Source organism: Bacillus rossius, chromosome 1 (assembly GCF_032445375.1).
Source record: "Bacillus rossius redtenbacheri isolate Brsri chromosome 1, Brsri_v3, whole genome shotgun sequence".
NCBI lineage: Eukaryota > Metazoa > Arthropoda > Insecta > Phasmatodea > Bacillidae > Bacillus > Bacillus rossius.
Genome location: NC_086330.1, coordinates 150,386,582 through 150,492,145, shown reverse-complemented (window position 1 = coordinate 150,492,145; position 105,564 = coordinate 150,386,582). Strand labels below are relative to the sequence as shown.

The window sequence follows — 105,564 nt, the reverse complement described above, 5'->3', positions numbered from 1 at the left end:
GCAAATCAGAACAGTTCACCACAGGAAATTAGGGACCATAGGCCGAGGGACGTCAATTTAAAAATTAACATATATTTGTTCTTACCTTTGTGATGGCAGGTTAGAGTTACGCAAATTCTCTTTCTTGAAATGGTCAGAGCAAATGCGTATTGATTTAAAATGACAGGTCCAATCTTTCTGATCACAACATCGAAGTCATTTCGCTTGCATTTCAACACCTACTGTTTGCACCTTGAGAAATATTAAGAAGATTATTCAGTAACTAATCTTACAGTGTAAAAATATTTGGTATTCCTATCAATAAGTGAAAATTTTTAAACCTTACAAAGGTTATCATGGTTATGAAGTAGTGGAGTGAGTTATTTACAGTGTTTCGTCTTTCGGAAATCTAAAAAAAACGACTTCGAACAGTTAGCAACATCATAATTGTTGCAACCAAACATTGAAAAAATTTTTCTAGCCATAATAAATTACAACTACTAAGAAAACTTTTAAACATCGCTAATATAACATTGTTCCAAATGCCCTTCCGCTGTAAGAGCAGGACATGCCAATAGAATGCGCTGCAAAACGTGTCGCCCGTTTTTTTTGCGACATTCCTATATTGTCCTTCTACAATATTTGGTATTAGCTTTATCTTTGTTGTTTGTTGGGATATAAAATTCTTCCGAGAAAATTGTAGACTAAACAAGAAAAGTAACGTGTCGTAAGAAAATTGTTTAGTACATTTTATTAACATTAATTTTATTTCAAGACAGAAATGCGTATATTTACTATTACGAAAAATTCTTTCCTTCGTCGTTTTGCATCCCTTCGAGTTCTACCTTCAGACGTGAGTACACCGAAGGTTTTTTTTTTTTTTTGAGTTTAGGTTTTCAATGAATATTATAGGGAAAAATTGCTGGTATATGATTGGTTAGCTTCTCGAAAAAAGGTATTTGGGCGTTTCTATTTTTTTTTTAAATTTCCTCTTGCAATTGGACTTGCACCCAGTGGCGAAGAGCCCTCCCCTTTTTGCGCTCTCCGCCCTTGAGCTTTCCCTTTAGGTCCTTTGCATCTCTGGTGTTCAATATTTCTCCTTCAGCCCATTCCACTCCATCCCTGTCTTCACTAAGAATGAGTGACTGAGTGACTCCCGTTTTCCTTTAGCCTCATCTCCCTCTGGAGCTTTCATTGATCTCCCTCTGTACCCACCGGTAATATTATTACCTCGCGGCTTTTTCCGCGTGGTAATAATAAAATTATGAAAATATTTTTTTTGGTAAATATGTAGTGTACGGATTAGCGTCAAAATTTTTTTTAAAAATCTGAAATAACTTTCATTATATGCTATTTTACGTCCTCTTTTCATTACAGCATGCGGAGATAAGAAATTCCAAATACTTAAGGAGATATAAAATTTTTTAATTTTCATATTTGGGCGATAATTGTTAAAAAAAAATTTTAAATTCCGAAAATACTTTTATTCTGTGCTCTTTAACTTCCTCTTTTCATTAAACCCGGCAGAGATAAGAAATTCCAAATACTTTAGGAGATATTGAATTTTTTAATTTTCATCTTGTGAACTCGTGCGGCGTTCATTCTTGTTTACAAGTGTGATTTTTTTTTTTGCGACATACGGAACGGGGAAACCTAAGATGCACATTAAGTTCTGCCATTCCCGATTACACCCGAACAATTCACCTTCGGTCAACCTCGGGTTTCTTTATTAATATTTATATTTCTCTGTTTATTTTAATGTAGCTATACTTACCTAACATACCGTCCATAGTGTTTTAAAGTGTTTTAATGTAGCTAACCTAACTGACCACTTTTAATATTTGAATTTATTTTCCTGCGCAAAAATAAAACAAATCCCGAAGTTGGCTGAAGGTGAATTGTTCGGGTGTAATCGGGAATGGTAGAACTTTATGTGCATCTTAGGTCTCCCACCCGAACGACTACTAATGTAAAAAGAAAATTAAGAAGAGTCTAGCGACAGCAATGCCACCTTCCTGCAACTGGCAACTGGCAACTGGCAACTGGCTCGTTCCGGGGCCGGCTGCCACACCGCTCACGCTCGTTCCGGGGCCGGCGGCACGATCATATGTCATCTGAAACTTCTATTAGTCAATATGGCCTCGTGGCTGAGCGCTTAGCGGCGCTGTCATCTAATCGTAAGGTTGCCGGTTCGAATCCCGGCAGATGTGAATTTTTTTTGTACTTGTAAAAATAAATACGAGCACGTATAATTTCAAAAGTAATAAATATATTTGAATAATGAATGAAAATAAAAGTAAATTTATTAATTAAATTGTAATTTTCAGATAAGGACATGATAACAAATGGTCAATTAGGTTAGGTTAGCTACATTATAAATACTTTAAAACTTTGTGGACGTTTGATTTGGTTAGGATAGTTACATTAAAGATACTTGGAAATCAAACATCCAGGGGGTAGGCGCTCCCGATCGGCCAACTTCGGAGAGGATCGGCAGTTGCAGGACGGTAGCATTGCTGTCGCTAGACTCTTGTGAAAATTACGTGTGTTCCTACTGTTCTTCCTTTGTCCCGGTATGTTAGGTCAGGTCAGCTACATTATAAATACTTAAAAACTAAACAACCATTAAAATTAATTTTATTATTTTTAATGTCCGTTCAGTTTCAAAGTATATGTAGCTGACCTGACATAATCTACCTTTGTCCCGATTTGTTAGGTCAGGTCAGTTACATTATAAATACTTAAAACTATACAAGTAAAATTAATTGATATTATTTTTAATTTCCGTTTATTTGGAAGTATTTATAATGTAGCTAACCTTACCTAATGGAAAATTTCTGTTATTTAGGCATTCACGTGCACACTGCAAAATATAAAATGGCTACAGTCGAATGATTACATAGGTCTTGTATTGCAAAATAAGAACGGTGATATCTCCAAAAGTAATTGGAATTTCTTATCTCCGCAGGCTGTAATGAAAAGAGGACGTAAAAGAGCATATAATAAAAGTTATTTCAGATTTTTAAAATTTTTTGTGACGCTAATCCGTACACTACATATTTACCGTCACTTTAAATAGTCTATGCAGTCAAGCGGCTGACGCAATGTCGTGCTTAAATTGTGTTCGGTATCCTGTGGTTTTTCAAATATAAATGTCTATATATTTTTTTGTATTTGTATTTTGTAACATGATGGAAGGCAAATAAACCAAAAACAAAATGTCAGTCCCTACTGTGCATCCAAACTCACATAAAATGAATTGTCATAATGTGTATCAAACATGACATTTAATTCTGTTTTTAAATTCTGTTATATGCTATTACAAATAACAAGTCGACTCTTCGTGCCTCCATACTGCTAAAAAAAAATCCCTGTCAAATGTTGATGCTTGGGTTTGGCTGCACACTAGGGAGTTACAGTTTTTTTCTTTCAAATTTCTATTTAGGCCTACATTCACTGCTTCACCAAATCCAAATCCTAAATATACATGTACTTATATATTGAGAGCCACAGAATGAAGTTGCTATGCTAAAACATAATGGTGGCGGCCACATTACTGCACAGGCCAATTACCTAATATTTATAACATTCAAGCAGTTAAAGAAATAGCTGCATCAATTACTGTTATTGTAATGTAAGCTATAAACTGTAATTTCTCAGAAACTATTAGGAATATAAAGATGTAAGGGTAAATTCTAGAACGTCTTCAGTATTTGAAAAAAGGTATTTTCGGAATTTTATTATTACTTCACGGAAAAACAGCACTGTATTAATTTTATCCCAATCTTTCTCTTGTGTAACATTTCCCACCCCAACTTTGTAATCATCTCAGATGGCCGATGTAAATCGGCTTCTTGCCCTTTCCTTCTTCCCATATTCATGACCCATCTCGCTGCACTTTCTCCAGCTCCCTTATTTCCGTCACTAGGTATGGAACCACTGCCGCGTACTCCCATCATTGACCTGTCCAACCTGGAATGCCATCGTCTATACTCTATATACAAATGAAAATTTGCTGTGATGTTGTACACATTCTGTCTTTTAAAAGTGTGTGATGTATTTAGGACTCTATATGTTTAATGTCAAACAGATTCAGGGAAAATTAGGACATTATTAGGGGACACCAGTGAAGGCAGTGTCAATTTGTGCAGTGATTGAGCTATTTAATAGTGCATTGCTATGCTACACGTATTTCCGAATGTCATCTACCGACGCGAAGATCACCTGTCATTTCACACTAAAGAGTTTATAGGTAAGACAGGAGTTATCTTCTTTAACTTTCAATTATATTTCCACCTGTTGCCATGGAGTACTCCATACTTATTCTCTTACACTTAATCAGCTTATTCAATAGTTTCTTCACTTCTCTCTCTTTAAATACCTTCCCCTCAAGTCTGTTCCACTTCCACACTTTCCTCTCCAAAAACTAGTTCTTTCTGTTTTCCACACCCTTTTGTATCTTCCACTTTTGCTCTTTACCTCCATTACCAAGTATGGTTCCTACACTGGCAACATACTTATTTGTTGGTCTGACCAACGTGAAGTACGCCTTTTCATTTACCATCCTTTCTGTTCCTTTCAATGTTATGTCTAGCAGCCTCAGCGCCCTCCTTTCCTTCTTTCCCCAATCATACGTTGCTCTGCAGTGTTACCACAAGGTACTTATGCTCATGTACTGCCCGTATTTCTTGCCTCTTCCAACAATAATTTCTCTTAATGCCTTCCTTCTCGTAAACTTAACCCAGGGTGTCTACTGACCCTGGAAAACCTGGAAAAATCAGGGAATATTCTAATCAGGGAATAATCAGGGAAAAATCAGGGAATTTTTGTTTGGTAGGTTGTAGTTGGCAATATGTTTTTTGTTTATTGATCTGCTTGCATTGACGTAGCATCAAGTGAATCGCGCTCCATTTTTTATTTTTGAATGGAAAATAACGAACAGTTCCCACGTCCATTTTCTTTTATTTACCATCGGATTCGTAAGTGGCGTTAAATCATGTGATACAAACTGGTTCAAGCTGGTCTGTTATCCTGCTGACGTGACGTGCTGCAGCATGTGCTTCCCACGTTAGGATTATACCGACAGGTGCATCAATGGATGCCTTCAACGTAAACTGGGCATTTTTGTTAGCTTTGAAAATACATATCACAGACACTTTTGGTGAAGATTCGCCATCGTTGTTACAAAATTGGTAGCTGTGGGCTTCATACGGTCCATGGTGCTTTCAAAACTGGAATTTCTGCTATACAATTGGACGTTGTTAGTTTTTTGAGGCACAGTTACTATTTGTTTATGCATGTACCTACCTGCAAGGAGGGCAGATTACATTAGAATAACTGGATCAGAGCTTTTTTCCAAGAAATTTTGTGCAATCAGATGGAATACTGCAGTTGCTGAGTGTGCCATGAAAATGTTACCCCACCTAAAGAAATTTGTTAGTGAAGTTTCTATTTCATCTGTCTTTCAGTGTAGTGAAAAGTGCTCTTGAAGAAAGTAAAATTGACATTCTTCTACTCTTTGGCATCAGAGCTATAATTGTTTCTCACAATGTTCCAAAGTGAAGCACCCATGGCACCTTTTCTCTATGATTCACTGGTAGACATTTTATTAGCTTTGGCAGGAAAGTTTTTGAAACCAGAGGTACTGAAGAGCTTTAGGGAGAAACACAATGTATCTCGATTGGATGTAGATAACCAGGAAAATCTATTGACTGCTAACAATATCAAGTTGGGTTATGCAGTACGCCATGCCATCAAGAAAGAGAAATTACCAGTAAAGTCTGTCCTGTTAATGAAAAATTATGTTAGGACTTGTCTAAAGGTTATGGTAAAAAAACTTCAAGACAAAAGTCCCCTGAAGTACAAACTTAACAAGGGAATTTCCTGCTTATGTCCGTCTGTGGCTTTAAATTCGGGTGTGAGGAAACAGCGTGTGAATTACAGTTTAGAATGTTGTCTTCAAAACAAGTGGCTATAAGGACAAGAAGCTGATAACATTGAGTGATCATATCAGTTGGTATGTTCCTCGCAAGATTCTGAAGCACTGTTCTCGTCTTTTTCTCGAGAAGACTGGCGCCTTGATCACTTGTGGATGCTCATTCTTAAGGCACATACAGTAGCTGCCAAAACAGGCCTTCTAAAGTTTGTGAGGATGATGTTGGTACTTTCCAATGGAAATGCATCATTGGAAAGAGGATTTTCAGTAAATTCTAATTTGCTGACTGAAAACTTGCAGGAAGAAATACTGATCGCACAAAGACAGATGTACGACTTTGTTCAACGTTCTGGAGGTGTAGAGCATGTTGATATCACCAAGTCCATGTTAGAGTATGTAAGAAATGCTAGTTGTAGGCCTAAGGAAGCCCTGCAAACAAAACAAAAAGAAAAGGAAGCTACAGACAAGAAGAAAGCAGAAAAAGAAGAGTTGAAGAGGAGATCAAGGCATTGCAGTTGAAGAAGGTTCGAGTGTTGGATTTGGCTCGTTCTGAAGCAAGTGCAATAGACGCAAAAGTTGAGTCACTGCGAAATTGATGGGAGCTTCCTTTTACTTATGTTTTTGCAAAAGGAAGTGTGTGAAATATTTGTAGCAGCATGTCAATCGAGTCACTTTGGCCACGTCTGGAAGAAGGTATTATTTTTACTATTTTAAGTGAGTTGAAATACTTTGAAACCCATCAATGTACTGTTATGCAGTTTTTTCAGTTTCGTGGAATGTCGTAATTGTGTTACAGAAAACCTGGAAAAGTTCAGTTTTAGACCTGGAAAACCTGGAAAAATCAGGGAATTTCATTTACTAGATCTGGTAGACACCCTGTTAACCACTTTTGTTTGGTTTACATTTAACTCCATACCACTCTTCATTGACCAATGTTCCAACATGTCCAGTTTACCTTTTAGGTATCTTCCTTCCCCCATGGTTTCAGCCATCACACAGTCATGTGTGATGGTTATTGCTAGTGATGAGTGACACATTTGTGCTACTTAAGTGCCCCATACACTAGCGGATAAGCTCGCTGAGCATGCTCGTCGCTTTGGCTAGGCGAGCACGCTCGGCGCATGGCTGCTACCACACACTACACAAGCATGCTCGTTTCTTTCTCTATAAAGACAGTCTGTGTTGTACTTGCACAATGGCTGCAAGTAGCATTGCTTTGTTTGGCGGATTATTTTGTTTGGATGAAGAGCCACTAAAAAAGAAACAAAGAGTTTCGTCTAAAAGGTGGCTTGTGGAACGAAATCGTTAAAGTGACATGTCAATGCTGAGAGAGCCGGAAATCTCAGAGCCAACAGACTGCATAGTTATTTGATGGATAAATGTACATTCACATGTATTGTTCATTCACTTTTCTCTGGCTTTTTTCACTAGCTGTTCGTGGCACTCTTGTTTGATATGCCTATTGACATATTACTTACTCCGTATATCCCGCACTGGTCAAAGAGTGTGATGTAAATTTATGAACACCTCCCAAAAAACTTTGTCAATAAAAGATATGTTGATACGACAACAGACAGCACACTCACTGTGGGCTTGGGGCGAGCATGTAGGGACCTGCCACCCATTGGTGGATATGCTCGGTCCGGGGCTCGACTCGGAGGGAATTGCCATCCGGCGGTGAGCCGAGCATGATCTGTCTGACAGAGGCCAGACCAGCCCATACACTGGCGAAAATGCTCGCCGAGCCAAGTCAGTTTGTATGTGAATGATTGCTAAGGCTTGGAATCAAGTCAGTGAAAAAACCATCACAATCTGCTTCAAAAAGAGTGAATATGAAGTTCCATGTGATGAGAAGGATGATGAGAAGGATGACTTGCCACTTGCAGAACTTTCTAAGACCTGGCCAAGAGCTCAAGAAGAATTCAACCTTCAAGAGACTGAGTTTGAAGAGTTTGTTACCTTTGATGATGATTTAGCAGTCTGTGGAGAACTCACTGATGAAATGTTTACATCTGTATTGCCAGTTGCTAATGAAGAAGCGGAAGAAGGTGAGGAAGAAGAGAGTAAAATTAACCAACGTGATTTTACAATATGTATACCTAAAAGATGCTGGTAACGCTCTAGATGTAATAAAATGTGTATTTTTAAAAAAAGGTGGTTTAAGTGACGGTGTAGTCAAATCCATCACTAAATTGGATTGTGCTTTGGATATGATAACTAACACCGTTGGTAAGCAGACCACAATTTGTAACTTTTTCTTTAATCAAGTGAAACAAAATGACAACTAAGCTACCATAACCACATTGTTGATTTTCTATGTTTATATGCAAATACTGTTTATTGATTGTGATTTATATTTTGACAGAAAATTGTGTAAACTCTTTTGAAATAAAAAATTGTACCCCGTTAAAATAAACCGTAGTCCAACCTAACCTTAATATAACAAACCTCATTGTAACAAATTACTTGGTATAACAAATATTTTCTAATTCCCTTCAGTTTCGTTAAATCGAGGTTGCACTGTATTATTCATGTTTTATTATGGTAGTTATAACAGCTGTATAAAACTTATTTAAATTTATATAATAAAAAAGAAACAGCATATATCTTTGAAGAACATTAGTACATTTTTAGTTGCATTATGTGCTGTTTTAAAACTGATAATAAATAAGCTTGAATCAGTAAAATATTATGATGTTTCGGGGAACTGGTAAAGGAAGGTCGGTGGCTAAAGATTGTCTGTCCAGAGCACTAACTGCTTGAAAACGGAGCTCTGCTTATTGGTAATATTGAGGAAGAGATGGGACTTGAAGGGTACCGTCCGATAGCGCTAGATTGATACCTGGGTCTTTATGAGGGGTGTTAAGAAGGTGGGGACACTGAAGGAAAGGAAGGAAACAGCACTTGTCTTGAGAATTATCTTCTTAAAGGTGTGTGCACACACACACTTATATTATCAGTGCATGACATGACATTCATAACAGATGACTTGAAAATCAATGTACTTAAATGGGTGTCTTGGCACAGTATTCACTAGTGTTGGGTCATTCAAAATTATCAGCTCGTCACCCTGATGTTGGAGAGCAAAGTTGGCTGTATCTCAACAAATTGTGTGTTCTGCAACTAGAGTCCGTCATTTATTCTGCAGTGACATGTGGAGATTATGTTAAAGTGGCCTTCCAGTAACTAAAAAAATATTTGTTTTAGCTAATAAGTTTTTTTTTTTTTTTTTTTTTTTTAGCTAAAACTGTTTTTGAAACCATTTTAATCAGGTTTTATTCACTCTGTGTTATGTTTTCTGTATCAAACTAGCTAAAAGTTTTTATTTGTTTTTTCATATAGGAAAATGCTGCGTTTATGTCATCCCAGTCTAAGTTTGCGGACCATAAAGATCTCGAACTTATTCGGAATATCGGAATATCTGCTCACATAGATTCTGGGAAAACCACACTGACAGAGCGAATTCTGTTTTACACAGGAAGGATCGAAGAAATGCATGAAGTAAGTACTTTGTGCATTTGTAGTTAATATAAAAGTTTTATTTAAAAAAAATGTTATATTAATGTGGGTGTGACGATAGGCCAGTTAATTTAAAGTGTTTTGTGTGTATTGATGTCCAGCTTTTGGGCCGAGGGTCCTGGGTTGATTACCAGCTGGGTTGCAGTGTTCAAGGCTGGGTGTTTGTGTTGTCCCTTCACCTCCACACTGCAAAAGGCAGTGGGGAACCATTGCAGTATCATCTAGCTATGTAAACCTCCTGCAGTGATCAGTGATGGCTGGAAATCCAAAGCACCCTCCAGTAGGCTCATACCATCATCATCACCTTCAACATCTTATTGATGGAGTATTATAGTGTCGTACTATCGTCATATTTGTAGGAGTATGTATTTTTCGTGAAAAATTGTGAACTTTCATTAGACTGAAATAAGGTGTGCCTGCTCCAGTGGTTTCTTCCTTGCAAGAGAAGCCATTTGCCCTATTTCACCTGGCCGTTCAGGACCGTGTTTGCTTCCGTACTGTATGGCTGTGATTTGTGTGCCTGCAGTCTCGAAATTATTTCGCCAAGAATGCATTCCCTTACGTATTTGTAGTTTAGTAGTTTTTTTATAAGCTAATTTAGAAAAAGATTTAAGCTGTCTATAAAATATACATAGGCAATTTACAATTTAAATATTAATTTGCTTGTGTTTTAAAAAGTAAGTTTGGAACTACATAATTTTATCGTTATTAACACTATCGGGAGTTGCAATAATAATTTTTAATATAGGTATATTCTGTTCTTTATTAAAAAATTTTTTTAATAAAACTAGTTTTAACTAGATCCGTTAGCTATTGTGGTGATTCCAATTTATTAATTTTTTAAATATAATTTGGTTGCTTTTGAGTTATGCTGTTAATTATTATAAAGACTTGAGGTTTGTTGGTATCATAGCAGCCAGGGGCAACATGGCCTTTAAGGCGTGTCTAAGGACCCCTTTAATTAATCGCATTCACCACTATCAAGTGGTAGAAAACCATTTTTAATATCACAAAAAGTCTCCAGAAAATAGGTACCTGTTAAATTCTTTGCGCAGTACCGAAAATTGGTGAATTTTGAGGCACGTGATTAGATTTTATTTATAAAACATGTTTTTAAATTAATTTTTCATATTTTGTGTCTCAATATTTAACTAAAAAAAGTTGTCTTTTACTGTCTTATTATGAACTCGTGAAAGAAAATGGAGTTTGAAATAAAATAAAATTTTAAGGCAATATATTTCAAATGGAAACTATGCTTGTGTTAGGTAGATATTTGTTCCAAAGGTAATTATGGACAAAACGGCCTTCAGAAAATGGTGAAAACCTGTAGTTTTGTTTGCACGCTTGTTTAAGGTGAAAGGTAAAGACAATGTTGGTGCTACGATGGATTCCATGGAACTGGAGCGACAGCGAGGCATCACCATACAGTCAGCAGCCACATACACGTTGTGGAAAAACCACAACATAAATATCATTGACACACCAGGTGAGCACTGATGATGAAGACTCATCATTAGGGACAATATTATGTGGTGACTTGCATAAAACTGAAATAACACCGAAAAGCATGTCAAAACACAGGATAACACTGGAATGCCAGTTAATACACTTTATAGCATTGGAATGCAAGTTATATCATGGAATTAAGAAGTACTTAACTAACACTTTATTGAAATCATAAAAAAAAGTAATCTTTTAACATTTGAAATTCAAGGAATGTTATTTCTGCACAAAAATTATGCAAAATTATTGCATGGATCAGAAAAATTAATTTAATTTGTTTTATTGTGCATCTCTTACTGAATCACTTTTGAACCACAATGCTCACTAATTTATTTTTATTATTCTGAATATATATATTTTAGATCATTTAATAAAAATTATTTGATCATTTAAATACAGCATATAAATTTTATCACTATTGGTGGAGTAAGTATTATGAAGCAGCTTCTATAAATTCAAACAATAGCACCAAAATTTTCTGTTTCAAAAACTAAATTGGACTAAAATTAAAAAAATAAAATCTTGTCTCTAATCATCAGCAAAATTACAATTCAAATTTTTTTTCCCTTTCTTAGGCTGTTGTCAACTGCTCAGAAAGTACCTACAGTAAAAGGTTTTTAATCCGGCATTCTGTGGTATGGTAACTTCTGTAGTTGGGCATCCATTGAACCGCTCATATTCCGATTTTTTTAGGGTGGATTCCGGCTGTTGCTTCTTGGCCACTAGATCTAATTGCTGTACTGCCTGTGTTTTTATTTAGTTCAGTTTATCGTTACGGTTAGTTTTGATTTCAGTACAGTGTTTTCTAGCACGTTACAGTTCACATTTTCACGTTTAGTATTCCTGTGTATATTAATGCTTGGTAATAGCAGGGTTTGTACACCTTAATATCCTTAAAAAGTCCTTAATTTTTTTTTTACTTAGCGCCCTTTGAAATCTTTAAATTTCTTTAAGAATCCTTAAAGACTGATAGCATGCAAGTAATGGATAAACGCTTTTGTTTCAGATTTGGCAGAAAACTACTCTTTGTACAGTACCGAAAAATTGGCGAATTTCGAGCCACGCGATTAGATTTTATTTTTAAATTATTATTTTTTTAAAATTAATTTTTCATATTTTGTGTCTTACCTTTTAATTAAATACAGTATGTTTTAGTGTCTTACTATAAACTTGTGAATAAAATGTAATTTGAAATAAAATTAAATTTAAGGCTATATATTTCAGATTGACACTATGCTTGTGTTAGATATGTGTTCCAGAGGTAATTATGGACAATAGAAGCTTATTTGTAAGAATTGAAGTAACAAAAAAGTAATTTATTGTTCATTAAGAATTAAGAATTGAACAAGTATTTTCTGGAGTAATTGTGTGATATTACAGATGGTTTTCGACCCCTTGATAGTGGTGAATATGATTTAGTAAAGGGATCCTTAAAAAAATCCTTAATTTTTGATAGCCCATTAGGCTTTCAATGAATGTAGTTGTCACACCCGGCGATAGTCCATTGATGGGACCCTGACACTGCTTTCCCATTGATGTTGGAGACGCCGCAATTCCTTTGGCTTCCTAGTGGTTTTTGCACTGTTCCGACCCTTACATTAATCTAGTTATTGTTTTTATTACAGTATGAAAAACATCACTTTGATGTTTGCTGGTTGTGTATTTGCTTTGTAAGCTGCCTTCTCTTGTGCCAGTATTCTTTTAAAGTAGGCCTGTGTGTCATTACAGTTAAAGTTATGAAATAAATAATTTGGAAAAGGTTTATTTAAGTCAAATTTTAAATCCCTCTAATGGGGTTATGAATCCACTGTGCCTTTTCGCAAGACACATCTGGTTCCGTGTGATTGTGTTGATGGAAGAAGTATTTATGTCATGGAGTAGCTGGTACAGTGTTTACATGCTGAAACTTCTATTCCGGAGGACACAGGTTCGAATCCAGGCCTGCCAACCTGATTTCAGTTCTCCATGGTTCTCTGAAGTCTCTCCAGGCAAATGTTGGGATGGGAAAATCCGGAAACAGAAAACCCAGGGAATTTGAAAAGTGTATTGAAAACCTGGAAAACACTGGGAAATCTACAAAACTTTGGTTGCTGTCTGCAATTTTACGTATATTACTATGTAATTCGCGAGCCGTTAATAATCCCCAATGCTTACAACAATTAAACGTAAAGGATAAAATGAACACTGTATTAATTTGAAACACAATAAAATATAAAGTTTGACTAAAGAAAAGTATTTTTATTTGTTGTATTTTTCAGACTAGTAGTATTGCTTACGTAAAAAAAATTGATGGTGCAAACTGTGTATTGTGATATAATTATGTGTTATGATGCCAGATAGACTGATGATATCAAGGGGAGGGGACAGGGGAAAGTGAGTTAAATTGGCAAAAGGAAGAGAGTAGGCATCCTGTATAGCTCATGAACGATTACTTCCCCAGTATCCTGGGTGTGTTAGTTGTCCACGAAACGTGAAGCTCCAGAGTGCAAGAATAAAGCATGAGAGCGACAATGTGGCAGGCCACGTGGACTTCACGGTGGAAGTGGAGCGTGCCCTGAGGGTCCTGGACGGGGCGGTGCTGGTGCTGTGTGCCGTGGGGGGCGTGCAGAGTCAGACGCTCACCGTCAACCGCCAGATGAAGCGCTACAAGGTGCCGTGCATGGCGTTCATCAACAAGCTGGACCGCCAGGGTGCCAACCCCGGCAGGGTGCTGGCCCAGATCAGGTGAGACACTTCTCCACGTGTTCTGGCACAGTTGCCTCCCAGCTTGAAGTCACGTCAGACCTGGCACAAATTGCAGTGAGTGAGTGAGTGGATTTTCTTGGGGTACTGCCATTTCGCCCAATCATTGATGCTTTCAATGCTTCATTCTCATCTCATCTTTCATTGTCTCTAATGGTCTGACATTGTTACGTTAAGCTCTAATTTGTTAATTCATTCACACCTACCTATTTTTACCTAGTGTATGCCCACAGGCATACAGTATAAACATTTTAATTATTTCTGCTGTTTAGGAACACTTATAATGATTTATAAAACTTAAATTAAACTTTTGTTACTAAATTATATTACTCTGTGGTAGATACCTCTTTGCAAAGTTGTGTCTTTGAACATGAATAATTATGTTTGATTTGGATGTAACGCAGTTATGAGTAACTAAGGTGGATATAGTCAATTACAAATGTTCTGAAAATCAAGTTTGTTTTAAAAAGAAAATTTCAGAATACTGCCTACACAATTAATGTTAAATATTGATATAACTGAATTTAAATTACATCTATTGGAAAATTTGAATTACTATAGATTTCAAGTACCGTGTTTTATCGCATAATCGTCGCATATTTTGTACTGAAATCAAGTTTGAAAAGTAGGGTTGTGATGTTTATGCGAAAATTTTTTTTTCTTTGTTAGGTGAAGTTATTTATAAAAACAAAACCTATTCATTGAAAGTACGTTTATTTAAAAGTGGAGTATACAAGAGCACACTGAACTATTTAAATTAATAAGTCATACAACAAAAACTTTTGTTCAACTTTAAATATAAAAACCAAAACTGATGCGAACGTGAGTCAGGACGCATAACTATTCTCGTAGTACACACTTACCACAAAAGAGTGCGGGTCATCAAAAGTAGTTAACTCTGCACTCGACAGAGAGCGCGCGTTGCATGCAATCGGCGAGATATCGATATTCGACTACATATGCACACTCTATATGGGAAGCAACATAACCAAACATGAATGATGCTAACTAGTGCTGGCTACTTTTTTATAAGCGGTACACCACGGCAACGCAGACGTACAGATAAAGGTTATAACGTTTAAAAATGTCTTTAAAAGAAAATGTACACATCAGACAACTTCGTTTTTCAGTTAATTAAATAAATAAGAGGGAATTTCTGAATAAATATTAGATTTCTACTTTAAAATACATTGTTTTATACGGAAAAGATACCTACACAAGCGCTCGGCATCTAATAGCGGGACCAAAAACATCATGCAATGTTTACGCGAGAAGTTTTTTTATTCAAATTTTGACGACCTAAAATATAGTTGCGACGATTATGCACGTGCGACGATTATGCGATAAAAGAGGATACCTCTAAATTTAGTTCTGATGGACAGAAGTGTATATGATATTGGATGGATTGTAAGTACATGTTTGCAAAAATTATGTACTATAATATTTTACAATGGATAAGGTGAATTAACATAATTTTCAAACTATTTGACCCACACATTTAAATATAGTTTTACATGCTATTTGATGAGACTGTCTGTGATAATTAGTCCAAATTGAGAATCATATATTTAAATTCTTTATATTTAGAGGTACTCGAATTTCGTTAATGACGAAATCGCGAAATTTTACTAACGATTTTGGAACTACATTCTAAGCACTTACAAATGTGTTTCCAAACGCCTATTTTGATTTTACAGCATTTCGTTTTCACGAAATAACTGGCGATGCCGCGAAATTCACTACTATTCATGATATTCTTGTTGTTTCATGGAATATCCGTGAAATGTCAGAATTTTAACGCTATTTGAATATTAAGTTTCACAATAATAATTTTGCCGCAAAATGTATTTGCAAATATTGTAGAATATTTGGTATTTGTTTAATAAACAAAAACATTGTAAGCCATCTTTATTATGAGATGCGCCATAGATAAGTTGAAGCAAAATAAATACCAAACACTTGGCCTGAAAGCAGCAACCATTTATCAGCGTTCCTAGCGGGATTTGGATGAAGTTAGCCGTTTGGCCATATTCGTTTCCGTTGCAGAGATACTTATCTCTGTTCCGTTGTATTGCTTGTAAATAATAACAGAGAGGTTATGGGATTTTAACGTCGCAATACGGTCATGTGAAATGACCAAATGAGGTTTGAAAATATCCTACGTTCCACGTAAATAGTTAAATGTGAACGAAAATAGGTAGTTGCGGTTTGTTTTGTTTGAAGTTTACTTGGTTTACTTGATACTTCTCAATGCCTAAGGTCGTATCAGTGTTTGAACGAGCTAAAGAATAGGAGCATGAAGGATTCATTGTTTTTAATAAAGAAAAGCGGATAATGATGTGTAAATTTTGCAATACAGTAGTAGATTGGAAAAGGAAAGATACTTGTGAAAAACACTGCAAACAGCGAGCATCTCATTTAGAGAAGAAAAAAAGTCAAATATCACTATCAGGTTATGGAGTCAAAAGGCAAGTGACACTCAAGGATATTATTGTTCTCCATAAACGAGCAAAGGAAATTAAAGTCAAATTTGCAAGCGATACAGTGTGTGCATTTGTTTCTGCAAATATTCCCCTAGAGAAGCTAGATCACCCAGCTATGAGGGAATGGTTAAATGAATACATGAAAGGTAAGTCAAGGAAATGTGTTACAGTTCTAACGTCCTAATAACCACAATTTGATGGGAAAGAGGCAGGAAAATGTTTAGTAAAACAAAATTATAGTAAATTAAAAAAAAAACTTTTGAGCCTGAAATTGTACATGTACTATAATCATTGTAATTAACTAATTTTTTAAGGAACCCTTTCTTACATGTTTACCAAACTATTTGGCCAAAGTGGCCAATTCTCCTGACAGGAAAAAATTAATTCTATAAAGTTTTGTGCAGGAACATAGCATAGGCCTATTTAATACTCAAAATGTTTAAATACATAAACACAGACTGTAAAATTCTAGACACTATTTGTGATGTAAAATTTAAGTAATGTGTATATAATCTACTAGATAACATTTCCACTTCTGTAAGGCTTACACAGGAATCTAGTGATTGCTGTATCAAGTATCATGTACAGCTTTGTGTGTGTATCATGAAATTAAATAATTAGTAGAACAAATGCACTCATTTAACAAAAAAAAAAAAAATTTTTTTTTTTTTACAGAAATATACCACCGAAATCATATAGTTTATTTACCGATATCAGGCAGTTTTATTTACCATTTTTCATGGGCTCTATTTATATTCTACTAAACTTAGAGGTTCTGAGTGTAGTTATCGTGCAAGACCGAGTGGAAGATAGACAGATACACTCAATAACTATTGATATACATAATATGTATTTGAGTACCATATATACTGTTGGCTGACATTTCCTGAACACCAAGTCTTAATCAAACTTTTGATTAAGACAATAGCACATCACCCATAAACTTTCGTAGATATTATTGTAATGTGCATGTGCTTTCTGAACCAATTGAGAATTTACTAGTCATTTAGATATTTAATAGTGTATTGTGTATCTTTTGAGTTTTATTGATCAAAGTATAGTTGAATGTTCTTGTAATAGTGTTGGTAAGAATATTGATTATAACTATTGATCTATTCATTAAAAGCACGATTGGTATATGTATATACAAATGTTTAAGCAAATTACATAACTTTGGTCTATTTCGTACAGTTCCATTAAGGTCAGTCAAAGATTCATAACTCAATGTTATTACCTAATTCTTGCTCTTGTGCTAGTCTAAATCCAGAACAGCTCATTATTCATGAAGATTCAGCATGTTCTATGTTACAGAATATCATTTACAAATATGAGTCGATGTGGGTACATTTCACTACACTAGGGTCTTATAATTGTAAGAAGTGTAAGAATTTAACATCTCTATCAATAAATATGTTAAATTTAAAATTAATAGTTTGGTTTTTGGTGTAATACCTGTTTTGTTTAGTATGTATACTTAATACGTTAAGTTTTTCATAAATAAATATATATTTTTTTTTGTTTTAGGTCAAAACTTGGACACAATGCAGCATTTCTCCAATTGCCAATTGGACTTGAAAATAAAGTTTCTGGTTTGGTTGACCTAATAGATAGGAAGGCATTGTATTTTGAGGGTGATTTTGGGTAAGAATTGTGGTGTATGGCTTTAATGTTCAAATAACAATTTATATTTGTTTGCATGTGTTAAGTGAACCATTTTAATTATTTTTATTTTTTTTACTTTTTAAAACTTAGCATTTATTTTTGTGTACTGCTTATTGGTTTATTCAATATCAATATAATAAAATATCAGGTTTAGCCACAGTTAGGGTAGCATTTAAGTTTTTTTGTATTATCAGGTGCAGTTTAACATACAGAATTTTATTTTGGTAGGTTTTTTACAATGATAGTGCTACTCCCACCTTGACTTTTTGACTTTTGCATTTATAAATAAGAAACAAAATAATTTTACAAAGGTTTTTGAAACAAACTGTTCAACAAATATCTAATCAGCTATTCTGTCTTTATTATATCATTTATATTAGTTTAATAAGATTTTAAACAATGTCTTGAACCACAGAACCCTCCAAGGCTATGGGTCTAAAGATGAAATAATTACATTTTGATAGACTGTTTTTCAGGGTTGGAAAAAAACCAGGTGAAATTTTTTTTTTTAAAAAAAAGGTACTAATTTTAAAAACCAAAAAACCTTGTTTTTTTGTTTGAACAAGGTTTTTTTTTGTTTAACCCGGTTGTTTTAAACAATTTTTTTTTTACTTTAGTTATTTTGGTTCTCAGAGTATGCAAATGAAAGCCTTCAACATCCCATTTTCTGCTACTCATGTTGAACAAGAAAAGTTTAACTTATAACATCAAAAAACTGAAGTCCAGAAAATCTGCACACCTGACTGGGATTTCACCACAGAAAGGATATTTCCCCACGGGAGGAGGATTCTCTATTTAATGGGTGTTTACCACTGAAAGGGGATTTATAGTTACGGAATCTCCCACAAAATATAATTTTTTTTAAAAATAATAAATTTATTTATTTACTTTTTTTTACACTTTTGACTAAAATTTACTAATTATTTTAATTTTAGAGTTGTATTTAGCTGGGTAGACCTTTCATTTAAATTTATTAAGATATTATATTTAAAAAATACATTAATAAAAACACTTGATTTAAACTGTTTTAAACCTTTTGGTTTAAATCAGCCATCTGTGCTGTTTTTCTTATCCAGTCATTCGACAGTGTTGCAGATTGTATGGTAAAACTTTATTATGGTTTTATGCTGCACAGAGACTTAATATGATGGCATTACCAGGATTATAGTGGTCTCCAAAACTTGTGGGTGCCAACCAACACCTTACTATGAATTTATTTCTCAGTAGGGGTCATTTTAAGTTTTTGATAATGTGTTTTTTACTAAAATCTTAACAATTTGTACTTGAATTCCATGCTGCCATTTCAAAGTTATTGTTCTGATGCTTATATATATAATCATTCTGTATTTTTTTTCCAGAGAGACAGTGAGAGAAGATGAAGTTCCTAAAGTCATGAGATCTGAGTGTGAAGACAGAAGGCAGGAACTCATTGAGCATGTTTCAAATGTGGATGATGTTCTTGGAGAGATGTTTCTTGGTAAGTGTTCTGGTCTAGAAAGAAATTCATTTTACTGGTTATATTTTGAAAGCTTGGTACACATTGTATCTGTTTGATGATGTCAGTGCTTCATACATTGCTGTAGGTATTTTTTTGTTACAGTTTTGATTGAATGAAATATAGTTTACACTGTTTAAAACAGTTCAGTTAGCAGTTTTCATTCACCATTTTGCGGTACTTTTCATGTGCCAATATGATGATTTTCCCAGTCATTTATTTATCTTGCATCATTTTTTATTTTGCTGGTATTTCTGCAGTATACCTTGCATGAAAATTATTCTATTAGCAATTTAAAGTTAGACGTGAACAGATGAATGCTTTGTCTGAAACTTTGTTTTTGTATTTATGCATAAAAATCACAATAAACGTAAGAATTCAAGAGTGATAGTCACAAGAAATCCATTTTTGTGTAAAATATTTGAAAGTGCAAAAAACTTACAAATAAAAAATTTATAAAAATACAAAACCTAATGTTTTGCATTTTAAATGTCTCAGAAATGTAGCATTTTAAATAAGGAAAGCATAAATCCATACAGTGAAACTTCTATCGTTTTTCAGGGGACCAACAAAAAAATTCAGTAGATGCGGACATTCAATAGATGTGGACTTCACTCTTAGATTTTGAAAAAATATTTCAACCTCAAAATTAGTGTCAGAAATATATCAGTTACTTGTCATTAAAATTTAATGAATTAAAAAAAAAAAAAAAAGTAAGCATTTTACTTAATTCAATTTACACTTTAAAAAAAACATAGCCTATGCTATGCACAGTAAACCTACAATTCAATTTCAATTTCTTCAATAATCCTAATACGTTCATCAAGTGTTCTCACATGTTTACTATGCCGAGACATTTTAATCGCTCTAAAACGTTAACCTCACTTTTGCACTTTTTATTAAGTCAACATTCACGCACATGTAAAGGAAACACCGATCAGAATCAGGAAGTAACATGTGCCATAAATTTGGATAGCATGCCCGAACAACGAAATACCGGCCTACAGAAATGTGTTCACGATGCTGCACAGGAATCAATAAATTTTCAACGCCACAGTGGACGCCATATTGGTTTCTTTGTACCTTATAAACGAGACGTCTCAATGCTCAGTCATAATAAGGGACATGTTTAATCTTGAAGTGATTTTATATACGTACAGTATAAAAGTTTTGTTTTTTACGTTACCATTTTAGCCGACATGAAAAAGTTTCGTACATAAATACAAGTCGATAGTGTGGCAACATTTCGTGACGAGTCGATTTCACGGAAATATGGCACCAATGTTAGCGATCTACTGTTTGTTGACAGTTCACTCGTTGCTATTATAAAATGGCTGCAGATTTAAGGTGATTTTTACTACTTCTGTATACTATCGTTACTGTTTTTATGACGGTTTCTTTCTAAGAAATGGTTATTTTTGCAAAATCTTTATGGTTAAACGATCATCTATTATAATTTATAGTGACGGGACCACATATTTTGTACGATCAATGCGGACAAAACAATAATTCATACATCGGTACAAGCAGACTTTTTTAACCTTAGTTGTATGGCAATTTTGCCGGGACCGTAGAAAGTATACGATAAACATGGACAATCGATACATGCGAGTTCGATAGATAGAGTTTTGACTGTATTACATAATTTGTTCAGGGTCTGTCACACAGTCAGTTGTTTATTTCATTCTCATTAACCAAGAAATTTTTTTGTCAATTTATTCTTGCATGTTACATTTTGTCTCAATTTATTTAACAGTTAATTACCAAACAATTTTTACTAGCAGTAAAAAGTCTTACCAGTGTTTTTTATTTATGATCTCTTGTGTGAAATTTTACAGCTTGAAAATAATTTTTAGTATTAATCTGTTGAGAAAATTTGTAACCCAGTAAATGCTAGGGGGCTACGTATAGGTAAAAAATTGACAGGAAAAGACCAAGGAATTAAAATAAGCTTCTTGACATGTTGGACGTGTGGTAAAACTTGAGTGTATCGGGTGTTGACGTGATAGTTGTTGACATGGCACGACAGTTTTTGTGCTGCAGAGGAGAAGACACCCACTGAGAGCGAGGTGAGGAAGGCAATTCGGCGTGCGTGCCTGCACCGTGTCTTCACCCCGGTGCTTGTCGGCACGGCACTCAAGAACAAGGGCGTGCAGCCATTGCTGGACGCGGTCCTTGACTACCTGCCCTGCCCAGGAGACGTTGAGAACATAGCGCTGCGAGAGCGGGGCAGGTGAGTGCCCGCCCTGGTGCGGTCCTGTAGTGTGTCACATGCTTGCTAACTTGTATGATTTACCCATAAAATGTAAGGGAAATTATGCTGTTGTACGATTGTACGACCATGTCTGTTATTTTACTGGTTTTTCGACATTTGTACATTATTAAAATTAATTCAGAAGATATTGGTACAGTATCAGCAATGTCTAGGTCAAATAATAAAAAAAAAACACATCATGTGGGTCATGTTTCTTCATTGGCTGCTACACGCCAATCATCTGCAGTTTGATTTTTTTGTTTAAATTTTTTGGCTCTGACTATTGGGCATCTAGTTGTCTTTGGTATCAGTGAATTAGTGTCCAAGATGGCGTTGTGGTTTGGATTACAATCTTGAACTTATATAATACATTGTGTTATGTAGTTAGCCTCAAACTTTACAATATGAGTGGGAAAATCAAGTAGTATTTTCAGGCTTTCAGAGACGTTTATAAACAAGAGTTTCCTTATATTATCAAATCTGATAAAGGTAATAATACTTATACTTTTTTTACGGTTTGTCATCGTAACACAGCAGTAATAAGAAAAGTGTAGAAGAAAACAAAATTCAGAATTACTGTGTGAAAAATGAAAACGTAGATAGTGCCGTCATCAGAAATGAGTGTTTGTTCACGCATTTCATCGTGGAACATAACCTGCCGTTGAATATGGCAGATCATGCAGGGCCTCTATTTAGGAAAATCTTTTTCCTCCATCTGACGTTGCGAAGAAATACAACTGTGGCAGAACAAAAGCATCTGCTATCATGAAAGAAATGTCTTCAAGTGCTACAGAGGATATGGTAACGCATTTGCAAAATGGAACTTTTTGTTTGTCGACCGATCGTAGTAACGACTCTGATTAAAAACTCTATCCAGTGGTAGTCACATTTTATGACGAAAATGTGCAAAAAATGGTCTCGTGCATTCTATCATTGCCTAATTTAATATGTGATGCAACTGTTCGCAATATAGGCAATTTGATGTTGGCTTAACTGGAGTGTCTTAAAGTGCCTATAAAAACATGGTATCCTTTTCTGCAGACAATGCTACAGTTATGCTTGGACATAAAAATGATGTGGCAGCTGTTTTAAAAAATGCTCAGGAGGGACTTGTTGTAATGGGATGTTTGTGCCATTTCAATTAATTTGGCTGCGGAAAAAGAGTCAAGTAGCTTGCCAGTAAAAGTTAATGAAATTTTAATAGATATTTATTATTACCCTCTTTTATCGCATTATTATCGCACCCATATTTTAGGGTGTCAAAATTTGGATAAAAAATCTCTCGCGTATAGTTCGCTTGATGTTTTTAGTCCCGCTATTAGATTCCGAGCGTATTGTGTAGGTATTTTTTTCCATATAAAACGATATATTTTAAAGTAGAAATTTAATTTTTATTCGGACAGTACTCTTATTTAATTAATGGAAATACAAAGTTGTCTGATGTGTAAATTTTCTTTTAAAGACGTTTTTAAACATTATAACCTTTATCTGTACGTCTGCGTCGCCGCGGTGTACCGCTTACAAAAATGTAGCCAGCGCTAGTTAGCGTCATTCATGTTTGATTATGTTGCTTCCCGTATAGAGCGCACACGTAGTCGAATATCAATATCACGACAATTGCATGCAACACGCGCTCTCTGTCAAGTGCTGAGTTAATTAAATTTGATGGCCCGCACTCTTTTGTTGCAAGTGTGTACTACGATGATAGTTACACGTTAGTTCAGGCTCGCATTTGGGTCACAGATTTTATTTTTCTATTTAAAGTTGAAGAAAGGTTTTTGTTGTATGACTTAGTAATTTAAATTGTTAATTGTTTGGCGTGTTCTTTTATTTTTCACTTTTAAATAAACGTTCTTACCATGAATGGGTTTTGTTTTTATAAAAAACTTTACTTAAAAATTTTTTTTTTTCACTTAATCATCGCACCCCTACTTTCCAAACTTGATTTTAGTGTAAAATGTGCGACGATTATGCAATAAAACACGGTACCTTACAAAAAGTAGCAAACAAAAAAAAAGTCTCGCAGAATTTCAAAATCTACATAATAAAGATGCCAATAATATATTGAAACAGGTTTGCACCAGGTGGTTGTCATTGGGCAGAAGTCTGACTAGGTTTGTAGATCAGTGGGAGCCTTTGTTGAGTTTCTTCAAGAAAGAAGTCAGTCATCAGAAATCACAGTGTTCGTCACTAACATCTTACAGTATTCCGAAAGAAGAAAACATATCTGGAGAGACTGTAGGCATGATTCCGAAACAGAGTTCTACGCTGTTGCCCAAAGAGAACCTCACATTAGTCGGTAAGCCAGATGTTCATAAACCACCATGTTCTTCCCCTCCTTCAGGCATGACAATCAAGCCATCTGGAACAAAAGAATGTTAATTTTGAAAGAAAACATTTGAGTAAAAGAAAAGCATATAATAATTCTAAGGTCTCAGACAAGAAAATGTCTCGTGCATTCATGTCAGTAAACGATTCTAGCATTAGGTACATTGAAAAGTCAAATGCCAAATTTAATTCGTGAAAAAAAGCTATTTCTCTTTCTCTAGTTGCCACTAAATAGAACTTTTTGCTTGTTTTTGTTGCATGTAATACCAATATTTGAGAAGGTAAACATAATGTTTCAGGCATCAGAACCACAAATTCACATTTTGCGACATATGCTCTGCGACTATTTGAAAGAGCTATTTTCTAAGTTTGTGAAGCCTGCTGCTATCAAGAATGTGGATGTTCTTGAAGTTAGATATAATGCTGTTAAAAATCATAGGCAAGACTCTGATATGGTGATTGGTTTCCAGACTTAACAAACTGTAAGTGAACTAAAAGCATCAGGCAAAATTTTTTTTTATGATTCTGTGAAAAAGTAATTTATCAAATCTTGTGACAATATTGTGAATAAGTTCCCTTTGAAGAATGAAGTTTTGAAGAAAGTGCTGCAATCATTGATGGCATTGAAAATGTCAGCTTTTCTGATATTGAGTATTTCCTGAATTTGTTTCTGTAATGTTACCAATGCAAGACAATGAAACAAGGAGCATGGCCATGGATGAACTTCACAATCAGTTCTTTTCCCTTCAGCTGGAAGATCTTCTTGTTTAACACAGAGTGCCAGTATTGTTGCAAAACTTGTCTGTGTCGCAAACAAGAAAAGCATTACTGGAAAACCAAAATTTCACAGACTATCTACAGTAATGTTTTCCATACTTACAATCCCCCAAAGTAATGCAGAGTGTGTAAGGGTGTTTAGTTTGCTGAAGAAAAACAGGTCCCAGTTCAGATCTCAGTTGTCAAATAACTGTCTAGAAAGCATATCTGTAATTAAATCCAGACAAGTGGGTTTTTGCTTTGATCAGAAATTTTCTGATAAATTTCTTCAAAGAGCTAAGAAAGCAACTGCAGCATCCCTAAAGCATTTTCCTTGAGAAAAAAATAACTAGTTTAAGTGTTGTAAGTAAATTTATGAAATGAACTGATGATTGGTGCAATGTTGTGTTAAGTACTATAATAAGAAGCTTGTTCAGAAGTGTTGTAAATAAATTTGATATGAACTGATAATGGGTGCAATATTGTGTAAATTACTATAAGAAGATGTGGTAAACTATGCAATTTACAATGCAGATTTCTCAGGTCAGTTAATAGCTATGTACATATATATTGTCACGGTCTGAAAATTTCATTACTTTTTTTTCTTAAATTTTATTGTAATTTTGTTTCTCGTCAGGTTTACGTGTTGGTGTACGTGCACGTTTCCAGGCTCGGCCGGTTGATTTCGACACGCGGGTATGGGAATATAGGTTGCTGCGACATTAGTTTACAGGCACCGCGGGCTTTTGCGAGGCTGCGTGGTTAGCTAATTCTCGCGGGTTGCTGGCCAGGGCCCGCTGAGAGGTTGCAACACGCCGTTCCAGAAAAACCTGCTACGCTATGCTAGTCTCTTGTTTGTCGCGCGAGGCTTTTGAGTACGCGTTTCGAGGACTCTGTCCTGATTAGTGATGCCATCTTGCGTCCGAGTTTGGAAACTTAGACGGAAAAATAACAATCGAGCAGCGCAAGAGGGAGATGGGGAAACTCGTGCGCGCCTGCGCGGAAGGAATAGCTGACTTCACTTGTTTTTCATTTTTTTCCTTGTGGGAAGGGAGGGGACCGCGAGTTGCCTTGTGGATAAGTTTTCCCGGTGTTCGTGTGTTTTTTTTTTGTTTTTCCGGCATGGCCTAGTTTTGTAGTTAAAACCTCCTTCCAGGGAGGGGCCGAGGCTTTTTGCCTGGGGACCTCTCTGGAAGCCGAGTCCACGTCGGTTTGAAACAACTTTGCTTCGCCTCAAGTCAGAAGGGTAAGTGGTTGGCCATGGCTCGTTCGCCACAATCATTTCTTGGACGATCTTCGTCTTAATCTTTTAAGTAATAATGTAGTATTCCACCTCTATTATTTATTATTTGGTTTTGGGAAAAATCGACGTCTGGTTATAAGCATGCAGGTAGTGGTAACTGGGAAGTATACTATCCTTCCGCGTAGCTGTGACGACGAGAGAACCGCCATGTTGTAGAGATAATTGTTTGCCGGCTGACGTCACTTTAATGTGTATTTAATGTATTTATTTATTCGTTAATCCCATCCCATTGTAAAATGCTTTATTATTAATTTGTTAATCAAATATTTGGTTGATTATTATTATTTTTTTTATTATCCTAGTGAATAAAATCTGTGCTTGAATGAACTAATCATGTTTCTTTTCAGTACATAAATTATACCCTACACTTCCTGTATAGGGAGAAGACTTGATCTCGAGTACCATGCTTACCAACAGCTACCACCCCCCAAATGTTATAGGTTATTTATTGTTATGTGTATAGGTGTACGCGGGACGTCTGACGGAGCCCCGTCACAAGTGGTGTGAGGCTTCGGGTAGTCTCTTGTAGGGTTGTTTGTGCTTTATTTTTTTTTCTCTCTTCTCTTGTTCTTCCGAATTTAATAATGTTTTATTATAGAGCAGTGCAAGCAGGGTCGGGTGGGAGCACGCGGCGGACGTGTTGCGTTGTGCTTCACGTATTTTTATTAGTAATGTTACTGTTGTTCTGTTTAAATTTAATGGATAAAAAGTTTTTGGTTTAGTTAAGTTAAGTCAGTGAGTCAGTCAGTCAGTCATCGGGTCGTTCAGGTCACCTATTAGGTTTTATTAAGTTTTAATTACGTAAATTCTAATGCCGGTTTAATGATTAATTAATTAATTTTGAAAATTATCATAATTAAATTTCGGTTAAGAACCTAAGAGTTTGTGTGGAGTTTTGTTTTAGGAACGATGTTAAAACTTGTGTTAAGTAATGTTATAGACAGTGCTTGTTGCGGACGTGGAAAGTCATGTGTCGTGGAGCGGTGACGAGCGGCGCGACGGTCAGCTGTGCGCTGACCTTGAGCGGTTTCCGGCCTGGCGCGACACGGCTCGGCACGGCGCGGCAAGAATCGTTCCGGCCCGGTGTTTACCGGCCGGCTGGACGTCAGACAGATAAGTTTTTCACAGTTATTTTTTTTTATGATTAATTTTATGTGCCTCATTGACTACACCACACCGTCTAAGTTTTTTTTTTATGAGTTAACTTAATAATTTTAAAGTATTTATTTATTTGTCATTATAATTATTTTTGTTTTGATAATAATTAATTTTTTTTGAACTTTTCTTTTCGAATTATAGGAGGTACACATTAGAAGGGATTAGCTCTGAGAATAGTGTGAGGTTTGTTTATTTGTGTAGGTTAAGGGAATGAACTCCAGGGGAACAGTCTTTGAGATGAGAGAGTTGTTGTGATTGTCCAGCCATAGGAGATGAGCTGGGACAATTTGAGGTGTCCCTGGGAGAGTAGGGACGGTAGCACAGACCCATAGAAGATGGGCTGGCTACTGGTTAAGGGTCGGGAGAACCCTGTGTTGTTAGTAGTTGGGGCAGGAGTTCCCCATGGTAGTACCGGAAGTGGCTATCCCGTACGGGATAAGGGTACCACTTCAATTAATTTTATTGGTGGGGTTAGAGTCCCCTGTGTAGTGGGCCTATAGGAGATAGGCACTACAGCGAAATTTTTGGTTGCCCTGGAGGTAAATTCCCTGGGTTAAGTTAAGGAATTGTTCTTAAAGTTAGGAAGTAGGGAAATGTGAATCATTGTTGGAGAGTGAGTGTACCTGCCTACGTATTAAAGTAAATTTTATTGAATTAATTTATGAGAAAGTTTATTGTGTTAAGGATAATGGAAGTGAGTTAATTTTTTTTAAAATTGGTTTTCTGAGTAAAGTATTTTAAGTAATAAAGTTAAATAATAGAGTGAGTGGGGACAGTTATGATTGAGTATTTTTGAATTTATTTTGTTTATCACACTTGGAATGTAATGTTTTAATTTGTTCTCTCAACATAATTAAAATTTAAATAAGTTTTTTTTTTTACAGTGCCCCTTATACATTTATTGACACAAGAGATAACAGTTCAAAGTATTTATTTTTTTTTACACGAAAATTTGTATTTAGATTTGTGATACAGAGAAATTTTTTTTAATGAGTTGTTTTGTTTGTGATTGATTCTTATGGGTTTTGTGAAAGTAGTGTTACAGTAATCAGTTCAGTGGTGACCTGGGACTGACTGCATGACTAAGAAGACTGAGCATGGGGTTGCTGGCTGCACATCAGAGTGAATCTGATGGCACCACCAGTAGCTGTTGTTTCGAGGTGTTGCTGTTTTCACCAGACGAGACCAACCAGCTGCTTGCTGCCTACAGCATAGCAGATGTTAAGGTGAAAGTATTTTTATTTTTCTTATCAGGTTCATTAATTTTTTTTTTAATTTTTGTCTAGGATGTTTAATGCAATTTTTATTTCAGCTTTCATGGTTTACTAATAACAGGCAGATGTTAAGCGAATAAAGTAAAGTAATTTTTTTTTGAGCAGTTTGATTTTATGATTGTCGATTCTGGAGTTTATTTATTTTTCTAAGAGACTAAGTTAAATAGTAAATAATGGTTAAAAGTAACTTACCTAATTTTTGCCTTGTTTTGATTGTTGATTTTGGCTATGGCCCTGGTTCGATTGAGTAGTTACTGGGTTAACGAAATTTATTTGTTGATGATGCCAGTGTAGGAAGCTATAGAGAGTAATGTAATACAGACCCTGGAGGAATGGGCTGTAGCGTGAGGGCATGGAGGCCCTGGTTGTGACTGGGTTCGCAGGGTAGGCGACCCTTAGTAAATGAGAATTTTTTTTTTGTTGTTGTTGGGTTAGAGTCCCACAAGGTGTGTCCACAGGAGGTGGATGTTAGGCATCTATTGGCTTCTGTTGTTTTGAAAAATTTAGAAGCATGTTGATAATCATCGATTTCAGGTCGGAGTCATTTGTGAACCAGGTGCCAGAGGTCAGATCGTCAGAATAATTTAAATTTTGATTGATGAGATTATTGGTAAAATTATTTAGTTTTGGTATTGAGGTTTGTGGCTGTGGGGATGTTTAATAATTTTTTTTTAAGACTTTTCAAATAGTTAATCTATACCCATCTTTGTTTAGAATCGATTAACTATTAGTGTTGACCAAGTACAAAAGTATTTTCATTTACCTATTTGTCGCTGTCACATTTATCAGGAGAACTTGTATGTCAAACTTAAGATACCTATTGTTCATGTTAATTCCAATTGGAAATTATTTCAGTTTGTTGCGGTACCTTTCCGCTGGAAAAATAACACTTGCCACTTGGAGCACGAGCCAAACTTTTTAGCCGTAAATAATGAGCAACTGGTGACCATTCAGGGTAGAAATTTGTTGGATTGTCGTCCCTTCGAAGACAGTTTATGTTTTGTGCCCAGATTTTCAGGTGATGCCATGGGAAGTTCTCTATGTCCTAAAGCTTTGTTTCAGGGAGTGACTGCAGAGAAACTTGATGAACTGTGTGCTTACAGATGCCATTCGGGAACCCACCTCATGATTACGCAAGCTGGTCCTGAACGGTATTTTCTAACTAACCCTGTTGGTAAACTAGAAGTGCAATGTTTAGTGAATAAGAACCAAACCTTGTTTTTAGCGGCTGCAGATCGACCTGGCGCTGTGGACATTGAGGTCCCTTGCGATTGTCGCCTGTACATGAATGATGAGCTTAAAATTAATGAACTTTATCCGTGTGATTTTCTTTCTAAAGCTAAATTCCAAATGATTCATGTGATTCCAGCTGCTTGGTCAAAATTAAAAAAATTAAAGATTTTACCTTTAACAGCATCTTCACACACAGTTTTTCCTTCATTAGAAGATTGTTTAGACGAGGATTGGCCTTCTGTTATTCCTCACTTGAATTTGGTCGTTTCACGTTCCTTTACGAGGCCCGACGAATTACAGCTGCGAGACCCGGTGGAAGTTGTAAGCTTTTTGTTAAAACATTTACAAAGTATTTCTTTATTTGTGATTGGTGGTACTTTATTACTAATTGTTGTAAGAAACCCTTATCTAGTGGGGATTGGTACCTTCCCCCGCGTATCAGCTTTTAGTGAAAATGTCATGTTAACAATGGAGATAAGCATAACTGTATTTATACTTGGTGTCATAATGTGTATGATTCTTTTTCTGCTATGGAAATGGTTGTCACTCAAGTGGAAATTACGGAAAACTGAGGAAATCTCACCTACTGTACAGACTGATGTTGCAACTACAAGTGAAACCTTTAACTTACGTGATCAATTTTCTGAGAACTGTCGATTAAAATCTAAGTTGGTTAGTGAGTCAGGTGAGGAATTTCATGTCTACCTCACCCTGTGTGATTAATTTTATAGAACTGATGTTTATGTTTGATTTGTTTTCCCCATCAAGGGCACATAGTTGTTAAACACTTTTGTGGTTAGGATTTATAATGTTTTTGTAATTAACTGTTCAGTTCAGAGGTTTTACTTTTTGCTTAAAGAATAAAAAAAAAAGAGACGACAATCGAGGATGAATCTAGGGGTCCAAGCAATTATTAATCTAGGGTTAATTTTTTTTTAATTTATTTGTCTACGCTCGCCTTTGATTTAACCTGGGTAGGGATACCTTGTTCCTGGTCTATCCCCTCCCCTGTCCGAACCTGTGTGCACTCGTGCCTCTGAAGACAGTGTAATTCCTTTTTCCACAGACTCAAGTGAGGCAGAGTTGTTAGCAACAAGTGTTTATGTTTTCTTTTTCTTTCTTGAAGAAGAGACAGTGCATCGATGTAACACATCCAGAGACTTCAACGATTACGTTACGTAAGTTATGTGAAGAACTTTCCTTCGCCATGTATGTCCTCCTGACTGAGGACCATGTGTTGTGCAGCCATTGAACTTGTGTGGGAGATGGACTACTGTTTCCTCCCCTGTTGTGTGGTGGGCTGCTTATAACTCATGAGGAGTTATACGGTGGAAGCCCCTTCCCAAATTGGTTGCTGTGTGTATGCGAACTTTCTGTCTAAAAAGAATGAAGAAACGGATCAGCGTGGGGCTCGTTTTCGTCGACTTGGGCCGAACGAAGAAATCAGTTACTCTCGGCCAACCAGTGACAATGCTATTTTTTTTTTCTGTTCTGTAGCTAGTAGCTGCAGAGGCGTGTTATGAAGATCTTGGACTTCACCTAATCCTATGGACATTTCAGGTTCCTTTCCTGATGTTTATCCTTTGTTTTCCTGACTTGTATAGTCCATTCCTTTGTTTTTCTTGGAGGCCAAGCTCCCATTTTACTTTACCTGTGTTTGTTTCTTTTTATTGACATATTTATGATCATCTTTGTTGTTGTTGTTGGAGAATAACATGCCCCTGGACTCATCCTTGGTTAGTTATGCTGTTTATGGAACTGATAAAGAGTAAATGTAGGGTGGATCTTTTTGTGTTAATCAGTCACTTTATAAAATGTGAACATTGTTTCCTAATTATTCAATAGGGTCACTTCACAGCTTTACTTAATGGAATAATTAACTTTTCTTTTTTTGTTATCAACCTTGTATTAACATAATGTTTTGATATGACGTTAAGAATAACCCCCCCCCCCCCCTAATTAACTTGTTTAAATAGGCTTGACAGTGTCGTGTATGTTCTTTGGTGAGATTTTGATACTGGTGTTGAAATTTTTGTTCAGTTTCACTGGGGAGACATCCCCGATGACATGCTGCGAGGAAGGCAGGCTGAGGGCAGAACTGCTCTGAAGGCTGGATCCTGGGTGTGAGCTGCAGATCACACTTCAAGGACTCTTCTCTCCAGCTTCAACTAGGGCTGATCTGTCCACGGTTCATGCCTCTCCTAGTTGTATGTCGTACGAGTAATTTTACGATGTGCCAGCCACCATCGATTCTTACAGGAAAGAATTGTTTCCTGGGCTATTTTGTATTTTGTATTGGTTTAACTTTTTCAGTTTAGACTTTGAATGTAATTGTTGTGGTAAAACCTAACCTTCGTGCGCTGTCTTGGTCGAGTAGGCATTTAACTTATAAATTTTTGCCCCTTGGTCTTATTCATTGTTAGGAATTTTTATGGCTTGTGGGGCACAAGCCCTTGTAGACCGGGGTAATGTCACGGTCTGAAAATTTCATTACTTTTTTTTCTTAAATTTTATTGTAATTTTGTTTCTCGTCAGGTTTACGTGTTGGTGTACGTGCACGTTTCCAGGCTCGGCCGGTTGATTTCGACACGCGGGTATGGGAATATAGGTTGCTGCGACATTAGTTTACAGGCACCGCGGGCTTTTGCGAGGCTGCGTGGTTAGCTAATTCTCGCGGGTTGCTGGCCAGGGCCCGCTGAGAGGTTGCAACACGCCGTTCCAGAAAAACCTGCTACGCTATGCTAGTCTCTTGTTTGTCGCGCGAGGCTTTTGAGTACGCGTTTCGAGGACTCTGTCCTGATTAGTGATGCCATCTTGCGTCCGAGTTTGGAAACGTAGACGGAAAAATAACAATCGAGCAGCGCAAGAGGGAGAGGGGGAAACTCGTGCGCGCCTGCGCGGAAGGAATAGCTGACTTCACTTGTTTTTCATTTTTTTCCTTGTGGGAAGGGAGGGGACCGCGAGTTGCCTTGTGGATAAGTTTTCCCGGTGTTCGTGTGTTTTTTTTTTGTTTTTCCGGCATGGCCTAGTTTTGTAGTTAAAACCTCCTTCCAGGGAGGGGCCGAGGCTTTTTGCCTGGGGACCTCTCTGGAAGCCGAGTCCACGTCGGTTTGAAACAACTTTGCTTCGCCTCAAGTCAGAAGGGTAAGTGGTTGGCCATGGCTCGTTCGCCACAATCATTTCTTGGACGATCTTCGTCTTAATCTTTTAAGTAATAATGTAGTATTCCACCTCTATTATTTATTATTTGGTTTTGGGAAAAATCGACGTCTGGTTATAAGCATGCAGGTAGTGGTAACTGGGAAGTATACTATCCTTCCGCGTAGCTGTGACGACGAGAGAACCGCCATGTTGTAGAGATAATTGTTTGCCGGCTGACGTCACTTTAATGTGTATTTAATGTATTTATTTATTCGTTAATCCCATCCCATTGTAAAATGCTTTATTATTAATTTGTTAATCAAATATTTGGTTGATTATTATTATTTTTTTTATTATCCTAGTGAATAAAATCTGTGCTTGAATGAACTAATCATGTTTCTTTTCAGTACATAAATTATACCCTACACTTCCTGTATAGGGAGAAGACTTGATCTCGAGTACCATGCTTACCAACAGCTACCACCCCCCAAATGTTATAGGTTATTTATTGTTATGTGTATAGGTGTACGCGGGACGTCTGACGGAGCCCCGTCACAATATTATATAAGGGTATATTAAATATTTTGACTTCGGTAGATAAAATAAAATTTACAATATTTAGTAAGTTGTCGGGTTTAATCATATAATAACCAAATTGCTGTGTCTGATTTACACTAAAATTAACCATTCTAATATTTCTACTGGATTGGGGATTTCGAAAGTTGGTTAGTATGGTATCATCGTTGCGATAACATTTTTCCTGCCTTACAAAATGATGTAGAGTTGAAAGTGAAGGTAATTATGTACATTTAAAAGTACCAAGAATTAATGTTGCAAATTACAATTAAGTATAAAAAAGTATAAAATTAAGGATTGTTGGGTGTTAAGGTTATTTAGATTATTTAATTAACTGTTAGCACAATATCAAAATGATTAAAAAGAATAACCTTGTTCTATTAAAGTGAATAATACTTTGATACATACTGCACATATTTGATACAAAAGCTAAAATTTTAGTCTCTTAAGGAAATAACATTAATGAGGTTGTAGTAAGTATATAAAAACATCACTAAAGGAAAAAAAAATATTAATTTCAAATTTGTTAAATGTATTGATTCCTGACTGCAGCAAGGAATCGGAGAAGATAGTGTTGAGTCCTTTGAGGGATGGGAAGGCTCCCTTTGTCGCCCTGGCATTTAAGCTGGAAGCAGGAAGATTTGGCCAGCTGACCTACCTGCGGTGCTACCAAGGAGTTCTGAGGAAGGGCGACACCATCTACAATGCTAGGAACCGGAAAAAGGTGTTTCTCATATTCTTAGTGTAAACCATAGTTTTATCTGAAACATCTGGGTAATCTTCAGTTTGCATATACTCAACATATTAAATATGAACGTTCAAATAATTTTTCTTTGGCAAATGAAAATAAGTATTTGAAAGAAAAAGTTTTTGTTAAACTGTTAACAACAATATATTATTTAATGTCTATAGAATTATAATTAGTCTAGTGTTGGGGCAAATCCCAAGTTTCTTGAATTCAAATCCCAGTGAATAACTTGAATAAACTTCTCAAATTTGAATCAATGTCTCTAAGGTCATAAATAAAATAATGTACAATAAATGAAAAATATTAACAATGGTGCTGAAACATTCAACCCTTTAAATGGTTGTTTCACAAATTAAGTTTCCAGAATCAACACACATTGTAATTTTATTAATATAAATACATGTCATAAGTTCAGCAACTGGGAGAAGTATAACAGTATAGGTATGAAAAAGAAAATTAACCTAGTAAACTTCAGAGGTTATCAATGTTGAATTTTTTTTAATTTACTTAATTTCCTTAATATTTTTCTTCAAACCTTTTACCTTGAATACTAAATCCTTTGAATATGAAAGATTGATGGTATTTAAGGATTTGATTGGCTTATCCCTAATTTTTTTCCTTCTTAAGATCTTTAATAAACTATGGTTAATACAATTTCCCATTATTAGTTGCAAAAAAAAAGTAAAAGTATATTTTAAGTGCACTGTAATTAGAAGAGACAAGATTTAATAGTGAATTGCGATAAAAGTAAGATAGCACCGAAAATCATGTGAACATACAATATTCAGGATGTCTTCAAGTTACGAAAAAGACTTAAATAAGCAGTAAAAATGCGGGAAGTCATGTACCTTGAATTTCCAACCATCTTTTGTTAAATGGCATTTTGATTTTTTACTCCTTACGTCTATTTATTGTCTTAACGTTAAATGTAGTGATGGGATTTTCAATACTTCGATACCTTCGATACTTGACGGTATCGCAAAGTATCGAGTATTGAAACTGTAAGTTCGATACATTTTTTCGATACCGGAATGCTTTTTCATTTTTATTGAATTTAGTTTTGAGTCGCCATCGTACAAAATACAACTACAGTAGAACCTCGATTATACGTTCCCGTTTCATACATTTTCCCGTGTCATACGCCAATTAATTTTGGTCCCGTCGAAAGTACTATATTTGCAATGGTTTACTTTCCCGGAACATACACTTATAAAATCATTAATTTCCCGTTTCATACGTTTTTATGAAGCGGAAAAGTCCGAAAATTCACAAATTTTTTTGTTATATTCCTCCTGATAGACTACGTTTTAATGCTTTTATTTTGAAAAACGTTCATTGTTTACCTTTGCAAACGTAAGAAAATAACTTTATCGCACCATAGATATGGATAGTATCAGGAAGACTGTGCACTTCGCTAGTAGCATATATGGCCAGCACCCAGCGAGACTATTGGCGCAAACTAGCAATGATTATGAAAATGGTGCCCCCGCTTTACCAAAGCATGGATCTCATATTTTGTGCATTCATTAATCTTTGAACTGAATATACCATTATGTTATTGTTTTCTTACGATTGGATTGTTTTGTATTTTACGTTTCTCAAGTTAAAATTTTATTGAAAATTGTTCTGTTGCATAAAGGTTATTTATTTATTTATTTATTTATTTATTTATTTATTTATTTATTTATTTATTTATTTTCCTAGCACTCAGTTGATGAGCAGTGGCTCTCTGAATATAGGGATATTCAACATGGTTACAAAATTTATGAAATACATGCATATTATTACATACACTATTTCTAATATATGTACAATATATACATTAGCTAGTATAAAAGTTACCTATATTTAGGGGTGTGCGAATAGTGGATTTTGATGGTCGAATAATTTCGAATCGAATAGTGAAATTTTCGAATAGAATGCGAATAGTTTCGAAGTCGAATAGTTGTAATATATATATATGTGTGTGTATATGTATATGTATATATATATATATATATATATATATATATAATGTTACTACATTGAACAATGGCGGGTTTTTATATATTTAGTTTATACAAGATATTTTCTGTGAATGAAACCACAAAAAAAAAGTTCACTTAGTATTTTTAAGAGTTATTGAGGACATGAATTTTTATTTCATATATAATAATATTTAATAATTGTTATCTATTTTATATTTGATGCAAATATTGGTCCGAATATAAGGCGACCATTTTTACATAAACGAGAAATGAGAAAATTGGAAGTCGCCTTATTTTCGCACCCAAGACGTCAGCACCGCAAACATTAGTTCCAAACTGAAAGCTACAGTAGAAACATTTTTAAACAAAATGTTCACGATTTTTATATTAACAAGAACTTTGTTAGCTCACACGGGGAAAACGATAAATACACCCAATATTGCAGTAATTCACAATTGTTTAACGTTGAAAATTAAAATATTTGTTCTTAAGTAAAAATGCGAATGTTGAAGCATCTCAAAATGGAAACATTTTATTACACATATCATATTTGTACTTTGTGTACAATCGCGTGTTAACATTTACGTTAATTTAATTTCAGATTTTTAACGGAAAATTTGTACTAAAATATCACAGCTATTTTCAGAGCGATTGTTTACGTTTACAAAACATTTCGGAAGTAATGTTTGGAAATTCATGGCTGCCAACTGTCTTTCCACAATATTTCTTTGTTGTAAAACGAACATTGCCGAACACGCACGAAGACGCCATATTTACAGGAATTTGGTACGTTGCTTCAAAAGCTATTTTAATAATTTCACAGTAATCCACTCTTTATTTATGTAAAAACCTCTCAAACAACATAATTATCTAAGATTATTCTTTAAAATTCATAGGACAGAGACTCTCTGTCAGAGAGTAATATGGAAAAATATTCGCGGTCACGTCACCGAAGTTATTCATGGCCGTATGCTTCACCATGGCAGCTAGCCACTTGTTTTGTTCCGGCAAGCTGCATTCTTTGTTTGCTTTGTTACGTTTACCACACTACTAAATAGTAATACGTAGCTGTGAAACGGAAAGTTAAATGCGGTATACATAAATGCAAAAAGGATTTATCAACACAAAATGTATGTCTAATGAATTTTCACATTGATTTCTACCAAAATTATTTTTACATTTGTTTGGCCTCCTGAAACTGCAGGTCGCCTTATATTCGGGCATACGGTATTCGCAATTTTAAATTTTGCTATTCGACTTACGAATGCGAATAGTTCGTCAGTTACTATTCGCAACTATTCGTGTTTACGAATATTCGCACACCCCTACCTATATTACAAATTTCTAATAATGGATATTATGTTAAACAATTAAAATAAGTATTAATTAGCAGAGTTTGTTGAGCATTAGATCAATTAAATCAATCTGTCTATTTCTAGTGCTATTCACATTAGTCACCGTAGTTCACATCATAGTTAAAATTCACTCACTTGTATTATGTTATATACTATGAACTGTCTATACAGATGCAATTGAGCTTTACATTCATGCAATTATTGTTCACAAGACACTTCATAGAGCAGACTAGGGTAATGGTTATGAGCTAAACACATTAATTTAAGTAGAAAATTTAATGGTGTACTTGCAAAGGCTCAAGATATATTCCTCAATTTCTTGTACACTATATAGATACTGGTTTTCAAAAACGTATTTTATTTTATTGTTAAATTTATGTATATCAGTTTCAGAAGTAACTTGTTTAGGTAAATTGTTGTACATTTTCAGACCAGAGTGAAATAGACTTTTTCTAAAGAGTGAGCTGTTATGTTGAGTTATCCTCAACTTGTATGCATTTCTTGTATTGTGTGTGTATGTCTTCATTTTTATTATAGTTATTCAGATTTCGTTTAATCAATTTGAGTGCTTGAATGGCGTATTCTGTGTAGAATGTTTTAATTTGCAGAGTTTTAAAGTAGGGTCTACAGGAAGTTCTATAATTAATCCCAGAGAGAATACGTATTGCTTTTTTTTGTAATTGGAAAATATTATAACTGTTTGTAGAATTTCCCCACAATTCAATACCATATATCAGGGCTGCCACCACTTTGAAAACAATATCCTTGATTAAAATGTGAAATATCCTGTAATATCCTTGTTTTGAATATAAAATATCCTGTAAAATCCTGTACATTAAAAAATACAAAAAAATATGCAATTTTTATGAAAATTACTCGATCATAATGTACGTAACTATACTTCAATCAAAACAATTCAATTTTTAACACTTTATACAAGTATTTACACACACACACGTAGCCTACACTTCACCACTGGCAGTATTTAAATATCACTTTTTCAGATATTTTGCCCTATTCCTCAATTCTTCTGTTGACTGAATTTCTGCCATATTCTTCCTAGAAGATATATGCAACAAAGCATTTAGCATTGGCGATTCAAGACATGACCTGTGCGCTGTCTTAAGGTTGAGCTTACTAAATATCCTTTCCACCCCTGCATTGCTTTGTGGAAGAATAAGCATTGCCTTTGCATGTTTACAAAGCAGTGGAAAACATGTTTTCCCATAATTTCATACTGTGACACTTTATGCCATTCACATCATTAACTAGCTACTTTTTCATGTTCTGTGCTCTTTTCCGCATCTCGTCAGTGGGCTTGAAAGCCAGACCTGCAGATGTTCTCATTCTGCAATGCAACAGCGCATTTAACATTGGTGATCATTGATGATCTGTGAACAGTTTTAACCATCTTGAGATTGCTGAAAACCCTTTCCACAGCAGATTTTCTCCAGTTGCAGCACCACTCACAGCCAACACTTTGTACAGATGAGTTTCAACAATCTCAGATGAAAAGAACTTTGCTAACACTACAACCTGCCTAGTGACTGTAACATCAGCTGATTCATCAATCATCAGTGTGAAAAATTGTGTCTTCATTGCATAGGTAACATAATCTGCAGCTGATGTACCCAAAGATTGAATAATTATCTGGCTAGTTTTAGTGGGAGAACAACGAAAGTTTCTTGCGATTTCACTATCTGGAAACATTTGCGGGACAAGTTTCATGAAATTATCACCGAGTTTCACAGATAAATTGTTTTCACAAACGAAGTTCGCCCATAACAGTTCCGCATCAATTATTTTGTTTGGTTTGGTTACAAAACTCGTCAAAGAACAACTCTGATCAGCAGCTCGTTGGTTTTTCGCATGAACTTGCGTCTTCAAGCTGCCCTTTGTCACGTTCAGTTCCGAGTTGCAAGTCGAAAAAAAGGCGGAAAATTCCGTTTTGCCACGCCTCAACCATTTCAATTCTTGCTCCCATTCTTTACGATAATGCTGTTTATAAAGTGACCTGTCCGGCGAAGCCTTTCGTTTTTTCTCCAACACAATCAGCTAAGACCAAAAGTACTACTTAAATCACGTAAGAAGTTTGTAAACAAATGCCGCACCTAAAACATTGTAACAGCAAAAAATACCAGTGTTTACTGCCACCATGACACTTCTTAGCGTTTAACTCAACAAACAAAAAACATTTCCCCCGAAACCATAGCTATTGTACTTCATGAAACGATATGTGGGAGTATATGTTTTTGGTTTGTGGTTAAACGATTGGAAGTTCCATGGCGCAACACCTAATGTGAGTGTTTGCTTTACTGTTGAATGCTTGTATGGTTTGACAACTTCAAATAGTTAGTTGAATGTAAATATTTACACAAACGAAATTCAAATATGAAAATATCAGTGAAGCGTCGTAAATATCCGTGAATGTCGCCGTTTATCCGTTAGTCCGTTTTAAGCTTCAAATATCCGTGAAAACTGATAAAATCCGTAAAAACGGCAGGCCTGCCATATATCATCATAGAATGAAAATATGCAAAATATGTCATTCTTAATGTTTTAGGATCCAAAAACAATCGCAAGGCTCTCAGTAAATAGCAGATAGAAGATAGTTTGCCTTCAAATTTTTTTATGTGTTCAGACCAAGATAGTCTTCGATCCAAATTTTATCCTAGGAACTTTACTGCAATTGCTTCTTCGTTGTTTGTAAAATGAAACAAACAAGCAAAAATTTCTGATTTTCTTTTTACAATAGCCTAATTTTTTTTATTTCTAATTTAGGCTTGGTGACTTTTCCCCCCTCCAAGAAAGGACTTCATAACATTTTGTAAGGCCACTGTTTCTCATGTCAGCTTTACTTGATTATGGACTGTATTTTACATTTCTGGTGGTTTTATTATATGTATATATAATGATGAATTGATATCTTTCATTAATATAATGCAATTATTTACACATTATGTATTTAAGTTTAATCTGACATTTTGCTGGTATGCTAGATTGAAAAAAAAACTTATTATTGCCATTCGCTTTTCATACACTTTCCCGCATCATACACCATTTTTGTGCCCTCCGTTGAAAAGTGTATGACAGGGGTTCTACTGTACTAGAACAGCTTATTAGCCGTAATTATGATAACCAATAGGCTTACATCAGAATAAATTATAATTATATAAGTCGTTACTGCAACTTGCCAATAGTAAACAAACGGTAAAGTAAGGTTAAGTTGTTTTTGTTTCGTATTCAAGAAGTTACGTTTTCCGTACGTAACACTTCTGACATTGAATTCACAGGAAATTTGCAAAAAAAAATTGTAGAAATATTAAGCACTTAAAATTCACATTAATTGACTCCACTTGCAATCCGTCGCAATAGTAACAATAACACGCCTAGTAATAACAGTCAACATCACAGAGTAAGTACGTGTCTCGTCTCGTGTATGGTAAGTACCAGAGATTTGTATCAATATTATGAATGTTTTCAATTGCCGCGGTTGTATAGTGACGCATATTGGCGCCACCAGCGCTAACTAACATTGTTTGTGGCAATTTTATTTAAGAGAGCGCTATCTTTATTTACATTTGTTTGCGGGGAAAAAAAAGTGTACTGGAAATTAAAGGGCTAACTCTCTTGAAGATAGTTCGTATTTCGCTTCTATTTTTTATATTGATTTTTATACTCAAGTCTTTAAAGTTGTTTGCAGTTTGTATTTTTGTTATAAAGAGGGAATTTATATAGTTTAAAACTAATTTATGTTATTTGTAATAATTGTTACTTAATAGGAAAATATTTTTCCCTGGAGTATCGAAAGTATCGAACTGAAAAAACAATACAGAATCGAGTATCGAAAGTGTGGTATCGTCCCACCTCTAATTAAATGTAATTAATTGGGGACTGTTCACTTAAATTACATGGAACTTATCTCTGAAAAGGTTTTAGCTTTTTTTACTTAAAAAACTGTAAATTAAAAAAAATTGTATTATATTATCTTATTTATATATTGTTGATAAACTTATCGGAAATATTTATTTAAAGGTCCTGAAAATATCCTGAAATTGGTTAACTGGGTATTTGTAGACACACCCTGATACAAAATGTTAATTAAATTTGATACATAATAAAGCACTTAGATGCAACTAAAATCTTAAAATTCGTCATAATTATTACATAGTCCGGTCAATCTAGACATCCGAAGGTACATAAATTCATAAAAAGCTGAAAGTCGGTACAATTGTTCAAAACATAATTATAAATAAAATTTAAAAAGTCTTCATCGATCCGGTACCTGTAAAAAAATTTACTGGAGGTCAAAGTTTTTTTTTTTGCGATTTTAGCAAAACGGTAAGTTTTTTAATAAAATTAGCCCATAAATAAATTGTAGATCATGTAATTATCTATAAAATATGTATCAATACTTTTTTTTCTCTTAAGAGCCACCGTTTCTGAGATATAACAATTTAAAAAGTTGGAAAAAAATAATCCTCATAATATGCACACGTTTCCACGCCACCTATGAAGTAGTGTACTTAGCGCTTTTTTTTTTTTAACGTGGTTTCCCCTGTAGGTCTATTCCACGGGTCTGTTGTGATTCTGTTTAATTTGAAACTATTGCATTATAACAGATATTAGCAAGGGTTGAAAATGATAAAAGCAATGTAAATTAAAAAAAGTGAGTAATTTATTTGTCTGATCATAACATTCAAATACTTCTGCTTCCGCTTCTTCTTGATCTTCTTCATTCTGGGTGCAAGTAAATTGCCTTAATAGTGATGTATCGCATGTCTCCTCGTTGATACCAAACGAATCCTCTACTGTTGGTGATTCAACATTAGAGCATGATCGGCCTTGACAATTTGTACATGTCGGAGAACAAAACAGTCCAACTTTTTTGCAACCACATTTAGCACTACATCCCTTTTTACAGTTTCAAAATATTTTTACTTATATTACAGCTTCAGTGATGTATATACATGGCGTACTTATGCATATTATGATGATTACTACTTTTCCAACTTTTTAAATCGTTATATCTCAGAAAAAAATGTATTAATACATTTTTTATTGATAATTACACGATCTACAATTTTTGTCTGGACTAATTTTATGAAAAAACTTACAGTTTTGCTGAAAATAGCGAAAAACCCATTTTTTTACCTTTGACCTTGAGTAAATATTTTTTCAGGTACCGGATCGATGAGGACTTTTTAAATTTTGTTTATAATTGTGTTTTGAACAATTTTACCGACTTTCAGCTTTTTGTGAATTTATGTATCTTCACTCCTATTTTAGGTGCTAAATTGACCAGACTATACAAATCTATACTCCAGTTACAAAAAATCATAGTTTATAATTCCTACTTACATTTTCAGTAATGCAAATGCTTGTAGAAGTATGTTTATTGTTCACAGTAATTCACACCTGACATGCATAGTAAAAATTATTTTATTGTTAAAAATGAAATTATAATGAAGATAGCACAGTTTTTGTGAAATTATTGTGACCGATTATTTGTTGTATTTGTTTAATTATACATTACCTTAATGAATAAACACTTTTTATAAATATATCAACAACAACACCAAAATGCAGAAATCTCTTGTTTCAACAACAAATTTGACATTAAATATAAAACCAATTAGTACTGCCTCTGTTAAAGAGTTATGCACATATCTCGTAGGCTGAAAGGAGATGGGTCATCAAGATTATTGGGGACTCAAAATTATTTGGGCACTGAATCACTGGCCAATTCTCATAAATTGAATCATTTGGTGTCTAACCTCTTAAACCACTTAAACATGACACATCAGGGGTTGTGGTGATTGAGGACCTTTTTATGTTAATTAATCATGTGTCGTGTTCATAAGTTGTATCTTACGACTCCTAACATTGTAATTTTTTTAATATTTTCTGGAAATTAATCTGTTCTATTTGGGGACATGTGCTATCGTAAGATTCGTTTGGACTGATCGCGAATCAAGAGTGGTGGTATTTTATGTTTATTGTATTCTAGTGTCTTTTGTGGTATTTGCTCAGGTAAAAGTGTCTCGTCTGGTGCGACTCCATTCCAATGAGATGGAAGATGTTTCCGAGGTTTTTGCAGGAGACATCTTTGCCTTGTTTGGGGTTGACTGTGCTAGTGGTGATACCTTTGTCACTGACCCAAAACTACAGCTTTCAATGGTACGTAAGAAGTAATGATAGTAAGAATTGGCAGCATATTCAATTTTTCTTGTAAAAGTAAAAAAAAAAAGTATCTATTTTTTTTAAAGGTTGACCACAGTAGGTATTAAAAATGTATCTGATTACGTATACGTAAAACTGTGGGTGCATACACATGACATGAGGCATAAATTTCATTCGTAGGTCTGGAAATGTTTTATTACTAAGAGTTGTTACCATGTATAGTGAGCTAAACTGGTTCCTGTTATAACAAGTATGATAACAGCAAGATACACAGTGCACCGTATGTATAGTTAGTTGTGTACCTTGCAGCTTGCAGATAAGCCATTTCACATACAGATACAATGTTATTGTGGATTCCTATATTTGAGGTTATTTCAGGGAGATTTCTTACAGCCTTTGTTTTTATTTGTTTTGACAAATTATTTATAGAACTGTGCGAATATCAAGTTTTTCATTTTGAATGTGAATATCAAATTATTCGGTAATACGAATGTATTATAGTATATTATATATATCGTAATATAATGGAATGAAAATTAGAATCCCATTAAAATATATTTTCCATGTCATGTAACACCTTCTGGTAAATTAGACAAATACACTAGAGTCCCGTTATAGCGAGGTGTCACGGTTCCGGGTTTGATCCTCGCTATAACCGTGTCCTCGCTATAACCGAATTGGACAAATTTTGGCCCCCAAAAATTAAAATTAACCGAAAATAGCATAAAAATTGTGTTTAAACCTGTATAATTGGAAAATAACAGGTTATATTAACAAAATCTTAATTTCTGTGAGCAGATGTGTGAATTCTCTTTAAAACGATACCCCATAAGTACGGATTCGATCACCGATTGCGTCAAAATAACCAGAATACCCTACCACGCCACGTAAGTATAGCATCTCAGCCCGCGGCCGACGCAGCATTGTCCTGCTATCTATCGTCGACGCGGGCTGTCTGCTGGTGGCCATGTTGGTTCGGGATGTTGCTAACAGGTGGTGCTAGTGTAGCGCGACGATTTAATTCCTTACAAAATAGCAGGAGTGCGGCTGCGGCAACGCACGTACGCCTCAAACGAAATAGTCGCTGGAAAACTATACTTTTTTCATTTAAAGAAACCTGTCAACTTTTTTTGAAAATAAATTTGGGATTAAACTCAAACCATCACCACCCCTTTCCCTGACAGATACCGCAACAACTGACCGAAACAAAAGTTACAGGAAAACTGCCCTAGCGATTCGAAAATAAATACGGTAGTGCCTACTAGAGGTGTAAAAGTAACGAAAAAAATGTGTACCCGTATGTATTCGTTACTATAATTAGTACTCGTTACTATCGTTACGTTACTTGTTACTTCTAATACCGCATAACGTGCTATGTTATGTTGCAGCAACGAATCCAGTCGTATTGCGTACGCGTACAGTATGCCGTCGCGTAAATAATAATAAATAGAATATAAACAATTATCAATATTTGATAATTAATAGTTTTTGTTAACCAAAAAACAATTAAATCTCATTAGAGCGGCTTTTTAATATTATCTCTTTTAAGATAACAATAAAAAAACGTGAAAATACGTGATTATAAAAACAAAAACATATTTCTAATTTGTAAAAAATACTTTCTTACGTTGTTTCTGTTCCAATCTCAAACTTTGTCTACACACGGCAGACGGCACAGATAACTAACGGAAGTTAGATAAAAGAAAGAAAGGATGGGATTCTATTTTTAAAGCCACACACTTAGGTGGCAACTGCACGGCTGAAGAATGTGACAGGCGTCAACGGCAAGATGTCTAGTGGCGAGCGAGAGGGGTGGAGATAAAGCAGACAAATAACAAAAGTGCGCTTCAAGCGCTCACGCCGTAAATTCCTCAAAAATACCTCGTTATAGCCGTGTTCTCGCTATTACCGTGCTCGCTGTAACGAGATTCTACTCTAATACTAAAGTGAAAGGTGTTATCGGCAATAAAGATATTTTGTATCGTAGGTATAGTTGTAGCTACCGAGTTGGTAGCACTGCTTTAGTTTGGAGAGTGAGTAAATGGAGGAAAAGAAGTGTGGAAGAAATGACTGTTATTATGTGAATAAAAGGATATGGTTATCAGCATGATGGCGTGTCGTTTTTTTTTGTGAAATAATAACAACAGGTTATGGGCACAGAATGCTTATAACAGTCATGAGTGATCTTCGCACCAGAGATGTTTAAATTGTGTAGGCCGGCAACGTGTTTCTCTGCAGAGTGGTAATGGCGGCGTGGGAAGCTTCTGTGGAGTAGCGGTACCGGGGTGTGGTACACATTCAGTCGCTTTCGTCGTCAACAATTTATCGTCGGTGCTTGTTGACTCCGGAAAAATGGAGCAGCTAGGGATGAATACCGTGGGAGCGATAAAGTTGGAGGGGCAGAAGAATTGGAACGTGTGGAAGTTCCAGGTGTCGGTGTTGTTGCGGGGAATGAATCTTTTTTCAGTTGTGGATGGAACAGACATTAAACCGGAAAAAGATCAAGGTGAGTGGCAAAAAAGAGATGCAAAGGCTCAGAGTATTATTGTAATGCGTTTGAGTGAGGCTGCAATGATGCACATACTTACTTGCACCACTGCAAGCGAGATGTGGAGGAAGCTTCTTAGTGTGTATGAGCAGCAGTCAAGTACAAGTGTACACTTACTGCAACAACGTTTTTTTCAGTTTAACTATGAGCAGGGTTCTGACATGTCTACATATTTGTCAAAAATACAAGAATTGTGTCACTTGCTTAAACAGGCAGGAGAAGAAGTGTCGGAACAGTTCACGATTACAAAAATATTAATGTCATTGCCAGAGAGATTTGGTCACTTTGTGACAGCATGGGAATCTGTAGAAACTAGTAAACAAAAACTTGATGACCTGGTGGCACGACTACTAGTGGAAGAAGAGAGGTTAAAGTCTAAAATCAAGGATGAGGATGTGGCTATTGTGGCAGGATCATATAAAGGGAACACTGTCAAGAAGACAGGGGGATTAAAGTGTTTCAAGTGTGGATTGTTGGGACATGTGGCAAACCAATGCAGAGAGGATAAAGACTTACGAAAGTGTTTTGAATGTGGCAAGAAAGGACATCTGAAGTTTCAGTGCAAGCAAAGGTATAGGCCTAAACATGAAAATGCCTTTGTAATGTCAGAAAGTGTATTGCGTAGTGTAAGTGATTTGGAGGACCATAAAAGATCCACCTCTTGGATCATGGACCGTGGAGCAAGTGAACATATGACATTCGAACGTGGCCTCCTCATGAACTTTACACCTGTATCGAATAAATGTGTTCTCGTTGGTGATGGACGTAGTCTTCAGGTGCAAGGTATCGGACAAGTTAATGTGAAAGTCTACAATGGACAGAATTATGTGCAAAGTACCTTGAACCATGTATTGTGGGTCCCTGAGCTGAAAATGAACCTATTCTCAGTATCAAGTGCAATTGAAAAGGGTCATACTGTTAAAATGGCTGGCGATCATTGCTATGTATATAAAGACAGCCAGATTCGTGCGGTGGCAAATAAGGAGGGAAATTTGTATATTCTGGACGTAATCATGGAACAAGACTGCTTAGTGGCGGTACGCTCGTTGAGAGAGTGGCATGAAAGTTTATGTCATCAAAACCTGGACTATGTGAAAAGTGTCTTGAATCAAAACAATATTAAGTACTCAGACAACAATGAGTCATGTGAAGCATGTCTGGAGGGAAAAATGAAGAAATTACCATTTGGTGAAAGCAAACAACACACTGATGCTCCATTGCAATTGGTACATGCTGATGTGTGTGGACCAATGGAGGTAGAGTCTGTGGGAGGGTCTCGATACTTTCTGCTACTGAAAGATGACTATTCAAATTACCGGCAAGTGTACTTTCTCAAGAGTAAATCTGAGGTGTCCCAGAAGCTGAAATACTACATACAGTTTTCGGAAAAAGCTACAGGTCTGCCTGTGAAAGTGCTTAGAAGTGATAATGGGGGAGAATTTGTGAATCAGGAAGTGAAAGCGCTGCTTGAGGACCATGGGATACAACACCAGACAACAATACCTTATACACCAGAGCAAAATGGAAGAGCAGAACGGGACATTCGCACCTTAGTGGAAGCTGCTAGGTCAATGCTCAGTGGGAAAGGGCTTAACAAACAGCTATGGGCAGAGGCAGTAAATACAGCTGTGTATGTGTTAAATAGGACCTCAAAGGCTCGAGAAAATAATAAGACACCATATCAAGTCTGGGAAAGGAAAAATGTTGATTTGACAAAACTAATTCATGTGTTTGGAACAGAGGTATTTGTCCATATACCGAAAGAAAAGAGACTGAAGTGGGACCCAAAAGGAGAGAAAGGTGTTTTTGTTGGTTACGAAGATTCTAAAGGGTATCGAATTTACTTCAAAGACAAGAAGAAAATTGAAATAAAAAGGAATGTGGTGTTTGTGAGACTAAAGGGACGTGAAACAAGGACTGAAACTGAAGTAGAAGACATTGAAATGATTGGCTTAGACCTGACTCAAGAAGATGAACAAATAAAATCAAATTCCAGTACTGATGAGGAAGATGTACAAAGTGAAGGAATGTCTTCTCCCTTTAAAGGTTTTGAGGATGCAGTGACTGAAGGAGACCAAAGAAAGGGGAGACCAGTTGAAGTGTCAAGCAGAGAAACCTCCAAAGATAAGCCACCTAAAACAGCAAGTGGACGGAGTGTAAGAAAGCCAGCGTGGTGCTCAGAGTACGATCTAGGACTCGTAGCAACTGATGCGGTACCGAAGAGTTACAAAGAGGCAATGAATAGGGAAGACTCACAATGTTGGAAGGAGGCAATTAAGGCCGAGCTTCAGCAGTTACATGAAAACAACACTTGGACGACCTTACCACAGGTGCCAGAAGGAAAAGAAGTAGTTAGTTCAAAATGGGTGTTCACAAAAAAGGGGACTGAAACTGGGGAAACTAAATACAAGGCAAGACTAGTGGCAAGAGGTTTCGAGCAAGAATGTGATGTGTATAACTTGTACGCTCCTGTGGCAAAACTTAAAACTTTCAGAGTGTTTATGAGTGTGGCCACCAAACTGAACTTACCAGTACAGCAAATGGATGTATGCAGTGCATTCCTGAACAGTGAAATTGATGAGGAACTCTATTTGAAATTACCAGAGGGTGTAAATTCAGAGTATCCTGTTGGTAAACTAAATAAGTCTATTTATGGCCTTAAAAATGCTCCCAAATTGTGGAACTCTAAATTTGATAAAGTAATGTCATCACTGGGTTTTCTACGTTCTGACAAAGATGCATGTGTTTATTCTAAATGTAAAGGCAACACCAAAACGTTTTTGTTGGTGTATGTTGACGATATTCTATATTTTGGAAATTGTAAAAATGAGCTCAGTCATCTTAGAGATGCACTATGTAACACCTTCAAAATGAAAGAGCTGGGTTGTGTAAAAAGGTTTCTAGGTATTGATGTCGAGCAGGATTTAGCTAGTAATCGTACAACCATAAGTCAGAAACAGTATCTGCAGAACTTACTTGAGTTGTATGGTATGTCAGAGTGCAAACCTTTGTCCTTGCCCATCGACAGAAACTTCAAGTTTGAGTTATTGAAAAAGGAATGCTCAGAAAATGAGGAAATAGAGTCAAAGTGTAGAAAATTAGTTGGATCCTTAATGTATGCTGCAATGGGATCAAGACCTGATTTGTGTGCTGTTGTTACAATCTTAAGTAGATATCAGAACTGTGCAAGCACTTTACTTTACAAACTTCTGCAAAATGTTCTTAGATATATCAAGGGTACTTTAAATATGTGTTTAAATTACTATGGAAACAGGAATGATGATGTAGTAGGCTATGTGGACAGTGACTGGGGAGGCAGTGATGACTGTAAGTCTACAACTGGTTGTTGCTTTAAGGTTTTTGGCTGTACTGTTATCTGGTTTTCAAAAAAACAACAATCAGTGGCTCTGTCATCCACTGAAGCAGAATTTGTTGCTCTTAGTCAAGCTGCCAGTGAGGCTTGTTGGTTAAAAGACTTGTTGCATGATTTTAAAATAGAAGTTTGTCCCATCACTCTGTTAGAAGATAATCAGTCTACTATAAAGCTGGCACATATGGCCACTGACAACTCTAGAGTCAAACATCTAAAGATTAAGAAGTGTTTTGTAAAAGAGAAACTGTTTGAAAACATCATTAGGTTGGACTATGTTAATACCAGTGACCAACTAGGTGATATTTTTACTAAACCTCTTGGTGGTGTACTGTTTGACAAATTTAGGAAAAGATTGTTTGTTTCATAAAAATATTTTATTGAGGGGAGGAATTATCGGCAATAAAGATATTTTGTATCGTAGGTATAGTTGTAGCTACCGAGTTGGTAGCACTGCTTTAGTTTGGAGAGTGAGTAAATGGAGGAAAAGAAGTGTGGAAGAAATGACTGTTATTATGTGAATAAAAGGATATGGTTATCAGCATGATGGCGTGTCGTTTTTTTTTGTGAAATAATAACAACAAAAGGTTGGTTAAGTCAGTTACAGTACTTATGTGGAAAATGTTTATTAAAATATTTTAACTATGAAATAATTGTTTTTTCAATTATGCAGCTAACCTCACTTAACCTAACCAATCATCCAACCTTTCATTTTAATTCCTACTTGCTTTATTTTCCACAACCTGCTACTTTATATATTGATCGAGAAAAATTTTACTAATTACAAAATACCATGAAATTCATTGTAATCTATTTTATGAAAAACATAATCCTTCTTTTAATCTGTATTCTCATATTGGTGATTAAATGAGCTCATTTGTACATATTCAAAACCCTAGTTATTCATGAGTTTTCGTTGTTTACAGCAGCCAGGTATATTGTATTTTAGTTCAGCAATATTATAAACACAATTTTTGCCAATTTCATCTTTCATCTTAAACCATTATTTAGGTTTTTTTATTGTACTTTGTATTGTACAGCATCTGTTTTCTCATAGATATATACAGCAAGTATGTTGCTTCTGTATCACATGGTTTTAGATAGATTGTAACTATCAATTTATACTAGGGATGGGTCGGTACCGGTTCTCGGTTCCTACGGTTCTTAGCATTTTAACCGGCACCGAGAACCGCAGCTAAAATGTCGGTGTCGTTGCCGGTACCGGTACCGGCAGTATAGCAAAACCCTTTACGAAAATAGTCCTTCACTACAACTTAACTGCAGCATGAAATGGCTCAACTCACGTCCAATCCACATATGAATTATATTTTGGACTTCTGTGGAATAATATTAATCTCTAACTATAAAATAAATTACACGTGAAAATATTCAAAACATAACAGTTGAAGGTGCCATAGATGTATGTAGTTCATAGATGTGTGCAACTCTATAACGTGCCTCACCAGACATGTAGGAACAGAAAGACGCCATGTTTGTTTCAATTTGTTTTTAAAAATAGGTAGTTAATTGAGTCGTTGACACGTAAGTAAGGGTGTATAAAAAACAATTAAAAGTGCAAAATTCCACAGAATATTTGTTTAATAGAATTAATGATTGATTCAAATTTTGCATAATAATTTTCGGCATTCTAAAATTTTATGCTTTTTGTGCAGTGCTTTCTACTGTAAGTTCACTGCATCTGCAGCCATCTAGCATAATGGCTAGTAACTTTCTCTTTTAGGTAAACGGGATTGCTTTGAAGGGGGAAGTTTTTTTTATTAGTAAAGTGGTGTATGGATGTGAAGATGTATTGTAATATTGGCTGGTCAAACGAAATGCTTGTGGACACTTATAAAGTATAATTATTCTGGCCAAATAGAGCAAATTGTGTAAGAAATGGCATCAGAAGTGTGGCAGTAATTTACTGTTGACTGTGCAAACAAACTGAATTCAATGTAGGCAATAAGTTTGATGGACAATTTAATATTTTAATACTTTGAAAGTTCACCATCATTGTATTTATTTCCATTATTGTAACATTTTATTTTTATTCCTATGTTTTAAAGGAGGGTGTATGTAGATTTCTTGAGGTTATTACTAGATTGATATAGTAAATTTTAGTTTTATTAAGTGTTCTCTATATTATTTCAAATTAATTTTTTTATTAATACATAATACATTTTTAATAGGTTGTGTGTTTACTGTAGCTTGAAACAGTGCTTTTTTTTTGTAGTCAAAACAATAAATAGTTTATTGCTTAAAACACCTCATAAATAATGTGTGAATAATATTTATTTTATTGTTTAAGTCAGAACCGAGAACCGAGAACCGATTTTTAAGAACCGGTACCGAACCGAGAACCGGGAAAAAACAGGAATTGACCCATCACCAATTTATACGCTGTTGAAACTATGATGATTACTTCTTTTAATGCTCATCTCAATAGAGTTTCTTGTTTTGTCCATGGTTGGTGATTTTTTTTTTTTAATTTTTTCCCATTTTTGGTGCGTGTCACAAAAAGAATACAAATAATATTTTGTTTTCTAAGTTTTAAATGACAAATATGCTGTGTTTTGAATTGTTTATGTGATTTTTTACATTACTGTTTAGTGAGACAGTAGTGAAAAAAAAAAACCTTTGAATACCGTATTTACTCATGTAAAGGCCAAATTTTCGACTCCAAAAAAGTGGAGGGGGCCTATACGTGAATTTGGAGGAAAAAATAGATTTTTCTTTTTTTTCAGGTATGAAAAACTAACATTTAATAAAAGCAAAATGAAATACCGCCACAACTTATTTAAACGCCAATTAAATTTTGATTAAATGAAACAGCTGGCGGAACGACTGGCAAGTCGTGCGTCTTTGTTCTAATGAGGGAGGGTGGAGGAGGCAGCCATGTGGCAGGAGGGAGAGAGAGGCAGCGAGTCCGCAGGGGGGAGAGGCAGCGCTGCGGCAGGAGGGGTGAGAGGCAGAGGTGTGGCTTAACCTCCCTCCTGCCAGCTAGCCAGCCAACCAGACAAAGGAGTGTTAGAAATACCAGTTTCACCCACTTTCCTTCCTCCTTTACTTCCCCTCTTCTTCTCCGACAACACTGCACATCAACACAAGCGCACGAGTCCAGCTTTCTTTATTTTTATGTCGTTTGAGATACGACCAACTGCGTACGTCTGTCACGCGTCACGACAGTCCTACTGAGAGCGGACAAACTATAATACCAGTCTCTGTATCACTGCCGCTTACAAAATCACCTCCCGCCGCTCACAATACATGGCTTGCTGTTTGATGCATGCCAAGCTGCCCTGCCCTCAGATAAACCCAGAAAAACACGTTTTTCAATTTTTTCTCAAAAATGTTTATAAAACAAAGAGGGGGGGGGCGTATACGCGTGCGGGGCCTTTACGTGTGCAAATACGGTACTTGTTGCATGTTTGAAACAGGGACGCACCACAACGCCGAAATGCCAAATTGACCACAACGCCGACAGCTAGAAAACTGCTGTGTACCACAACGCCGAATTACCACAACACAGAAATACACTAACGCCGAAAAATGTCATTGCAGGACTGCCACAAAGGTTAGGCTAGGTTAGGTTAGACTAGGTTAGGTTAGACTAGGTTAGGTTAGGCTAGGTTAGGCTAGGCTAGGCTAGGCTAGGCTAGGATAGGCTAGGTTAAGTTAGGTTATATTACGCTAGGTTAGGTTAAGTAAGGTTAGGTTTAATTTTGTGGTATTTCGGCATTAAGGTACTTTTAAGAAACACACACAAATTCATTCAGTTGTTATTTCGGCGTAGTGGTACACAGCAGTTTTCTAGCTGTTGGCGTTGTGGTCAATTTTGACATTCAGCGTTATGGTATTTCGGCGTTGTGGTAACGACCCGTTTGTAACATTTCTTATTGTTCATGTTTATGATTATGAAGTCCCATTAAACATCAAAAAAGGTTATTTATTTGCACAAATGACTTCATCTCAGCTGTGAACGTTGGTATATGACAAACTTAAGAGGTTTTCTTTGTCAAGTATTTATAAGTAAACGAATGTTCATTATTTCTATGTAGGGATGGGTCGGTACCGGTTCTCGGTTCTCAGCATTTTAACCGGCACCGAGAACAGCAGCTAAAATGTCGGTGCCGGTACCGGTACCGGCAGTATAGCAAAACCCTTTTCGAAAATAGTCCTTCACTACAACTTAACTGCAGCATGAAATGGCTCAACTCACATCCAATTCACATATGAATTATTTTTTTGGACTTCTGTGGAATAATATTCATCTCTAACTATAAAATAAATTACACGTGAAAATATATAATATTCTCATCACATCTGTAAACAATACGTTTTTCATTCAAAACAACAGTTGAAGGTGCCATAGATGTATTTTGTCGATGTATGCAACTCTTAACGTCTCTCTGTAGAGAGATGTGAACAGAAAGACACCATATTTGTTTCACTGGTTTTAAAAATAGGCAGCTAATTGAGTCATTGACACGTAAGTATGCGTAACTGGTGTATAAAGAACAATTAAAAGTGCAAAAGTATATTTGTTTAATAGAATTGATGATTGATTTCAAATATTTCCGTAATAATCTCCGGCATTCTAAATTTTTATGCTATATGTGCAGTGCTGTGGAGTGTAAGTTCACTGCAAATGCAGCCATCTAGCGGAATGGCTAGTAACTTTCTCTTTTAGGCAAACGGGATTGCTTTGAAAGTGGCACGTCTGTTTTTAGTGGTAATAGCGTTGACGAAGATCTCGCGGATACGTGATTAAAGATGATGTTTTTAAAGTTTTTTTTTTTTTTTTTTTTTTTTGCAAAGTGGTGTATGGATAGTAGATGTATTTTACTATTGACTGGACAAACGAAATGCTTGTTGACACTTTTAAGGTATAATTATTCCGGCAAAATAGTACAAATTGTGTAAGAAATGTCATCAGAAGTGTGGCAGTAATTGATTTGACTGTGCAAACAAACTGAATTCGATGTAGACAATTTATTATTTTAATACATACTTTGAAAGTTCACCATCAATTTAATTTATTTCCATTATTGTAATATTTTCTTTTTATTCCTTTGTTTTAAAGGAGGGTGTATGTAGCTTTCTTGAGGTAATTGCTAGATTAATATAGTAAATTTTAGTTTTATTTAGTGTTCTCTATCTATATTATTTAGAATTATTTTTCACTAATACATATTACATTTGCAATAGGTTGGTGTGTTTGCTGTAGCTTGAAAACTGTACTAAACCTTTTAATTTGTTTTGATAGCATCTTTAAAGACTGAAACATTATGCCAATGCATTTCTTTGTAAGCATACAATAAAAACATTGAGGAAAAAACAATACAAGTAAATTATTATTTTTCAGTGTTATAAACAATAAATTGTTGAAGATGGAAGTCTAGATACAGGCTTTTTAGTGCTTTTTTGTAGCCGAAACAATAAATAGTTTATTACTTGAAATACCTCATAAGTCATAAATAATTTGTGAATAATGTTTATTTTATTTTTGAAGTCAGAATCGAGGACCGAGAACCGATTTTTAAGAACCGTTACCGAACCGAAAACCGGGAAGAAACAGGAATTGACCCATCACTATTTCTAAGTATTAGTATTCAAGGTCGAATTAAATATGTATAGTTGTCATTTGAATTCTAAAATTTACACACATTATTATTTAAAATTAGAATTTTTCTTTTTTAGTTATTTATACTTCATAGCTATTAACAAAGATTCAACATGAGTTATCTTCAATTTCATCTGGTATTTGTGTAACTATGTACTAAGAATTTTAATTAATTTATCAAAAAATTTAATATTTATTTATTTATTACATAGACATCTTTTGTTTAAAATAGCTTATTTTTTAAATTGTGATGTATATGTAGGGACAAGATTATATGCTGGATTACGATAAAACAGAAATAACACCGCAAAGCATGTCAATAAAACATATACCCTATCACCAAAATGGAAATGTAATAGACCATTTAGCACCAAAATATAAATAGAAACATGAAATCAATCAAAAATTTGACAAAACTTAAATCTAATTACAAAAATCTTATACAAGGGTAAATTCATTAAATGTAATTTATTTTGCATGAAGTTTGTACCCAAATGTATGAACTAAAATGATAGAAAAAAAAATTTAACATTACATTTTGTGATCTTTTATCTCATATTAATTACTTGATTTTACATTAATGGCATTTGCATATTTTTCAAACAACTAAAATTTGCAGATATATTAAGTTTTATTTCAAGTACCGGTAGTTCTTTTTTAGACATACTATGATTTTATCGTTGAAATTCATCATGCGTAAATCAAAATGAGACTTTTTTGGTGAAATAATTATTAAGAAATATTTTTATTTCATGTTTGTTGAATAATAAACAATTTTTTTAGACATAAAGACAATATATGAAAATAAAGAACATCAAAGTTTACTGTTTTTTAAAACAAAATTTACTAAAAAATAACCATTTAATTTTGTTCTTATTTATAACACTATAATTTATTCAATTGTAAATTTTTACTTGTCCTTTGTATCAGGAGTCAATATTCGTTCCGGACCCAGTAGTGTCGATGTCAATCAGGACTGTGAACTCGAAAGATCGCGACAATTTCAGCAAGGCAGTAGCTCGGTTCACTAAAGAAGATCCTACCTATCAGTTCCATTACGACGTGGACAACAAGGAAACTATAGTGTCGGGCATGGGAGAGTTGCACTTGGAAATATATGCCCAGGTGAGTTGTAAACTTTCAGTTCATTAAGTAATTTTGATTTTTGCAAGTTTTACTGAGTGTATGTATGTATGTCCTCTGTTTTGTAGTTTATCAATTAATTAAAGGGTGAGAAAACCAAGGTTGTAGAGAAGGTAAGCTTTTTGCACCTGATTTGCACACTGACTTCTGAAATTACAAGGCAAGATCTTATTTCGTAATGTAACTGGAAATTACTTTAATTTTTTATAATTTTCATCATAAAACAGTAAGTGGCGTATGAGCAGAGAAACATTATTATGTAGAGGGAAACTTAAAAATTGAAATCATAAACTATAAAATACTACGAATCAACGAATGCCAGACATTATAAAATAGATTTAATTTTAAAAATAATTTATGACTTTATCCTCATTGTTGCAAAAAAACTTAGAAATAATGACTTATTATTATTTGTATATTCCTTATGTTTATGGTAGTTGTTGCCTGGTTGCCATTCTGTCCTTCAGTAAATAAAATTATCATCTTAAAGCAACAGTGATTAATGAATCATTGAAAAGACAAATGGTTGTTCTATGTACCACTACTTAAAAACCTTTGTGAAAATACTCTAATTTTAAGCCGTCGTCCATCAAGAGACTCATTTCTAAACCTCTGCATTTCTTGGCTCTACTAGTAGATAGCCCTTGAAAATGTGATTTACTGTTGTAGTGTGAGTCACAGATTGGTGTATTGGTCAAAATTAATTTTCATATGGATGTATGCTCAATTTAGAAAAATTTGCACTGCATATTTAACATATGCAGTTAAAATTTTTAGTGTTTGAAAAATTTTTTTTTGCTCTTTTTGGAGGGTACAAATTGCTCACGTGCTGCCATTACTTATATCAAATCCAAATCTCAAATAATTATCGCAAAGAGTACAAAATCTGCCTCTCGGATCACTGTGTTAGTCTCAAGGGTAAAAAAAAAATGTACTAGAAATAAAATATCAATTATGGTATCAAAAAATAAGTTTCCAAGTTTAATATACATCATAATTTTATTTACGTAATTATGTACTGAAAGTACAATATGTGTTGGGAATGGTAATATAGGACTTAAGAGTTGTCAGTGTTTATTATTTTAGTTACTTCAATATTTTTCTTAGAATGTTTGAATCATTTGGCTTGGGGTCTAAAATCATTTGAATACTATTGGATACCTTTTAAGTATTTAAGGTAGAGTGCTTATGTGAAGGGAGAGGCGGATAAAAGGTGCATATTGATATTGCTTGATGCATTTATTATTTATTTTATTGGGGGGGGGGGGGGGGTAGGGGAAGGTTGTAACGGTTCGTTACTTACAAAAATAAAAAGATTTAAAGCTTCGATGGTAGTTTTTGTTTTATTCTTTCCAATTAGAATGCACAGACGAATCCAAACACTTTCAAAAGAGGTTTCTCACTCATTCCACATACATCTGCCCGTCGAAAAATGCCCGCAGTTCGCGTGATGAGAATTAACAAAAAAATAGCGTAGATGAAGTCCTTCAGTAATGTTTTACTGCAAGTACACGAAGATGGTGCGACCTGGAACACGGCCACACCTAGCGAAAAACCTCGAGCCGCCGAAACGCGGCCTCGCCTGGCAGCGATCGACAGACGACTGGTGAAGTCTTGTCACCGTCTCTTCCACGCAGGGAGTAGACGTCACATGACCTCACCGACCAATCACACGCACGCTTCTTTCACTCTTACAGATACAAGCCAATAACAGAACAAGTTACAATACATGAAAAAACCTTTTACATATAGAACTCTGGGCTTCCCTTGATCTATCTCTTTTCAATTTCACATCGAAATCGGGGACTCCCATTCTCGTTCTCTCTCCCACACCGTGAGAGAGCAGTTATCACTCAGTTCCCACGCAGGGGGGAATTACCGTCTTTATCTCGGTTGGCGGGGAAGCACTGTTTCTTTCTCACTCCCACTTACAGGCCTCTCATGCCTCTCTTTCTAACTATCACACCAGCCCAGACACAGTCCCGTGATTTATAATTATATTACAACACATTAATAAAAATTAAGAATAATAATTATTATACGAATTACTTTACAAAATTAAACTTATTGAAAAAAACCTGAAAAAGTAGGCCTAAACAGGTAAAATTCTAGTACAGCGGCTCATTTGTGAATAATTACATAAAAAAATAGTAATGATTAAAAATGTCTGATAAAATACAAAATACCTTCTTAAAACACAGAGCACGTGCAAATAACATATATTAATATTCATAACGTCTGATTCTGCTGTCTCATAACATACACACCACTCTAAAAACATAGACTTATTTATATTTACTTATACAAAAAGAAGTTTAAAAGAAAATTATTTATTTAGGAGGGCAGGGTCTTACAATGCTACAAGGTCAAAGTCAAAGAAATGCACAATGATGATTTAGCTTTTAAAGTGAAACAATTTTGTGATTTTCCGTAGTTTGTGCAAAGTGATCTTAAGTAGTTGTAATGTGGTCTCAGCGCATGGAAAGGGAATACGCTTGTCCGGTCGTCCTTGGGAAACCGAAAGTGGCCTTCAGGGAGACACTCTCGGCGCCATGTACCTTCGACTTCCTCCACAAGAAGCAGTCTGGAGGGCAGGGTCAGTTCGCCAGAGTGATAGGCATCATGGAGGTGAGTTGAGCTACTTTCCCCCTGCACTGTCAAACTCCTGTGGTGATTGTCGAGACTAGAGAACTGAACACTACCTTAGCGAGTAGACAAATGTGGAGATACTAACCGGCAATGCTTTAATCTGCTGCAGTGTAGAGGGAACGTATTGTGAGGCGACACATTATTTCAGCTTTAGTGTAAAATAATACTATATTGATTTTAAACTGGTCTTTAAATAAAATCCAATATTTTAATTATTATTTTATTTTAATTTTATACTTAACATTGCTATGCCAGTTTTTGATGAGACTAGTTTTATTTTTCAGCAAAGTGCTATAAACACATTTAGCCATTTATATAATCCATAATTTTTTAACACATTTATCAAGTGTTAGTAAGTTAAATATTGTATACTTTCATTGTGATTAAAAATTAGGTACAATTATTCAGCTTGTGTAATTTTTAATATGTATATGATAAGTTGTATGTTTGTGGGAACATTACTCATTAATTCGAAATAAAAACATTTTAAATTTCTCATGCATCAAATTTTTTTTTGTTTTTACTTTGCATGCTTGCTATTGTTATTTTAAGGGGTAGTAATCAAATTTCAAAATTTAAAAGATTGAGTTTTTCTTTTGGAAAAATATTGACGCATAATTAAATTTGTATTATTTATATAATACTTTTTCTTATAATGTTATAGTTTTCAAAAATGAACATTAAAGTGGGTCAAGGTGTTAAGTACAAAATTAATATTTTGGTTTTTTTTTATTTTATTATTTTTCAGCCTTTGCCACCCAATCAGAACACATTTGTTGAGTTTGTGGATGAAACGATAGGTACCAACGTACCTAAACAGTTTATACCCGGTGTAGAGAGAGGTTTCAATTTCATGATGCAAAAAGGTAAGTATGTACCCCAATTTATTTAATAATTAGATGACTTTTCGTTATTGTTTACTATCTGAAATTTTGTCGTGGAGAGAGTTCAGCAAGTGATTTTGGTAAATCCTGGAAAACAGAATAGAGGTTAGATTCAAATTAGGGTCTTCATAAATGTGAGTCATATGACTTATCACTGCACCACTGCACTCAAGTTTTTCTCATTATTCAAGTTGGTAGGATAATGTTTTACTTAGGTGTCTGTTTTTATGTGAATTGTGAATGTTTCCATTGTCTTAGTCAAGTGTGGAGAAACATCTCTGTCCTTTCACTGCAGATAACAAAATAAATTTTGCTAAACACCAGCACAGTGTCATCTAACAACCCGTAAAATTTTCCAGTTAAATACAGATGTGTGTATGTATTTCCAACTTGTGGAAAGGGGTGACAGATGGCAAGGTATTGCATCTGCATGGGCATAGGGTTACCAGACGTCCGGCAAAAGGAGGACACGTCCTTCTTTTTATGTATTTTTTTGCGTCTGGCCGGATTTTCCTTAATGCTCCAAAATGTCCGGCTTTTTTATAAAGTGAGATAATTCCTGCTGAGTAAAGCGCGCGCTGTCCGCAGAATCATCCCACTAGTAAGTAGTTCTATGACAGCTTGACAGGTAGCAGCCATAGGCCTGCGCACGGTAGGTGCCACAGGTGCCTTGGCACTACCATTAGGGTTAATGTTATTTTGTTTTTTACAAGCAGAAATAATATATACTTACAAAAATCCGTATTATTTCCAAAAAAAAATGTTTTCCAATCGTGTCGAGTTACAGATATGTGCTCATAACACTATCAGTATATCAATTATCAATCGAACCAACTATACACACGGAAACAAGCCAGTTGCATTTACTTGTTTTGTACACGCGGGCCGCGGCTACGAAACTTCTGAAATGTAAATACTTCTCATAGTTCTCCTCGAATTACATAGAATGCGCGCTCGGTGTCCACTGTTCACTCCACTCGGCAGGCGCACGGAATAATAGCCGCCGTCCGCCAGGGTTTATTTAAAAAAAGAGAGTGAGTTTAGTTAGTTAAAACGATAGGCTTTACTCGATGACTTATATGCAGTCGCCGACAAAACATTTTTGTTGTATTCCAAAAGTTAAAACTTTTGCCCACTCTTATTTGTGTATTTTTATTGTTTTAACATTTTACATATTTAAGGTATGTTACAAAAACTCCCTTGATTTGTTGATTTTAAAACTTAACATTTGAGAATGTTTTTTCTAGCATTTATTTGGCGTCTTAAGAAAACATGTAAGTACGGTTTTTCAAAGCCACCAGCATGAATTCCGTGCAAACAATTTGTGCAATTTACTTTATGGCTCAACAAAGCTTAAAACTGTAAATAGTTTAGTAGTTTTCCTGATGATTATAACGTTCAAAGCCATAATTTGTCATAAAAAATGTTAAAATTTTTACATCTGTGTATTTATTTAATGATTTTGTTCGGAAACACCTTAAATAGCACCATTTTGAGCTTTCAAATCCAAATTTTTCCGGGGGAGGACCCCCGGACCCCCCGCTTTAGGCTCGGGGTCCATGAATGACAGGGCTGTTGTGTAATCTGGCACCACCAATACTGAAGTCCTGCGCACGCCTATGGTAGCAGAACGTGTTTTTAATATGCTGTATATGCGTAGTTTGTTTGATTCTTTATACTGAAACTGTATTAAATGCCAAAACATTGTAAAATATCTTACTCCATTGTAATTAATTCATGGCTTTTTTAAAAAAAATATATTGTCCTCCTTTTTAGTGAAATGTCCTTTTGCGAGATGAATATCCTCCTTTTTTATTATCAGTGTCTGGTAACTCTACATGGGCAGGCAATAATATGGTTGAGTGGTGTGTTTGTGTTTGATTGTGGGTATTTGTGTGTGTAAAATATATATCTTTCTCTCTTCTCTCTCTCTGTCTGTGCGTGTGGTGTTTTTTTTTTTTTACATTCTTGGTTACATTGTAAAACGTGGTCTTTATGCTATGTATCACTTACTTCCATTGCCAGGCATACAGCCTGTGAGATTCCTACCATCAGTTTACCAACCTAGCAAATACTAACTACTACAGTAAAACCTTTTTGTTGCGACCCCATATATTGCGACCACATCTCTATTACAACCCGATTTCGAGGAACCGTGAAAAATTGCCGAAAATCAGACAGAAAATAAGTTTCTTGTGGTGAGTAGTGTGTTACTGCGTTTCTCTTGCTGAGTGCTGTACTGCCGTAGGCAGCGCATATCTAAAAATAGATACCACTTCCTGTCGACCGCTGTCAGCGCTTAACAACCCCCATTCCACGGTCTCTTTGCCAGCAGGGTGCAGTAAAGGTTTTTGTGGCAACGTGTTTACGTTTAGCTTTTTGCGAGTGTCTAGTGTGGTACGCAGTTAAGGCAAAGAAAGCTACCTGCTGGATTTCTCTTAATTTTGATTACTATTGGTTGACAATACACAGCGACCGACTGGATGTACGCCCGCCTCGACTTGTTTTAACTGCCGCAGTGATGTTTATTTTGACAGCTCAAGCAATTATCTTTTTCCGTGGGTTGATAGAAAAAGGTCGCTTCACCCAGAATAAAAAAAAAAGGCTACGCCACTTATTGCCCACGCAGGAAACACACTGGCTGCCGTCTGTCTCCCTCGCATTTATCTTTCTTCTAACATTCCACGTCTCACCTCTCGCGCGAGCAATAACGAAGCGACCACGCATTGGGCCGTTTTATGCTTTGTTTGGTGACAGCAGTTTGATTTTATTCGGTATATTCCTTTTCATAGGACCCTTGCTATTAAAACACATTTATATTTAAGTTTGAAAGCTTGTAAATTCCTTGCCAGAGATGACTGAACTCGAACTTGGTGTGAAAAGTGACATATTTTGACCCCTCCCTCGCCACTTTAGTACCCCATTCATAATAGCCCAATTTTACGGGAGAAGGGAGGGTGAAATGAGCATTTTCTCACTGAAGGTTTTTCAAAGGGGAGCGAAGTTGGGGTGTTATAAGGGATGACACTATATAGATGGTTTGTGTGTCTGGGAGGGATGAGCTAGCCTTAAAGAATGTAAACGAGAGGGTGAGCTTATGCGTCATGAAGCCGCTGCCGCCAGCCAGCCGGGCGAGCCTCGTGTGCGCCCACTCGCGTTGCAGAACCTACAGCTGTTTTATTTTTAAAGGAAATGTCCCATTATTTTTCTGTTATTCTTACATGAACATTATTGGAAGTATTAAAGCAGACACAAAAATACGCTGAGTGTTAAAATTAACAGATTTTAATTATCTTTCATTTATTTATTTTTTAATTTTTTTTTTGTGATTTTCACATTTTGGTCAAAATGTCCAATTTTTTGACGGTTCCCGAGAATGTATTCGTAAAATCACAGCTTCGTTAAATCCGGGGTTCGTGACATCGGGGTTCTAGTCTATTCAGCTACGGAAAGCAGAAAACGTACATGTAAACTAACACATATTTTCTTTAGAGGTGGCCTGTAGGGCAACGGACTTGTCATGAAGGTTGAAGTGGGTTTAAAGCAAAGCCGTCTAGCATTGTGAGTGACAGCATCCTGCCATTGTACGGCTGGTTAGCGAGTAGCGGTTTTTAGGGGGAGGGGGGGGTTGAAATGAACTGAAAATTTCGGAAAACATCTATTACGACCCCCCCTCTATTACGACCCTATGCCTGGGAACCGTGAGGGGTTGTTTCAGAGAGGTTTAACTGTATATCTATCTTGGTTTTATGCTTATTGTATTTCATCTACCATCACCCACCTAAAATATAAACTATGCATCCATTCAACAATTGTGGTTTGAAATTTGGCCAACTACTCCATCACCTAAAAAAATAGCAAATGTGTACCCATCTTATCTCTACCCTAAATACATGGAATTTTTTTAATCAATCCAAGATGCTTACATTACCAACAAAAAAAATGTATAATGATATTATGATTTTAAATTTTTGAAACATTTGGTGTAACAACCATGTAAAGTACCGTATTGGTCCGAAAATAGGCCGACCTCGAAAATAGCCTGACCCCTTCTACAGCACACTCAAAATCAGGGGCAAATAAATTTAACCAACTAAAATGATTATCAGCAGCATATTACCACAGTAACACTTCAACTAAGTTAGTATTTATTTAACTGACAAAATGTGTTATTCTTCCGTTTATCTTCACATTCTTTTGTAGTGGAGCCAACGTTTTATACGGCAATGGCTACATTTTCTAAGTTCATAGAAATTGTGACGTGAAAACGTTTACCGGTACCTTTAATTTTGACGTAAAAATCCCAAAATGGTTTCATGTAAAATGTGTATGAATCAACCATAAAACAGCCAATAATGCAAATAGGTTTTATTTTTCTTGTTACTGTTGGTATGTACCGGTATTTGTTTATTCGTGTCGCAACTACAAGATGCGAACACTGGTGCCATTTATCTATTTTGATTTTCCTGTGGTAGAAGATTAAATAAAGCATACTAAGGTAAATAACCTTACGGCAAAATTGCTGTTTTTACTAATTGTTTACTGTAAATACCACATTTTACAAGCAAATAAAATTACTGCAGCCTGTTAAATTCAGTTCAAAAATAACCAGACCGAGCTTTTAAATTTTAAAAGCTATGTGCTACAAGTGACCACATCTGTGTACTTAACTTAAAATATGATACGTTATTTTATTAGGGTTAAGTGTGTTTACTAAATTTCTAAGTTGGAAAAATTACTAATTCCACATAAGTACGGTGTAATTTTAGGTCAATGAATTGTATATCTGTTAACATTTTTATGACATAAGTGATTCTCCTTGAAATGTTTGTGGTTAATTATACTATTTTGGCTAGTGCTCCATTATAGGCCGACTAGATTTCAAGGTTAAAAAAACTCGCAAAAAAGGTCGGCCTATTTTCTGACCAATACGGTAACACAAATATCATGTGGAAATTGCATGCATCCATAGGTTATAGTCAAAATTCAGTGATTCAATGCCAATTACAAGATTGTAGGAGTCAAAAAGAAAGAAAAAATTTCTCTTTGGATAGAGTTCCTTGCTGACAAAATCTCATGCGTCATGTTCCAATTTGTCTTTGAACAGGTCTGTTGTCCGGCCATAAAGTGTCCGGGGTGAAGTTTCGGCTCCAGGACGGAGCGAACCACAGCGTGGATTCTAGTGACTTGGCATTCTTCCTTGCAGCCCAAGGAGCCGTCAGGGAAGGTACAAGCATCTAGTTCACGTTGAATATTTCAGGGTGGCCACAGACTGAGAAAACTGGGAAAAGTCAGGGATTTTTTTTTTATGGGTCAGGGAAATATTTGAAAAAGCTGGTTTCTGCATCCTAATGGTTTCTTCAATGGATGATTTTTGTTATAAAAACTTGGATTTAACGATAGCATTTTCAAAATTATTTCTGCAAATTACCGTATTCACCCAAATAATCGGCGCATAATGTTTGTAAAATGTGTTTTGAAAAAGTATGGTGTGCTGGTATTCAAAATTTGGCAACGCTGCATAGCACAAGTTCTTTCATGCTCTAATTTTGATTAACCTTGGTTTCAAAATTGACAACTGAAAACTTGTACTTTGGTTTAAACATATATTTTTATGAGAGACGCTATTATTACCAAAGGTTTGTGGTTGCTAAAAAAAAAACTGTATTGATTAATAATTATAAGGAAATGTGAAATTGTACGAAAAAAAGTATGTAGTCTTAGAAAGTGACTGGAGAAAATAATTAAGGTATGTTTTTGAAATTCAAAATTTGTTTGAAGGTGAGGAGGATATGTTGTGTGTGCTTCTTAGCTGTTCCCGATTTTTTTTTTTTCATTTGTAATCTTTGTAATGTAGCATTAATTTCGGTCATTCGTGGCCGAGATGAAGTGGCGCTTTTCTGCAGTAAACAAAACAGCTACAGTCGTAACAATTTTATGAATGCTGCTTTTGTTTTTTCCTCGTGTTGTGGTATGTAAACGTTTTATAATTTACAGTTATGTCATAAAATTTATAAATACATGTATTTGCATAAGACATTTTAAAGAAAATTTAATTCATGCGCGGATTATTAGGGTAAATACGGACCTGAGAATGTATTAAAATAAATAAAAGGCAAAAGAAATTATGGGCACTTTTATGTCATAGTCCAATAAATAAGTGAACGAGATATTTGCGATGGTGTATGAATCCGACTTATCTACCATGTGCATAGTGGCAGTGTACTTGCTGCATTTATGTATTACATATTAGACTCTTAATTTTGTAAAAATGGGAGTTTTTTTTATTATAATTGATACCTATTTTCAAGAAGAGAACATTATTATTATTATTATTTATTATTATTTAGGATGGTATGCATACATTAGTTCATTCCTAAGTCTTTATATTTTATTTGTTAAAATGCCTCCTATTCGCAAGAACACAAGCTTTCAAGACAATTGGCTAAAAGATGTTGAATTTTCTTCATGGTTGGTGTTCAGACTGTGTATTAGTGTATATAATTTGTGTTAGTAACATTAATGTTCAGACCGTATTAGTGCTGGTAATTTGTGCTAACAACATTGGTTAGACCTCAACATATAAGAGACACTTCAAGTTTGTATTTACCGCGCTGCTGTGTAGTGGCAACCATGCGCAAGCTTCCTCTGCCAATAGTTGGCAGCCCTGGACTTCCGGCTGGAAGTCAGTTATATTATCATCATGGCGGTGAGTAGTACAATGGTGTAGCCTCACTGTTAATTTGTTTCGTTTTAATGGCATCGCTATTTATTTTCGTATACAGTCCACTCAGTTATCGCGTCATAACATTTTGGTCCATCTAGGCCGGATAGTTCTGGTGTTAAAATTGCCGGTTTTCGAGATTTGTTTGTGATACGTGACACGTGCGTGAATATTGCTTATTGTATCCGGGACCGCCTTTGTTCAGTGAAATACGTTACGTGCAGTGAAATGACTATTAGCCCTTGTACGTTGGTCGATTGTGTTGTACCTTGCTGCACGAACGGAGTAACTTTTTTTGGTTCGTGCATTAATTACCGCATGTTCGCGTAAGCAAGTTTGAGGTTATAGCAGGAAATCTCGTAAATAGCTTCAGCATGAGTGAACTTAAAGCGTTGGGTTTGCGGCTGCAATTAGCCGAGGGACGGGTGAAACGTGCGTGTGACTTAGCAAAAGCGGCAGCGAGTGACGCGACCAAGGTGCCGTTGCTTCTTGCCAGTGTGCGTGACTTGCCGGAAGTGAAGCGCTCCTATGAAGCGGATTTCATCGAGGTGGAAGCTTCGTCGGACAAAAGGAAGAATTTCAACAGTGAACAGCATCAGCGACGTTTGGTAGACTTTGAAGAGCAGTATTACACAGTCATGGCCGTCGTTGACTCTGTGAACAGGAAGCCTGGGTTATCACCCGGGCCTGAAGGCAGTGCTTCAGAACTCCGTAAGTTAAATGTTGCATTACCGAAAATCACACTTCCCAGCTTTGACGGAACCCCGCAGCAGTGGTCGAATTTCTCCAATTTGTTTTCCACATTAGTTTCGGACAACACTGCTTTGTCATCTGTAGAAAAGTTGGCATACCTGAAGGGTGCTCTCGTGGGCGATCCGCTTGGGATGATTCAGTCGCTACCTTTGTCAGAGGCAAACTTTAAAGTAGCTTGGAACTTGCTCACGGAACGCTATGAGAACAAACGTTTGATTGTGTCGGCACATGTTGAGGCCCTACTACAGGCACCTGCAGCCTCAGTAGACTCACCAAGTTCTTTACGGCGGCTGTTGACAGTCATTTCTGAAAATATATCAGCACTTAAGGCATTGCAGGCCCCGGTAAACCATTGGGACATGATCCTGCTCCCTATACTGAGCAAGCGCCTAGACTCTAAGCTTCGAGTAGAGTGGGAGATGACATTAGGTCGTGAGTTTCCCAACATTAATTCCTTTTGTGCATTTCTGGAAAAACACTGTAGGGCCCAGGAAGTAGTCAGTGGTACATCTCGTACTAACACTTTGGGGAGACAGCCCTTTAAGCAGAAATACCCGACTCAATCTCAGTATCGCACAAATGCTCTCCTTACTTCAACGCAGTCTTGCTGTATGTGCAGTGCATCTCATATGTTGCACCAGTGCCCCGACTTTCATAAACAGAACCCTCAGGATCGTTTTGCTGTCGTGAAGAAAGAGAAGTTGTGTTTAAACTGCCTTGGTAAAACACACCTTTCGAAAAATTGCTCGTCTACTTTCTCGTGTCATAAATGTGGTAATAGACATCACACCTTATTGCATTTTGTAAATGATCATGTTCATGACAAAGTAGCACAAGTTTCGGATGCAGACCAAACGTCTTCTGGAGAAACTGTATCCGCAGTCTCCTCAGTCACGTCAGCTGTTGCGATAGCTGATCACACTGTTCTGTTGTCAACAGCTCAGGTGCAGATTTTAGATGCTGCAGGTAATCCATGTGTTGTTAGGGCCTTGTTGGACACAGCAAGTCAGGCTAGTTTCCTTACTGAGCACTGCATGCAGAAGTTGCGGCTACATCGTGAGAGAACCCAAGTGCCAGTCAGTGGGTTATCAGGCACTCAGGTGAACGTTGCCAAGGCCCGTGCTTCAGTTGTAGTTATGCCAGTTGGTAGCACTGGTCCTCAGTTTGCTATTGATGTCTTTATTCTTCCACGTATAACTGGTAATTTACCCAGCGTAATGGTGTCGCCCAGTGTCCGCAAGGCAGTCTCTAGCTTAAAGTTGGCGGATCCCTCATTTGATACGCCTGGCCCCATCGACCTGCTTATCGGGGCAGATGTGTTTCCACTATTGGTTACGGGTGGCAGCATGTTGCTTTAAATTCAGTGTTTGGCTGGATCTTGATGGGAGGGGTACCCTCTAAACCAGCTCCTGCGGACTCACAATCCTTCACAGTCTCTTTGTTCTGTTCCTCCCCTCCATTGGGAGAAGTCATGAAGAAATTCTGGGAAGTTGAGGAGTACCCCACCATTAAGCATCATTCACCTGAAGATATGCGTTGTGAGAGAATGTTTGTTGAATCTCACAAGCGCATGGAGGATGGGCGCTACAGTGTATGTTTGCCATTCAACACATCCCCTGAGTTGGGAGACACTCGTGCTCAAGCCATAAATCGCCTGCTTGGTTTGGAGAGGCGCCTTAAAGGGAACCCAGATGTATCAGCAATGTACTCGGATTTCATGAAGGACTATCTGGTTGCAGGACACATGGAGAAGGTTCCTCCAGAACAAATTCATTCAGTTCCAGCATACTACATTCCTCACCACGCTGTAGTTAAACCTGACAGTTCAACCACCAAGTTACGTGTGGTGTTTGATGCCTCCGCTAAGGGCTCTACTGGAAGGTCATTGAATGACTGCCTGCTTACTGGTCCCAAACTACAGAGAGAAATAATTGATGTTTTGCTTGGCTTTCGGTCACATGCAATAGTATTCACTGCGGACATAAAACAGATGTACCGACAAATTTCTATCCATCAGATGCACCAGGATTACCAACGCATTGTCTGGCGGTCCTGTGACACTGATCCTGTTGAAGACTTTCGCTTGAGAACAGTTACTTATGGAGTATCTGCAGCCCCCTACCTAGCTCTTCGTACAATACAGCAGCTGGCTAGGGATGAGGCTGCAGCCTTTCCTCTCGCATCTAAAGTCCTGTTATCTGACATTTATGTGGACGATGTGGTCACAGGATCGAGTTCCATTGATTCAGCACTGGATGTTCAAAGGGAACTTCTTTCTTGTCTTGCCAAAGGTGGCTTTAAACTACGGAAATTCATGAGCAATCACCCCACACTTCTGGACTGGCTTCCACATGAAGATGTTGAAACACCCCAGATGTTGAGCTTTGATCCTGATTGTCAGGCTATTATCAAAGTCTTAGGACTGCAGTGGAGTCCAGGGTCAGATACATTTGCGTACAAGATTGAAGAAAGTTCCAACCATGCCACAAAAAGGACCATCCTTTCAACGATTGCTAGAATATTTGACCCACTTGGTTGGCTTTGCCCTCTGTTAATGTTCGCCAAACATCTGCTGCAGATTCTCTGGCTGCAAACTATTGACTGGGACGCTGATCTTCCATCTGAACTGGCAGACCGTCACATACAAGGGTCTGAGGGGTGTGTTTATGAAATCCATGGTTTTTCGGATAGTTCTGAGACCGGCTTTGCTGCTGTGGTGTACTTACGTATCATAGAATCGAACAACAAAATCCACACCCATTTGCTAATCGGAAAGTCGAAAATAGCACCAGTCGAGGTCCAGTCTTTGCCTCGCCTGGAGTTGTGTGGTGCCTTATTGCTGGCGCGCCTGCTCAAACGTGTCGTTGCAACTTATCAAAAGGAGTTCAGTTTGTCATCAGTTACAGCATGGACGGACTCTCAAGTCGTTTTGGCCTGGATAAACTCCTCCCCACACCAGCTGAAAACCTTCGTGGCCAACCGAGTAAGTGAGCTTCAAGACCTGACATCCTCATCCTGGTGGCGACATGTACCATCCGAGCACAATCCGGCGGACTGTGCCTCCCGTGGCCTCCTACCTACTCAGTTGCTAAACCGCCACTTGTGGTGGACAGGGCCAGTATGGTTACAAGAGCAAACTCAGTATTGGCCTTTAAAATCCCAACATGCTGTTGAAGCGGACCCAGTCCTTCTGGAACACAAGGTTGTGACGTTGGAAGCCATGACCCATAATCATGACATAGAACAGCTGGTGACCAGATTCAGCCATCTTACCAAGTTGTTGAGGGTCACAGCATTTATGCTGCGTTTTGTTCACAACGTGCGTACTTCCCACTCAGCACGCGTATATGGGAGCCTCACACCCTTGGAATTGGATCATGCGTTAAGGCTTTGGCTGCTTCGCACACAATCTAGCTCATTACAGAAAGACATTGATGCTCTCAGAAGAGCTCGTTGCACTTCTTCCCAGATTTGAAAGTTAGTACCCCTTTTGGATGATCGTGGATTGATTAGGGTGGGCGGCAGACTGCCTCAAGCTACAATCCCATTCGAGCACAAGCATCCGGTGCTTCTGCCAAAATCCGATCCTCTGACTGATCTCATCATACGCCATTATCACAACAAAAATAACCATCCAGGAGTTCAGACACTCAGGGGTATTCTGAGAGAACAGTTTTGGATCTTGGGTGACAAGGATGCCATTACTCGTTTACTTTGTACTTGCTTGCGCTGCTTCAAGCAAAGGCCCTCCTTTGCTCAACCTAAGATGGGAGATCTTCCAGCCATGAGGGTTCAGCAGATCAAGCTCTTCGCTAAGTCAGGAGTCGACTATGCTGGACCATTTCCCATCAAACTTGCTAGATTGCGCAGGTCACCCATCCTGAAGGCTTACCTTTGCATTTTTGTATGCTGTGCTACCAAAGCCGTTCACGTTGAACTTGCCTCTGATTTATCCACCGAGGCATTTCTTGCTGCTTACAAGCGCTTCATTGGTAGATGAGGGAGATCTTCAGACATTTACTCAGATTGTGGCACAAACTTTGTTGGAGCACACAACCACCTCAAGGAAGTTCAACAGCTAGTGTCGTCACCTGTTCATCAACAAGCCATCACAGATGTCGTGTCTCAGCTCGGTATTACATGGCACTTCAACCCACCTGCTGCTCCTCACTTCGGAGGCCTCTGGGAGGCTGGAGTCAAGTCGTTCAAAACCCATCTTCAGAAAGTGATTGGTGAGCAGGTGTTGACATATGAAGAGTTGTACAGTGTACTGGTCCAAGTGGAAGCCACCTTGAATTCCCGGCCGTTGTGTCCATTGAGCAGCGACCCCAATGACGTCAACGCATTGACTCCTGGTCATTTCTTGACATTGGAACCATTGGTAGCATTGCCAGAGCCTGATCTCCAGAGTGTTCCACTAAATCATCTAAATCGTTGGCAGCTTGTGGAGCGGTTACAGCAGGATTTCTGGCATCGTTGGCACAGAGACTATTTGCACACTTTGCAACAGCGAAATAAGTGGCACAAACCCGCAACGCCTCTTGTACCCCATCAGCTTGTGTTGCTCAAGGATGAGAGATCACCACCTCTACAGTGGTGCCTGGGGCGTATCCAGGACCTTCACCCTGGAAAGGATGGTGTGACACGAGTGGCTACTGTGCGCACCACCACTGGATCTCTCAAACGCCCAGTGGTCAAGCTCTGTCCTCTACCATTGTGTTGAAATGACGTTTCAAGGTGGGCGGAATGTTCAGACTGTGTATTAGTGTATATAATTTGTGTTAGTAACATTAATGTTCAGACCGTATTAGTGCTGGTAATTTGTGCTAACAACATTGGTTAGACCTCAACATATAAGAGACACTTCAAGTTTGTATTTCCCGCGCTGCTGTGTAGTGGCAACCATGCGCAAGCTTCCTCTGCCAATAGTTGGCAGCCCTGGACTTCCGGCTGGAAGTCAGTTATATTATCATCATGGCGGTGAGTAGTACAATGGTGTAGCCTCACTGTTAATTTGTTTCGTTTTAATGGCATCGCTATTTATTTTCGTATACAGTCCACTCAGTTATCGCGTCATAACAGTTGGTATTGTCAGAATTAAACAAAAATGAAGCTAGGTGTTTGTTTTTCCAAAAAACAATTTCATTAAGCAACATGGAAAGACGTGCCATTACAAGCCACGCGCAAGGTGAAAAGCACAAGAAAGCTGCGAGAAGTAGAAAAATTTTTGTTAACTTGGATGGGTTCTTAACTAATTCAGTAAAATCTGAGCAGCTTAACAAAGGATTTATTAGCTCATAATATGCTGCATCTTCCTTGTTGAGTTCTTTATTTGTGTGTACATCGTCTGCAGTAGCTGAAAATGATTTAACAAAAATGTTTGATGTAGTTCCTGTGCCAGCACATAAGGTGTTACATAGAATGAATACATTTGTTCTCGGGGAAAATGTTTACACTGCTGAAATAATATGGTGTTTGAGACTATAATGTCAGCCAAGTCCCTGAGATGTGCAGCAAACGATGTGTCCGTGTTTCAGTTAATGTTTCCTGATTCTGAGATAGCAAGCAAAATGCAGCTCCAGCGAACCAAAATTGGTTATGTTATTTTGTAACGGCTCGCTCCATATTTTCATTCTGAACTTAAAAAGGAAGTTATGGAATGTTTGGAGTTGTTAGTAGGGTTTGATGAATCACTGAACAAAGTGGCTAGGTCAAATGGATGTCATTATGCGATTTTGGAAAGAAAGTGAGCAACGTGTTTCAACTAGATATTTTTCTTCAGAATATCTTAATCACGCTACTTTTGAGAAGTTGTTGGAAGCACTCAAACGAGCTTTATCAGAAATTTACTTTGCCAAGATTTTGCAGGTGTCAGTGGATGGCCCAAATGTAAATATAAAGTTCCTTCGTATCTGTCAGTTTAGCTGCTAAAGATTTTGATGCCCCTCTGATTTTGGATGTTGGTACTTGTGGCTTACACAATAAACACTGTGTTTTCAAAGCAGGAATAAAGGCAACTGAATGGGAAATTATTGTGTTTTTAAGGGCCTTGTATTTATTATTCATGGATGTTCCTGCTCGACGTGGTGATTTTATCCAGTTTTTCAATTCCAAACTTTTTCCATTAAAGTTCTGCAGTGTCAGTTGGGTTGAAAATAGAAAAGTGGTGACCAGAGCGATTCAGATATTGCCTAAGGTTATTCAGTATGTTGATGCTGTGAAAAAGGATTAGAAATTGACTCCAAAATGTAAGAGTTTTAATACTGTGGCTTCAAATGTTAAAGATAATCTGCTAATTTGTAAGCTAACATTTTTCCAGGCTCTAGCAAGTGGAGTTTTTTTTTTTTTGACAATTTAAGTCAGATAGTCCAATCTTGTATTAATCACTAAAACATATACTGGGAGCTATGACGTCAATATTTGTCAAGACAGAAGTAATGAATGCTGCTAACTTGGTAACAAGTATAGACATCTCAGAATCCAAAAATCTTCGTACTGTCAAAGAGGTGAATTTGGAAGACAAGAGATTAACATCCACATTGCAGCACTTGGTACAAAAAGGCATATCACATGGATGGAAGCTGATGTAGTTCAACGCCAATACGTGTATATTACAGGAACTGAATTTTTTAAAGAATAAATTAATTTTTTAGAGAGCAAGACAGACTGGATGACCAATGGGTAGGGGCCTGTTCTTTTCGCGATCGCGATTAAACGAAGATAAACGCGAAAACACCTTAAAATACAGTTTTTACTTGAAATTGCCATAACACAGCGTTTTTACAGGAAATTTAGTATTAAAACGTGAAATCACAGTGTTTTTACGCGAAAAGGGTAAAAGAATTGTCTCGTCACAGGTAAACAAACACCGCAACATGGCCACCACTGAACATTAGTCATAAATGCACTAAAGCAAACAAAAGCTTACACACGCTCACGTTATAATGTTAAACCCAAAAATATACTATAAAAATACGCAAAACTACAGCATTTATTTTCCTTTCTGGCATAATGTTTGGATAGATAAGACAAACAGGCGAAGTTTTAAAGCCTACGCAAACCGCTCGGGGCACTGACGTCAGCTTGGAACAGCTACACCAGATAAATACAAAAGCAAGCAGATGATTGGGCGAACAGTGTTTGGAACAGCCTTACGTGAGTGGCCATACCACGTCAGCCGGGGGCGCTGACATATAGTTGGAACAGCGTCTTAATATCAAGCAGATAATAGAGTAAATAAAGTACTAGTACAGAGAGAACACTCAATGCTATTGCAGTTCAACTTTTTTTTTATTCATAAATGCCCTAGTTGCTATACAAAAATGCAAACTTGACAAACATTAAAACGAAGTTGCAATAGCTTAAAACCGAGATAAAGTACCTTCTGGAGTAAGACTTACGTTTCAAATTATAAGTAAATTTTAATTTAGATACAACATTGATCCTAGAAAGTACAATTTGCAGTTAATATGCTTAAAACACTAATTTGAATAGTAGGGAATTTTGCAGCTTCAACTGAATGTTAGCGAGCTTGTGACTTGTTTCGTGCATGCATTAATATTTATAAAATATTGATATTATTATTTTTTCCTTATAAAAAAGGCAAATCATTTAACTAAATATCGGTAAACGTAACATACATATAATGATTTAGGAGAGCAATATTTTTAAAACAATAATTAAATTTCTTACCTTCGGGACAGTGTTTGCCTTAACCTCATTTCGGTTAAAAATATTTTTGTTTACGTGGCATAACATTAGTCAAAATGCATAACATGTAACATATTTTCGGATTATAATAAATTGCTGCTTTTTTTTATGTCCAAGAAATAATTTCTTTTCTAGTAGAATCATGTTGATTGAGGTTAAGGTTAGGATTTTGGTAGGTACCTACCGAATTGCATTACAAATGGCAAATAAAACTATTGCATAAAAAAACGTGCAGAAGTATTTAATCATAACACAGGCAATGTGTATTTCTGGCAAATTTAACAGCCTAAGATGTAAAATTTTCCACAAAAACTGAAATGAAGCTGTTACCAATGGCATCTAATTCTTTATGGATTAGGTGAAAGTACAAATATTTCTCCTATCTTCACTTCTTTAAGACAGGTGTGTAGCAATTGTTAAGGGGGAAAAAAACTTTAATTTCAACATCAAAATTAAAAAGAAACTTCAGGTTATCGCAACCCTCACCTCGGTAATTGTTCTATATCACGTATCCAAGTTTATCCCTTAATCCTGTTGGCATGATCATGTATGACATACCTAGTTTCGTCAAGCGGAAACTTAAAGTAAAGTAAATTATTATTATCTCTTGTTGTAGCAGTATTTAACACAACACGTAGCCGAATCAGGCATGTTTCATAACAGTAATTTATAAAGTAGTTCATGAAATCATTGATAATATTTAACGAGATTACTATTTCAATAGAATGAAACAAAATTTCATTAGAAATTTTGTATTACGTAAATATAATATTGCTTAATTCAACGCCGACGCCATTAATTATGGTGTTGTTGGATAAACAAGTGGTTCAACATGCCAACGAAAACTTGTTTATTTTATTTTAAGTAAATATATTATTTTCATTTCAACAGTACCAATTTATGCCATAAATGTGATAAAATGTTAAAACAAATGTAATAATTATTTAATCAACGTGGTATTTTGATTATAATTTTCGTGCTCAGATGTTGGATAAAACTGTATAGCAATTAGAAAAATGTGATTGCCATGCCCTATGAAGTGTCCCCCCCGAAGCAGATTATCGGGCGAACCAGGCCCTGCGGGGCAGCACAAGCATTTTAAATCGGGTCGTTACCACAACGCCGAAATACCACAACGCCAAATGTCAAAATTGATCACAACGCAAACAGCTAGAAAACTGCTGTGTACCACAATGCCGAAATAACAACTGAATGAATTTGTGTGTGTTTCTTAAATATACCTTAATGCCGAAATACCACAATCAAACCTAACCTAACCTATCCTAGCCTAGCCTAACCTAACCTAACCTAGTCTAACCTAACCTAACCTAGTCTAACCTAACCTAACCTAACCTAACCTAACCTAACCTAACCTAACCTAACCTAACCTAACCTAACCTAACCTTTGTGGCAGTCCTGCAATGACATTTTTCGGCGTTAGTGTATTTCAGCATTGTGGTACACAGCAGTTTTCTAGCTGTCTGCGTTGTGGTCAATTTGGCATTTCGGCGTTGTGGTGCGTCCCCTTTAAAATCACGCCAAAAAGCGGAAAAATGTAAACAAACATTCATTTTTGAATGGTGTGACGATGATGATCAGTTGGTCTACAGTGTGTTATAGATTTTGTTAAAGGGATTAATAGTTTTCCAGATTAATTTATGGGAACGAACTAATAATCAGTGTCTAAATCAAAAGTTTGTCATATAAATATATGTAACCTATTTGTTTAGGGTATTCAGTAATGAGTAGGTTCAAGTAAAATTATTTAACTTAAATAATTTCAGATATATTTACAGTAACACACACACTTTTTTTTCTCAAGTTTTTAGCACCGCTTTTGTGTTTTTAAGTGAATTTTAACACCGCTTTTGCTCATTTTTAATGACAAAATCTGAAAATTTTATTTACCACTTTCAGGGGGCCCTACCAATGGGTTAGAGATCTTTCTAGTTGTAAATGGATAAAAAAATGGTCAAGAAAATTCTCATTCTTTCTCATGGCAATGTGAGTCTTGAGAGAGGATTTTCAGTACATAAGGAATGTATCATAGAAAACCAAAAAGGGGCATCTTTAATAGCACAGAGGCAGATATACGATGCAGTTTTGGCACTTGGTGGTGTAAAAAAATGTTACCATAGCGAAACCCATGATACATGCCGCACAAAATGCAAGAGCCTGTTATCAGGAGTACCTAGAAAAGAGAAAAGAACAAGAAAAGACTCAAGAATGTGTTGAAAAAGAAAAGACAAGAGCTTATCAAAAATGCAAAGAAATAAACTGTGCTTCTAGAATAGAAAATCAAGTCTTTAAAAGATTGTAATTAATATTCCAAAGAAAATGTTTGTAGTGTTGGAGAAAGACTGTTTGTTTATTTATTTATAAAATATGCATTAATTTCTTGTGGGTAGGTTAACAAGTATTTTTTATCTTCAAATTAGACACTTAGTTGGAACATTTATCCTGTTCAACTTAATTGTCTGCATTAATACATGTGGGTGAGTAAACGTTTTCATTCTCAGGTAGTTTTGTATGTAGATAAAAGAAACTTTAGATGCCTACATTTATCACATAGTGCATATGCGTGGGATACAATTAAATTCAATCATTGTTTACTTATTTATCTGTCGAAGACTTACAGTTAAAAAAAATGGTGACAGTTAATTTTAAAAAATTAAGTAACCTAACTGAAAATTCTGGCAGGGAAAATTATGATCAGGTTAGGGAAAACCTGGAAATGTCAGGGAATTTCATTTGAAATTTTGTGTGGCCCCGCTGTATTTCCTTGATCTTGTGACAGTGCTTTGCACATGCTTCGTACAGTAACAGACATTTTTCGCTCAATGTTGGTCATAGTCTCAAATTCTGGTGCTGTACGGGAAAAATAATTTGTGGCTGGAGCTTTTGAAAGTCTTTTGGCCATGGTGGCTTTAATGGACCCCTTTGGCCATTACATAATTGTGTTTCTGGTGTTTAATTATAGCTTGTTTTCGAGAAAACCCACTGGCTGACAGCGACGTCCGCCATGTTTCTCACTGTGAAAAAAAAAACGGTTTTGTCTTTGTCAGGGGTAATATATCCTGGATTACTTGGTAGAAGGCAAGTTATCTGACCATCTGATCATGGGTGGATGGGAGCAAGGTGGTTGAGTTGTCAGACCTCCCACCAAAGGGAACTGAGTTCAATTTTGAGCAGGATAAAAACCCGGATTATCGCAAGTGGGAAACCTAGCTGACTGTGGGTGAACTTTCTCAGGAAACTCCAATTTCCTACGCCTACTTAATTCCATCAGTGCTCGATTCTCATATCATCCTACGTCTTTAATGACCCCAATGTTGACAAAATGTTAAGCCTTTAATCATTTGTTTGTTAGTTATTCATTCTTGGGTGGAACTTTTTCTTCTCTGTCAAGAGAGTGCTGCTTTCAATGCAATGTTTGTTTTCAGTTTTTGAAAATGGCAGCTGGCAGATCCTGGAGCCCGTCATGTCTGTGGAGGTGACCGCGCCTGACGAGTTCCAAGGGGCCATCATAGGCTCCGTCAACAAGAGGCACGGCATCGTCACTGGCACGGAAGGCAGCGACGGGTGGTTCACTCTTTACGCTGAAGTAAGTAGCAGTCAGGGTGTCGTTTGAAAATCATGCTTGGAGTTCTTTTGCTTCGAAGCGCTTAAAATATTTAATATTATTTAAACAATTCTTTTTATCAGAAAAAAACATGCAGCTTTATTTTAAATGTGTCTTCACACTCTTAAGTTGTGGCAAAAATTGGGTTTTGTTATTCCATGTCATATACTACAATGGAACATCATTTAAGAATAATTTGACGGCAGGTGGAATATAACAGTAGAGTCTATGAACTTTGATTCAAGACATTGCATCCTGAATCTATAATTTCCCAATGGCTGTGTCAGAATATCGCCAACAAATGGTTTCAGGTGCCCCTGAACGACATGTTTGGATATGCGTCGGAGCTGCGATCCAACACTCAGGGTAAAGGGGAGTTCAGCATGGAGTACAGCAGGTACTCCCCAGTGCTGCCGAGTGTCCAGGAGCGAATAGTGCAGCAATACCAAGAGAGCCTGGGCATTGGTGTCCAGCAGTCTTCGAAAAAGAATTGACACCTTCTAGTCAGCTGATAAGAAGGCTTGTATCATTCAAGTTGTCGTGCAGTTTAATGTTGCAGTGTGACGTATTGAGCTCTGCAAACTTTCTTCCATTCCTAGAAGATGACTGCAAAATAGTGGACATGCCTGTTACCAATATGTACATTAAGAGTGTACTCTGTACAGGATTAGGTACATCATGAAGTGTTTTGGAAATTTTAAAACTTATCGTGATTTACCTTATCATTTTTACCAGTGTTTATTTTGGAAAATTAAATAGCCTAATTATTTTTAGAATAATGTGTAAATTTTTAAACATCTATTTAACAAAATTATTGTAGAAAAATGATTTTTTTTTTCAATAAACTTCTTGTTAACTGGTAATTATGATATTTTTTTACAGTTATATATTTAATCCTTTTGTGTTTGAAAAAATTAACTGTACCAAATTTAGTTTTCATTTTCAGTATTTTCACAATATAGAATAAAGGGTAGGACCTAGTCATATATTTAGAGCTAGAAACAACATTGTTTTATTACATAATCTTCACACATTTCATGCTATATCAAGTTTAAAAAGTAGGGGTGCGATTTTTATGCAAGAAAAGCATTTTTGTTGAGATTGTTTTTCATAAAAACAAAACATGTTGCATTGAAGGTACATTTAATTAAAAAGTGGAGAATAATACAAAACCATGTCAAACAATTTAAATTAATTAGTCATGCAACAAAAACGTATTACGTTAAACTTATAAGAAAAAAATGAAAAACTTGAGCTAGAACTACCAAAGTGTTCCCATAAGTATCATGGTAGTACACACTAACCACGAAAGAGTGCAGGCTATCAAATGTAGTTTACTCTGCATGAGACAGAGCATGTGTAGAGCCACCTGTTTGCGGTGAAAATAAATGGCAGATTTCGTTAATTTTTTTTTGTTGATTTGTGTGTATTTTTCGTCATTTTTAAAACTGATTTCGGTGTATTTTTCGTCATTTTTAAAACTAATTTCAGTAAAATTTTCGTCGCTTTTAGAATTTTTTTTAATGCTTTTTTATTTCTTTTTAAAAACTCAGGTAATTTGTGATCTTAAAAATGTTTAGTTTTATTGAAGTCATGCAGAAAAAACAAGAATTTAATAATTACTTAAAGTGTACAAAAATAGTTACAATTAACATAACACTATTCTTCCCAAAGAACATATTAGAAATCTAAATTTTTCATTTCTTATGGAGAAGTTATCACTTATCACTTATCATTTATCAGTGTTATCACCCAACGGACATTAGCTAGATGGAAAAGCCAGTGCAGTCATCAGCTCCATATTTTCTGCACAGATACTTGTCCTTCTGTCTGTCATAATGTTTCCGTAATAAGAGAAACCTCGTTCAGAGTCAACGTTGCTGACAGGAATCCACAAAACCTGCACTGAACATTCCATAAAACATGGAAAGTCTTACTTCATAGACAGTACATCTACATCTTTACTAGACTCTGCGTCAGACTTCACCATATCCCTGAAAACAGAGTATGCTTCCAAATACTGATGCGGAAAGCTGTTTCAAAAGTGGTATACATTTTAAAAAGTCAGAAATGTCACTAGGGGCACTGTTAATTACATGTCTTGGGTCAAAAATTTTACCAACTGCTGTAGTGAATGACTTTGCAGAGTCACTTTCCCTTAGCTCTACTAGCTTATTCAAACATGTTGAAGCAACAGCTTTGAAAAGAGAGGCTAAACTTTCCCTGCTCTGCCTGGGAATGGTTTCTAGTATTTCAGAGGTAATTTGAAAAAAGAATCCATCACACACCAAAGTAAATAATTTTGCCAAATCATTTAGCTTGGTGTCCAGTGTTAGCTAAGGGAACTGATGAACTTTCAAGCAACTGCAATAAGTTGCAGCACTTGCTGAAGTGTTCCACAAGAAACACTGCCTGGCACTGGATTATTTTGGTATCTGACAAAGACAAATTTTTGAAGTATTGCACGGCCGTGCTGTCGTCTTAGGAGGTGTTGAAAAAAGCAACTACATCACACAAATGGTCTCTCAGGTATTCCACACTCCTGAACCACGAGTTCCATCTAGTGATAACAGGCATTGGGAAGAGCTTCACTTTCTCTGATTCTTGAGGATACGTTTCTTTAAGAAAAGATATGTATGCATGTTTTTTTTTTGTTTTTTTTTCGCTTTTTCAAAAAAAACATGTTTCGTTTGTGTCACACACTCGTTAAGCTTTTTGAGTTCTACAGCCCACAAATTTGTCACCAAGTTGACTTTGTGTGCCAGCATTGTGTGTGTAGAAGTTCTTCAGAAACTAAGATTCTGATAGTGTTTATGCATTTCCCCATGTACCGAGCAGAATCAGAAGTTATGGAAATGTTTTCATACATAATCTCAAGTTTCTGTATAACAGAAACAATTGATTGAGAGCATTCTGTAGCATTTGCATTTTTTAGCACTTTCACACCTCCCACAAGCAATTTCTGAACTGAACTATCACCACATTCAAGAATCTTTACCAGCACCAAAAACACACACTGACCCTTTCTGTCTGTGGTTTCATCGCAAAGAATAGAAACCCGCTTTTCCCTTACAGCATTCTTCATTTTTTCTTCTTCTTCAAGTATCAATTGAGGCACATATGCATCTCGTAGCCTACTTGCTGTAGGCAAATCACCAGCACCTGGGAAAAGTAAGGAACGTCAGGAATATTATATAATTAGGCCTAGGGCATTTCCTACATTTGGATAGAATTTCAGGAATTTAAAACCAGAAATGTTAAAAATATTATGAGAATTTAGGTTTCATTCAGTTTCATTTAGGTACAATAAGCACTAAAGTTCTTGTGTATTGAAATGTTATGCTCATTGACTGGAATTTAATTTTTTTTACAAATTTCAGTGTAGTTTCAAGTTTCTGTGTAAACAATAATAAAAAAATCATAAAGTTTGTAAATCAAAGGATGTTTTTAAAAGTAGGCCTACCTTCCATGTACTTGTTCATTGAATCCCTTAATTTAGGATGATCAAATTTCTCTAAAGAAATATTAGCTTCCATGAAAGCACGAACTGTTGACATAACAAATTCTTGTTTGTCTTCTTTAGCCTTTTTCGTGCGGGAAATTACGTCGGTGAGTGAAATCTGACGTTTGACACCTGAAGTATTTGCTGCTTCAGATTGTTTTGCAGCTTGTGCGAACGCTTTATTCTTTTTTTGGGAAGTGCTGCCATTAATGTGTTTCAAACACGTATCCTTCCTGGCCCACTCGATGCGCACATTACAATACTTGCACATCAAAATCTTGTTGGTTTTATCAAAGATATAAAATCCTTCGTGCAAGAATTCTTTCTCGCGGTCGTAAATTGTAACCACCATTGACCATTCTAAACGTTTTATTTTGTAACGTTACATTAAACCTTCGTAGACTACACGCAGTCGACAAAGCAAACATTAAACAAGCAGATCTACGACGAGACTAAATAATCACAGAATAACAACACCACAAGACTCCCGACATTCGACTAAATACTACTAATGGAATAAATATATTAAATCGACGAATCGTTCTCGCACGTCCAGTAGGCAACTGTTGAGGTGGAGAACGTGATTCAACTTCACATTGCTCGCATTTAAGTTCTCACAACTTCGAACTTTCTCTTTGCACCTTACCTAACCTAACAACATGAACCTGAACCTAACCCGGCCAGACAGAGGTCTCGTAATTGTCACGTAAACAAAAACCTGTCGATTCTTTAGCGCGAACATGACATCGGAATTTATCGAGCGTAAGCATTTTTCGTTATTCTGTTGTTTGGAAATGGTAGTTTTTTGTGAACAGCAACGAGCTAGTCGACGAAATATCGATATAATCTATATATCTCACGTTAACACGGTCTGATTGACTTATAGCGCTCAATCGAATAAAAGTAAACACAACAGCGAGAGGAATACGTTCATTTCGTGATTTTTTCGTGTTTTATCGCCATCGCAGTAAATTTCGCACAAATTCCTAGATTATGGCAAAAATTTCACGATTTCGCGCGTCGCGTAAAACAGGTGGCTCTAAGCATGTGCACTCTATACGTGCATCAATGTAACCAAACATGATGATGCCAACTAGTGCTGGCTACATTTTTATATGTTACACACTGGCAATGAAAAATTGAAGGTTAAAATGTTTGAAAACATCTTGAAAAGAAAATTTACACATTGGTACTCTGTATTACTGTTCATTAAATAAGTAGGTGGTAATATTCTAACAATTGATAAATTTCAATTTTAAAAAAACATTGTATTATGGGGAAAAACATACATATTATTGAGAAAATGGAGGGACTGAAACATTTGACCATAACTGGACAGGAAGTAGCATTGTGCTGGTACATCTTTGAGTTTTGCTATAATTGTATTTTCTCATTATAACTAACGCACTGCCTGACATAAACTAGCCGATTTGTGTATGTGCGTTCTGTGAATGCTGTGGCCAAGTAGTGGTGGTGACAGTTCTGCAACTGTGACCCAACAGTTTTTTTTGCGTGAGATTTCTCGGCTTTCAAATGCAACATTCTGTGACAAAACTGCAGCCATTGCTTTGAAAAGCAGCACTTCAAAGCCCAGCTTTTTACTCCCTTCAGCTTGCACACACATTTCTCCCTAACTGTATCATGCGTGCTAGTTATTATAAAAGAAACTGACTAAGTGTAGCTTACTGCCTTTTTTTTTTTTTCTATTCTGAAAGACAATTTTTTTAAAAAAATACAATAGATTTCTTAGGCACCAATAAGCTGAGACAGGAAACAAAGTTTTCACTTGTATTTTACTGTAAACAGATATATGATGCAATTAATATTCGAAGAGGACCCTTACAGCAAATAAGTTGGATTTTTATGACCTAAATTGTAGCTGTGATTCATATGCAGGGGCGACTCTTCTGCAGGCAATGCTCTTAATCTAAAATTTAGGATTTTGTTTTCTAAATTATAATCAATTTATTAATGTTTTATTGGTATGAAATTGATGAATATATTCTTCTAAAAATCAATTAACTTTGATAGTGCAAAGTTAAATACATAATCACATTAATGAAAAAAAATGAGTTACCGAAATCTAGGTTTGTGAATCATTTATTTGACCACATCATTGCTTTGTAATGAACTTTGTAAAGGAATGGCAAAATGAAAAATACAGTATTGGTCCGAAAATAGGCCGACCTTTTTTGCCAGTTTTTTTAACCTTGAAATCTAGAGTCGGCCTATAATGGGGCACTAGCCAAAATAGTATAATTAACCACAAACATTTCAAGGAGAATCACTTATGGCATAAAAATGTTATCATATATACAATTCATTGACCTAAAATTACGCCGTACTTATGTGGAATTAGTAATTTTTCCAACTTAGAAATTTAGTAAACATACTTAACCCCAATAACGTATAATATTTTAAGTTAAGTACACAGATGTGGTCACTTGTAGCACATAGCTTTTAAAATTTAAAAGCTCGGTCTGGTTATTTTTGGACTGTATTGAACAGGCTGCGGTAATTTTATTTGCTTGTAAAATGTGGTATTTACAGTAAACAATTAGTAAAAACAGCAATTTTGCCGTAAGGTTATTTACCTTAGTATGCTTTATTTACTCTTCTACCACAGGAAAATCAAAATAGATAAATGGCACCAGTGTTCGCATCTTGTAGTTGCGACACGAATAAACAAATACCGGTACATACCAATAGTAACAAGAAAAATAAAACCTATTTGCAATATTGGCTGTTTTATGTTTGATTCATACACGTTTTATATGAAACCATTTTGGGTTTTTTACGTCAAAATTAAAGGTACCGGTTAACGTTTTTACGTCACAATTTCTATGAACTTAGAAATGTAGCCATTGCCGTATAAAATGTTGGCACCACTACAAAAAAATGTGAAAATAAATGGAAGAATAACACATTTTGTCAGTTCAATAAATACTAACTTAGTTGAAGTGTTACTGTGGTAATATGCTACTGATAATCATTTTAGTTAGATAAAATTTATTTTCCCCTGTTTTTGAGTGTAGAAGGGGTCGGCCTATTTTTGAGGTCGGCCTGTTTTCGGACCAATACGGTACCACCAAATATTCCTTGTGAGAAAGATGATACACAAAATGTTTAAAAGGTTTATCTATAGCGGTGTTTTGATGCATTAATGGGTCTTTAATATTTTCGTAGTGTTGTGACATTTTTGACGAGATTGCAAGACTCGTAATGATTTAGAACACATCTCTCGATTCTGTTTATAGTAGAATATAAAGCTGTTACTGTACTTAATTTTAGTATTAGGTACTATACATAAGTGTTCAAATTCTCAAGAATCCAACAATTCTCTGAGTGGGTGTTGTGTGTTTGCCACAAAAGGTAACAACGAAGTACATCTTGTGAATATTTAGTTGCATTAAAATTATTTTGTTGTAAGAAAAAAGTAAGATGATAACACTAATGTAATTGCTGAAGTAGATAAAGTATTTTGTTGGCCATGCAGAAGTGAAATTCATGTCATTCATAAATAATGTGTGTTTTCTTAGTAGGTACTTATATTGTATAGGTATAGTGAAGTTTCGTTTTTTGTTTTGACGGGGGAGTTTTTTTAACTATGGATAGTAAGTTGTGGTTTATAACAGAAGAAAGGAACTGAATTAATATAAATGCAATATTGTTTGAAAATGAAATCTTTATTAATTTCTTTATAATAAGATACAGAGTAGTTAATAAATTGTTACAAGAAATAGAAGTTTTCATGACAATATCAATTACTTTACTGATCTTATGGAATCCAGGCAAGAATGTTAAAATATAGATATTCTTTGTACTTACCTTTCTTGCCTGAGTTAGGTCTTTGCTTTCTAGACATCAGTTTCTAAGGCAAAATCCTACACCTTAGTGTAGTAAATATGTAAAAGATATGAAATGCTATTCGGGTACATGGTGATATAAATCTGCTCCATGAAAATTACATTGAAGTACTAATTGAAATAATTCTTTAGCAATTTTAGGATTGTCTACAACCTATTTTTCCTAACACCGGAGATCCGTAGGATAAATTTCATGCAAGATTGAGCTAAGCTGTAGGAAAATTAACTATCAAAATTTATTTTATGACTCATTAGGTATGGCACAACACACAGTTACACAGACCAAGAAAGGAATTGCCTATCTCAGCACTTGTATGGAGCGGTTTTAGAAATCCATGGGATAAAATCAGTAAATTTGGACCAGAATTTGCCACCTTGTTCAGTACCTGTATGTTTCATCCAAAATAGAAGAGATGTTTCTTGAGAGGGAAGAGACAAGATGACAGTTAAAATAATTCCATTATTCATCACGGCTAAGAGCATGAAGCTAATCAGTACAAAGTGAATAAATGTCAGTTTTATGTAACTCCTGATTTGTGGCACAAAAATCATCTTAGGTCTGTTATTACACAGAACTCTTGCTTTACACTATATACCTGATCATGTTAAGTAACAATGTTATGAACAGCTGATGAGTTTCACATGATTCAAAGCAACTGAAAATTGGTTTTGTTTTATCATGAGAGAGAGCCAATTGGAATACGTGATAAAACCATTTTGGGTTATCCAAATTCCCTTACTAATTACCTATTGTGAACACTAAGCTATTCTTTGGTTATGTTTGAAGGAGATCAACATAATATACCATGTGTATCGCCAATATGAATGTGAATATGTTGTATTCTTTAAATAAACCTTGCACGGGTAAGAAAGATTAAAAATTTTTTTTACATATATTATTGCTGATTTAACCCTACATTACATGATTTTTCTTACAATTTTTGAAAAAAATGTATTTACATGGTTAAAAATGGTTTAATAACAGAAAAATATTAAAAAAAAATTAAAGTTAATGAATATTATGTATATCACAACATTTTTGGATATATCATAAGTGATACATCATGCATCCTGAGTGCAAAATATAAATAAAATCACATTAAAATAACTATTCAGAAATTACTGTCTTACTAAACACATTATTTTCTGTTCATTTCTCCTATCTGGTATGATATATTTTAAAACAATTGCTGTATTTTTTGTAGCACAGGTGCACATGACATTTTTCACATTTTGTAGATGAAAGAGACTTGCACGAAGGTATCTTGCATCGCTGTCGAGAATCCATCCAGACTGGCCAATGACAATATCCATCCAATCTGATATCTGCAGTTGGTACTGGTGCAGCATTTGCTTTTTTCTTCTCTTGTAGTGCATTTTCCAATTCTTGACTTGGTCTTCCTCTTTTATTATTGCTTTTTCCCATGCGACAAAGAAACAGAGCTACTTCTTCTCTGAAGTCACTCAGACCCATGTTACTGTCAATTCCCTTCTCTTGAAGTACTCTTCTGTATAGCAACCAGCTGTTTACAAGAGTCAAATCTAAGAAATGATAAAACAGCTTAATGTACCACTTTTTGGATCGTAGCTTTATCTTGTATCTACCAGTTATTGAATCCAGCAAATCTACGCCACCCATGTGTTTGTTGTAAATATTTACTACATTTGGGCACTCAAATTCTATGATTTCTTTTTTCTTATCGAATCTAGACACTTTACATTTAGGATTTTCTCCTGCAAATGTTGACAAAAGTGTCACAGCTTTATTGTCTTTCCACACCACACATGACTAATCCACATCTTCAACTCTTGTGACACATTTTGAAGAATAACCTCTTTCTTTCTTGAGAAGTTCTTTCTTACTTGAAACTTTCACTCCAGGCAACCTATTTTGGCACACAGTTCCCAAGCAGTGAATGCCTTTCTTCTCAAAAAATACCATCAGGCCTGGGGTTGTAAAATAATTATCAAAATAAAGCCTATGGTTTTTTTTCTCGGGAATCAATTGTCCAAGCCGAACCACTACATTGGCACAGGCTCCAAGGTCTGGTTCACTTTTCAACGTTTGTGACTCATCATTTTCCATCCCATAATACTCTTCAAACTTACAGGCGAAACCTGACACTCCGCTCAAAATAAACAACTTATAGCCCCATTTATGTGGCTTCATAGGCATGTATTGTTTAAGGTAGTGCCTGGCTTTTGTAGCACAAAGTTGCTCATCTAATGAAAGCGATTCCTCCATTGGTACACTAGCAAATTTAGCTTTCAGATGGTTTATGACCAGTCTTATTTTGTGGAGGCGATCATGACCGGGATGACCCGATGGGACAGTATCTTCATTATTACTAAAGTGCAAGTTTGTACGTATGTTTTCAAATCTGTTGCAGCTCATGGTCTCTTGTATAATTGTGTTTCCTAAAGAAGCATTCCAGTATGACCTTGTGTTGGGTAAGTGAACCACTGACATGATAATACAAATTCCAACAAACTTTTTCAATTCATTCTTCTTTATCGCTAAAAGTTTGTTTTTGTCTTTTTGGATGGCATTGTGCTGAGACTCTGAAAGTATTTTCTCAAAAATCTCATCTCCAAGAAAAGGTTGAAAAACTGGAAAGGTGTGTCCAAATTCATGAAATAGTCTCCTACAGGCACTGGAACTGTGAACTGTGTCCACATACCAAGCTGGCACATCTAAGTTACCGATCTTCCAGACAAGTTTTCTGGGAAATGACGCCTGCTTCTTTGTTGGCTGAAGGGTACCAGTAATGTTACCTTTAGGAGTACTTGTACTTACTTACACTTGTACTTACAGTTTAGTCGGAATACTGCTCACTGTCACTGCATTCAGTTGAAGCAGAACTTTTGCGTGATGTAAGTCAAAATGTTGGGTCTGCATTTGAATCATCAGACAATCCCAAGCTAGATTCACTTTCCGAAGGAAAAATCACACCTGCCTTTTTTCTCTGCTTCATTTCTGTAAAGATAAAATAATATTTCATATATATATATTAAGCCTATATACACATACAATGCATATATGTATATAAAACTTCTAGTACTGAATAATAAAACCGAAAGAATGTAGGCGTATAATATTAATTTTGAATTTTACAACTTGCAGGTACGAATGTATTTTCCAAGCAGCTCTTACTACAAGTTTGAAGAATTGTAGGGCTTCTAATATTATTCCTTGTATTAGGAAACATTGTTTTTGCTTGCTTTATATTTCCAGTGAACATAGAAATTTACCAGATAATGGTTCAACATTTTTATAACTAAAAATAATATATCTGCCTGTATGAGATTAGTACCTATTCATTTTTTGTTAGCATTATAAACAAAACTTCGAAAACTGGCATTTTTTAAAAAAAAAAACTATACTATGAATAAATATTTAAGTAAGTAAATAACAATCAAAGATAAATTTGATGTAACAATTAATAACTAAATGGCAAGACAAAAACATAAATATAATAATTTTTGCCAAAAATGCATATTGTATCGTATATGATACAACCAAAAAGATGAACAAATTTATTATTTACGACTACAAAACTAAGTATTGTACAGTGGAACACACTTCTAAAACACCGAAAGCACGTATAATTTTATCAGTCTTCCTGCGTTGAAGTAATCTCTCTGCAAAAATGTTGAATATGAAGTAAATAGACAAATCCAGGAACAAGCGTGCAGTTTTTCCAAGAGCGTAAATAAAATGACTTGCGCTGCTACCTATCAGTTAGGATTAGAACTATAGCTTCCAGCTGGCACGCTGCTTGTAACACGCTATCTATGGTTGAACTGTTTCTCTCTAGATGGCAGACGAGCCATGAAGAAGTGGTTGTATTATGAATGATACACTATGCAGTGGCAGTGTAGGGTTAACTGGATGTCATAGAGAATATAAACATCAAGAATGGACAGAGATGAATACACAAACACTCAGAAAACAACCACCGACTGATTTTGACTATGATTCTGACTATGACATACAGTGAAAAACAGCAAAGGCTTATGCCCAGAAACAGAAAGTTTTAAATCAAGTCAATATATTTAAGGATTTGCCGAGTCAGGGGTGTATTTGTGTTGATAAAGTACATATCTATACTTAACTTTCATGTCTAAAAATTATTCAGAAAACACGTATTTCAGCCATTTTAATTCTTCTAAACATACATTTTAGATTTTAAAAATGATGTATGGCCGCAGCGTATTCTTGGATGATTTTCGTAAACAGACCCCACTTGAATATATTGTTTTCAAAAAAAGTGACTCTGTATACCGAATGTGTTCCCAGATAGGCGCGGCTCTTAAGCAGAATTCAAAATAAAAATATTAATGGTGGGTGCAGCGTGGGCCCTGTCGTAAACAACAAAAAAAAAAAAAGACGCCGATACTGTCGTGTTGGATAAAAATCGCCCGCGGAGGTCGTTAGCGTTTCACGCCCACTGGACAATCTGTCTCTGTTGGCGTTCCGAGCGACAAAGCCTCGTTGTTTGCTCTGGTGGCAGAACCGGTGTCCGCGGCCTTGGCCGCGACAGGCCTGCCAACCTTGCGCAGGGGCGGGGCTGCCCGTCAGTTCCTGGTTCTAGCGCGTGCGTGCTCCCCTCCCCTCGGCGAACGTAACTGTACCCCGCACGGCTCCGCGTTGCGTCATCCCCTCGGCGCGGAGCGTTGCCGCGTGCAGCAATCGACGTGATGAAAATATCGCACTGTTGTGAACAGGGCCGGTGCAAGGTATATTGCCGCCCTAGGCAAAACCTTAATGCCCCCCCCCCTCCCGCCGGACACCCCAAAAAAATTTTCCTTGCCTCAAAATACATCACGTAAGCCTAAGATTTTGTCAACAATCAAATGTAAGGAGGCTTGTGTTTTTTTTTTTTTTTTTTACTTTTTCACTTATTACAAATCATAAACAGGTCACCGTGGACTTTAAATAATTACTTATATCAATATAAACATTCTAAACTGTTACACTAATCCATTTTCATCTAGTTTCAATAATCGTTAAACATATGATATGAGCTGTTATGTGTCGTGCTGCGCCGCCCCCAGCTACTTGGTGCCCTAGGCGGTTGCCTAGTTCGCCTATATGGACGCGCCGGCCCTGGTTGTGAACACGAAACTTTTCACCGCGCGACTGACAGAAACAAACTACTACATCAAGTGTTTCCTGCCATTACATACACAATCCCTGTATGACAGCCATCACAAAGTTTATTTGAACTAACTTGTTTGAGAAAAATTAGTTTAATCGAAACTGAAAATTAATTCTGAAACGTCATATCACAGAACGTGAGCATACTCAATAGATTTTCCAAATTAATTTTGTAAATGAAACCTCAAAAATACGGAATATTAATTTTATTACCAATTCGCCATTTTTATATAAATTGGCATCCTGGTGCTAATGCCGGTGCCCGCCATATTAGATTGTGACGTCACAAGTGCCATCCAGGATGATCTCAAACTTCGAAATTTGTCAAAAAAAAAAAAGCCGAAAATTGGCTCAAAATTCACTAAAATCGACCAAAAAATCACCAAAATGGCTCATAATTTCCAGTTTTTAGGAAAACAATTTCACTCAAAACAAACTCAAAACAATCTGACCATTCAAAAATGTATTTTTTCGAAGGGCAACAAATCAGAAACTGTACTCATATTAGGGGTTCCTGTTAAAACCATGTTAACGATCGATGTTCCAGCATATTCGCTATTCCCGAATGTATTGACAGAAAGAGCCTTCACTGCATTATTCTTCACGTCTCGTCGACAGCGAAGCCATTGGCGGGGCCGTCGAGAGAAACCAGGGGCTCGGGGGCAAATCATTTCGTCGGGCCCCCTCCCTATTATTTAATGAACATCTTTTAAAAATCTCCAGTTAAAAAAAAATCTAAAGACTGTAAATGTTACTGTGTCCATAACTGTAAACATGATTTGTGTGTATATCATTACTTGTAAGGTTTCCTATGAATTATGTTACCAATATAGTTGTGATTTTCGTCCTATCGGAGTAAATTCAAGCATTAAAAATTTTTGGAAACTCAACCTGGACCTCTCCTGACCGCGGGAATTTCCCCCACTCCTATTGGAGTCTATTTGGAGTCGGTAACGCTCAACTACATACCTGAAAATAACTATAAATATAAAATATGCAAATATTTGTTAAGACGCCTTAAATTCATTCAAATAGCCGAAATAGATGATACTTAATTTTTTTCTGACCTCCACTTAACTCTTCATCCCTACCACCGCAAAACCCTTTGGTCATAAGCTGCCCTTCCTCACTGCACGCTGGTCCACCACTGGGTCCACTCGGCCATGGCACCAGCCCAGCCGTAGCCTGGAGCGCCTGGGGAAACTAGGGGGAACAAGATGAGGACGGTCGTGCCGCGACTCGAACACAGGTCCACCGGAGGCTTCGCCTCGCCGCCGCTAGGGACCCTCTACAAGTACATACTGGTCGTATGCCAAAACTAACCAATGATAATTTATTTAAAAAAAATAAAGAAAAGGTTATTAATCCTACTGACGGAGAGATTACGATCTTAAATTAATCCTGCAATACAATTCTTTGGACTGCACCATTGCAGTTTTGCACTGTTTCTCGTTAAAAGAAATTTCAAGAATGCAAAAATAAACACTGCGAACAGTGGACACTACAATGAAAACAAACAAGTTTTATGACAACACAACGACGACAGCACAGACGAACGCAGTCAAAATTTAAAAAATCAGCACAAGAATTCCGTGGAAGGAATTTAGTCATGAAGAATAACAGCACAGACAAACACAGTGGGCTAAAACGACGAGACAGTTTAAACTACAACATAAGGTCCTGATAGAAAACAAACCTGGACAACACAGGAAACACGAACACAATGATGAACATAAACAGATATTATGGACAACACAAAGACGGCAGCACCGTCGAACACGGTAGGCTTCATATGACAAAATAGTTACGACGTTTCGGGAAATGACATTTGTTCCCGTAAAAAAAAAAACAGCCTGATTATGTCCGTTTATCATAATTGTATTAAAACAGACACATTTATGCGTAGTTATGTTGGTAATGTTAAGAGAGGCCAGAGGTTCGGGAAACCCCGGTGCGACTCAGGCAATGCCCCTCCCTCCGCCTTAACTTTTCCAAATAGTCTTGACGCTTTACTGTCTCGCCTGGCACACTCTGCGAGTCCAGAGAGCACCGTCGCGAGAAGTGGCGTAACTAGGACGCCATTGTTCCCGCACCTCTGAGTGTTGAGTCAAGGATGCTGATGCGACACCTCTCCAGGCGAGCAGGTGTTAGGACGGGGGCAGGCATGCGGCGAGGCAGTGAAGAGGGCGAGGCAAGAGACGAGCAGCAGAGCCGCTGTCGACCCGAGATCCAGTAGGGAAAGGAAATTCTGAACTTAATGAAAGAGCGATTAATTTGTGGACAGACATTTAAAATGTCATAATGATGTGCGCATGGCAAGTAGATACGTTTTACCAGAGATAGGCCACGTCTGTATGATTACATGGTAACAGGAAGAAGCCAATATTTTTTTTATCAGTTCATGGCCTGCGCCATGTTGGTTAGACGCCCAAATCATTGGCTAAGCAGTGTTTGTATTGTGGAAACCGTTTTAATTTAGTTTTTTTTTTACGGAAGTGACTGTTTTTAACGAAACGTATTCTAAATCATAATTGATCAACTACGTCACAGCATGCCGTCACCTGGCAATTCCTATAAGCCGCTTCAGAATCAAACTTTCTGTCGGCTAGTGACAAGATCTTCAGCTGAACGCGACAACCAACACACGAGGTCACAGCAAAAGACCACAGAAACCTCCAAAACTTTAGGGCTGGGTTCAACATGTCACAGTAAACAGCTACTTCGTACAAATACAAAAAACTTTTGTTGTTAAGGTTTAAGTTTACGAGACATTTTATTTGACTACAATGACTATTAAATTACCCGACAGCCGAACGCTGATATCTGATGTGTCGGTTCTCCCAATAAATCACAAACGTGTGTCCCCAAAAGCGAACGGTTCTTCAATTCTACTTCGAGGAGGTTGGTACCTTTGTTTCGCTATCTGTTGGCTATAGGACATACGGCAAGCATTTAGCCACGGGAGATCGCGATAGCAAGCACGTTCACCGGACGGCTTTTATGATGAAATCTTTACGTAACTGTTGTCATCCATGCCTTGAAGGCACTGCGTTTCCTGTTAAACTGCTCCACATGGAGTCCCCGTACGATATGGAAATAAATTATAACCTTTCACTCGACAGTATTATTTTTTCTCGTTTAGTTCTCCCAGTATTATTTTCTTCACCAGTTACATATGTCGCTATGAAAAAATATATATATACCCGGTGTATGTAGAGATTTTTGCAGTTAATTAAACCACATATTTGTACGCAATCATATAATTGTACGCAAAATTCTAACATTTTTAGTTCTCTCACCCGTCATTTAGTTGAACGAAGCGATTTTAGTAGGTTCATTAAGTCAAACGATTGCTACAACAACAGTCATGGCGGGACTGAACAATGCGTCACTCGAGGAAGCAGGGACTTACAAGTGTTTGTTGGAGGAAAAAAGACGTGGAATCACAATTTCGTCTCGCGCTACATGGGGAAACGGCTAAGATATCCTGGTTATTACACTCGCTGCTTCCGCTGCGCCTGGGATGACGGCAATCCGCGCTATAAAAAGGCAACGACCTCAGCCGCTTGATCAGGAACAGCGAATAGCTCTCAGTTTATACATTTTTTTACTAGCTGAAGTTCAATGCTTCGCTACTCATTATACGCGCCCCTACTCGTGTTTTAAACTAAGTGAATAATACGTAGTTTCCGCATCCGCCGCTAGAACTCGCTGCCGCAGCAGCTACGCCGACTCTATCAAATCATTCCATTCGCAGGACGAAATTTTAAACATATTATGAAATGGCTCCAACGAAAGCAAAAAAATACTTGAAAAAATACTAAACCCCGGCTTTGGACTTTATTTTCGACAACGAATTTTATTAAAGTACGACCCATCTTGTAAAAAAATCCATTAAACAGTTAATACTATAAAGTTTTCCTTTGGCGTTGTGAACTTTTTTCACTCCATCCACCACAGATGGTAGCACCGTGGTTACACATTTCCGTTCCATGCGACTTCCCGTTCCACTCACGAAATTGCTCCTACCAAATGCCGTATACCGAGAGCTGAGATGTTATACATTTAAAAACTTTTTAAATCAGCGACGGACAGTTCCATGCATGTCAGGGAAATTGGTCTCGAGGAAATCGGTGAAGACTTACTGTAGTGAACCATTCCATCATTTGCCTTTAGTGATTCCAGGGATTGCACGGGAAACCAAAATCGGCATGGCTGGGTAGCGAGTGGAACCCGAGTCCTGGATGCGACTGCGACTGCGACTGCGACTGCGACTGCGACTGCGACTGCGACTGCTTGCCGTCGCGCCAGCTCGCTCGGAGATGGCTCTTGTAGTCGAGCCATTTGGCGCGCTACGGCACTGACATTGTGAAGTGGCAGGCGACGAAAAGTGGCATCATCACTTTCGACCAGCTTGAAATGCTGTCAGCAGGCAGTGGAAGCATACTTATTCAACCTTATTTTCCGTTGTTATCCACCTTAAATAAATGTCAAAAGGCGGAAGTCAGCTGACGAGCAAGAATATATCTCTTGTCCGTCCGTCATCAAGCCGAGCGATCTGACAAATACCTACTATTACATTTTGATGCTGCCAACAGTGTAGAAGGCATGACAATTGTGGTGAAAATTTAAACTGTACAGTTATACTGACGATCATGAATTATAGTACTTATAAATCATCAAACTCAATTTTTTTTTTCGCTCTGATATTTTTAAAAATATATTTTCAAATTTACCATACGTAACACTACTAGGCGTCGGTAAATTTGTATCAAAAGTGAAACTTTAAAATGTGTTCAACCGCAGGTTAAAAAAATTGGTTGACTGTAAAGTCGGTTTACGGACGATAGTTTAACGTGACAACTTTAAACAAAATACTGATGAAATGATTACCTACTTTTGTGAATAATATTGAATCCTTTTTTTTAATATTAAAAGAATAAATACTTGAAATTATACTAAGCCGAATATGGCCCGGTTCTCAATATGGCCCAATAGTCGCCATTTTGTAGGTAATGCAGGGATCGATGTGGGAACGCCACACACTAGTCTCGGGTATGCATATACACCATCCATAGATGTTATAGTCGCACAAATGTTCGGCTGCGGATGCAATCAGCTGTGATGTTTGTTCGTGTTTATTAAATACTGCTAGTATAATACTGTTGCGGTAAGTATATAATTATATTCAATAGGAAATGAAAGTTGTAATGAATTGTAATATTGTATCGCATAGCTGTGTTACTCTATTTTCACATAATATTTCTGTTATTTAGCAATATTTACATGTCAGGAATGTGTCATTGTAAATCGAAGTATAAGTGTATGTACGCAATATGGCCCGGGCGGGCCATATTGAGAACAATCCACAGAATGTTCGTAAATTAGGAAACAATTGAAGTAAAATGCAAATTATGACTGTATGGTTGCGATATGTTTCAGATGGTGCCAGTAACCACGACAAAAAGCAGGAGAGGCAAATGGGAAGGAGAGAATCTCCGGAAATCCCTGACTGCAATTCAGCAAGGTGGAATGTCAGTTAGGAAAGCAGCTACTGAATACAAAATTCCCCGGAGGACACTGAGAAGATATGTGCAATCCAATGAACAGGTAAAGTGTACATTAGGTCGTAAGGCAACCCTAACAAAGGACCAAGAACAGGACTTGTGTGCACGGATAGGACGATTGGCAGCAGTGGGTTACCCAATGACATCGAAAGTGATCTGTCTCTGTGTGTACAAATATTGTTGTACGAATGCAATCCAGCACCAATTTTCAGATATCCAGACCTCAGCTGGGAGAAAGTGGTTACGTGTATTTCTTGCTCGGAATCCACAAATATCCACGAGAAAGGCACAGAACCTCAATCCTGCTCGAGCATTTTGAGAAGCTGCATAACGAGTTAGCTCAACTCAACATATCAAACCGGCCAGAACATATCTATAATATGGATGAGAAAGGCTGTCGTCTAAGTGTACACAAACCACCTTATGTTTTAGCTACCAAAGGTGTAAAACGAGTTCATATTGTTGCAAATGAACATGGTGAAAGTGTAATAGTGGTTGCTTGCGGAAATGCAACAGGCACAACTATTCCGCCCATGATTTTGTACAAAGGGCAGCGGATGAAACCAGAGTTTGTCGACAATCTGCCACCATCAGCAGTATGTCAAATGACACCAAAAGGCTCGATGACGACAAAATCATTTGTGAACTGGCTTCACCATTTTGCCAATCATAAAACTCCAGGTCCTTGTTTATTAACCTTTGATGGTGCAAAATGTCACCTTGACTATGAAATTGTCGAGGTAACATCACAGCACAATGTCACACTGTATTGCCTCCCATCTAACAACACACACGAACTGCAACCATTCGACAAAGCAGTATTCAGAGCCTTCGAATAATATTGGGACGATTAAGTTATTAAATATTGGAGCAATTATGGTGATCGTAGCATCACCAAACAAAGATTTGGAGTTCTCTTTTCTCCTGTGTGGGACAAGGCGACAAACCCAGCTAATGTGAAAGCAGGTTTCCGTGCCACCGGTATATACCCCTACAATCCAGATTCAATTCCATATGCAGCCTTTTCTCCAAGCTCCGTGACTGATTTTCCGATTGAAGAGCTGCAACCACAAATGGAGGAAAGACCATCAAAGTGTATCACTTGTGTGCCTGACACAGCAGAACCGAGTACGTCTAGTCGTACGTGCACAGCGATCACTTCCAAGTCTCTCAGTGCTCCACAAACTACAGTGATGGAAGAACCCGTAGGTGCCACATCTGTCGCAATTCTCAGTGATGAGGAGGATGATGTCATAATTCATAGAATTCTTGCCCAGGACTCAAGTGATGATGATAGACACGAGGAGCCGCAACAGAATGTCAATAATTCTTTTCATGAGCTACTCCCAACACCTAAAAGGAAGACAACTCGCCACATCAATAGAAAACTGGCCATCAACAGCAAGGCGGTAGTTTTAAGAAAAGAGCTATTCCCTGCACTTCGTGCAGATCCCATTCCTGGAACATCATCACAGTCGGCATCTGTGAGGTCATCTGGCTCCAAGAAGACCAGCAAAAATAGTGCTATGCCAAAAAGAAAACCCATATCCCATACTGCTGTTCGAGGCAAGACTAAACGGATAGCCACAGCGAAGAATGTTGGCGATCAACACAAACATGAGTCATGGTTTTGCGGTGTTTGTCAGGATGATCGTGTTCTTGATATGCGAAAGTGCATCAGGTGTGAAAAATACGTTCACGAAGAGTGTGTCGGGCTGACGAAACAAGACAGAGAGTCATTCCTGTGCCCTAACTGTGACACTTGAAATTGCATTCATTGGCATAAATTTTTCGTTTGTATTGTATGTCAATAATACTTATTACAATGTACAAGTAATAATGATAATAAAAAATATGGTATATTATGCTTGTTTCAGACTATTTCAACTTTCGTTTGACAAATTTGAATGTGGGCCATATTAGGAGCACCATGTTATTAATATGTCCCATTTGCACATATTTTTTCAGAATTTTTATTCGTTCCATTGAGGTGGTATAAAACTGCATATATTTTTTTTTGTTGCGCAAACATCTATTTTACACCATCCATGTGTTGTTTTAGTACTTTTATTACTGCTATGGGCATAACTGATTTTTTAACCTTAAGTGGGCCATATTCGGTACAGGTACCTTAGTAAACAATTTTTAAAATGCAAGAATAAATAACCTTTATTGCCAAAATTGTTGTAATAAGCAATGAAAACCACATTAACTTTTCACTTCACTTTATAAACAGTCGACGAAACAGTTCACGTGTATGACTTTTAATTAATTTTAAAAACTGGCGTTTAGCTATAAAGTTTAATTATAATTATGAACAAGTTTTCATATAAATAAACTAATCAAATATCTATCATCAATTATATGAATCACCATAATGTTTTAATCAATTGTAACATAACCTATTATTACTGCACTCGCCGACAGCGTAACGGAACACAGCGTAACGGAACAATGAGCGTAACGGGACACAGCGTAACGGAACAATGTGCGTAATGGGACACTTTTTCGTGCGTGCAGCCTGCGTTCATCTATTTATTAGACTTTGTCACGTCAAAAAGTTTGATTGGGGGCTTCTAAACGAACAAACTTCAAAACCTTTTAAATAGTAAAGGTTGCCGGCAAATGCCTTTCAAATATCGTGCAGGTTATAATTCCATCCGTCTGCCCGTTGAAAGTTAATGCTTGAAGAGATTATGACGAATGGACGGATGGAATTTTTCGTGCCTTCTGATCGGCTTGAGGTCACATGATTGACGGATGCTAAGGATTATTGCTAGCCCTTTTTTAATGACACGATCAAGGCCCAATACGCCCTGATAAGGGGTGTTAGTGATAGTTTGCACGACGCTATACAGCTGTGTGTTGCCGAAGTGGTTGTAATTGATCCGAGCAGGAAGAAGGGAAATATCCCGAGACACCCTACATACAGCCATGATTTATCACCAAGTTACTTCTAGCTTTTGACGTGACAACGTCTAATAAATCGATGAACGCCGGCTGCAAGCACGAACAAGTGTCCCGTTACGCACATTGTTCCGTTACGCTGTGTCCCGTTACGCACATTGTTCCGTTGCGCTGTGTCCCATTACGCTCATTGTACGCTTGCGCCGCATCTATCTCTCTTCCACTCGACTGTTTATAAAGTGAAGTGAAAAGTTAATGTGGTTTTCATTGCTTATTACAAGAATTTATTCTTTTATTACTAAAATATAATGATTCAATTTTATTCATAAAGTATGCAATCATTTCATCAATGTTTTGTTATGACGTCACGTTAATCTATCGTCCGTAAACCGACCTTACAGACAACCAATTTTTGACGTGAAAACGTCTAATAAATCGATGAACGCCGGCTGCACGCACGAAAAAGTGTCCCGTTACACACCTTGTTCCGTTACGCTGTGTCCCGTTTCTATCATTGTTCCGTTACGCTGTGTTCCGTTACGCTGTCGGCGAGTGCAGTAATACTAGGTTATGTTACAATTGACTAAAAAATTATGGTGATTCATATTATTGATGATAGATATTTGATTACAGTTTATTTGTATGAAAACATGTTCTTTATTATATTTAAACTTTATAGCTAAACGCCAGTTTTTAAAATTAATTACAAGTCATCTACACGTGAACTGTTTCGTCGACTGTTTATAAAGTGAAGTGAAAAGTTAATGTGGGTTTCTTTGCTTATTACAACAACAATTTCTCAATAAATGTTAATTATTCTTGCATTTTAAAAATATGATTACTAGTTTAATTTCAAGTATTTATTCTTTTGTTATTAACATAAAAATGATTAAATTTTATTCATAAAAGTGTGCAATCATTTCATCAATGTTTTGTTATGACGTTGTCACGTTAAACTATCGTCCGTAAACCAACTTTACAGACAACCAATTTTTTTTTTCAATTTTCGTATATAATTTTCTCAATAGACAAGTACTAAATATGATCTAATGGCTTTGAAAAAATATATAAATGTTTATAATTATGTTTAATTGCGAGCAAATTCACAGCTCGAATAACTCTTAGTAAATTTATGGCGAGAAAATTTGTGACTCGACAAAAACCATAAATTATACAAGAAAATCCCTTAATTAATATAATAGTAATGACAAGAAAATGGGACGTGTCCTGCTCGGCGTGAGAGAGTTGCGCTCTGGCGCGGTTGAACTCTCGGCACAAGTGCAGAGCGGGTTGCGGTCATCCCTGGCGCGGCAGCTCGTCTTCCCGAGTGCGATACAGGCGAGAATCCCTACGACGGCTTCTCGCGACAAACCCTTGAGCGTTCTAGCTTCTTTATGCAACGCTTTGTTCAAGTTATATTTCTATAGGCGCGGTATAAAACAATATTATCAGAGTGAATTTTTTACGTTGCGCGCGCAACATGCAACAAAATATTCACAGGATAAAAAAAAAGGCTAGATACAAATAAAAATTCTATATGAGCTTTTAAATCATGAACTTTAGTGATTGATATTGAATAATATATAATTAAAATATATATTGTGATAATTAGTAAGATAATTTGTGTTCATACATTTGTAAGTCTATTTTCAAGTGAAGTGAATGTATATAGGTGAGGTTATGTACCCATATGTATAATTAATTTGCATTATAAATCATTAAACATTATTATTTAATAAATAATGAAAATTAATAAATATGCAGTATGATTATTTTAATTTATCTCGATTATTATAATAAATTAAATAATTCACAGACGTGTTTATATTAATATTAAATACTGAGTATTATTTTAAAACTTTTAATTCAATTGCATTTTTACTTTATCAACCGTATTTATAATAAAACTCCAGTCCCTTTCTTATTTTATTTCTATTAATATTTCCAATTCAAAACTAAAGTTTGTGTTTTATTACGCAAAGTAAGTATAACTTCTAACACACGGACCAATTTTTTTCCCTGTCACACCTGTTAACATTTCTATTTTTTATACTTAATAATGAGTTATTTGGTAAGGTATTTTGACCGACATAGTATTATTTTCTATCCAATGAAGTATTTTAGTTACCTTAGGCATTTAATTGAGAAAAACTTGACCTTTACACCATACCATAATCTAAATGACGCCACTTAGAAGACCGCAACCGTGCGAAGCCGTGGTGGGTCGCTAGAATGAATTAAAAATATTCCCAAAAAAATGTATTTTAGAGCCATTTCATCCAATGCATATTTTACCCATCTGGGATGGATAGGGAGCCTGGCTTAGCTGTTCGATACATTTCGAGGGTAAGTTATGTCACTACCGAGAGTCGCGACTCGCATTTGGAAAGTACCGGGTTCAAATTACATTATTTATTGAGACAGCCTGATAATTTTTTTTGTGGCATGGTTATCCACTATCACTTCCAGGCAAATTCTGGGATTGGTCCTTACTTTTGGGCATGGTTGATTCCTTCCCCAAATTCCTTTATATGCAGAATGAGTCAGAATCAGACAAACATACTTCGGCAGTAGCTTCATCATGAAATAATAATAATAATAATAATATTGTGGGAACTTAAATACGACCTATGATCCAGGGTGTGCTTACCAAAGCCTTCGAAGTTAGAGCAGAATGACCCTTTTTTTATTGCAAATAATAAATAAAGAATTTGAACTTCTGAATAATGTGAAGTTTAACAAATTCATACCACCACTGCAAAACTTGTAAAAAGGTTTCTTTATAAATAATTTGAGGGAAATACCGGTCAAAAAATATTGCAGCTATGTAAAATAATGACGTGTGTGGCGTGCAGTGACCTCGTCGACGCGACGCAAGCCTTAGTGGATAAGTTCCGCGACGGACGGCGGCCAAAATGCGCTGGACTGCGGTGCCGCAGCCAGAGCTCTCGTCCTTGCCTCGCGTCCCGCCCCCGGCCGGCCCCCGACTGCCCGCCGCGGCCTCGTGCAGGAATAACCCCCTGCCTCCGCCCGCTGGCGTCCCCTGTTCGACTCCTTGTCGCGCAGTGCCGCCGAGCGAACACGTGTCTCTCCTCGTCCTTCGTCCGCACGGACATTTACTTTCGCTTCCCGCTGCACGGTCTCTGCCGTTAGCGCTGTCCTTGTTCGATGTGCTCTGTTGCCAGGTACACGCCATAGAGCACTACAGTTTTAGACACGACTTTATGATATAATTAATTAATTTTATTGTATCTAAATTTTTTTTAAGAAAAAATTATAACTTTTATATAATATTTCTTGTATTTCATCAAGAGCATCCTTTGATAATAGTCAATATTTTTTACTACTAAGGAAAAGTAACTGAAAGACTCCATCTTGGTTTCAACCGTTCTTGTCAAACTTATATATATATATATATATATATATATATATATATATATATATATATATGTATGTGTGTGTGTGTGTGTATCATAATTATTGGAATGCCTTATTAATAGCGATTGACTGATACAAATAGTAGTTTATCCTGTGAAATAATAATGGTTTTTTGGCTTTGAATTTTTCAAAATAATTAAAGATATAATTAATTATACTGTCAATAGAAACTATTTAAGTCTTATAAAAAATCAAATAATAGCAAAATAGCAAATATTAATATGTATTTTAATTATTTTAATTATTTAATAATGGTATAAACATAATTTAAAGCCGGTTAGCATTTATCTGGCAAAAAAGTGCGCCATCCACTCTGTACTACGGTCATATAGACAGGTCTGGCAACTTCCTATACTTTGCCTTGGTGTGTCTCGTCCGCTTACTGAAGCTCTGGGGGGCATGCGAAATTTTTCTACGGAATTCCTCGTTCTTGAATTGCGCCTGACTTAAAACCGTCAAGAATTGTTTTTATTTTCAATTTTATACCACTTATATAAAATTTAAACTTTTAGTCTGGTATTCGATAAAGATATTGTCTGAGATCCTTGAATGAAAGTTTAATAAATTTGTTTCAAAAATCAGAGTTTTAAAAGTAGTGTAACCAGTCAGAATTTTCACATGTTGTTTATTATGGTTATTTTACAGTTTTTGTGTTGAAATATTAATTTTAAGTTATTGTAATTTTTCATACTAAATTTATCCTATTTATAGCGAACTACCCATAATTGGGAATGTTGATTAATCTTTATTCGCAGTTTAATTTCTCCTTGTTTGTTCATTATATTTATTTTTATAATTGAAGCATTCCTTTTTGTACTGTCTGCACTAGGCACACATTCTGCTTGAATTTACGCCTGAACACATTTCGCCAGGTAGAAATTAGGTCATTCAATATTGCTCATAGAACTGTTTCTCCTTTCTACCTTACTCAGTTTGAACTGTAATTTTTAGTAATAATGAAGTTTAAGGAAGCTTAGGAAAGAGTAGCTGTTTAGCAGGACATCGGGCAAGACGTCTCCGATTCCCACGGGTCCGCGCAGGAGGCGAGAAGACCTCGCGACGACCGCATCTTCTATATAAGTTAAATCACAGGACGTCTGCCATTTGTAGCGACGGACGCAGGGAGTAACGCCGGAGCCGTAGAGAACTTCCGCGGCGGGCGTTCACGAGACTCCAGTCTGGAAGCTTCGGCCGAGTCGCCGATGACGTATTACAACCTGATCCGCGAGTTTTGTATGTGGCCTGATTGTCCCACATTCCTAGCAGTTTTTAGTAACTTGGAGTAGCTTCTGTAGTTGAGTTCCTGGCGTAGCTCGTTCCGCATCGTTATAGCTGACCTTCCTGGAGGCTGTGCTGTCAAATGCGAAAATATAAGTCCCTCATCACCCTGATGTCCGAGGCTACTGCTAACGATAGCTGAGTGTCCCGCAAGAGGGCTCCTTGTCTCATCTTGCGGTAAAGTCACCAGCCCGACGATCAGCAAGAATCATTCGTAGAACGTACCAACGATACTGGACGGGTTTGTGGGTCTATTGGAACTAAAAGACGCCATCTTGGTTTATAACAACATATAACAGTTTTCTATAGTTTAATATTTTCCCTCGTTTTAGGCGACGAATACACATTGAGATAATTTCTTAGACTGTTAAATAGTGTCACTTGACAGTATTGTTTCAGGTGTAGTCATTCTCAAAAATTAATTAAATATGAAACGTCAATGACATCAAAGGGAAACTATTATTTGTAGAAGCCAGACATTATTAACTTCAACCAATCTCAATAATTATGTTCTATTCTTTAACGAAACCAAATTTTTTAAAGATAAAAAATCGTTATGGCCTTTAAAGCTTTTGAAAACAAGATGGTGTGTTTCGGTTGCTATCTTCCACTCTTGAGGCTGTAGTACCCAGAATTATTTTGCTTCTAATATTTCATCTTCGTGCACATTATTTTAAATGAATTTATAATATAACCATTTTAACTGTCTATAAAAAAAATTCTACTAAACAAGTCCTTAATTGATGGTTTTTATGAACTTAAAGGCACATTTTTATGTCAGTCCGAGCATGTTCTGAAAACATTAAATCTTGTGGTAAACAGATTTGGATTAACTGTTTTTATGAACCTTTCTTCTTCAAACACTTTATTTTTATTATATCATTCATAAATCAATAAATACTGGGTTTCCACCGAACCCTGAAAAACTAAGGTTTCGATGTTTTTGGAAAAACTTAATTTTTATGAATTTATGGATGATACAGTAAAAAATAAAGTGTTTGAAGACTAAGGCTACATACGAACAGTTAATACAAACTATATACCACACGATTCCATGATTTCAGTACATGCTAGGAATTACATAAATATTTACCTATACTTTCATGAAAACTATTCAAACGTGGACTTTGTTAATAAAAACCAACCTTTTATAAATACGGTTGAATTATGAATTTATTAAAAATAATGCGCAAAACACAAATTATTAGGCGCAAAAATTTTTTGG

General features: G+C 36.4%; 1 protein-coding gene across 1 annotated transcript; it reads left to right on the top strand.

The window, feature by feature from the left end:
• Window positions 1-609: 609 nt before the first annotated feature.
• On the top strand, window positions 610-86,854 carry LOC134546288 (elongation factor G, mitochondrial). Its single transcript, XM_063389006.1, has 15 exons — window positions 610-832; window positions 9,257-9,415; window positions 10,787-10,919; window positions 13,456-13,660; window positions 17,686-17,802; window positions 19,182-19,300; window positions 21,362-21,551; window positions 33,894-34,065; window positions 43,445-43,591; window positions 56,066-56,260; window positions 58,754-58,906; window positions 59,676-59,793; window positions 64,919-65,038; window positions 78,442-78,602; window positions 78,932-86,854. The coding sequence occupies exons 1-15, from the start codon at window positions 761-763 to the stop codon at window positions 79,112-79,114; spliced, it is 2,244 nt and encodes a 747-aa protein (XP_063245076.1). The 5' UTR covers window positions 610-760; the 3' UTR covers window positions 79,115-86,854.
• Window positions 86,855-105,564: the final 18,710 nt, after the last annotated feature.

Excerpts from the sequence above, each read along its gene's own strand:
- LOC134546288 (XM_063389006.1), top strand. The coding sequence starts at position 761 with ATGCGTATATTTACTATTACGAAAAATTCTTTCCTTCGTCGTTTTGCA. Across the intron at positions 21,552-33,893 it reads GCGCTGCGAGAGCGGGGCAG|CAAGGAATCGGAGAAGATAG; the intron begins GTGAGTGCCCGC and ends TCCTGACTGCAG. Across the intron at positions 58,907-59,675 it reads GAGTGATAGGCATCATGGAG|CCTTTGCCACCCAATCAGAA; the intron begins GTGAGTTGAGCT and ends ATTATTTTTCAG.